The 123,262-nt window shown below is 49.6% G+C and overlaps 3 protein-coding genes, 1 long non-coding RNA gene, 1 other non-coding gene and 1 pseudogene across 6 annotated transcripts; 4 read left to right on the top strand and 2 right to left on the bottom strand.

Moving 5' to 3' along the window:
- Nucleotides 1–7,598: 7,598 nt before the first annotated feature.
- On the bottom strand, nucleotides 7,599–7,956 carry LOC133060346 (E3 ubiquitin-protein ligase RBX1-like; annotated as a pseudogene).
- A 14,072-nt stretch (nucleotides 7,957–22,028) lies between these two features.
- On the top strand, nucleotides 22,029–69,515 carry ASAP3 (ArfGAP with SH3 domain, ankyrin repeat and PH domain 3). The gene is given in 26 exon segments (XM_061148171.1): nucleotides 22,029–22,244; nucleotides 43,810–43,882; nucleotides 43,965–44,110; nucleotides 47,081–47,155; nucleotides 48,478–48,527; nucleotides 56,121–56,232; nucleotides 56,476–56,561; nucleotides 56,986–57,061; nucleotides 57,243–57,329; nucleotides 57,512–57,621; nucleotides 58,754–58,823; nucleotides 59,141–59,228; nucleotides 61,081–61,129; nucleotides 61,251–61,441; nucleotides 61,523–61,656; nucleotides 61,873–61,967; nucleotides 62,154–62,331; nucleotides 63,532–63,617; nucleotides 63,777–63,892; nucleotides 64,513–64,580; nucleotides 64,673–64,780; nucleotides 64,909–65,104; nucleotides 65,963–66,188; nucleotides 66,733–66,761; nucleotides 66,764–66,822; nucleotides 68,172–69,515. Coding segments are annotated over 26 exon segments (2,712 nt in total). The 5' UTR covers nucleotides 22,029–22,115; the 3' UTR covers nucleotides 68,247–69,515.
- LOC133061111 (U6 spliceosomal RNA) lies at nucleotides 40,438–40,544 on the bottom strand. The gene has a single exon (XR_009693941.1). It is a non-coding gene; the product is annotated as a U6 spliceosomal RNA (small nuclear RNA).
- Nucleotides 41,072–41,504, top strand: LOC133060345 (large ribosomal subunit protein eL31-like). The gene has a single exon (XM_061147832.1). The coding sequence runs from the start codon at nucleotides 41,087–41,089 to the stop codon at nucleotides 41,462–41,464; it is 378 nt and encodes a 125-aa protein (XP_061003815.1). The 5' UTR covers nucleotides 41,072–41,086; the 3' UTR covers nucleotides 41,465–41,504.
- Nucleotides 69,516–73,733: 4,218 nt separating the features above from the next.
- TCEA3 (transcription elongation factor A3) lies at nucleotides 73,734–116,778 on the top strand. Of its 2 annotated transcripts, XM_061148169.1 has the most exons (11): nucleotides 73,737–73,940; nucleotides 79,114–79,176; nucleotides 79,915–80,020; nucleotides 80,448–80,592; nucleotides 88,820–88,882; nucleotides 100,981–101,144; nucleotides 101,317–101,378; nucleotides 105,389–105,538; nucleotides 112,434–112,580; nucleotides 114,066–114,137; nucleotides 116,665–116,778. In XM_061148169.1, the coding sequence occupies exons 1-11, from the start codon at nucleotides 73,872–73,874 to the stop codon at nucleotides 116,671–116,673; spliced, it is 1,050 nt and encodes a 349-aa protein (XP_061004152.1). In that variant the 5' UTR covers nucleotides 73,737–73,871; the 3' UTR covers nucleotides 116,674–116,778. The 2 variants fall into 2 exon arrangements, with proteins under 2 accessions (XP_061004153.1, XP_061004152.1); XM_061148170.1 differs by lacking the exon at nucleotides 112,434–112,580 and having other exon boundaries at nucleotides 73,734–73,940.
- Nucleotides 80,600–85,143, top strand: LOC133060604 (uncharacterized). Its single transcript, XR_009693787.1, has 2 exons — nucleotides 80,600–83,409; nucleotides 83,771–85,143. It is a non-coding gene; the product is annotated as an uncharacterized LOC133060604 (long non-coding RNA).
- Nucleotides 116,779–123,262: the final 6,484 nt, after the last annotated feature.

Here is a 123,262-nt window from a genome sequence, read left to right as displayed (position 1 = left end):
TCCTCCCCACAACCTGTAGCCACACTGGACTTCTTTGTCAACTCCTGTAAACAGCAAGTTTTCCCCCTTCTCTGCATTTCACTTGGGCAGGCTCTTGCTTATTCAAGGCCCAGTTTAGTTTTTTGTAGAGGTTTTCCTTGACACTGGTACATAGTCATTAATACTTTGTACAGTTGATATGGTCTTTTATGGGTTATTGAAGACCTACTAAGTACTGGGGAGCTAGAAATGAATAAGTAGTCCCCATCCTCAGGATGATCACAAGACACAGACATATAATCAGGGACTTGTATCTAGAATATGGGGCTTCCCTTGTAGCTCAGTTGGTAAAGAATCTGCCTGCAATGCAGGAGACCTGGGTTCAGTTCCTAGGTTGGGAAGACCCACTGGAGAAGGAAATGGCAAACCACTCCAGTATTCTTGCCTGGAAAATCCCCATGGACAGAGGAGCCTGGCAGGCTACAGTCCGTGAAGGTCACAAGAGTTGGACACGACTTAGCGACTAAACCACACCACACCACATCTAGAATATAGAGAGAACTCTTGTGTGCATGCTAAGTCGCTTTAGTTGTGTCTGACTCTTTGGGACCCTGTGGACTGTAGCCTGCCAGGCTTCTCTGTCCATGGGATTCTGCAGGCAAGAATACTGGAGTGGGTTGCCATTTCCTCCTCCAGGGGATCTTCCTGACACAGGGATTGAACTCAGGTCTCTTATGTCTCCTGCATTGGCAGGTGGGTTCTTTACCACTAGTGCCACTTAGGAAGCCCAGAATGAACTCAAAACTTAATAAATATATATAACCCAACTAAAAAGATGTACAAAGGATATGAATGGGCTTTTCTCCAAAGAAGATACACAAACGGCCATTAAATACGTGAAAATATTCACAACCTCATTAGCCCCACCAGGGAAGTGTAAATCGAAACTACGAGATACCACCTCATATCTACTAGGATGGCAATAATCAAAAAGATAATATTTAATAACAAAGCTGAGGAGGTAGAGAAATTGTAACCCTTGTACACTGCTACTCAGAATGTGAAATAATACAACCACTGTGGGGAAAAGTCTGGCAGGTCCTCAAAACTTTAAACATAAACCCACCATGCAACCCAAGTAATTCTACCCCTAGGTATATACCCAAGAGAATTGAAAACATACAAGAAAACATATATACCCAAGAGAATTGAAAACATTCACAAAAAAACTTGTACACAAACGTTCATGGAAGAATTATTCATAATAATCCAAGAATGGAACAACTCAAATGTCTATCAGTTGATGAAAGGATAAATAAAATGTATTCATATAGTAACGGAATACCTGTGTCTTAAGTTGCTTCTGTCATGTCTGACTCTTTGTGACCCCTTGGACTATAGCCCGCCAGGCTCCTCTGTCCATGGGATTTCCCAGGAAAGAATTCTGGAGTGGGTTGCCATTTCCTTCTCCAGGGGATCTTTCTGACCCAGGGATCAAACCCAGGTCTCCTGCATTGCAGGTGGATTCTTTACCATCTGAACCACCAGGGAAGCCCACAGCAATGGAGTATTATTTAGCAAATAAAAAGACATAAATCACTGGTTTATACCACAACATAGGTGAACCTTGAAAACCTGCTAAATGAAAGAAGCCAGACATAAATGGTAACAGAATATTATTTCATTTATATGAAGTGTCTGGAATAGGCCTATCTAGGGGCTGGAAGCTGATTAGTAGCTGCTTAAGGCTTTGAAGGAAGGGAGAAGAGGAGTGACTGCTAATGGGAACAGGGCTTTATCGAGAGGGGGCCATGGAAATATTCTAAAATTGGTGTGGTAATGGTTGTACAGCTCCATGAATATCCTAAAGCCCATTGAATTGTATACTTCAAGTAGTTGAATTGTGTGGTATATGAATTATATCTCAACAAAGCTATTGCTTTACAAATGGAAATAGGGTGAAGGCAAATTTATGGTAATAGTTATAGTTACTTGATTCAATTTCTAGAAATCAATGCATGTACACCTGAAATAGGTGAAATTTAGATTATGTAAAAGATGCTTCAATAAAGTTGTTTATTTAAAAATAAAAAAGTTCCCAGGTAATGCAACCAATGAGAGGCAAAGCTGAAAATGTATATGAAAGGAACAATTTTCTAGAAAATAATATATTTACCCAAATTGGCTTAAGAGGAAATACAAATCGTTAACTAGCTTGAATTGGCATTCAGGAGTTTCTGACTCCAAATGATGCCAGAGCCAGAAGGAGTTTACAAGTTTTATTAGATCTTCATCTTGAACTTACACATTTTTCAGAGAATCAGAAACAACGTCATCCGATGTGTTTTATGAGGCTAGGGTAACCTTGATCCTCAAACCAACAATCCCCAACAAAGACATGCAAGAAAAGAAAATTCCAGAAGAATTCTCTCAAATGTAGAGACACAAATCCTAAATATATGCTGCTGCTGCTAAGTCGCTTCAGTCGTGTCCGACTCTGTGCGACTCCATGGACAGCAGCCCGCCAGGCTCCTCCGTCCGCAGGACTCTCCAGGCAAGAATACTGGAATGGGTGGCCATTTCCTTCTCCACCTAAATATATAGTAGCCAATTTAATATGCCCTTGCAAAATAAAAATAAATCACAGCCAGCTTGGGTTGATCCAGACACACAAACACGTTATCAGGACATTTGCTGCAAAACTCCAAGCTCTTCTTTTGTGCAGAATGTGAGCTAGAAATGCAACTTTTGAGGAAGTTTTCCTAGGAAACTGTTCCTCATTTATTTATTCAGCAGACATATTTAGGTGCCTGTGAATTGTTGGGTGCCATTCTGACACCGCACGTGACACAGACTCCTGCCATCAAAATCGGAAAGAAAGCAATTTATGCAATCCCCACATTAACAAATTAAAGGAAAACCCACGTGATCATCTCCATAGATACAGGAAAAATGCAGGAAAAAATCAACACTCATTTATGATTTTTTAGAAACCTGATAGGTAAATCAAAATATACAGGAATGACTATCCTACAAGCAAATATGTGTGCATACTTGCTAAGTCGCTTCAGTCGTGTCCAACTCTTTGCAACCCTACGGACTGTACCCCGCTAGGCTCCTCTGTCCATGCGATTCTCCAGGCAAGAATACTGGAGTGGGTTGCCATGCCCTCCTCCAGGGGATCTTCCCAATCCAGGGATTGAACCATGTCTCTTATGTCTCCTGCATTAGCAGGCAGGTTCTTTACCACTAGTGCCACCTGAAGCCCGCAGCAAATATCATACTTAACAATAAAACCTCAGAAACAAGACAAGGACACCTACTATTACTCCTACAACTCAACATCTCTTGGCAATCCTGGACAAAGCAATAGGACAAGAAGGAGGAAAAAAGAAAAACAATTTGATGGCTCAGAATCCATGCAATTAACTCTGCTCTCCAGAGGGTTGTTTACTTTTCAGACATTTATTGAGCATCCGTCCTGTGCCAGGATGGGGTCATAACTACTGTTCCTTCCTTGTTAAGAGTATTGACCTGTTTTAAGAGCAGGCTTCCTCATTCCATGGATGGACAAGGCCTAGCAGGTGTGTGTCTGCGGCAGAACCCCTAAGCTGCCTGAAATTCTAGCTTAGAGCAGGGGTAGAAGTCCAGACCTCTCTGGGGAATTTCTGATGACAGTACTATTTGATTATGTATATTCATATATTTCATTTGCCTCTTGATCCTTTCCATCCTGGGAGAGAGGACAAATAATAAAACTAAAATTTGGAAGGTTTAAAATAATTAAAAAACAGAAGAATTGGAAAGGATTTTCGTTCATTTATTTTAGAAACATTTTTGAGCACCTACTATGTGTCTGCATCTGCTAGGTGCTGGGGAAATCATGACCCCTGCTGCCTTCACGGAGCTTACAGCCTATTCTAATTCAAATCACCAATTTTACAGGTTGGTACATCCACTTAATGGGTTTCCCAGGTGGTGCTAGTGGTAAAGAACCCGCCTGCCAATGCAATAGATGTAAGTGACATGGGTTCGAATCCTTGGTCGTGCAGATCCTCTGGAGGAGGGCATGGCAACCCACTCCAGTATTCTTGCCTGGAGTATCCCACATCAGAGGAGACTGGCTGGCTACAGCCCCTGGAGTCGCAAGAGTTGAACACAACTCAGAGAGTAAACCACCACCATATCCACTTCTCTAGGCCAGTAGATCACAAACTTTCACATGCAATAGAATCACCTAGAGGACTAACTAAAGCACTAATTACTGGGCCCCATCTCCAGAGTTTTTGATTCAGTAGGTCAGAGGCAAGGCCTAAAAGTGTGCATTTCTGACAAGCTCTAAGGTTACGCCAAGACTGCTGGTTGCGGGGAACCTACTTTGAAAACCACTGTACTAGCAACATGCCCACATTGGGATTCAGGCATTCAGTTCAGTTCAGTTCAGTTCAGTTCAGTTCAGTTGCTCAGTCATGTCTGACTCTGCGACCCCATGAATCTCAGCACGCCAGGCCTCCCTGTCCATCACAAACTCCCAGAGTTTACTCAAACACATGTCCATCGAGTCGGTGATGCCCTCCAGCCATCTCATCCTCTGTCGTCCCCTTCTCCTCCTGCCCCCAATCCCTCCCAGCATTAGGGTTTTTCCAATGAGTCAACTCTTCGCATGAGGTGGCCAAAGTATTGGAGTTTCTGCTTCAGCATCAGTCCTTCCAATGAACGCCCAGGACTGATCTGCTTTAGAAGAAGAAAGAAAATTGTTCCTACCCCTGAGGGAGCCTGTAGCTCCGTGGGTTGGTTTGTATAATCCTAATTCATGCCTCCCCACCTCCCTTTCCCCTTTGGTAACCCTAAGTTTGCTTTCCATATCTGAGTTTATTTTTGTTTTGTGCATAGATTAATTCGTACTATTTTTTAGATTTCATATAATATTTGTCTTTCGCCATCTGACTTCACTGAGTGTAATATTCTCTAGGTTCATCCATGTTGCTGCAAATGGCACTGTTTCATTCTTTTTTATGGCTGAGTAATATTCCACTGTGTGTATATGTCACATCTTAAATCAATCATCTGTTGTTGGGCACTTGGGTTGTTTCCATGTCTTAACTATTGTATAGGGTGCTGCTAATAAACATTGAGGTGAATGTATCTCTTTGAATCAGGGTTTTCATCTTTTCCAGATATATACCCAGGAGTAGGGTTACTGGATCATACGGTAGCTCTAATTTTAGTTTTTTAAAGAACCTCCCCACTGTTCTCCATATCGGCTGCACCGTTACATTCTCACCAGCAGTGTAGGAGAGTTCTTTTTCCTCCACACTTTCTCCAGCATTTACTATTGGTAGACTTTTTGATGATGGCCATTCTGGCCAGTATGAGGTGATACTTCATTGTGGTTTTGATTTGCACTTCTCTGATAATTAGTGATATTGAGCATCTTTTCATGTGCCTATCAGTCATCTCTATATCTTCTTTGGAGAAATGTCTCTTTCGGTCTTCTGTTCATTTTTTAAAATTGGGTTGTTTGCTTTCTTGATATTGAGTTGTGTGAACTGTGGATGTACTTTTTGATATTAACCCCTTGTTGATCATACCTTTTGCAAATATCTTTAAAATATTTATTCATTTACTTGGGGCCATGTTGGATCTTTGTTGCTGTGCCTGGGCTTTCTCTAGAAAGAGGATTCTGTTTCAGTGGCTTCTCTTGTTGCGGAGCCCAGGCTGCTACTAAAGCGCACGGGCTTCAGTAGTTGTAGTATGTGGTCTTGGTAGTTGTAGCTCACAGGCTCCAGAGCACAGGCTTAGTTGTGGTGCATGGGCTTAGTTGCCCCATCTTCCGCAACTAGGGACCGAACCGGTGTCCCCTGCATTGCAAGATGGATGTCTAACCCCTGGACCACCAGAGAAGCCCTCCTTTGCAAATATTTTCTCCCACTTCATAGGTTGTCTTTTTGATAGTTTCCTTTCCTGTTCAAAAGTTTTTAAGTTTAATTAGGTCCCATTTGGGGTTTCCTAAGTAGCTCAACTTGTAAGAATCCCCCTGCAATGCAGGAGATGCAGGTTTGATTGCTAGGTCAGGAAGATCCTCTGGAGGAGGAAACGTCAACCCACCCACTCCAGTATTCTTACCTGGAAAATTCCATGGAAGCGGAGTCTGGTGGGGTATGGTACATCCTTAGAGTTGGCCATAATAGCACGCTGTTTTGATTACATGCTGTTTTGATGTAGCTTTGTGGTATAGTCTGATGTCTGGAAGGCTTATGCCTCCAGCTTTGTTCTCTTTCCTCAGGATTGTTTTGACAATTCTGGGTCTTTTGTTGTTCCATATAAACTTTAGGGAAATTTTTCTGTGAAAAATGTCATGAATATATTGATAGAGATTGCGTTAAATTTGTAGATTTCTCTGGGTAATATGACCATCTTATCAATATTAATTCTTCCAACTCAAGAGCATGGGATATCTTTCCATTTCTTTGAACCATCTTCCTTTATCATTGTTTTATAGTTTTAACAACTCCATGGGTTTTAATAGGCACTCATTCACTAGCTCATTCATTTTTTCTTCAGACCAGGGCCAGGGCTTTGCATTCTTTTTTTTTTTAACATAAATATTTTTATTCAAAGTAACTAGTTTTCAAAACAGAAGTTAGAAGAGTGGCACCGTTTTACATTTTTGCAAATCTCTTTTATATCTGACTTAGCAGAAGACAGCTGGATTCTCTGCTCTGCTTCTTCATTCAACATGTTGCTTTGGTTGAAGGACAAAAAGAAAAATTGGCCTTGTACAGACATGCAGCCGGAAAAGGAACTTCGTGAACCTCCTGAAAGTGTTTCCATTACTCCCGCAAGTCCTCAGCACACACTTTTGAGAATCACTGCAGTAAATTAACCCGGCTCTCAGTTAAAGACTATTTAAGAGACTGAAGTAGTGTTAGAACTGGCAGTTCCATCCACGGCTGAGGCATTTTAAACGAATTACAAAGGGTGGCGGTGGGGAAGGGCAACCTGGATTCTCCCGTTAGCGCTAAACAACGCTGATTTCTGATCTGAGTTCACAGATTACTCCACTGCCAGCCAAGATGACACATTAAATTGTTTTCAAGTTCACTTTTCTAAACTAAAAAGAGAAAGCGACATGTCATACACAAAGTTAACACCTGTACAGCGTTCTCAGTTTATAAGGCCTCTTTCTGTGCCCACGTGATCCTCTTTAGTCCTTAGCAGCCACTTCACGGAGGAGGAAGAGCTCGGAGCAGAGAGGTCACTCGCCCAAGATCACCATCAGCAGCCAGGCTGTGGACCAAGCTTCCTCAAGACCAAGCGACGTGCTCGCAGGACGATCCTGCTCTGGCTCTGATGAACAAACCTCTCACTTTCAGAAACTGGCCTTCCACCCTAGAAAGGCGGCGGAGGAGGGGGCCCTTTACTTGTGTTCACTTTTTGCACATACACAAGAGACAGCGTCTGTTCTAGAATCCAACTGGATTTTATTTGACACGGAATACAGTATGGCTGCCGGAGTAGCAAACTGAAAAGACAAAGCAGAAGAGACGCGGTTCTATCTAATTTATAATTAAGTAACAGGAAGTCAAGTCACTCAATGGATAACAAAAACAGTTGAGCTTGATGGAAGAGTTCTCTTTTTCTAGTGCCCATACTTTTGGAATTCCCACTCTCTGTTGTCCAACGCACACACCTGCCTGTTTTGAGCCAGCGAGAGATGCAGTGGAAGTGAAAAGCATGGTTACAGACGCCCCACGCCACGGTGCACTCTTCAGAAGTAGCAGACGCCTGGTTGGCTTGACCTTCTATGCAGAGATCCATAATGTGGTTCCTGCAGATGGCACAGTTATCAACCACAATATCCCAGGCCCAGAGGGCTATTGCATTCCACTTCTTCACCTCAAAGCGCTTCTTGCCCGCGCCGCTGTTGGTGCCGCTCGGGGTGTCCACACCCATCGCTGCCGCCATTTTGGAAACACACCCTTTGCATTCTTAATGTTGTGTAATTTTCAGGGAAACCCTATGTGCTGAGTACTGTTATTAGCCCCGCTTTTACATATGAGGTAACTGCAGCTCAGAAAGGTTAGATGATGTGCACACAGTCCCACAGTAAGTGACGGAGCCCAGGCTGCAGACCCACAAGCATCCTTACTCTTAACCTCTAGTTAAACTGCACCTAAGTAATTTAATGATGTGTTTAAATGCTACCATTAAGGAGACTACAGTGTTTCGGGAGCCTAGATGAACCCCATCTATGGAGGAAAGAACTCAGAGAGGTGGGGATGGACCTGAAGAGGACGTTTACCAAAACATAGCAAGCAGAAGGAAGCACTTCAGAAAAGGCCGGCGGTTCCATGGTCAGGGTAGAAAGAAGAGAAGGTCCCAGTAAATGCCTATTCACTGGTCTCAGGCTCATGCCGGTGCTCGAGTGACCACAGAGGAGAGTGACCAGCAGGGTGCCCATTTGTCGGCCAGTGGCTGTGTTGACCCAATCAAGGCCACTTGTCCTGGTGCACGTGTGTGCAGATGTGTGTGTGTTTCTTCAAAGGAATCACAGGGTCACCAGGCAGGCTATTTTCCCACTATGGGGACCACCGCCCTCTGGTGGCCACTCTGCCAAAAGCCAAAATTGGGAAAAGAACTCTCCCTATTGAGACCGTTCAGGACCGGTTTAATCTCCCCAAAACATTATAGAATAGGTATTATTATGCCCAGTGAGGCTCAGAGAGGTGAAGTGACTTGTCTGAGGTCACACAGCTAGACACGGTGGAAAGGGTGGTGTGAGTGAGGTAAGAGAGACAAAGGATGGGACTGGAATCCAGTCAACCAAACTCCAAGGCTTATGGTCTTAGCTACCACACGCCCAGTCTCCTGACGGGCATGCGGGGCTTCCATTCTCACCATGGACATTTCCTTTGTGTGTACAATGTGCGTACCCTTTTCCCATGAAGAGCAGGGCTCATATCTGACAAATGTAAATTGGGAGAAGATGGTTTGCTCCAGGAGCAGCGTGAGGGGCATGGTGTGTGTGTGTGTGTGTGTGAGTCTTCTTCACGGAGTACATGCCTTGAGCCAAGTCAGAGGGCACCCAGCAGGCCCCTTGGCGGTGCTCAGGAAGCATTTGTTGGTTAAACAACCATGAACTTAGAACACAGTTGATCTGCAGTCCACTGTGACACTACACACGATTGTTATTGTACTGTGTGGTCATCGGGCATGGAAAGAAAACCCTCACCAGTGTGAAAACGCTCACCAGCATGAAGGTACTTAGCATTCCTTTGACCCAGACATATGCAACTTGGCTATTTTAGCTCTTCTCATTTTGCCAGCACTTTTCATTAGGGTCCAAGTCAGTAGTTTTCCCTAAAACCAATTCACAAATTTTTATTGAACTCCCACTAAGAAGTAAACACACAGAAAAACGAAATTACAGAGGTAGAGTTCTAAGCCATCTATTCAGTACCATTAAGGTACATCACATTGTCCTAAGCCTGTGACTCCTTATATCAGCCCAGTATAGGGGGAATCCTTTTAGAGGGGAGGGGAGAATCCTTTTAGAGATGAGAAAGGAGCTCAGAGAGGGCAAAGGATGTATCCAAAGTCATGTGGTGAGGGGAGGAACTGAGACCAGAGCCCAAGACTAAGCTCATGCTATCCCCTCAACTTCTGAACCTAGGATCCTTGAAGTGTATTCCCCATACCAGCAGCGTCAGGGTCACCTGGACACTTGTTAGAAATGCAGACTACCAGGTCCCACTGCAGATCTACTGAATCCAAAATCCTGGATATTGGGCCCCGCAGCCTGTATTGGTATTTTAACAAGCCCCCTCCACCCAGGTGATTCTGATGCACACTCAAATGTGAAAACCCCAGACACTTGCTACAGCAGTCTGTGTGCTTCAGCTGCCCACAGTCAGATGGGGGCCAACCCAAGCCTGGACATATACAAATAACTCCAGCCCAGACATTCTGTAATAGTGCTAGAGGAAGAAGAGTCATTCTTGGGGGTTCTGAAGAGGTTTCATGGAAAAGATGACATTTGAACTTGGCGATGATAAATGGAAGGACTTTAAAGCTCATAAATGGAAGAAAAGGCCTTTCAGGTGGAGCACAGGCAAGGAGACCAGAGACTGCCTGTTCATAAATGGGATGGAGGCCAGTTGATGAAAGGCCCTGCCAGGCTGAGAGGGCTGGCCCCTTTCCTGGAGGCAGAGGGAGCCATGTAGGTTGAGAACAGGTGTACTCATGACTCAAAGTCCCAGGATGTCACTGCCCAACAACATTTTCTTTCTTAACTCTCGTAGGCACAGTAATGGCCTTCCAAAGATGTCCATGTCTTACTCCTCAGAGCCTATGAATATGTTATGTTACATAGCAAGTGGAAATTAGAATTGCAGATGGAATTAAGGTTGCTAATCAGCTGACCTTGGGATGGAGAGAGCATCCTGGATTATCTAGGTGGCCCCAATGGAATCACAAGAGTCCTTACAAGTGAAAGAGGAAGAAGAGTCAGTGTTGGAATCAATGAGAGATTTCAAGGTGCTAAGGCACTGGCTCTGAAGACAGAGGAAGGGGCCAAGACCAGGAATGCAGGCCACCTCTAGAGGCTGGGAAGGAAGTGGGATTCTTTCCTAGAGCCTCCAGAAGGAACACAGTCCAGCCAACATCTTGATTTTAGCCCAGTGAAACACATTTCAGACTTCTGACATCTAGAGCTATGAGACAGACCTCCAAAAAACTGCAAGGAGTTTTCTGTTCTTCAACCAAAGATGAATAACAAGATCGATCACCATTTCCCGAGTGTTTACAGTGTTCCGTACTTTTTGAGGGCTTCTCAAGTGGCACTACTGGTAAAGAACCCACCTGCCAATGCAGGAGATGTAAGAGACATGGGTTTGATCCCTGGGTGGGGAAGATCCCCTGGAGAAGGGAATGGCTACCCACTCCAGTATTCTTGCCTGGAGAATCCCATGGAGAATCCATAGAGGAGCCTGGCGGGCTACAGTCCATGGGGTCACAAAGAATCGGACACGACTGAGCGACTTAGCACTCAGCACACATGTACTTTATGAGTGTGCTCTCCATTAATCCTCACAACAACCCCACGGACAGGCGCTATTCTCTCCATTTTCTATTTGGAAGACAGAGGCTTCCCCATCCTAATAAGGAGCACAGCCAGGATGGAAACCCAGGCCTGTCTCCAAAGGCTGTCTTCACCAGGCTTGGGAAAAGACTTTGTATGACAGTCTCTACTCCAAGCTGCTTGGATGGGCTTCAGCCAAAGGTGCTAGGGGCCCTTCCTGGCTGGAGCAGGGGCAGAGGGTTGGAGGACCCTGACTATCCTCCTCCTCTAATGAGGAAGTTGGTGAAGACAACTTGGACTTAGTCATCCACCCCGCTTGAGTCTGCTTTCATCTAGACAGGGAGATAGAAACCCAGACACTGGTTCACAGCCACAGTCCCTGCGTTTGTCCCCGGGTCCTGTCACTTCTGGACTTGTAACCTTGGGTAAGTTTCTTACTGCTTCCTGTCTTACTTTCCCATTCTGTAAAATGGGGGTAAAACAGTACCTGCCTCTGACAGTGGGCTTCCCAGGTGACGCAGTGGTCAAGAATCTGCCCATCAATGCAGAAGACACAAGAGATGCAGGTTGATCCCTGGGTCGGGAAGATCCCCTGGCATAGGAAATGGCAACCTGCTTCAGTATTCTTGCCTGGAAAATTCCATAGACAGAGGAGCCTGGCAGGCTACAGTCCATGGTGTTGCACAGAGTTGGACACAGCTGAGCGCACACACACACACCTTTGAGAGCATTCTATGAGCTGTTGTATGTAATGGGCTTAGAAAAGTACCTACACTGAGTAAGTTGGATAACTGATACTATTTTCATTTTATTTCATATCCTTAAATATTGGAGAAGGAAATGGCAACCCACTCCAGTATTCTTGCCTGGAGAACCCCATGCACGGAGGAGCCTGGTGGGCTGCAGTCCATGGGTTCACAAAGAGTCGGACACCACTAAGCAACTAACACCCACACGCACATCCTTAAATATATCCTGGGAAACCCACCCCACCTCAAGCCGCTTCTCTGAAACAAAGGTGGTGGCGGGCTGTGCCGATGGATTCGCGGGGATACGCTTTCAGTATGAGTATTGTTTATGTGTTCACCAAATATCTTTTAGGAGTTTTAAACCTCTTACAGGCTTGTGGACCCTTTGGGAATCTGATGACAACGACAGATCTCTGTATATCTGATCAGGCCACACCTTTCTCTGAAAAGTGCCCATGTAGGTGCCCTGTAGGCTCTGTTTGCATTCTGGGTGTGGGCAGTGCCCCTAGCTCACAGGCAGCCTGGCCCACCCTAGTGGACGCTCCGGGTTACTGCGCCCAGCCTTCCTGCTGTGCCCGGCTCCCCTCTAGGGGTCGCCAGTACGTAAAATGTAATTCACAGTCAAGGGCTGTGTGACCAGTAGGCAGGGGCCATCCAGCTCTCAAAGGAATTTTTTTTTTTTTTGCTGTGCTGGGTCTTCCTGGTGCACTTGGGCTTTCTCTAGTTGTGGCGAACAAGGGTATTCTTCTTTGCGGTGGGTGGGCTTCTCTTGTTGCAGAGCACCATCTCTAGGCGCAAGGGCTTCAGTAGTTGTGGATTAGTTGCTCTGCAACATGTGGACTCTTCCCAGACCAGGGATCAAACCTCTGTACCCAGCACTGGCAGGCAAATTCCTATCCACTGCACCACCAGGGAAGTCCTCAAAGGTATTTAAGAGTTGAAATTCTGAGATTAATCTCAGCTGGTGGCTTGAACGAAGGAAATGCAAAGACCATTTGGCCCCAAAGGTAGCTGCTTTTGGCTCTTGGGTACTCTCCAGTTCCTGAAGGACTTTTGGGTATGGAATATCTTGCACAGCTTGAGGCCACAGGATCATACAGCTCTCGGTCTAACAAAGGGTGGGGGTGGGTCTTCACACACAGGGAGTGAGGGGGTTGCCAGGAAACAAAGTGAGACATGATGGAGAAGCTCAAGGACACCAAAGGGAAGGACCCCAAGCCATCTCAAAACTTCAGGGTAGGCTTCCGAGGCAGTGGCTTCTGTGGCATCTGAGTTATGAGAACGAAGAGGAAGTCGCCAGGCAGACAAGCTGGAAGGGAAATGCAGGCAGAAGGAGCGGGCTATGCGTGAGCAGAGAGGTAGCCTCAGGAACTGGGCTGAGGTTGGCTTTCTTCTCCTGAGAGAGGACTGCAGAGGCAGATGGGGATAGATGGGGAAGGGGCAAAGGAGCGTGGGCTTGATCCTTAGTGGGAGGAGGAGCCCCTCTTTGCATCCTCTTCCCCTGGCATTCCTCGTTTTCACTTCTTCTGGTCTCTGATCATCTCGCCCCATAACATGAAACATGAATTCTCCATACCCTGAAGCTGAGCCTAGAACCTACTGCCAGAAGGTAGATTACAGATCATGGACGAAGCAGGGATTTTAACTTCAAATAAGCCCGGATTCTCAACCTGCCCCTGCCACTCACTAGTCATGTCACTTTTGGGCATCAGTAAAATGGGGGTAATAACACCTACTTGATTGAGTAGATGTTTATTGCATGCCTACATTCCCTGCAGACATTACTGCATGCCAGACATTCCCTGGTAGAGAATGTAGAGAATCTGCCTGCAATGCAGGAGACCCAGGTTCAATCCCTGGGTCAGGAAGATTCCCTGGAGAAGGAAATGACAACCCTCTTCAGTATTCTTGCCTGGAGAATCCCATGGACAGCGGATCCTGTGGGCTACAGTTCATGGGGTCGCAAAGAGTCAGACATGACTAAGCAACTAACACTTTCTAACATTTCTTTCCCAGACATGGGAATGGCCAATAACTAACACATATAGAGCTAAGACGTATACTATATGCCAGGAACTATTGCTAAATCCTGTGCATACATTATCTCACTTAATCATTTGTATAACTCCATGAAGGGGACACCATTATCCCCTCATTTTGCAAATAAGGAAACTGGGATTCATAAAGATTAAGCTATTTATCCAAGGTTGATGGCAAGGTCAAGATTCAAATCCAGGCAGTCTGTCTTCAAAGCCTGGGCACATATCCTGGTTCCCCAGAAAGCCATAATCAGGACAAAGAAGCTCCTACTCTCACAGAACTTACATTCTAATGGAGGGAGCAAACAATAGACAAATTAGAAAAGATGCAATATTAAAAGGTGCTCAGTAGGAAAAAACAGAGCAGGATGTGATTGAGAGGTGGGAGAAAAGGAGGTGATTGCAGTTGTAAATGAGATGGTCAGAATAAGCATCATTAAGGTGGTGAGAGTTGAATTCAGACTTGAAAAAAAAATGAGGGAGTTGGCCATGTGGATATCCAAAGGAAGAGCATTCAAGGCAGGAAGAGCAGCCAGTGCAAAGGTCCGGAGGTAGGACTGTGCCTAGTGCATTCAAGGATCAAGGCAGTCCCTGGAGAAAACCATAATTCAAAAAGAGACATGTGGCCCAGTGTTCACTGCAGCACTATTTACAGCAACCAGGACATGGAAGCAACTTAAATGGCCATCAACAGAGGAATGGATAAAGAAGACGTAGTCCATATAGACAGTGGAATGTCACTCAGCCAGAAAAAGGAATGAAATTGTGTCATCTGCAGAGACACGGATGGACCTAGAGACTGTCATACAGAGTGAAGTAAGTCAGAAAAAGAAAAATAAATATCATATATTAACGCAAACGTGTGGAATCTAGAAAAATGGTACAGATTAACCTATTTGCAAAGCAGAAATAGACACAAATGTAGAGACACATATGGACACCAGGGGGAGGAAAAGGGCGTGAGATGAATTGGGAGACTGGGATTGTCATAGACACACTACTAGGTATAAAATAGGTAACTAATGAGAACCTACTGTATAGCACAGGAAACTCCACTCATTGCTCTGTGGTGACTAAATGGGAAGGAAATCCGAAAAAAGAAGGGATGTATGTATACATATCACTGATTCACTTTGCAGTATGGTAGAAACTTACACAACATTGTAAAGGAACTATACTCCAATAAAAGTTTAACATAAGGAACAAGGCAGTCAATGTGTCTGGAGCAGAGGTGGGGAACATGGGGAAGAGTGGATGAGCTCAGAGAGAGAGATTATACAGGAATCGCAGGCCATGCAAGGACTTGACTTTTAGTCTGGGTGAAATGAGAAGCCATCAGAGGGTTTTGAGGTGTGAAACTACATAATCTGACATGATATTTTTTTTTTTTTTTGACATGATATTTTAAAGGCTCACTTGCTGCTCTGTTGATAACAACCCGTAGAGGAGCTAGGGTGGAAGCAGAGAGACCAATTCGAAAGCTCCCAAAGGAATGTGGGCAAGAGATGATGGTGGCCAGGATCAGGCTGATAGCAGTGAAGTGGTGAGGGGTGGTGGACTCTAGATCCATTTTGAGGAAGCACCAGGGGGTCTACTGATGTGGAGGGAAAGGTTTGGGAAGGGAAATCAGGAGTTCACCTTCGGACACATTAAGTTCAAGATGCCCTAATAGATTTTCAGGTGGGAATGTCAAGGAGGTGGTTGGAGATGGCTTCTGGAGCTCAGGGTTCAGCCTGGAGCTCGGGTCCAGGCTGGAGTTGTAAGCTTGGGGATCATCGGAGAACAGTTTCAGTGGTCTGTGAGAACAAAAGTCTAATCAGAGGGAGCAGAATAGTAGCGTGCAGGAATGGCCTCCTTCCTGAACTCCTCTTCTGCCAGTGAGCTTGTTTCTCACCCTCCCCACTGCTCAGTCCCAGTAACATGCTGGATTCTCCTCTTGACAGATGGCAATTTGCCCATAACCCAAAATCAAACACAGTAATCCAATGCGGCTAGTGCTCAATTACTCCTAATTCTATACTACTGGTGGTATAGATAAAGAGATAAACAGAAGCTATCTTAGGAAGTTTTGTTTAAAAAGTTATGAAGCTAAAGAGATTTTTGCAGTAGGTACATCAAATGCTGGAATTCTTACATTTTTCTCCTCCATATACATCCAATATAAATATAATCTTGGGCATGATATGATTGTTGTTGTTCAGTTGTTCTGTTGTTTCTGACTCTTGGTGACCTCGTGGATTGCAGCACACCAGGCTTCCCTGTCCTTCACTATCTCCCAGAATTTGCACAAATTCATGTCCATTGAGTCGACGATGCCATCCAACCGTTTCATCCTCTGCTGCCCGCCTCTCTTCTTGCCCTCAGTCTTTCCCAATATCAGAGTCTTTTCCAGTAAGTTGTCTCTTTGAAACAGGTGGCGAAAGTATTGGAGCTTCAGCTTAAGCATCAATCCTTCCAATGAATATTCAGGGTTGATTTCCTTTAGGATTGATTAGTTTGATCTCCTTGCTGTCCAAGGGACTCTCAAGAGTCTCCTCCAACATCGCAGTTCGAAAGCATGATATGATAGCAAACATCTAACGATAACCCCAAACCTAGAAACTTAGGGAAAATTTCAATATAATTGAATTGTTCACATAATATTTAAATAAAAACAAAGCATTATTTTATTGAAAAGAAAAATATCAGAAGAAAGGAATTGGATACTTACTGTGAATATAGTGGTGACTTTTCAATGACTTCGGTTGCAAAGAGGAACAGAGAAATGGGGCAGTATCTACAGGGAGAAGTTAGAATCCAAGAGGAACTGTTTTCTTACGGGAGGTATTGCAGCATGTGTCCACGCTGATGGGAACGGACTTTTCTGTACTTTCTTCCCTGTCTTTGCTCATTCTGTTCCAACTCCTTCAAATCCTTCAGGGCTCAGGTCAGGTGCCCTTCTTCTCTGAAACCTCCCCAGCTTCCCTGAACCAGACACCAAAGGACTCTTCCCTTCCCCATTCCTAATTCCCATAACATCTCATTAAGGGCATTTTTAAGTACAAGTTCCCTGAGAATAGCTCCATATCTTGCCCATCTTTGTATCCAGACCCTTCCCACTCCTCATTTTCCACTCAGGAGTACACCTAGAACTGCTTGGTAAATGTTTATTGAGTGAATTCAAGGGAGTTGAATTTACACAGGCTGGTCTGGGGACCTAGAAACAGCAATTTTATAAGTAGTGTGTCTCAAACTCTTCTCTTGAAATGGACTTAGTAAAGTGAATGTTTATGTAGGGTGGTCTGGGGAAATAACTAGAAGCAACTGGAAATTTCCTTGAAGGCACATGTTTCCTTTGAAAATTCCTGAAACGTTCCCTGGCAGTCCAGTGGTGGGGAGTGTTTTCACTGCTGGGGCCCACATTCAATCCCTGGTCAGGGAACTAAGATCCCACATGCAGTGCAGTGTGGCCAAAACAAAACAAAATTTTTAACCTACCCTGATATTGCTCTGGGTTTATTTTATTTCCAAATAATACTGCAAGTTATTTATTATTTATTATTCATTTTCTCCCAGAAGTCTTGAAATAGAACTTGTACTTCAGAAAGTGACCCACCCTCAAAGGACATGTCTCTTGGTTTGAGTATCTGTTACAGGATTTGACACTGAAGAGGTTGCTTTACAAAATAGTGAGGAATTTGTTAGCCCACAAGGTATTTTGACCATATTCTGCCTCTGGTGGATGTCATGTTTTAATTATAGGAGAGATATATGGAACTTGTATACCTACTTAATTTATAAAAGGCAATATTTTCTAGTTAGGTAGCACAGTTTGGTGATAATAATAAAACTAAAGCAAAAGCTCTGGAGTCATGCAGACCTGGGTTGCAGTCTTGGTTACATTATTCATTCATTCTGAGAGTGAAGTTGCTCAGTCGTGTTCGCCTTTTTGCAATCCCATGGACTGTAGCCTACCAGGCTCCTCCGTCTATGGAATTTTCCAGGCAAGAGTACTGGAGTGGGGTTGCCAATTCCTTCTCCAGGGGATCTTCCCAATCCAGGGATCGAACCCAGTTCTCCCTCATTGCAGGCAGACACTTTACCCTCTGAGCCACCAGGGAAGCCAAAATAAGTGGGTCATTCATTCTGACTTTTCACAAATTAACAACCCCTCTAAGCCTTGGTTTTTTCCATCTCTAACACAGAGACAGGAAGAATAATGTTCCCCACCTCCTTGGGTTGTTGTAGGTATTGAGTGAGGTATTGCTTGTATAGCCCTTGGCTCTGTCACTAGTACATAGTAGAAAGTAGAAAGTGAATTCACTCAGCTGTATCCGACTCTTTGCGACCCCATGGACTGTAGCTTGCCAGGCTCCTCCATCCATGGGATTTTCCAGTGGGTTGCCATTTCCTTCTCCAGGGGATCTTCCTGACCCAGGGATCGAACCCAGGTCTCCTGCACTGCAGGCAGACTCTTTGCCATCTGAGCCACCAGGGAAACCAGAGCACATAGTAAGTGCTCAAAAGATAAGTGGGCCAGAGACCCAGACCAGCAAATAGATGATTACAGTGGGTTGCCATTTCCTTCTGCAGGGGATCTTCCTGACCCAGGAATCAAACCTGGGTCTCCTACATTGCAGGCAGATTCTTTACTGACTTGAGCTATGAGGGAAGCCCCAGTACATAGTAAGTGTTCAATAAATAAGTGGGCCAGAGACCCAGACCAGCAAATAGGTGACTACAGCCTTCAGTGAGAAGTGCTGGGGCAGAGGGTACTGAGTCCAGTGGGAGTCCCAGGAAAAACATTAGGGAAGGCTTCCTGGAGGAATTGACATCTTATCTGAGCAGCTGAAAAGAGGTTGGGGTATGTTATGGGAAGAATAATGAGAGAGCTGGGTTTCCCTGGTGGCTCAGATGGTCAAGTGTCTGCCTGCAGTGCAGGAGACCCTGGTTCAACTCCTGGGTCAGGAAGATCCCCTGCAGAAGGAAATGGCAACCCAGTATTCTTGCCTGGAAAATCCCATGGATGTAGGAGCCTGGCAGGCTACAGTCCATGGGGTCGCAAAGAGTCGGACACGACTGAGCGGCGTCACTTTCTACTGTCTTTTCTTTTCAGTTAATGGCAGGCAAGGAGAGATGAGAGGTAAGGATGTAAATGGCAGGAGCAAGAGATCATATAGGACTAGATAGCCATGAAGAAGTTTGTCTTTCACGCAGAGAGCAATGGGGGTCACTGGAGAATTCTAAGGAGGGGAGCAGCTGACCAGATATGCAAGACTGGGGCCAGAGAAACTGGTGAGGAGATGAGAGGTGGTGTGATCTCAACTAGGGTTGGCCAGGAGATGGAGAAGGTGACCAGGTTTGTGAGACATTTAGGAAGTAGTGATAATGATTGAGTGGACGCTGCTGGAAGGAGACGGGCAGTATGATTTCCAGGGGGCACAGTGGTACCTTCCACCAAGATAGGGAGAGAAGGAGTGAGGTACAAGAAGGCCAGCCAGTTCAGTTTTGGACATGTAGACTGTCTGTGAGATAGTCACATGAAACCATCCCATAAATGGTTATATACATGGATCTTAAGCCAGAGAAAGTTCCAGGCTGGAGAAAGAGTCTTGCAAGATGTGATAGGCTCAGTAATGGCCCCCAAAGATACCCAGGTCCTAATCCTTGGAACCTGTTATTGTCTATGGCAAAAGGAATTTTGCAGCTGTGATTAATTTAAGGATCTTGAGAAGGGGAGGTTATCCTAGATCATCTGGGTGGACCAAAAATGTAATCATAAACATGCTTATAAGATGGAGATCAAGGGAAATTTGACCACAGAAAAGAAGGTAATATGACACAGAAGCAAGATGGCCTTTAAGATGTGAACTTTGCCACAGGCCAAAGAATGCAAGGAATTTAGTTCTAGAAGCAGGAGAAGGTGAGGAAACAGATTCTCCTCTAGAGCCTTTGGAGGGAGTGTGGCCCCGCTGATACCTTGATTTCAGTCCAATAAACTTCAGACTTCTGACCTTCAGGACTGCTGCTGCTGCTACTAAGTCACTTCAGTCGTGTCCAACTCTGTGTGATCCCATAGATGGCAGCCCACCAGGCTCCCCCGTCCCTGGGATTCTCCAGGCAAGAACACTGGAGTGGGTTGCCATTTCCTTCTCCAGTGCGTGAAAGTGAAAAGTGAAAGTGAAGTCACTCAGTCGTGTCTGACTCTTAGCGACCCCATGGACCACAGCCTACCAGGCTCCTTCATCCATGGGATATTCCAGGCAAGAGTACTGGAGTGTGGTGCCTTTGCCTTCTCCGGACCTTCAGGACTATAAGAGAATAAATAGGTGTTGTTTTAAGCCACCAAATTTGTAGTAATTTGTTACAGAGGAAATGAATATAGAAGACATCAACATTAATGGTGTTAGGAGAGCTGTTGGGGTCGCATAAAGGTGTCCAGGAAGCCTGGGTAGAGTGAGAAGAGCAAGGGGTCCAGCCTTTAAGATACACCCAGAGGGACTTCCCTGGTGGCCCAGTGGATGGGGACCTGCCTGCCGATGCAGGGGACATAGGTTTGGTCCCTGGTCCAGAAGGACTCCATGCACCATGGAGCAACGAAGCTCATGTACCACAGCTACTGGGCCCATGTGCTGCAACTACTGGCTGGCTATATAATCCCCTCAAAAAGGCAGTGGGGTGAAATACCACTGGGTCATTTCAAAGGGGGGAAAATTCAAGCTTAGAGAAGCAAGCAGTTTACTCAGCTGTATACAACTTGGTCCACAGCAGCGCCAGAATGGGAACTGAGATCTATCTGACTCCAAAGCCAATGTTCTTCAGCGCAGTGCTTTCTGATATCTTCTAGAGGACCTCATGCTCCAGAACTAAACCTAAGTGGATTTTTATCCTGAACACCATCCCTCATCCACCCAAATATATACGTCCTTTCCCAAGAAGCAGAGGTTAGTGGGTATGAAGGAGTGGCAGTCTTTAGCCTGGTCGGGATGGTGAATCAGTGAAAGGCAGGAGCCTGAGCCCAGGAAGAATGAAGTTGTGGGTGAGAGGGCGGGGTAAGGGGTGATGGGGAACCAGCTCCTGAGCGCCTACTGGATACACGCAACGTGTGAGGTTCCCTCCTCCCCAAATCACAACCAAGTGGAATTAGACTTCCCACTCTGCAGAGAACGAAACTGAGGTTCCAAGAAGGGACGTACTTTTCCTTAAATCACAGCTAGCTAGGTCACCAAGACACACAGACCCCGGAGGCACGGTCAACGGTTAGGGACGGAGCCAAGGGGCGGGTGTGGGCCGTCCTGGCCGAGCAGAGGCACGGAGCCTGGTGTGCCGGGCAAGGGAGGGGTGGGGCGATCCGGGACGCAGGCAGGGCACCGAGAGTCCTCCGATCCCGGGCTCGAGAGGGAGATGACGGACAGGGTGGGGATAAGGCTGAAGGGGTGAGATCGTGAGGGCTGGGAACCAGTGGACAGGAGAGGAAGACACAGGGCGCATGGAGGGGTGCGGAGATGGGGCCCCGGGGCTTTGGGAGGGAGGGTAAGTTCAGAGGCCCGGGAGCCCGACAAAGGGGCGGAGCCCTAGACGGCCCGAGAGCGAGGCCGGACGGAGGAGCTTGAAGGGAGGCCGAATGACCCGCAGAGAGGCAGGGAGAGGGGACGCGGAGCCCTCTGAAGGGCCAAGGACGGGGACGTGAGCCAGCGGCAGGGTTCTTAGAAGCAGGGAGGCCAGGGGGCGGGGCCGATGGGCCGGGGGCGGGGCAGCGAGCCAGGGGCGGGGTTCTCAGGAGCCGGAAGGCCAGGGGGCGTGATCGATGGACCCGGGGCGGGGCAGTGAGCCAGGAGCTAAACTCTCGGGAGCCGGGAGGCCAGAGGGCGGGGCCGATGGGCTTGGGGCGGGGCAGCGAGTCAGGGGCGGGGTTCTTAGGAGCAGGGAGACCAGGGGGCGGGGCTGATGGGCCGGGGGCGGGGCAGTGAACCAGGGGCGGGGTTCTCAGGAGCCGGGAGTCCAGGGGCGGGGCCGAGGAGCCTGGCGAGGGTAGCGGCCGGGCAGTCCCGGCTAAGGTGCGGAGAGAGGCTGGAAGGCCGTGGGCGGGGCTGAGAAGCGGGCGGGGTGGGAAAGGTCGGGGCTCCCGGGACGCGAAGGGGAACGCTGCTGTGCCGGGCGAAGGGGGCGGGGCGCGCCGAGTCCCGGACGGCACTCGCGGCTGGAGGAGAGGCCGGCCCCGCGCAGTGCAGCAAGCGTCCCCGGGCCCCATTCCGGCAGCCCCGGCTCCCACACCTCGCGCCCGCCATGCCCGAGCAGCTCAGCGTCGCCGAGTTCCTGGCCGTCACGGCAGAGGACCTCAGCTCCCCGGCGGGTGCTGCCGCCTTCGCTGCCAAGATGCCCCGGTGCCGGGGTGCAGCCCTGGCGCGGGAGGAGGTGAGAGGGGGGCCGAGATGGGAGGGGTCTGGGGTCGCGACAGCGCCTCTTTCCTTGACCTTCACAGACGTGACCCGAGCAGTGATGGTCCTTACCGCGCCCCAGAAACCTGCCCCTTCCCTAAATCTTTGAGAACCGAGTGCATCATTACCATCTGCGTCCTCCCCGTCGAGTGCCTGGGGCGGGGGGCGGGGGGCGGTGGGCGAGGAACCATTTGGGGGGCCTCGCAGTCACCTCGACGACAGACTTCCCAGGTCAAGGGAGGTACCCCCAATGTTATGGATAACCTGCCGCCCGGTCGTTTGCGGATTTGCTGAGCGCCTCACTGCATCTGTTTGGGTTTTCATCTTTGGAGCCCCACGAGTCCGTCTCCTAAGTCACTCCCTTTCTGGGAAGCCGACCTTCCCGCCACAGTCCTGAACGAAACTTTTCGCTGGGAACAGGGAGGCCCCCCCTCCCCCAGACTGCTGGTTCTGAGATTTGGCTGGTGTTGTGGAATGAATGCGGAGGAGAAGGCGCCAGGAGCCGGGGTTCACCTTGGCCAGGCTGTTCAGGAGTTTACAGTCTCCTCTCCCCTCCCCTCTCCTCTTTGTCTTTTCCAGCACTGCCGTCCCAGGCCTTTTCTTTGGCCTTTGCAGGCTGCCCCACCCCATTCCCCTGCTCAGAGGAGTTCGTTCCTTTTCTCCAGACCCACCGCACTTTCCTGGGCCTCCTCTGCTGGAATATTCTAGGGCAGACACCCTGAGGCTTTGGGCCAAAGGAGAATAATGTGTTTTTGCAGCTCCCTTTCAGAAGATGCCCTGAATTTAGGTGGCGATTTGGACCTCAAAAGTGGCTCTCACCTTCCATCCTTCACCCTGAGAATATTGAGCACCTACTGTGTAGCAGATACAAAGATTAGTAGTTCCTTATACTCTGGGCCAATGTCTTGGGGAATCTCTCCTCCTCCACCTCTCCCCTGCAGTCTGAACCCCAATCCTAGAGTAGTGATGACAGAGGACTCTGGAAAGATCATCCTCTTTGGGGGAGGTGGTGGACCTGTGTTCAAATTCTGGCTCTGCAGTTTGCCAGCTGTGTGCGCTTGGGCACGTGACCTGATCTGTTTGTGTCCCCACTTTTGGCATCTGTAAAATGGGGATAATAATGTTTGCCTCACAGGACTATGGTATTATATGAGGCCACGTAGGTAACGCATGCATTTTGATTAATGGAATGATTATAGGGTTAATTGACAGACCTCTTTAGACGGGGCTGGGTCTCTTTGTCCTCATGTCTCTCACAGTTCAGTTCAGTTCAGTCGTTCAGTCGTGTCTGACTCTTTGCGACCCCATGGACTGCAGCTGGCCAGGCTTCCCTGTCCATCACCAACTCTCAGAGCTTACTCAAACTCATGTCCATTGAGTTGGTGATGCCATCCGACCATCTCATCCTCTGTCGTCCCCAGCCTAGCCTGATGCTTTGCATATAGTGGGGGAGGGGCAGTACCTATTTGAAGCAGCGATGACCTTTTGCTTCTTTCCTTGAGCCGAACCAGTAGCTTGGAACCTACCACCAGTGAATGTAGGATGTATTTTCCTGGAGGCTCACAGGGAAACTGCCCAGAACCTCCTCCTGAGGAGAGAGAGCCTCCAGAGGATTGTCTTCATTTTGTGACCTGGAAGAGGTCAGTGTGATCAGCATCCTTAGGGCGTTCACAGTTCATACTCCTCTTAGGGTTGTTCGTTAAAATGTTAAATCAGAGCAGGATCTGGAGAAAGGGCTGTACTATGAACCTTTCTCCAGGGACAGAAATGCCCATTTATGCCCGTGCATCTGGCCTTGCCCGGCTCCGTGTGGGTAAGCCCTTGTGTGTGCCTGGGGGAGGGAGTCCTCAGAATGGATCTGGAGGCCACTGCAGGCTCCTATAAGGACCCTGTCTTGGCTCCAGTGTAGGCCTGACCAAACCCAAATCTTTGCCTTTGAGACTTTAGTTTGGTGCACGCAACGGTTCATTTTTGCGACAGAAAGGTTTCCGACACCCAAATCCAGCTTTTTTCTTCAGCGTGTCAGTGCCTCAAAAGTTAGACTCTGACCTTTGGACTTTCCTGAGGTTTCCTGTTTGGCTTTGCATTTGTGTTTATATTTACATGCAGTTTGATGCTGGCATTCCCCCAGTCTCAGTTCTGGGCATGACTGACCCCCAGGCTTGAAGCTCCATTTGGCCGAATCAAAATTTGACTGATTCTCAAAGCAAGTCCTCCAGCTGGTTTCCTGGGAGTAACTAAGGGCTCTGCCCTGGGACTTGCAGTCTTTTTTTTTGCTGTCCTGCTAAGAAGGGTCCTGGGTAGGTTACAGGAAACAAGAATATCAATGCTGAGAAGCGCTTCAAGGTCGAAATCACCTAGGAACTCCCATTTAAGATGGGGAGGGGACACATGTATACCTATGGCTGATTCTTGTCAATATTTGACAGAAAACAACAAAATTCTGTAAAGCAATTATCCTTCGATTAAAAAATAAATTAATTAAGATTAAAAAAATAATAAATCTGAAAAAAAAAGATGGGGAAACTGATATCCAGAGAGTCCTATTGACTTGTCTAAGCACCCACAGCTGGGGAGTGGAAGAATCAGCATTTCCACCCAAATGTTCTAACCCTTGGTCCTATTTGCTTTCCTTCTAAAGTCCCTATGTAATTTCTCTGAACCTCAGTTGTTTACCCTTAAGGTGGGTCTAATAATCCTTCCTTGCTTACCTCTCTGAGTTGGTAAAGGTTTTTGTTTTTAATTTAAAACTGTTCAAATATAAGGGAGAAGACAGATAATCATTCTATCAACCACCTTCTTCCTGTCCTGGGCCATTGTTACATTGATATTCACAGTAACACAGGGAAAAATGGACCCAGGGAGATGAAGGCAGCTGTCTTGTGTCACATAGTGGATCTTTCTGGCTTTAAGGCTTGTTCTGTGTCAGTTCCCCATGCTATTTCACTGCTAGGCACCGAGAACATAAAGATGCTGCTCAGGTTTGCTGACTGGTAAGTGGAGTCCCAGAAGTCTATCCAGAGTACACAGAGAAAGATCTGATTAGTGCCATAAGAGATCAGTGGAGCAGGGTGGGGAGAGAGACTGATGTAGTCAGGGAGGGCTTCCTGGAGGAGGTGACACTTCCAGATGAGTTTTGAAGGATGGAAGAACTCCACCAAGTGGACAGGACAAGTGACTGAATATGGAGACAGATGGGAAGAAAGCATATTCAGGAACCAGGTAAGCCACTATGACTTGTAGTAAGCCACGAAGCCTCACTGTGACAATGCTGAGACTTTCTGCTATGTCGTGTGTCTTAAACTACCAGTGAACTTGCAGTGGGTCTTGGATGAATCAGTCCCCCGCAAATACACTTGTGTTTTGAATATGTTTTTGGAAATTTAATGAAGTTTTCATTGAACAAAAGACATACTCATTTTTAATTAAAAAATTTAAAGACAACAGAAAAGGCTACAGTCGCCTCTGACCATGTCTCATGATTCCTGTCCTCTCCCCAGAGGTAACTGCTATGTAAATGTGCGTGCTTCCCATATCTGTCCTCAGAGAAAATGTCTTCTCAGTAAAGGGGTGGTGGTGAAGAGGGATGTTCACCTAAATCAGTATCATGTCTTATAATGCATACTTTTAAGTTTCCTTGGAGTCAAACTCATCTTTCCCTTTGTAACTTTAGCATTTTTGAATCTTATTTTAGAAAGGATTTCATTCTTAATTCTCAGTATTCTTGTGAATTCTACATTCTGCTTCATCATGTGTCGATACTCGTTTTACCCAAATAATAACATTTTTGTCTTTAAAAAATGGTAAAAATTATGTAATCTTAGAGATTTTTTGTTGTTTGCAAGAAACAGAAACCCTCTCAAGTTTATGTTGAAGGGAAATTTGTTTTAAGGAATTAGAGGTGCCTGTGGTACTGAGGAGCAGTAGACCTCACCCGGGCTTCCCCAAGGCCCCACTTGAGGCTGAAAAGTCGTCAGGAACAAAAGCAGCTGCTTCGTCATCCCCAGTGTCTCTTGCCTCTGCTTCTTTCTGCACCTCTGAGCAATGCTTTTGCTCACTCGTCATCACCCGGGCCCCCAAGGGTATCACACAGTCTTCTGGGAGGCCAGGCATCTTTAGCCCCCACCTTCACGTGACCTCACTGGTCCAGCTTCTAAAGGCACCCAAGCCAGTCTCGTGTCCCACTTCCAAGTTCCTGTAATTTGGTGGCCCAGCCCACCAACCTTCTGGACTGGTTCCGGAAGCTGGGTCTCCGCCCCTGGTTTCATCAGCAGAGGTCATGAAGGGATAGACTCGGGCAGGGAAACACAGCCCCAGAGCCCTGCACTGTGGGAGCAGACACTTCTCAGAGGAGAGGAGCAGGCCTTGGAGAGTCCCCACCCACACCCCTACTGGTCCATGGCAATCCGTCTGGCACAATCTAGGCTCACCCTGTTTTGTGCCTCTGGTTATCCAGGTGAAGAGGAACCCCAGTTTGGAAAACTCAGTGGTAGTGCAAGTAAAAAGATTGAGAGCTGAGGGGTGCAGCCTGACTTGGAGGGTCTTGAGCGTCACTTAGGCCTTTGGGCTTTTTGCTGGACAGTAGAGACAAGTGGGCCAATCATGTCTAAGGATCGGATGAGGCTGTCCCTGCCGAGGGACACAGTGGCCAACGTTGTGCAGGGAAACTGCTCCATGCCAGGCCTTACATTAGGCCCTGGGTAGACACATTGCTCATTAAAAGAGACACAGTCTCTGCTCTACTGAGCTTATAGTCTTCTGGCAAAGACAGACAGTAAATAGGTCAGTAATTGCACATGTAATAAATGTCATGGAGGCTCATCCTCCCTGTCTAGGCCTGCCCTGAGGTTTGGTTCTGGGTCCTCATCTCTGCAGGCAATCTCATCCATACCCATGGGTTCAGTCTTCTTGTGTCTTCGGATGACGCATGTGTACCTTTAGCCCAGACCCTCATGTCCAGCTGCTCGCCTGGCTGTTTCACTTTCACTTGGTCAGTGTGTCCAAAGCCACTTCACAACTTCTGCCCCAGGCTAGCCCTTGCAGTTTTCCCTTTTCGAAGAAAGGTCCTTCCCTCTCTTCTGTTACACAAGCCAGAGGCTCCATGTCCTTCATCCCTAAAGGTCATTGGTGCTAACGTCTAAGCATCTCTGTCTGCTTCTCTACATCACGACGCTGGTCCACGCCACTGTCACCTCTCCGCTGGAATGCTGCGCTGGCCTCCTAACCTGTCTTTCTACCTTTACTCTGGCTCTGTTCTCCCTAACAGCACTGTGTTGCTGTCTTTGGCAGCATACATCCTAGATACATTTTACATTTATTTGCATGATTACTTTACTAAAATCTGATTTCTCACTAGATTTCGACTTTCATGAGACAAGAACCTCTCTCACCACTGGATCCCTAGTGTTGACCATAGCACCATAGCAGGAGCTCAGAAAATATCAGTGGAATAACAAATAATGAAAAGAAGAAACCTGAAAAGGAGCATTAATAGGGAATAATGGTGTGAGGGTGCTCTAGTTGGAGGGAGCGCCTTAGGGAACATCTGAGTTAGTAAAGAACCCAAAGTGTTTGTGACACTGAAAGAAGGCCAGAGGATCAGAAGCATAGCCTGGCAAATGGAAGAGCCACCCCGGATGAACTTGAGAAGCAAGGGCCAGATGATCTTCAAGTTTGTAGGCCCTGGTGGCAAGTCTGGATTTTATTTATTTTGCAGGCAAGCAACATGACCCAATTTATATTTTTTATTTATTTATTTTTAACATGTGCTTCTTTTAATATTTATTTATTTGTTTGGCTGCCCTGGGTCTTAGTTGCAGCGTGCGAACTCTTAGTTGCTACATGTGGGATATAGTTCCCTGACCAGGGATTGAATCAGGGCCCTCCTGCATTGGCAGCAAGGAGTCTTAGCCACTGAACCACCAGGGAAGTCCCCCTCAACTTATATTTTAGAAAGCTCATTATCAGCTGCTGCATGGAGACTAGACTGGAGGAGTCGGGAGAAGACCCAGGGAGGCTGTTGGCAGTTGTTCATGGACGAGACGATGGTGGTTGTGGGGAGAAGTGGTTGGGGCTGTGGTTGGTGGAGAAGTGGGCAGATTCTAGAAGGATTTTATAAGTAGTGACAGCAGGATTTGTTGATGGAATGCATGTGGGGAGTGGTCAAGAATGGTTCCCAAATTCCTAACAGAAGAATGCTATTGCCCCTTCCTAGGAAGAGAAATCTGAGACAGGAACAAGTTTGGAGGGTAGTCAAGAATTCTATTTTTACATCTTATAGGTTTTTGAAACATTCAACTGGAGAAGTCAAGGAGATATTTAGATATATTCATTTGAAGGTTCAAAGGACTAGGCAGGAGATACACATTTGAGAGTTGTCAGCATTGAAATGGGTTTCCCTAGTAGCTCAGACAGTAAAGCATCTGCCTGCAATGCAGGAGACCTGGGTTCGATCCCTGAGTCGGGAAGATCCCCTGGAGAAAGAAATGGCAACCCACTCCAGTATCCTTGCCTGAAAAATTCCATGGACAAAGGAGCCTGGTGGGCTATCGTCCATGGGGTCGCAGAGAATTGGACATGACTGAGTGACTAACATACACACACAGCATTGAGATAATGGATTTCAAACTTGGATCTGTGTAAGCATCACCTGGCATCGTTCCCAGAGAGTCCTATTGAATAGCTGTTTCTTACTTAGCCTTCTTATTGCAAGTAACAGAAACCAACCTGAGCTGATTTAAACAGAAAAGAAGTTCACTGAAAGGGAATATTCAGTAGTTCACAGGATTTCTGGGAAGCCGGAGAACTGGGGCAAGGCAGCAGACGGGATCTCAGCCAAGCCACTCTACTGAGCCAGTCTGGCGAGGACACTGCTGACATGCATTAATGCCACAGCTTGTATCACCTCTGTCCCCTGGGGACTGGGGACCTTCACTGCTGCTACTGTTTGTTATTCAGTCACTCAGTCGTGTCAGACTCTTTGTGACCCCACAGACTGCAGTGTGCAAGGCTTCCCTGTCCTTCACTATCTCCCAGAGTTTGCTCAAACTCATGGCCGTTGAGTCAGGGATGCCATCCAACCACCTCATCTTCTGTCACCCCCTTCTCCTCCTGCCCTCAATCTTTCCCAGCATCAGGGTCTTTTCCAATGAGTTGGCTCTTCACATCAGGTGGTCAAAGTATTGGAGCTTCAGCTTCAGCATCAGTCCTTCCAATGAATATTCAGGGTTGACTTCCTTTCGGATTGACTGGTTTGATCTCCTTGCTGTCCAATTTTGCCATCAGTTCAGAATGATCTTCCACTCTCTCTGCTCCTGATCCAAAGTCTGCATTGAGTGCCTCTGACTGACCAAGCCTAACTCCTGCATTCCTGTACCCTAGCTTCAAGGGAGTCTGGAAATCATGAATTTGGTCTTGGCAGCTTTTGTAAAAGGCAAGCTCTGCCAGGTGTAGGAAAGAGGTTTAGATACTAGTCTGGCAGAAATGAGAAATGTCCTTGGCAGGTTCACAAGCCTGCAGGAGAATGTCTGGGAATCTGCATCTTAACCAGCACCCCAAGGAGATGCTCATGTAAGTGGTCTATGAACTACATACTGCATTTATTGCATTTAATGCTTCTAGTGTTTAAAGAAGTGGGAGTAGATAAGATCACCCAGGGAGAGGAATGAAGACAGTCTGGACTCAAGCTCTGGGGAGCTCCAGGTCTGACGGGTTAGGATGGGAAGAATAGTTAATAAGGGAGATAGAGGCGCTGTCAGGGAGGAAGGAAGGAAATCAAGAGAGTACAGTGGCTCAGAAGCCAGGGGAGGGATGTTTCCACGAAGGAGCAATGCTCAGCTCTGTCAGATGTCCAGAGGTCAAATAGGAAAATGAAAGAGCCATGACTCCTAATGTTGGCAACTTGAAGGTCATTGTTGACCTTAAGAACCTTAAGTGCTATTTTAAGGTCATCTTAAGTGACCTTAGTGCTATTTTCCCCTCCCCACCAGCCTGGACTAATTTGAGGGGGAGACAGATGAGAAATTTTCCTGAGAAGGGAAGTAGAGACATGGGATGCTGACCAGGGACCTGGGCCAAGATGGTTTTCCAGGCCAGACTTAGAACCCAGCTCTGTCTGAGCCCAGCCTCTTCCCACTCCAGGCTGCCTCTGCACAAGGACACAGGGTCCTCCTGGAGTATCAGCCTCAAGCCCAGTCTCGCAAAGTCTCCTTGCCTCCCCAAATTTCAGTCTTTGGGCCCAACTTCCTTGCTTGGTATTCAGCTGTTTCTGGCCACCAAGGTGACACAGGCAGGTTTGGGGACAGAAACTGGAGTTTTAGGTCAGAGTAGAAGGGAAATGCTTTCTGCAAAGTCAATTTGGTAGTATAGTCCTCAGATATCTTTGCTAGAAGATTCCTTTGATAGGCTCAGAGTATATGCAGCAGTGAAGCCCACAGGGGCACAGTGTGTTCCCCAGACTCTGGGGCAGGGCCTTGCGCCCCCTTTGTCCTGGGAATTTGGGGAGTGGGCCTCACCATGAAGGTACAGGAGGCTAAGCTGGGAACGGCTGCTAAAGGTTTTCTTTTTTAAAGTATTTTATTTTTTTGGCTGCGCTGCATGGCATGTGAGATCTTAGTTCACCAAGTGGGGATCAAACCAGCACCCGCTTCTTTGGAAGCACCATGTGTTAACCACTGACCACCAGAGAAATCCCTGCTAAAGGTTTTCTAACTGGGCTTGGTTTTGACTTTGAGCTTTCAAGAACTTCAGATGCTGTTGGCTCTACCCAGACTGACCAATCAGAATCTCACAGCGGTGAGACTTGGGCAAGGGAACAGTCAGAAGTTCCCGAGGCAACTCTGATGAGCAGTCAGAGTGAAAACTATTAGGGTGAGCTGTGCGTGCTCACTTAAGGTTTGTTACTCATTAAGTACTATTTATTGAATATCTGCTGTGTACGAAGGTGAAATGCTAGTCTCTGAAGGCATAGAGATGACGAGGTACCCACCTGGGAGGGGGAAGAACTCATGCCCATGGAAAGATGAGTGACAGCCGGCAGCATATAGGGGTGTGGCTGAGATCGAAGGAGAGAGTCCTGTAACTGAAGTCAAGCAGACTTGGGTTTGAATTCTTATGGGTTATGTGACCTCAGGCACATGACTTGAATTGTCTGAACCTCAGTTTCCCCATCTGCAAATCAGAGTGGTGATAACTGTCTTATGGGTTTTTTTTTTTTTGAGGGGATTACATATAAAGCCTCTAGCATCTACCTGGCGCATAACAGATACTTAATTTTTTTTTAATTCTCTTTTACTGAAAACACAAGTATCCCTGCTTATAGAATAGTTAAGTAGATTTGTAACCACAGAGAAAAGGGGAAGATCATTGCAATAGGGATGAGGTAATTACTGTGAGTAAGCACTAAAATTGTGTAGTTCTGGCACCAGAGCAAAATGAGAAATCCTGTGTACCTTGTGGGTGTCCGGGAATGAGTAGCTGAGCCTGATTCTGGACGAGACGGGTTGTCCCCTCAGCTCTCTGCCCTTTGCTCTCTCCCATCCATTTCTTTCCACATCAAACATTTCTTGAGAGCCCTCTCCATTCTCAGTCCTGGCTGCACATTACAATCCCCTGGGTTGCTTTTAGGTTGTTTGTTTGTTTTTTTAATAGAGATAAAATTCACATGACACAAAATGCACCATTTTAATCATTCTAAAATGTACTATTCAGCAGCCTTTACTCACAGGGTTGTGCAATAATTGCCACTGTCTAATTCTAGAACATTTCCATCAGGCCAAAAAAGAAATACTGTGCTCATTAGAAGTCAGTCCCCACTATGACTCCCTCCAGCCTCTGGCAACTTTCGGTCTCTATGGATTTGCCTATTCCAAACATTTCACGTCAGTGGAATCCTACAGTATATGGACTTTTGTATCTGGCTTCTTTCAGTTAGCTTAATGTTTCCAGATTCTTCCATACCCACCAGGCAATGTTATAAGCGTTTCCCATGTACGTATTAACTCTTGTAATCCCCATCAAAGGCACAGAGATGAAATAGCCCAGGAAGCAGAATTGCCAAAGCACATACAGGATGTGCATGCAATATCTGCAGCATACTTACACTAAGAATTATTCATTGATTATATGAAATTCTAATGTAACTGCGGGTCCTGTATTTATTTTTGATACATCAGGCAACTCTGCTAGCAGTAAGTGGCCAAGCCAGTTATTTGGACCTGAGCAGGTCAAAGCACGTGGGAGTGCCTCACCTCTCACTCCCCCAGGGACTCTGACCTAACAGGGTGTTAAGTCTGAAGTGAGGCTCTTGGCTCCCTGGTTTTTTTAAGCACCCCAGGTCTTTCCCCTGATAGCCTGGGGTTGTGTCTCAGGCCTTGGAAATGCAGAGATGTCTGCTATCTTCTTCCATGCTTCTTCTTCCTGGCTATCTCCCATGATAGCCAGGGTGGCTATCATGCAGGCCTCCCTATGTCCCTGACACTGGGCTAGGTGCTTAAATGTCTGCTGGCATTCAGCCTTATGAGATAAGTGCTATTTTTATACCCTCAAACAGATAGGGATATGAAGGCTCAGAGAAACTGAGTCACTCGCCACAGGTCACACAGCTAAGAGAATTAGAACTAGAATTTGGACCTCAGAACAGTGTGATGTCCTGAGTTCTTAACCTGTTGCCTTTTCTGTGTTCCCATAGGGCCCTGCTAGTATTCATTTACTCATTCATTCATTCCACAAAGGTTTACTGCTGCTCATGTGCCAGGCCCTGTGCTGGGTGCTGTGGATATGAAAGCAAACGAGCCCATCCCTGCCCACCCACCTTGTAATTAATTAATTTTTTAAAATTCTGGCGGCTCTGGGTCTTCATTGCAGCGCGCAGGCTTTCTTATCGCAGAGCACAGTCTCTAGAGCGCCCGTTCAGTAGTTGCAGCAAGTAGACACTCTAGTTGTGGCATTCTTAGTAGCTCCAGGCATGTGGGATCTTATTTCCCCGACCAGGATCGAACCCTGGTGCGCCCCCACCCCAACCCGCCCGCTGGCAAATTCTTATCCTTGCCCTTTTAGTGTTTTCAGCGCCGGTAGAGTCAGAAATGGTAAGTAAGGGCCACGATTGCTCTGATAGAAGCCTGTGGTGGGCCCGGGGTGGCTTAAAGTCAGTTCTGCTGTGGTGGGGGGCAATGACTTGTAAGCTGAGCGGGGAAAAATGGAGTGTTTACTAAGCAGCATGGCCAAAGGTCTAACAGCTGGAAACAGCCAGGCGCACTGAGGAAGCTGCAGAGCTGGGGAGGACCCGGGTTCAAGGGGTTCGTGGTGACTGTCAGGTGGGGGCAAGGAAGACTTCGCCCAGGCCCACAAGAGACCCCAGAGGACCAGAGGCGTGGGGGCCCTGCTGCCCTGTCCGGGGTGGGGTGGGGGGGGACAGGCTGTGTTCTCCTCAGGGTTGGGTGGAATTCAGGGCTCGGGGCCAGAGGTCAGATGGGAATCTACAGCGATCCTCGGGCAGAGTTCTTGCTCTCTTAGCTCATCTGTGCCGAGCAGTCTCCCGAGGAAAATCCCAGCCAGGAAACTTGGGGTTTGTGGAGGCCTCGGTGCACACAGAGGGTGCGGCTCCCTTCCTGCAACCCCTCTTCCCCACCCCCCACAACCCCAACCCCGCTTCCCATCCCACCACCCTGCAAGGGGCAGCTGGTGAGGCTGAGTTGGCAGGGCTGGCCAGGTGCCCAGGCTGGGGAGACGGCTTCAGGGGCCCGACCGCGGGGGCACACGGCCAGCCACGGGCTCCAGCGGCGCAGGAAGGAAAACAGCGAGAGACTGCGGGACCCTGAAATAATAAATGTCGGAGCTGGCAGGAGCCTTCCGTGTCACCGCCCAGCCCCTCGTTCCAGACAAGGAGTCGGCCCAGGGAGGGAAGGAGCCTGACTGCTCGAGGTCACCGCGGAGGCCGGGGCAGACCTGGGACTTGCGGTGGAGGCCCTCCTCCTGACTGTCCCAGCCTGGATTCGCGGTGCTGGGGATGGGGGCTTATCTAGATGAAAGTCGTTTGGAGACATTTGCTCCTGCTGGTGGGGTTTCGAAGGTGGCGCTAGTGGTAAAAAAAAATAAAAATAAAAAACTCATCTGCCAGTGAAGGAGATGTAAGAGACACAGGTTCGATCCCTGAGTCAGGAAGATCCCCTGGAGGAGGGCATGGCAACCCACTCCTGTATTCTTGCCTGGAGAATCCCATGGACAGAGGAGCCTGGCGGGCTATAGTCCACAAGGTTGCAAAGAGTCAGACAAGACCAAAGCCAACTTAGCATGCACGCTCCTGCTGGTGGCCCAGCTTGGGGAAGCCTTACCGAAGATGCTTAACTCAGCTCTGAGTCCCAGAGCTTTGACCAGGAAGGGTCATGTCTGTCAGCTCTAGATTGTGCAGGTGGGGAAACTGAGGCACAGACAGAGGAAGGAATTTGCTCAGAGGGATGCAGAGGGGCTGATGGCAGAATCGAGCCTAAAATTCAGTGCTTCCCCTCCTTTCCCTCAAAATGTTTCTGCATTGCTTCCAAAGATGCCTGACATCTGCCGTTAGAAAAAACATGGCCTAATTTATTAATAATCTTCACAGCCATCCTTACAGAGCTGAGTGGGGCTCAGAGAGGGGTGCACGTGAGAGAAGGCTCTGGAGCAGAGGGTGCTACTTACATGACTCGGAGCCAGTTGCCTCGCTTCCCCCAGCCTCATTTTCCTCATCTGTAAAATGGGGGAGGATATTAACTACCTCACGGGAATAAACAAGGTAACAGAAATAAACCAGCATTCAGTAAGTTGGGGTGGTGGCTGGATTCATGTGAGTAGATCCTCCTGGGAGCTTGGAACCCAAGTGTTTCCTGTTGGTGATCTGCTTTAGGCTGGGCTGGGCTGTGCTCTCCCATCACCCAGTCAAGCCTGAGGTTCAAGGTTGCACCCCTTTTCTCCCGCTTGGGCCTGGGTCTGCAGATGTGTCCCTGAGTCAATCTTTCTACCACAATTTTTTTTTTTTTTTTGGCCAAGTCATGCAGCTTGCAAGATCTTAGTTCCCTGACCAGGGATTGAATCCATGCCCTCTGCAGGGGCAGCACAGACCCCTAACCACTGAACCACGAGTAAAGTCCCATCTACCACAAGAATTTATCGGGTCACTCTTCTCATGTTCAGAACTCTGCAGGACCTCCCCATCACTCGTGGGCTAAAACCTAGAGGTTTGGGTTAAACGCATGGATTCTGAAGCCCGATACCCTGGGCTTCTGTCTAGTCCCACCACTTACCAGCTATGTGAGCTGGACAAATGCCACAACTTCTCTGGGCCTCCGGTTCCTCATCTGTAAAAGTTTCTGGGGTTGTTGACAGCATTTCGTGAAATAACGCAGAGTCTGTCACGTTCTTAGAAGAAGCCTGGCACGTGGCGGTGATGTAAAACCATCCCCTGGCTTCTCACTAGAACATGGGCTCCCAGCGGGTCATGCGGGGTCCCACTTAGCCTGAGGCCTCACTACTCACCATTTCCCCAGCCAGCCTGGTAGGTGCCTGCCACCTAAGCTCCAGGCTGTTCCCCAAACGTGCTGACGCTTCTACCCAGGGACTTTGCCAAGGCGCCTCTCCTCTCTCTCTCTCTTTTTAAATGAATTAATTGGGCTGTGCTGGTTAATTGAGGCACAGGGGGCCTCCGATCTTCACTGCAGCATGTGAGAGCTTTAGTTGTAGCCTGTGGGATCTAGTTCCCTGACCAGGGATCAAACCCAGGCCTCCTGCACGCGAAGCCCAAAGTCTTAACCACTGGACCACCAGGGAAGTCCCCTCTCCCCTCTTAGAGTTGTCTTCCCCGTCTTGCTTTTCTCCACCAGTGTCTCTTCATCTTTTCAAGGCTCCGGTGAAGCGCTGCTTCATCCCAGGGTAGAAGTGGGCGCTCCTGTGCCCGCTCCCCCTAACAGGCATCTCTTCTGCTCCAGCCTCACCCAGGCCACCTCAGCCCTTGGCTGAGCACATCCTTGTCTCCGTTTGGCCTGACCGTCTCCTCTCAGAGCACAGCTGGACACCCAGTATGTGTGGACGAGCCCCTTCTGTGTACCGGTGAGTCTCCTGGAGACCTTACCCCAGCCCTGCCTCGGCCCCACTGGGCAGAGAGGGGCAGCCTTCAGATTTGAGGTCCCAGAGCAGATGCTGTTTAGGGAGTAGAACTGAGCTGGGATTGCCTGGAGGTGGGATGCTGACGAATACTTCCCAGTCCCACCCTCTCCCCTCCTTGCTGGCCACCCATGAAGGGCCCTGTGGGGCTCCCTGCCTTCCTCTGGATCTGCTGGTTGGGCAGGAGGGTGAGCAAAAGCAAACTTAGGGCATGATACGAACAGGACAGCTCACATTTGCAAGGGCTACAAACTCAGCCAGTCTTTATGATCCGAATCCCAGTGGAAGGCAGCTGAAGCAGGAGTGACTATCATTCCCTTTAAAATATATATATATTTATTTATTTAATTGACTGACTCAGGTCATGCGGGATCTTCCACTGCTTGGACTCCCTAGCTATGGCACACAGGCTCCAGTTTGGGTCCCTGGTTGGTCTCTGCCACTTTCTGGCTGCGTGAGCTCAGGCAACTTTCTTCACCTCTCTGAGCCTCACTGACATCAGCCAGATGGGAATAAAAGCAATACCTGCCTTATCGGGATGTTGTGAGTCTTAAAGGGTGGATGTCAAATTGCTTTGCAAACTGTAAAGCCATGTGCAAGTTTTGGATTTATTCTTTCCTTAGTTTGTTTGCATTTCCAGTGAGAGCTGGGGCCAGAAACTGACCTGAGCTTTTGTTTTGCAGTCTGTAAAACGAGGAGATAATGTTAGATTATCTCCCATATTCTGTGATTTAGTCTCTCAAGGGATGACATCATGGTCCAAAGCAAAGTTAGAAAATGGTTTTCATCTCCTGTGCCAATTATAGTTTGATAGGTAGAGGCTGCCTGAAGAACTGCCTTAATAGAATGATGAAACAAAGCCAGTCAGTGGGGAAAAATACTGTGGTGGGTTAATCATGGCTCCAGTGGTCATGAAATCCCACAAAAGAGGTGCCTATGCCCTGTATTATAATAGTCCAAAGGAATGAATGTCCAATGGTGAAATTTAATCTGCAGCTCCCAAGGCCTTAGCTTTAGCAGCTCTGCCCCCTGGATTGGGTCGCCATGGTTACCGCAACTGGTTCTGAGAACCCACAGGACTGAAGAATGGCTCCTATTGATGAATCCTGACCCAGGAAGGGGACATGCAGAGGGCCCTTCCAAGCAGGGAAGCTGGGCATGGCCCTAGTGCTGCCATCTGTGGTCTTTTGCTGCAGTGAGGGAGAGCACAGTGTGTGAGTGTGTGTGTGTGTGTGTGTGTGTGTGTGTGTGTGTGTGTGTTTCTGTCTGGGATGGGGTGTGGGGCTACATGGAGCTGTTTCACCAACTGGAATTCAGACTTTGTCCAAGCCCAGCCGGGCAAAGCTGCCTGAAGGACTCCGGTTGATTTTCTAAGTTCAGACATGTCCCCAGTTCTCTGAGTTTCGCCTCCCTCTGCCCAGTGCCTGCCCAGACTCTTGCGTGAACTCTTAGCTTTGAGAGAAATCTAAATGGCCATCCCTGCTGATCCAAAATCTGAACCACACTCTACCACCCGAAGTCCCTGAATACTTCCAGCTCACTGTTTCCAGGGTCACTTATTCTTCCTTAGGAACTTCTTCCTCTGTTTGAGCTGATGTGTGTTTCTGTCTCTCTAACTTCTACCTGTCAGTCCAGGGAATCCTCTTCAGGATCAACTTCAACCAATCTGTTTTCTCTCTAGTAGGACAGCTGTTGGCGTGTTTGAAGAGGGGGGCCCAGCCGCTACTGTCCACTTCCTTTTCTCTGGCCAGGTCTCTCTCTGTCGCTCCTCCTCCCTTCCTGTGTCAGGGGATGTTGAGGGGATGTGGTAAAGATGCTTGAGCTGAGATTCAGGCTCAAAGGCAGATCCAGCTCCAGGATCAAAGGAGCCGTGTCTCTGTGGGGCCGCTTGCTCATAATGAAAGAACATTGGCCCTGGACTTGGCCAGACCTGGGTTTAAATTATGACTCTGCCGCTCTGCAGTGTTATGTGACCCAGACAAACCTGGACATGCTCCTTCCCCTGGCATTTTCATCTACAAAATGCAGATGGTGATGCCTACCTCAAAGTGTGGCTGGAAGAGTGACAAGCAAGAGCCTGGCCCAGAACGCTTCCTTAGGCACTCAGGACCTCTAACACCTTGCACTCTGCGGCTGCCCAGTGGCAGAGGTTGCACCGTGCTCCCTCAGCATTGTGGTTCCCACATCTTGCTGAGCAGGCTCATGGGTTTGGGGGAGGTATCTTCCATTAGCTCAAGGAAAGTTGAGAAATCCTCAATCAAATTCAGTTTCATTTTGAAATGGATAGTATTATTAGCAGTCAAATAATAGTATCCTAAGCATTTCACCTATATATGTTCATTTCATTTCCCCAATAACCCTATGCAGTAAAAATGATTATCATCCTCATTTCTCAAATAGGGAAATTGAGGCACAGAGAGGTCACATAGCAAATATTTAAATGGAGCTAGAATTCAAGACCGAGTAGTTTGGGGCCAGCCTCATAATTTTAGCCATGATGATTTACTGCATCTCTGAAGGGTAGAATTAAACCAGTGATCCCCAAACTTTAGCTTGTGTCTGAATCACCTGGAGGGCTTGTTGAAACACAAATTGCTGGACTCCACCTCCAGATTTTCTGATTCAGCTGAAGAATTTGCATTTCTAACAAGTTCTCAGGTGATGCGATGCTGCTGACCCCACTTTGAGAATCACTGACTTGGGGATTAAATAGAACCCCTTGAGTCCAGAGGCTAATTTTTGTTTTTTCCTAACCTATCCAGTCACAGGAATGAGGAATGAGGGTTGATCTCATACAGAGGCCGAAAACAAACCACAGTAAAAATCATACTCATATTTTCCAAATGCCTCAAGCCTTGGCACATGCTGTTTTGTCTGCGATCTCATCTAAGCCTCACAGTAACTCTGTGAGTTAAGTGGAGAATGGATTTTTTTCCCCGTATGATGTTATCTTTCTCCTATTTTAAAGAAGGGGGATGTGGCTGGGCTACTGTCACCCAGGGAGAGAGTTTTCAGGAGACTGGGGCTGGAATCTCAGCTTGTGACTCATCATACTATGGTAGACTCGTTACAGGAGTTCCAAAATCCTCTGTGCCTTTCTCCAAGTCCCATCCCATTCCCAGGCTATGATCAGAATTTCCTCCTTAAAAATGGGCTTCCCAGGTGGTAAAGAATCCACCTGCCAATGCAGCAGATGCAAGAGACATGGGTTCGATCCCTGGGTTGGAAAGATCCCCTAGAATAGGAAATGGCAACCCGCGCCGGTATTCTTGCCTGGGAAATCCCATGGACAGAGGAGCCTGGCGGGCTACACTCCAAGGGGTCACAAAGAGACGTAATTGATCATACACACACGTGACAGAGGTCATCCCTTCCTTTCTTTTTTTTTTCTTCTATTAATTTTTTTTTTCTTTATTTCTTAGAGCAGTTTTAAGCTCACAGCAGAACTGAGTGGAAAATGTAGAGAGTTCCCATATACCTCCTGGCCCTATACATACACAACCTCCCCCGCTATCATCACCATCCCATGCTGGCATGGAATATTTGTTATAATCAGTGGACCTGCACTAACACATCGTTATCACCCAAAGTCCACAGTTTGCATTAAGGTTCAATCTTGGTGCTGAACATTCTATGGGTTTTGACAACTGTATAGTGAGATGTGTCTACTATCATAGCATCATACAGAATAGTTTCACTGGGTAAAACTCCTTTGTGTTCTACCTATTTATTTCTCTCTCCCTCCAACCCCTGGCAACCACTGATTTTTTACAGTTTCCATAGTTTTGCCTTTTCTAGAAAGTCATGTACTTGAAATCATATAGTATGTAGCCTTTTTAGATGGGCTTCTTTCAAGTTTCCTTCATGTATTTTGTGACTTGATAGCTCATTTTTTTTTTGTTGTTTTCTTTTTTATTGTCCTATTTTCAATTTCCTTGACTCATGTGCGTTAGTATTTCTATTTTTTTTAATTTATTTATTTTAATTGGAGGATAATTACTTTACAATATTGTGATGGTTTTTGCCATGCACCAACATCAAAAAATATGGAACACCTCACAAATTTTCATGTCATCCTTGCACAGGGGCTATGCTAATCTTCTCTGTATCGTTCCAATTTTAGTGCATATGCTGCTGAAGCGAGCATGATAGCTCATTTCTTTTCAGCACTAAATAATAGTCCATTGTCTTCCAAGTTTTGACAGTGATGAATAAAGTTGCTATAAACATCCATGTGCAAGTCTTTAAGTAGAAATAAGTTTCAACTCATTTGAGTAAATACCGAGGAGAGCAGTTGCTGGATCATATGGTAAATGTCTCTGGTTTTGTAGGAAACTGTAAAACTGTCTTCCAAAGTGGCTGTGCCATTTTGCATTCCTACCAGCAATGTGTGATAGTTCCTGTGGCTCCACTTCCTCACCAGCATTTGGTGGTGTCAGCGTGTTGGGTTCTGGTCATTCTAATAGGTGTGTAGTCCCTCCCTTGCTCTTAAAATATACTTGCTGGAAGCTAACAAATGAAATGTCCGTTACATACCATTGGTCAGAACTCTGTCATGTGACCACATTTAGCAGCAATGTAGGCTGGGAAGTGTAGTCTTTATTGTGACTGGCCAAGTGGCCGTTTGAAAAGTCAGGGTTCTAATTGCTAAAGGAAGAAAAGAGAGCTTTCCAACTATGGCCCTGCAGGATGGCTCCCGCAAAGAAGGGTGGCGAGAAGAAGGAGGGCCGGTCCGCCATCAACGAGATGGTGACAAGAGAATACACCATCAACATTCACAAACGCATCCATGGAGTGGGTTTCAAGAAGCGTGCCCCTAGGGCACTCAAAGAAATCGGGAAGTTTGCCATGAAGGAGATGGGAACTACGGACGTGCGCATCGACACCAGGCTCAACAAAGCCGTCTGGGCCAAAGGAATCAGGAATGTCCCATACCGGATCCGTGTGCGGTTGTCCAGAAAACGTAATGAAGACGAAGACTCGCCAAATAAGCTCTACACTCTGGTTACCTACGTGCCCGTCACCACCTTCAAAAATCTACAGACAGTCAATGTGGACGAGAACTAATTGCTGATGGCCCAATAAAGTTACTGAACTGCCAAAAAAAAGAAAAGAGAATGTGTGGAGAGCCAACCAGCAGCGTCTGCTCTACTGCAGGGAAGAGAGACCCTCTTAAACTAGTTTGAGCTGTAAGGGGAATTTGTTGGTAGATTCAGGGGTATTTCATGGAGGCCCAAGGACAGGAAGTATGGAAGAGCCTCTGAGAGTGAAGGATCTGGGAAGTTGTCGGAAACCAGGGCAGCTCTTTTCTTGTGCCTCTCTGTGGCAGGGTGGGTCTCGTTTGCTTCTTTCTACACATCTGCTTTGTTCTTTTCTCTTTGCCCATGGTAGGGAAGGTGTCCCAGCTTAAACACTTCCAGTCAGTTAGCTAGCTTTCCAGAAAGTGAAACAGTGAAAGTGAAGTCACTCAGTCATGTCCGATTCTTTGTGACCCCATGGACTGTAGCCTACCAGGCTCCTCCATCCGTGGGATTTTCCAGGCAAGAATTCTGGAGTGGGTTGCCATTTCCTTCTCCAGGGGATCTTCCCAACTCAGGGATCGAACCCAGGTCTCCCGCATTGCAGGCGGATTCTTTACCAACTGAGTCACAAGGGAAGTCCAAGAATACTGGAGTGGGTAGCCTATTCCTTCTCCAGCGGAACTTCCCCATCCAGGAATCGAACCAGGGTCTCCTGCATTGCAGGCAGATTCTTTTCCAACTGAACTATCAGGGAAACCCAAACTAAACCCTTTATGTGCATCATCTCATACGTACAATCCTCATAATTGTCCTGAGAGGTGGGCATTATTATTTGCTGCATTTTACAGACAGCTGATCAGGGAGCTCAGAAAGAATAGGAGCTTGCCCAAAGTCACACAGCCTCTGGGCAGTGGATCTGCCCTTCAAGACCAGACCCCTCTCCCTCCAGAGGCTTCCCACATCCCCAAGGCTTCCAGAACACTCCGTTGCCTCCAAGATCTGTGTCCTATGAATTTCGTTTAAAATCTTTGCAGATTCCATTCCAAATATGTTCGCTAACCCTTGGCACATTGAAGTAACTCTTTGGAGATCACATTTTGATCCCATTATAGTCACTGGAAAAAATGTAGCGGGGCTGGGATCAAGATGGGGCCATCATGTGTGGATGGAGCACTGTCCCAGGGCACCCTCTGGAAGCCCAGCTCAGCTCTTGCCCCACTGTTTGACTCTGGGCAAGACTCCCCCCATCTTGGCCTTGGTTTCCTCACCTGTGGATCTGTGGACCCTTTGCAGCCCTAATTCTGTCATTTCCCACTTGACTGCATTTCATGAGGGTTTCATGAGACTGGCAATTTCTCTACCCCACTAAAACAGGAGTGGGTCTGGGAGGTTTCCATCTGGGTTGAGCCCTCAGGAAAATGTGACTCCTGCTTCTCTCCATTACATCTTCTGGCTACCCTACAGTCTGACTGTTTGTTCTGCAACCCCTGGACTTTGGGGTTAGGTTGCCAGATATCGTCCCACCAGTTCTGTCCAGAGGGGGCTCAGTGTTCCCTCTACCCTCCTCATCTCCCCCCCTCCACTGGTATCCCGGCCTCTTCCTCCTCATCCTTACATGACTGCTTATTGAGCCTGGGGTGTGGGGAACAAGTGTTCCCCAGCTGAATCTTTCAAGAATATAGAGATGTTGGGACTTCCCCTGGGAATGCAGTGGTTCAGAATCTGCCTTCCAATGCGGGGGATGTGGGTTCAATCCCTGATCAGGGAACTAAGATCCCACATGCCGTGGGACAACTAAACCCACGCTCCAGCAACTCAAGAAGCCAGCTCACCACAACTAGAGAGAAGCCGGCACACTGCAGTGAAAGATCCCACGTGATGCAACAAAATTACCCACATGCCACCACTAAGACTTAACCCAGCCAAATAAAATAATAAATAAGTATATAGAGATGGCCACATTCTTTCCTCTGGTATTTTGCTAAGTCTCGTGTATATATTCAGCAAACCATTCATTCTCTCAGCAACTCCCTAGTGTCATCCCCGTTTTGCAGAGGAGGCATCCGAGGCTCAGAGAAGTGAATAGATATGTCTAGGTTGACACACCAGTTAGTGTCAGAGCCGACATTCAAACCCAGCCGGGCATACCCCACGACGCCATGTGCCTTGGGATCACTGCCTTTACTTGTCCCGCAAGTCTTCCTGGAGCGGTGTGACTGGCCCGTGGCTTCCTGTGTGGTCTGGGTGAGGGAGGGTGGTCTGTTTATGTTTGGTGAGGGCGCAGGGGGGCCCTAGGGAGGAAACTCTGTGTGTGTTTGGAGGGCGGGATAACGGAATCGGGCAGCCCTCCCAGCTGAGCGTCCCTGAACCTCTGTTCACATTTGCTTCCAGGTGCTGGAAGGAGACCAGGCCATCTTGCAGAGAATCAAGAAGGCTATGCGTGCGATCCACAGCTCTGGCCTTGGTGAGTGAGCCTGCCGGTGGCAGCCTGGCCAAGGGAGCCCCGTCCCCGGCCTCAGCCCGGACCTAACTCTGCACCTCCACAGGCCACGTGGAGAACGAGGAGCAGTACCGAGAGGCCGTGGAGTCCTTGGGCAACAGCCACCTGTCCCAGAACAGTCATGAGCTGTCCACCGGCTTTCTGAACTTGGCCGTGTTCACCCGCGAGGTGGCCGCACTCTTCAAGAATCTGGTGAGGCCCTGCGCCTCCCCATCGGCCTCAGCCCAGGCTCAGGGCAAATCTAACTCTGGTGGCTTAAAACTCTGACCGGGAAAGGGCTGGTTTCCATCCTTCTTTCAGCTTGCCCTTGACCTCTAGCCCCCCTTGACCTCTGACCCATGACCTGAGGTCCCTTTCCACTTCTGACCTCCCGTTTGCTTTCTTCGTCCTCTCTGACTTCCTGTCGGTGTCTCCCCTCCCCTTTCTCCCTCCCTGCCTTCCTCCTCCTCCTCTGTGGTGAGCACCCAGGAGCAGAGAGGTCTCACAGTCGGGAAGAGCCCAGTGAGGGAGGGCTCCCTGGAGGAGGCTTGAGAGAGGGGAAGGCCAGCTCTGGTTCCTGTCTTTGCACCACTGCCTCTCCTTCACCGGCTTTGTACTCTGCTTTCCCGAGCACACCTACTTTGCCCTCAAAGCCTAGAACGCGCCTCCTCTCAGTAAACCTCTCACTCCTGCACGTGGCCCGGTGGCCTCCGGTTCCTTCCTGAGATGGCTTTGTTCCCAAGTCCGCACCTCGAGGCCACCCCAAGACCCCAGCTCTTCCCGGACACAAGCACGGCTCTCAGCACTTCACGGGTGTTCACATCCATCCTGGCGCACAGCCCTGTGGGGTTGGTTTTACCATTGTCCCCTCTGCACCTGCTAGGAGACTCCGACGTGAGGTTAAGTGCCTCACCTGAGGTCACAGAGGTGGAGTTGAACCCAGCATCCGAGCATAATTAGCCTGCTGGTATTGCCTCCCAGGAAAACCCCTCTCCCCACTCCAGGCTCCATAGCTTTAGGGCTGGCTTTCATGGCTGAAGACCCACCAGGGCCCTCCCTGGCAGGCGAGGACCACGTCATCTCTGTAAGGCAAGTTGCTTAGTGATCAAGCACCCAGACATCAGGCTTAGACTCAGGCCTTGAATCCCTGCTTTGCTGCTCACGAGGTGTATGACTCTGAGCAAGTCACTCAGTCTGCTTGAGCCTCATCTGTAACAGGGGGATGAAAGAGACCTCTGTGGTGGTCCAGTGGATAAGACTCCGTGCTCCTACTGCAGAGGGCCAAGTTTTTATCCCTGGTCAGGAAGCTAGATCCCACATGCTACAACCAAGACCTGGCAAGCCAAATAATAAATAAGTATTTTTAAGAATTAAAATGGGGATAACAATGGTTCCCACCTCACAGAGCAGGGATGAGGACTTCTCAAGTTAAGTGCCTGCTCCAGGGAAAGTGCTCAGTAAACGTTAGCTAATGCCATCTGTCATCATTGTAGCTCTGTGTAGCACTGTCTTGCACGCTGTCCTGCAAGTAGGGGCCTTTAACTGTGTTTGGGTTCAACTGAATCAGTGGACAGTGAACAGGGGCCAGTGAACAGGGGCTCCTTTGTCTTTACTCCCCCTCCCCTTGTTTTGGTCAGACTAATGTTTGTTGAGGGTCTACTCGGTGGTGGGCGCTGTACCAGGGCCTGTGACACAGGGAGGAGTCAGCCTCTGTCTTGGAGAGCCATAGAGTCCAAGCGATGGAAACTGAGGTGTGAGATGACTCCAAGCAAGATCAGCAGTGTGGCACAAACTCAAGGACCCAGCAGCTTGGGTCAGAGGCCTAGAACTGCCATGGCTCAGAAAAGAGGAGATCAGCATAGGCCATGGGAAGAAGTCGTCAGGAAGGCTTCCTGGAGGAGGAGAAACTTGAGCTATATCTTGACAGGGGGGCTGAAATATCACATAGGCTGTTTTAAGTTGCCAAATCACAGAAATTCAACTCAACCTAAGTTTTTTCTTTTCTCCTTTTTTTAAATAAGTCTTTCTCTCTCTTCCAATCTTTTTTACTTCTTTTGGTCATGCCACACGACTTGTGGGATCTTAGTTCCCCGACCAGGGATTGAACCTGGGCCCGCCTTGGCTCTGGCTGTGAAAGCACTGAGTCCTAACCATTGGACCACCAGGGAACTCCTCAGGCTAATTTTTTGTTTTATTTTATTATAGTTTTATTTTTGGTGGTGCTGGGTCTTTGTTACTGCACTGGCTTTTCTCTAGTTGCAGAGAGCGGAGGCGACTCTAGTTGCTGCGCCTGGGTGTCTTGCTGCAGGGGCTACTCTTGTTGCAGAGCACTTGAGCCTCAGTACTTGCAGCACCTGGGCTCGGGAGTTGCGGCTCCCAGGCTCTAGAGCACAAGTTCAATCGTTGTGATGGACAGGTTAGTTGCTCCAGGGAATGTGGGATCTTCCTGGATCAGGGATCTAACTCGTGTTTCCTGCATCGGCAGGTGGATTCTTTACCACTGAGCCACAACAGAAGCCCCTCGAGGTTGATTTTCAAAAAGAGAATTCACTGACCCCTGTAATGGGAAGACCAGACGTGCAGCTGGTTTCAGGCTCCTTCTCTTTCTCTTAGGGTTTCTCTCTGTCTCTGCCCAGGGGGCAGGATGGCCCAGCAGGCCCAGCTTCACACCTTGCAGAAGCAAGACATAGTCTTTCTCTTGTGACTTTGACAGAAAAGTCCCAGAAAGTATCCTGATTGGCTGGCTTGGGTCACGTGCCTGTTCCTGAGCCCATCACAGTGGCCCCCCGGTGGAGCACTCTGGTCAACTGGGACTCCATGGTCAACCCACGTGACCATAGGGAAAGGGTTCTCACATTACAGGGGAGTGGAGAAACTCGCCAGACAGAAACAACAGGTGGTCCACGCAGGTGGACCTCAGAGTCTGGCCAAGGAGCAGAGAAGGGCTGACCGTGATACAGTGGAGTGGGCAGTGGAGGGACGAGGCCCATCAGTCGGGGGAGGGCAAGAGCTTTCCCAGGAGTATGACCCGCCACCCCCGTGTACCCTTCCACTTTCTTGTCTTTCTCTCCCCTGCCTCCTTCACCCCAGTGCTGTCCTGGTGATGCTTCACTGTACCCTGAGCCCTGTGGGGCTGGACAGACGTTCACTCAGGTGGGGTATGGGGGTCTCTGCTTCTTCCAGGTTCAGAACCTGAACAACATTGTCTCTTTCCCCCTGGACACTCTGTTGAAGGGGCAGCTGAGAGACGGACGACAGGTGAGTTTCCATGTGGGGAGGGGTGCCCTGAGGCGATGAGATGGAGCCAGAAGGGGGGCAGGCAGGAGACCATAGCAGGGCACAGGGCTGGGCTGAGGACGGAGGCCAAGTGAAGCTGTCACAGTGGGTGTGCTGCTGCTGCTGCTGCTAAGGCGCGTCAGTCGTGTCCGACTCTGTGCGACCCCACAGACGGCAGCCCACCAGGCTCCTCTGTCCCTGGGATTCTCCAGGCAGGAATACTGGAGTGGGTTGCCATTTCCTTCTCCATCACAGTGGGTGTGCTGTCCCCATATTATTGGCCCCCAGGAAGACAGGAGGGCCCAGGTCTAGGGTGAGCCTAGGTGAGCCAGGGCCCTTTTGAAAATAGCTCAGGGAATCACAACAACCCCGTGAGGTGTGTTCTGTAGGTGCTCTCATCCCCATTTTGCGGTTGAGAAAATTGAGCCTGGGGGGCTTGATAACCTGCTTACAGTCTACCCAGCTGGTCAGTGGAGGAGCCAGTATGCTTACTGTGCTCTCTGCACCAGGCAGCCCCTGGCTGGAGGCAAACCGGAGCTCAAAGAAAGTGACAGGATAATCTCCCTGGGAAGTCTGCTCCAGAAGGCCCAGGGGAGGAGTCATCCCCCCTTCCCCACCCCAACCTCCGCAGGCTTCCCTCCTTGCCCCTGGCTAAGCAACAGCCTGGAAACCAACCAAACCAGACCGGCAGCTTTTTCACCTGGTGGACTGAGACACCTTAAATGTCGGGGCTGAATGTTCTGAAGGGTGTGAGCAGCCCGCTGGATGGGGCCCAGGCAAACTAGGCCAGGGATCAGCCAGGTTTCTCTGGCTTGCTGTGTGTCCTTGGGTAGACTTCTTAGCCTCTCTGTGCATATGTCCCTCAACCTGTACCTTCCTGTTGAAAGGATGAGCTAGAACCAGGCAGGAGAAAACAGTGGGACAAAGTTAGGGGAAGGATTCTGATCTTTATCCTCCCTCTTCTTCCTCATGGTGATCTCCATCTTCTAAGGGAGGGGACTCAGGGCAGACCCCCCCCCCCCCCAAATAGCCCCAATAACCTAGGCCTGAACCTACCAGTTCAGACTGATTACTGGCAACTGTGGGAAGAGGTCAATTGGCAGAAGGGGTTCCACTCTGAGAAGTGGGTCAGTGGGGTTTAATTTGGGGGTGAGGTTTGCAGTCAGGGCTAATGTGAACATGGGTTGGTTGGAGGGTAGCTCTCAGCCTGCAGACACAGGGTCCCCCTAATTGTAGCAAAGTGTCCTGTCAGTTCCAGACCCCAAGACCCTCTTTGGGCAAATTGTTTTTTTTCTGAACTACAGGATTCCAAAAAGCAGCTGGAGAAGGCATGGAAGGACTATGAAGCCAAAATGTAAGTGACTGTGGCCAGGGTGGTTTGGCTGGGAGAGTGATGCTTCTGTTGCAGCAGGAGGCTGGATGTGGGGAGGAACCCAAGTGCTACCAGGGCGTGTCATCCGGAAGTGCATGGCATCTCAGTCTCCAGAAATGTTTACAGGAGGGGGCTGGTTTGTGCCCAGACCTTGAAAGGAGTCTGGGGGCTTGACCACGAGACAACCAAGGAGGAGCTATTGTGAAAGGACCCCAAGATGCTCCTCTCAGAGACCCTCCTGCTTGGTGGTGCCAACGTGGGTAGAGAGGCAGAAAGGAGCATCCATTCACTGAACACCTCCAAGTGCCAGACATCCCTGCTCACACTCACCCAGCCCTCTGAGGGAGATATCAGTATCCCAGTTATCACAGGAGGACTTAGAGGTTCAGAGAGGTTAAGTTACTTGCCCAAGACCATACAGTTAGGCAGAGGCAGAGCTGGGACTCATGTTCAGTGATCCTCTTTCTGCAACACCAGGCAGTATCTGTAAACATTTAGTTGGACACAGAGGAGGAAAGGCCATACCCAGGCCTCTTGGGTGCACCAACCGGGTTTCTCACTAGCTGCTGGGACATTATGGCAACAGAAGGAGCCCCAGGTGCCCAGTGACCAACTGTCCCTGAGTGGGGACTCCTTGGGTTCTGCCTTCTAAACTCTGTCCAAGTCCCTGCCCCAGCCCTCTGCCTGGGCCCAGCCGGGCCCACTGAACCTCGAGGCACTGTTTACTCTTCTTTGTAAAACGTTGGCTTCTCTTGCATTTTTCAAAAGCAGTATGTGTTCATTGTGAGTAACTTTGGAAGCTATGAGGAAGTAGAAGAGGAAAAAATTTAAGTTATCCTCAGGAGAAGATTAGGGCCCTGCAGGGAGATATCTAGACTCCTCCATTGTTAGAATTTTTTAGAATTTTTTTCATAGTGTGGGTAGCACTGTAATTTCATCATTTTTAAAAAGTGGTGGAAGGGGAGTTCCTGGGTTAGGCCGGTGGTTAGGACTTGGTGCTTTTGCTGCCGTGACCCAGTTCAGTCCCTGGTTGGGGAACTAAGATCCCACAAGCTGTGCGGCTTGACCAGAACAAACAAACAACAAAAACGTGGGGGTAGGGGAAAGGACCAAAAAGCCGGAAGAAGAGCCTTCAGTTCTTTTCTTTCTTTATTTGGACATTCATTTTTATTTATTTGTTTATTTAACTGTGCCGGGTCTTCATTGCAGCATACAAACTCTTAGTTGTGGTATATGGGATCTAGTTCCCTGCTGCTGCTGCTGCTGCTAAGACACTTCAGTCGTGTCCGACTCTGTGCGACCCCATAGACGGCAGCCCACCAGGCTCCCCCGTCACTGGGATTCTCCAGGCAAGAACACTGGAGTGGGTTGCCATTTCCTTCTCCAATGCGTGAAAGTGAAAAGTGAAAGTGAAGTTGCTCAGTCGTGTCCGACTCTTCGCAACCCCATGGACTGCAGCCCACCAGGCTTCTTTGTCCATGGGATATTCCAGGCAAGGGTACTGGAGTGGGTTGCCATTGCCTTCTCCACTAGTTCCTTGACCAAGAATCAAACACAGGCCCTTGAATTGGGAGTGTGGAGTCTTAGCTACAGGACCACCAGGGAAGTTTTGACCCTTCATTTCTAAGCCTAAAGTATTAACATCTATCTAATCATTTTTCTATGTATAAAGAACTATTTTTTCAGAATCAATATCATAATAATTATACTGGGGGGGTTTGCTTAAAAAGACATCATGACCATCTTTCTACATCATTACATATTTTTATATAATGTTACATTATTACTATTATTTATTTTTTTGGCTGCACTGCATCTTCGTCGCTGCGCTCAGGCTTTCTTTAGTCATGGCAGGCGGGAGCTCCTCTCTCGTTGCGGTGTGTGGACTTCTCATTGCGGTGTGTGGACTTCTCATTGCGGTGTGTGGACTTCTCATTGCGGTAGCTTCTCGTTGCGGAGCGCAGGCTTTAGGGTGTGCTGGCTTCAGTAGCTGTAGCACACAGACTTAGTTGCCTGTGGCACGTGGAATCTTCCTGGACCAGGGATCGACCCTGTGTCCTCTGCATTGGCAGGCGAATTCTTCATCACTAGGCCACCAGGGAAGTCTAATAACGTCGCTTAAATGGGTGCACTGTGTCTCAACATATGCACCACCCACCATGTGTTTAATCTGCCCCTGTTGTTCGAGAGGCATCCTTGGAACTACATCCTTGCTCCCACCCATGATTATTTCTGTAGAATCTTTCCAAGAAGTAGTTCCTGGAGCTTTATTGTTCTTCACGCTCCCAGCACCACGGGGACCTCCCTGAGTCCGACGGAAGGCTGAAACGCCTCCTCCACCGGGGTCTCCACGTGCGCCCCAGCTGTGGGTGTAGAGCTGGTGGTGAAGGATGTGAGGCTGTGATGGGCGTGGCTACCCGTTCTCATTAGAGGCCCGGGGAGGGGTGTGGACACGCAGGCGGAAGACCTTTCTCTTTATGATTTGGTGTGGGATCACATAGCCTTTGTCTTCCTGGGTTACCTTGATTGAGCCCCTAGCCTTTCAAGACATCATCCACTCCAACAATCCCCACACCCCTGGGCCATGGACCAGTACCAGTCCTGATAGGAACTGGGCTGCGCAGCAGGAGATGAGTGGCAGGCAAGAGAGTGAAACTTCATCTGTATTTACACCTGTTCCCCATCGTTCATATTACCACCTGAGCTCTGCCTCCTATCAGATCAGCGGCGGCATTAGGTTCTCATGGGAGGGCAAACCCTATCCCTAAAGTCAAGGCAGAATATCCTGAGATTGCCACAGAACAGAAATAAAGTTGCACAATAAAGGTAATGCACTTGAACCATCCCCAAACCATCCTCACCCCGGTCCGTGGAAAAATTGTCTTCCACAAAACCTGTCCCTGGTGCCAAAAACACTGGGGATCGCCGATCTACTAAATAGAAAGAATAAGCACTACGTTGCTGACCTCCCCAAGCAGCTGGGCTTTTACCAGATTGATATATTGATCTTGCATGAGGTTTCATTTAAAGAAAAGACTGTGGAACGACGGCGAGAGAGGTTTGGCTGAGGTTATGCAGTGAGTTATCAACAGGGCCTAGGCTAGAACCCGGGATTTCTGAGTCTGGTGCGCTTCCTGCCACCCCACGTAGCCTCCTGTCTCCTTCTCATGTTACATAGGTTGAGCCATATGTCCTGGCACAGGTGACTGTGTACATTCCTTTTATGAGGGCTTCAGGTGTAGCTGGATATTAGCAAGCCAGAAGTTGCTGTGTAACTCCACTTCATTCTTACCAAACCAGTCTGGGTAGCAGCTGCAAGGACCCAGGGGCCTGAAAACATCTGCTGATTAGCCACCAGATTCTCACCCACGGGTTCTTCCTATAGGAGGGTCCCCTCCCCACCTGGGGCAGCTAAGAAAGGTATCCCAGGCCCTGGGCAAGGGACACAGTTATCTAGGCTATTCCATTTTCAGGGGTGTTTCCTCATCTGAAAAATGGAGCCAACGTTACTTTCCAGGGCTGATGTGGAGATGAAATGAGATGCAGGACACAGACAGTGCCTGGCACTGCAGTTCAACCCTCTCACTGAGCCAGAACTGGGGCCAGAATAACAGCACAGGCTAGACAGGCAGAAGCCCAGACCTCTGCTCCTAGCATTTCCCCCACCAGCCTGGGACCTGGGGCCATTACCTCCCTTCTCTGGGTCTCAGCTTCACCTTCTGTAAAATAGTTTCTGACCGTGCTCTATCAGAAGAGACACTGTGACCGTCACCACCTGGGGGAAGCCAGGCAGGGAAGGAGGGATGGAATGAATCTGAGCCACAGCGTTGGCTGCCAGCACCCTCCCTAAGGCTCTAGCGTCAGGCCGACTTGGGTTCAAGTCTTGGCTCTAGTTCTTAGCGGCTGTGTGGCTTGGACAAGTCACTTATCATTTCAGCCTCAGGCTCCTTGTCTATAAAATAAAGTCATGATTCCTGCCTCACGGGGTTGTTGCTTTAGTGTGTGAAGGATCTAGCAGAGCACACAGCACAAAATTATCGCTTAAAAATAATTATTAAGGGACTTCCCTGATGGCCCAGTGGCTAAGACTCCATGCTTCCAATGCAGAGGACTTGTGTTCCATCCCTGGTCAAGGAACTAGATCCCACATTCCACAACTAAAGATTCCACATGCCTCAACTGAGACCCAGTACAGCCAAATAAATAGATCTTTTTCAAAATAAATATTAATAATAGCAACTAATACTTATACTTCCTTAAGAGCTTCCTTTGTGCCAACTGCTGTGATAAGCTCCTTATATCAGTTATCATTCTTGGAAGGGAAAGGGGCTGTCATCCCCAATTTCTAGGTTGAGTAGTGAGGGGAAAAAAATACCACCACAATCCCTGCCTTAGTGGATCCCACTGGCTTGTTAACAAGAAGAAAGTCCCAAAATAATGAAAATACAAAGTAAAAGTGCCCTAGTGATGGTATCAGCAGGGGCGGCAGAAGAGGCAGGTGGTTTTGTTTGGGTGGAGAGAAGGGTGATTGGAAAAGGCATCACAGGAGAGGTATTCAAGGGGTCAGCTTGGCAGGTGCACGGTTCCTTGTGATTCCTTTCCTCTCCCATCTCCCCCGCCCCTGCCCCCGACGTCCTCACTCTGCTGGTACCTGTTTCTCATCCCGTGGATCACATTAGACAATGGCTGTGGTCCCCTTCTCCAGTTGTCTCTGTCTTCTTAGTAACTGGCATTTCAGCACTTTCCACTATTTTATTTCACTCCTGCTGCAACTCCATTCAAAGGAAATTTAAAAAATATTCTTAAGGTTTGAAATGTTTAAGAAACACTGGTGATCCTTTGAGGACAGGGAGGGAATGGAACTTGTTATTTTCTTGGTGGGGGGGTGTGTGTTGCAATAAAAGCACTCCCAGCTATTAGTGTGAGGTGATTAGTGTGATTAGTGTGAGGTGAGGTCATCTTGGGTGACTATATCAGACTTTGTAGGGAAATCTCTATAATCACCATAGCTAAGGCTGAAGGACAGAGCTATGATAATTCACAAGGCCCTGTATCATACTTTACGGCTTATCTTCATCCTGAACTAAATAGCCTCTATCCTTTAATCTCCATTAGACCCTGCATAAAAAAAAAATTATTGGAAATGAAAGTCGTGTCCGATTCTTTGCAACCCCATGGACTATATGGTCCACGGAATTCTCCAGGCCAGAATACTGGAGTGGGTAGCCTTTCCCTTCTCCAAGGGATCTTTCCAACCCAGGAATAGAACCCAGGTCTCCCGTATTGCAGGCAGGTTCTTTACCAGCTGAGCCACAAGGGAAGCTCAAGAATACTGGAGTGGGTAGCCTATCCCTTCTCCAGGGGATCTTTCCAACCCAGGAATAGAACCCAGGTCTCCCGTATTGCAGGCAGATTCTTTACCAGCTGAGCCATCAGGGCAGCCCTAAATAGGAAGTACCCTACACTGAAAAAGAGTATCTGAAGGAATCACCAGGTTATTACTCTAATCATCAGTGTCATTAGCAGCATCATAGTCCTGCCATTTATTAAGGGCCTTACCACACACCAGGGACTGTACTAAATGTTTCCAATGTGTTAGATCATTTGAGACCTAGGCAGTATTAGCCTTATTTTTGGAAATGGGGAAAGTGAGGTTTAGAAAGATGCATAAAGGTTAAATAAGCAAGGGAGCTGCCGTAAATCCAAAATCCACATTTCTAGCCACTGTACTGGGCTTCCCCATACTTTTTTAACAGCTGCATAGTATCCCTATATGTGGCCATAGCATAATTTATTTAACCACTTCCCGTTGATAGATATTTAGCTTATTTTTCCATTTTCCCTGTTTACAGACATGGTAACAGTGGAGGCAGGAGCTCCCTTTGCCCTCCCCCTGTTTCTCTGCCCCCTCAGTCCCCTGTCCTGCTTAATGAGCTGCCAGGCTCATTGCTGCTCAGGCCTAGCCATCGCCTGTCTCTCTGCTGCTCATCTTCAGATCCAAAAAAAAAGCATCTGCCCTGACCCCCAAGCCTGTTCACAGGGTCAGTCCCCACCTAACTCCACTCCACCTAACTCTTCTGCCACAGACTCCCTCTCGGAGTATTATAAAGCCTTAGGGAAATGAAGAATCACCACTTCAAAGAAAATTAAAGACAAAACCACTAAAAACCCTGCAAAAGCCTGCTCTTAGAGCAGTGGCTTTCACCCAGGGGTGATTTTGCACCCCCACCCGATCCCCCAGGAGACGTTTCTGGTTGTCACAACAAGGGAGATGCTCGTGGCATCTAGTGGGCAGGGGTCAAGGAGACCGCTAAACAGCCTGTATTCACAGAATGGCCCCCACATCAAAGAAGTATCTGGTTAAAATGTCTGTAGTTCCAAGGTTGATAAACTGCTCTTCAGGTCTCCAGAGACAGATTGTGCAAATAAGCACCATCCCAGAGGTCTGAAGTCAGTAAAGCCTAGAACTTAAGACTGAGAACTCAGTCTAGGCCATTGCTTCCTCCCTTTATAGATGGAAGACCTGCAGCCTAAAGAGGCCTCTAACACAGCTGCGGTGTCTTCTGTGTGTTAAGTCTTTTGCATCCTTTATCTCATCTGGGTACAGATAAAAAGCCCCATTTTCCAGATGTGGATACTGAGGCTTAGAGAGGGGAAGTAATGCAGGTGTAAGGTTATCCCACGTCTGTCTTCTCTGACACTCACTTGGAAGCAAAACTTATGCAAGTTGTCTCCTTCACACAGGCTGATGCGTCCAGCCCCAGGTGTGGAAATACTCTCCTGGTTGGGAGTGGGTGGTCTAATGGGTGTGGGATTTCCAGGAAACTATTTGCCCACAGTTCCACCCAACCCCAAACAGGGGAAACCACCAATCCTGAGATCAGTAGGGGAAGGCCCCGCTTACTCTCAGCTACAGGGTGGGAAGTGCTTTCTTCACCTACAAAAGAAAAGAATCAAGGTTTTCTAAGCTCTAAATGGAAGCTCTGTGGTTCAGAAGAATGAAGGCACCTTGTGGGGCCTTCTAACCCCCATGGTCCTAAATCTTTTCCAGCAAACTCTAATCCCAATCCCACCTGGCCCTATGGAGCCCATCCGCTCCCTGCATAGAAACCCTTAACTCCTTCCTATTGTTCTTGGGACAAAGACCAAGAACCTCAGCAAGGTCCGAATCAGGCCCTGTGCGGTCTGGCACCTGGAAGCACCTCCCTCCATCCCTGCTGAGCCCCATCTCTCCTGCCTCCAGGCTGTCATGTGGTCTGATCCTCCCACCCAGCCCTAGCTTCCTTAGACTTCAGATCTCAGCTCCAGCATCACTTCCTGAGAGGCCAGATGAAGTTGGATGCCCATTTTACTCTCCCCTCACTCTCTGCAAGGCTGTGATTTGATTCATGTCTTTCCCCACTGCCCGCCTGGAGGTTCTCTGCATCCACCTTGCTAACCATTGTCCCCCAAGAGCTGGCACAAAGGCGAGTCCTCCTCATCTGGTGTGCCCGCACAGAGAGCAGCATGTAGGGATAGTGGGACACACAGGGGCTTAGGGAGAGTTGTTCAGGCCTCTCTTTCCTTGGGGTCTAGGGCCCGGCTGGAGAAGGAGAGGGACCGGGCCAGGGTGATAGGAGGGAGCACCGGGGAGGTGGCCCAGGACACGCAGAGAGAGCGCCGCGTCTTCCAGTTGCACATGTGTGAGGTAAGGGGGGTGCCCAGGGTGAGGGCGGGGTGGGGTGTGCCTTCCAGTCTACATCCCTGAACCCTCGGGGGCCCAGTCACCGTCTTAGCCCAGGTCCTTGCCAGATGGCCCTTGAGATGTCACCCAGGTTCAGTCCTGGCCAGAAGGATTAGCCTGGGATGGAGACAGCTAATCCCAGCCAATCCTCTTGTCCCAGGATTCTGTCTTGCTCATGTCACACACTTTGCCCTGCCCTCTCCCCAGTATCTGCTGAAAGCCGGGGAGAGCCAGATGAAGCAAGGCCCTGATTTCCTGCAGAGCCTCATCAAGTTCTTCCACGCTCAGCACAAGTAGGTTCCCCCCATGTCCCACCCCTATCCCCACAGTCTCTTGCCCCTTAACCCTTCAGGCGACCCAGAACAGGGTCATCCCCAGTGTCTGGCAGACCCTCGAAGTTTCTACATGTGAATGTACCTCATTGGTAATGCTTTTTGCAGCTGCTGTTTATTGAATGTTCACCAGGTATTGGGCACTAAGTACTGTACACACCCCCCCTGTGAGCAGCTACTGATATTATTCCCATTTTACAGATGCAAAAACTGAGGCTCAGATTTACTAAGATCACATAGCTAGAAAGTGGGATCTGGACCATCACACTGTACCACCCCCAGGTGCCCTGGGATCTTTAGAGCTCCTCCTCTCATACTTCATCTCACATTTTCCTCTCTCTCTCTCTCTCTCTCTCTGGTCCCGTGCTTGGCCTCACACGCTTAGCTTTTTCCAAGATGGCTTGAAGGCAGCTCAGAGCCTGTCCCCCTTCATCGAGAAGCTAGCAGCCTCGGTACACACAGTAAGTCGGGTTTCACCCCCGAGCGTGTAGTCAAGCCCTCTGTCCTCCTGGGAAAATCTGTAGCTGTGGAAGAGCTGGCTTCTGCCGAGAGAGCGAGGCTGCTGCCCTGCTGCTCTGGGCATGAGCTCCGTGCCTGGCACAGCTGCCAGCTGATAACCGGGTCCTGCCCTTCATCCCATAGCTGCGTCAAGCCCAGGAGGAGGAGCTACAGAAGCTGACCCAGCTCCGGGACTCCCTCCGAGGGATGCTGCAGCTCGAGAGCAGAGAGGTCAGCCCCCAAATCATCCCCGAACAAGTGCCCACCCCCCACCCAGGCCCACCCTGGAGGGAGGGAGAGAAAGGAAGACCCCACAGGGTCCCCTTGAAAAGGTCTCCCTGAACGAGACTCCTGTAGAACAGGGCTCTTTGCCCCACATGCCCTGAGGTCTCCTTCATGTGTCCAAGCAACAGGAGAGTCTGAGCCGGAAGAACTCAGGAGGTGGTTACAGCATCCACCAGCACCAAGGCAACAAGCAGTTTGGGACAGAGAAGGTCGGCTTTTTGTACAAGAAAAGTGATGGGTAAGTGACTCAGAGAGCTCAAGTCACTTGCCCGAAGCCACACAGAGAGTAAATGATAGGGTTGAGGTAGGTGCCTGAAGGGCTTGTTCCTATTATTTGTTGAGGGTTCCAGGGCCCTCCATGCTGCAGTGCAAAATCATCAGAATCCTGGGCTCATGAACTTCTGCTGAACGTTGCAGTTCTTAATGTAAAGAAGGAGAATAGCAGCGCCAAACACTTTTTGGGCAGTCTCCATGGCCTCACTCTTAACCGTTGTAATATACTGAATATGCCTTGACATGAAAATGTTGGCTGTGCCTTGCTCCCTCGTGTGAAAAACAAAAATCAGGCTGTAAATGCAAAAGCCTTTATGGGATTCATTCATTAAATTTTTTTACTAACTAGTCAGTTTTCATCAGAGAAAAATAACTTGGTTAAACCAGTTAATATTTACCTCTTATAGGAAAAGTGTTAAGTAGCTTTGACTATGGATTTGCTCATTTTATTTTGCATGCTAAGTTGCTTCAGCCGTGTCCAACTCTTTGCAATCCTGTGGACTGTAGCCTGCCTGGCTCCTCTGTCCCTGGACTTCTCCAGGCCAGAATACTGGAGTGGGTGGCCATGCTCTCCTGCAGGGGATCTTCCCGACCCAGGGATTGAACCCACATCTCTTATATCTCCTGCATTGGCAGGCGGGTTCTTTAACACTAGTGCCATCTGGAAAGTCCATCTTATTTTGGGAGTCTCAGTGTTTATCTTACTTTGTCTTTAACCATAATTCATCTCTCGTGGTCAAGAGCCTATTCCTTCTCTCAGACTAGGAGGTCCCTAAGATTGCGAGCTGTGTCTCTTCCATCAGACTGGAAGCTCTCAGAGGGCCAAGGTCACATGGTCCCCTTTAGAATAAAGACTCCCAGGGAGTGGGGCTGTTTCCCCTATCTGACTGGGAGCTTTCTAAGGGCAGGGCTGTGTCTCCTTCATCAGAAGGGAGCCAGGGAGTGCAGAGTGTAGGGGTCGGAGTCAGGGGACTGAGAAGGTAAAGAAGTGGGACTGGAGGTCATACAGGTGGGGTTGGAGACCTGGTCCAGGACCTTGTTCACTGATATTAGGTTTGAGCCTTGGGTGATGGTCTTTCTATACCTTTGGGCCCTAGAATTCGAAGAGTCTGGCAGAAAAGGAAGTGTGGAGTCAAGTATGGCTGCCTGACCATCTCACACAGCACGGTGAGGCCTGGAGGATGGGGGTCTCAGGGCATGATGGTCCTCTCCTCCTGGTGTTCAGAACAGACAGGTGGCAAGCCCTCCCTCTAAGACGTGAACCTGGATCCAGGGAGCTGGAGACCCCCTGAGGGAGGAAGGATGGGCTCCAAAGCCCCCAGGCTGGTCTTGGTCCACCCTCCACATCCTTGAGATGCTGGGAGAGGGGAGACATTAACTGAAACACGATTATTATGCCCATTTAACAGATTGGAAAACAAAGGCCTCAGAGTTTGGGAGGCCCAAAGGGTAACTGTACATCCTCCATCTGCAACTTCCCACAGATAAACCGGCCCCCAGTGAAGCTGACCCTGCTGACATGCCAAGTAAGGCCAAATCCCGAGGAGAAAAAGTGCTTCGACCTGGTGACCCGTGAGTAGTCCCTGCCCCCTACACCTCAACTGGCCAAGGCTTCTCTAAGAGACCAGTCAGTCTTGGGAGGCCCCAATTAGGGCTCTGTGTCCAATTCCACAAGTGAAAGTGAAAGTCACTCAGTTGTGTCCGACTCTTTGCAACCCTAGAATTCTCCAGACCAGAATACTGGAGTGGATAGCCTTTCCCTTCTCCAGGGGATCTTCCCAACCCAGGGTTCGAACCCAGGTCTCCCGCATTGCAGGCGGATTCTTTACCAGCTGAGCCACCAGGGAAGTCCAAGAATACTGGAGTGGGGGTAGCCTATCCCTTTTCCAGGGGATCTTCTGGACCCAGGAATCAAACCAGGGTCTCCTGCACTGCAGGCAGATTCTTTACCACTGAGCTACTGGGGAAGCCCCAAGTGTTTATCAAATAGCCTACTACAGGCATACAACTTTTTAAGCCCTGGACAGGCTATTTAAAGGCTTCACCCTATATCACATTAAAGATTAAAATGCACCACATGCATGCATGCATGCTTAGTCACTAAATAGTTTTCTGACCACATGGACTGTAGCCCACCAGGCTCCTCTGTCCGTGGGATTTCCCAGACAAGAATACTGGAGTGGGTTGTCATTTCCTTCTCCAGGGGATCTTCCCGACCCAGGGATTGAACCCTCATCTCCTGCATTGGCAGGCAGTTCTTTACCACTGAGCCACCAGGGAAGCCCAAAATATATCTACACACCACTCTGAATATGATTATTTCTGTAAAACATTTAAATGGATTTGGGTAATTTGGCTTTCAAAATTATTATTACTTAAAAATGTTCCATTTTCATCGTTTGGAGTCTTTGGTGACAGGCATCTCACGGGGGCCAGCACAGGCTGAGAAAGACCTAGATCTGATCCTTGGCGAGCTCTGCCTGGCAGGGGTGTGATGTGGAGACCCAGGACTGCAACGGGATGGGCAGTGTCCAGAAGAGAGGTGCAGATAGAGCCCCCTCAGAGATTAGAGGACAGAAGTCCTGCCCTTCCTGGGGGAATCAGGAAAGGCTGCTGGGAGAAAGAGCTCTAGAGTCTGACCTTGAAGAACCCAGAACGACATTTCGGGAGACAGGACCCGGTGTGGTGAAAGGCATGGAAGCAGGAGGGTGGACCCACCAGTTTAGCCAGGATGCAGGGTTCACATAGGAGCAGTGGGAGACGAAGCCTGGGACTTTCTCTTTTTTAATTTATTTATTGTATTTATTTGGCCGTGCCAGGTCTTAGATGCAGCAGGTGGGATCTAGTTCCCTGACCAGGGATCGAACCTGGGCTCCCTGCATTGGGAGCGTGGATTCTTAGCCACTGGATCACCAGGGAAGTCCCTGAGAATACCTCTTAAAGATTTGGACCTTCTTTCCTGGAAGGAGGGAGCCGTAGGAGACCTTGGAGCAGTGAAATGGCATGATTAGGGCAGAACCTCGGGCAACCATCTGGCAGCTGGTGCAGGCTGGGGGGTGGAGGGTGACAGGCCAGGAAGGCCAGAAGGGAGGCTGTGGACCTGGGGCTGAGTGGGAAGGTGGCGGTAGGTTCAGAGGATACTCTGCTTGTGGGCTGAGGGGGGTCTTGTGCCCTGGGAAACGGCGCCTGACCCTGGAAGCTGGTTCACACAGAGGGGTGGAATTGGACTTTGAAGGAGACTGCCGAGAAACTGCCCCCTCTGCTGGCCACTGTCATCACCCTCCCCTGGTAGCCTAGCCGAGCCTGGCCCCTCAGAGACAAAAGCTCCCTCTGGACCCAGCACTTGGGATGAGACCTTCCCGGGCCCAGGGAGGTAAGGCCAGCAGGATCCCTGTGGCCCAGACAACCTCTCCTCTCCCCACAGACAACAGGACGTACCACTTCCAGGCGGAGGACGAACATGAGTGTGAGGCGTGAGTGCCCCCGCACGGCCAGCCTGGGGGTGGGGGCGGGGGGCCAGCCTCCGAGCCTGATGCGGAAGCCCCCCAGCACCAGCGGCGTCATCCCCACGCTGTGGCCCGCCCGGCTCCTCAGGTGGGTGTCAGTGCTGCAGAACTGCAAGGACGAAGCCTTGAGCAGTGCCTTCCTCGGGGAGCCCGGCAGCGGCCCGGGGCCCTGGGGTGCCGCCGGGCCGGACGCGGAGCCCCAGGACCTGACCAAACTGCTCATCGCCGAGGTCGAGAGCAGGCCGGGGAATGGCCAGTGCTGCGACTGCGGGGCTGCAGGTGCGGCGGGGCGAGGAGAAGCGGGTGGAAGCGGAGGGGCGGGGCCCACGCCTCTAAGGCCCGAGTGGCTCTATTTTGCAGACCCCACCTGGCTCAGCACCAACCTGGGCGTGCTCACCTGCATCCAGTGCTCGGGCGTCCACCGCGAGCTGGGCGTGCGCTTCTCACGCATGCAGTCCCTTACCTTGGACCTGCTGGGGCCCTCGGAGTTGTTGGTGAGGGCGGGGTGGGGCGGGGCCAGACAGGGATTCAGGGCGGGGCCTGGTTAGGGGGCGGGGCTTGGGCCGCTTGATCCCCAAAGAGGCTGGTCAGGGGCGGGGCCTGGACGAGGAGGGAGGCTGAGGGGCGGGACCTCTGGAGGCTCAGTCTTTCTTGGGTGGGTGCTGTCCTAAGCTCCGGGTCTCAACCCCATCACTTTCCCGCGAACCCAGCTGGCCCTGAACATCGGAAACACTCGCTTCAATGAGGTCATGGAGGCCCAGCTGCCCTCGCACGGCGGCCCTAAACCCTCAGCTGAGAGTGACATGTAAGGAGATTCTCAGGTGGGGGCGGATGCCGGCCAGGGAAATTCTGCTTCCCCAGAACCCAGGGAGAAGTCTGGGGAAAGAGAGGAGCCTCCGGGCTGGAAGAGTCCAGGACATGTGGGATGGTCTCAAGGGTCAGCTGGGTGGAAACAGTCCTTGCTCTGACATCCCGCGGTTATTTTTGGCAGGAGCGCCCGCAGGGAGTATATTGTGGCCAAGTATGTGGAACACAGGTTTGCCCGGAGGTCCACGCCCGAGCCTCAGAAACTCTGGACAGCCATTTGCAACCGGGATCTCCTGTCTGTGCTGGAGGCCTTCGCTAATGGGCAAGACTTTGGACAGCCACTGACAGGGCCCGAGGGGCAGGTGAGAACCTTCTCCAAGGACCACTTACAACCCAGACACAATTAGCACATCCTGTCCTCCTCCAGGACTGGCTATTACTCCCCCTGCCCCCACCTCTGTGTGTATGTGTGTGTGTGTGTGTGTGTGTGTGTGTGTGTTAGTCACTCAGTCGTGTCCAACTCTCTGCAACCCCATGGACTCAAGCCCACCAGGCTTCTCTGTCCATGGAATTCTCTAGGCCAGAATACTGGAGTGGGCTGCCATTCCCTTCTCCAGGGGATCTTCCCGACCCAGGGATCGAACCCAACTCTCCTGCCTTGGCAGGTGGATTCTTTACCATCTGAGCCACCAGGGAAGCCCGGGCCCCCCTCTGACATCTGCTCAAACCCCGCCCATCAGAGGGGTAAATGGGAGAGAGCACAGCTTCAGTCAGGCAATCTTGAGGCCAGATCCTGGCTCTGTCTTTTCCTAGCTGTGTGCTCCTGAGCAGGTTACTTAACTTCTCTGAGTCTTTTTTCCCTCATCTGTAAAACAGGTTAATGGTAGCACCCACAGGGTTGAGGTGAGAATTAAGTCATGTATGAAAGGGCCTAGTGCATAATATATGTGCAATAAATGGTAGAATCTTTTCTTTTTTTCTTGAAAAGCCTTAGAGATGGGTAGGGGTGGTGAGATCAGAGCAGGGGAAGACCATTGCATTGGTGACTCCAGTAACAAACATCACATGAGCCGGGAAGGAAAGGATAACACAAGACTTTTGGAAGATTAAATGGACACTAATCGGACATCAAAAATTGGGCACCTTGTCTTTGAGCCTCCTGCCTGATATCTTGGTGGGGCTGTCCAGGGGTCAGGGTGGGTGCAGCACTTAGACGGGTAAGAATTTGGAGCAACTGACATGCAAATGAGAGCTGAGAGCTCAAGGTTATTTGAGGTCTTGAGGGTCATGAGAGGGAGGAGCAGAGAGGAGTGCATGGCCAGGAACCAAGTTTGGGAAACACCTTCTCCTGGGGGAGGAGGAGGTAGAACTGCTGAAGGAAGGAGTGAAGGAATGGCCTTGCACCCCACTCTGAAACCTGAGGTTTCCCCATTCAGTCTCCTCTCACTGGGGTTCTGGCCCTTTCATATCTGGAGGTGTCAGGGGGCAGCAAGCATTCAAGAGGGTAATGTTGCGGGGGCAGGTGAACTGGGGGAAACTCAGAGGTGTGGACATGTATTCAGGCACCTGGAGAGCTCGCCCTGCACCTGGCTATCAGAGTCGCCAACCAGGCCTCCCTGCCCCTGGTGGATTTCATCATCCAAAATGGGTGAGAAGCTTCCTGCCCATCTGCCCACCTCCTCATGCTCCCCTTTCCTTCCTCTTTTCCCCATCTCCTCCTTCCTTTCCTTTCCCTCTTTTCCCCCTGACTCTGACCCCCTCACCTGTCTGTTCCCTTCCTACCTCCCTGACCCCCCAACACCCGCAGTGGTCACCTGGATGCCAAGGCTGCTGATGGCAACAGCGCCCTCCACTGTGCTGCCCTCTACAACCAGCTCGACTGCCTCAAGCTGCTGCTGAAAGGGAGAGCCTCGGTGGCCACAGGTGGGGCTCCGACAACTCCTCCATCAACCCCCCATTTCTGACTACCCCAATGGAGGACTTCCTGCCTTATTCCCAGACATAGAGCACTTGCAGAGTCCAAGCACTGCAAATGGACTTTGTAGACAGACTTGGGCTCTAATCCTGGCTTGCTTCTGACCACCTTTGTGATGTTGGGGTTTGTCTGTTCATCTCTTGAACCTCAGCTTCTTCATCTGTAAAATGGGAATGAGATCACTGACCTAGTACACCTGCTAAAAGGATAAAATAAAATGTTTCTGAAAGTACCTAGTCAAATAAACATTAACTAACTCTGAATAATAGTGCTTATAACAGCTACAATTTACTATTTAATGTGTACCTGATAATGTGCCAGGTTTTCTATGTACACTAACTAATTTAATCTTTACAACAACCTCATCAGTAGTTAGTATCATACTCATTTTATAGATGAGACAATTAAGGCCCAGAGAGGTTAAGTCACTTGTCCAAGGTCACACAGCCATGAAGTAGCAGAGCCAGGATTAAAACCCAGACAATCTTGATTCCAAAGACTCATCTTAACCTCTAAACTGTAATGCCTCTTTGACCCTAACCATGACCCCTGCCTTTATCCCTCCCAGTGAACGAGGCAGGAGAGACGGCTCTGGACATAGCCAGGAAGAAGCAGCACAAGGAGTGTGAGAACCTGGTGAGATCTAGGGAAGGAGAGGGAGTCCCTGACCCCTTCTCTCTCCACTGAGCCCCTGGCCTTCTGAGCCACAAAGGCTTTGTGTTTGGCAGCTGGAGCAGGCTCAGGCCGGGACCCTCACCTTCCCCTTGCACTTGGACTACCCCTGGGGAATTTCCACAGAACCTGGCTCTGACAGTGAGGAGGATGAGGAAGAGAAGGTGCGTCCTAGCCTCTCGGGTCTCCAGACAGCCCAAGGGAAGAGTCAGATGGGCCCTGATGTGAGGAGGGGCAGGGCTGAGCGTGGGGAACCAAGGCTATCTTCCCTACCACAATTTTGGCCCAGCAGCGCTGCACACTGAAGCCCCCAGCCCAGGCCCGCTGGACCAGTGGGAGGCTGGACATCAGCAACAAGACCTATGAGACCATCACCAGCCTGGGACCAGCTGCCCCTAAGAGCCAGAGTGAGGATTGCCCCCCACCTTTGCCGGTCAAAAACCCTTCTCGGACCATGGCCCAAGGGCGTGTGGGACTCGCCAGCGGAGGTATGGTTGTTTGCCCAGAAAAATGCTCTGATGCCGTTCATTGAGGGCCTGCTGTGTGCTGGGGGACTGAGCTAAGAGTGCTGTGTTAGTCCATGTTATCCTCACTATCACCTGGCAGGTAGGGGTTATCATCTCCCCCTTACAGGTAAAGGCAGAGAGATGTTAAGTAACATGCCCAAGATCCCACAGCTAAACCATGATGTGGGCTTCAAACCCAGGCATGTCTTATTCCAGACTCCTCAGTGCTTCACTTTAATAAAAGAGAGGGAAGAATGTTTTGAGCATCCACTGTATCTCAAGTCCCTTGGGGTCTACTGAGACACAGACTAGAGAGGGAAATAAGAACTGGAAGATAGGTCATTATAATATAAATGCATAGTGTGACATAGAACATAAATCCCAAAAGGAAAGAAGCAAGCTTTGCTGACTATTTCTCCAGCACCTAGCACAGTGCCTGGCTGCTGTCAAGAACTGTTGGTTGAATGAATGAACAAGCTTATTCTGGAAGCTCAGGAGAGGAAGGGAGCCAATCCTGTTGGGACTGGTGCGGGGGTTAGGAAGGCTTCCTGGAGGGGGCAGCATCAGAGCTGAGCCTGACGGATGAGCAGGAGAATCCAGATTGAGGAGAGGGTGTGACCAGAATCAAAACAGTGAGTCAGCATGGCTCTGGCCATCAGGAATGAACAGCGTGAGCCATGATACTGAAGTGTGATGGGGAAGAGTTAAGTGCTGGAGAGGTGGGAGGAGGGGGGTCCTAGGTGGGGGGCGCGGATTTGGGAGAGAACCATAATAGATCCCCAAGGTCAGAAGTTCCTTTGAGTAAGTGATGAAGACAGGCGTTATCACTTCTGATTTCAGATCGTTCTGAAATCCCCAGCCTGAGCTCAGAGTCCCCTGGGGCCTCTGAGAACCTGAGCAGCCCAGCCTCCTCCTCCTCCAGCCTCACAAGCTCCGTGGAACCTGGGGGTCCCAACGAAATCCTACCCAGCTCTGAAGAGGGCCCCTGCGAGCTCCCAGGGCCCTCCCGCCCCAGCCTGACATCTGGAACCTCCCCTGCAGAGATGTATCCCCCCGTCAGGTTCAGGTTGGTGAAAGCCCACTGTGCAACGTAGCCAAGTCTTCAGACTTCTCTGAGCCTTCATTTACTTCCCCACCTCTAAAGGGTGTCTGCCTGACGCCTGAGCTGCCTCCCAGCTCTGAGGCCCATGAACGATGTGGAAATGCTAGACCTTAAGTGGAGGGTGATTGGACCTCTTCCCCGCTTCACACATCTGCTTCCAAGTCTAGGGCTCAGGCTGGAAGAGTGAAGGCCTCATCCCACCTGTGTACTTGTTCTGGGGGCTCACAGTGGGATCTTCACTCTATTCCCACCTCCAACCCAGGATCCAGTCCTCCCTTCCTTGCAGACCCTTTCAGTTTGGAGTTTGGGGAGTAGACACGGGGAAATTTCCAGTGTGGAGGTCAGTTCCAGGCCTCTGAGGCCTGTGATGGACTCGGCCTGGGGGCCTCGTGGACTGACTACCCAGCCATCCCAAGCCCCAAGCCCCGCTCTCTGCCTGAGCCTCTTCCCCCAGCTCCAAGGGGCTCTCTGGGCACAGGGGTCACGTTGGCCTGTCCTTGTCTTTCAGCTCCGAGAGCACGCGCTCCTATCGGCGGGGGGGCGGAGCCTGGAAGAGTGTCCCTCAGCCCAGCAGCCTGTACCCGGAAGGAACATGATGGTAGGATATGTGGTTTGCAGGGTAGTGACAGGATGCCTGGGCTTCCCAAGTGACGAAGTGCCAAAGATTTCACCTGCTAATGCAGGAGACGTGGGTTCGATCCCTGGGTGGGGAAGATTCCCTGGAGGAGGAAATGGCAACCACTCCAGTATTCTTGCCTGGAAAATTCCACAGACAGAGGAGCCTGGTGGGCTTACAGTCCTTGGGGTTGCAGAGAGTCGGACACGACTGAGCGACTGACCAGGCATGCATGCACAACAGGGTGCCTGGGAGGCAGAGTTGGTCAAGAGTGAGTGTATTAGGGCGGGAGATCTCTCTCCAGCACTGGGGGCAGTTGTTTGACCAGTCCCTTTCCTCCTGTTCCTCCTCCCCCGCTGTAGCCCTTGATGGGGGCAGCTGGGGAGAGCTGAGGCCTTGAGAGGTGGCAGAGCTGACAAGGCCCAAGTTCTGGCTGCTCCCCAGGGAAGGATAAGCAAAGCAGTGTCAGCCAGCCTGATCGCTGAGAAGAGGTACTGCTTCCCTGCAGACGAGGTAGGATTAGGATGGCAAATTAGGTGGCTAATTAGGATTAGGCTTAGGGTAGGATTAGGGTACCAGCCCTTGGTTTGTCGGACTCTCTCCTTGTACAGGAGTCTCCTGGAATCCGCTGAAACTTCTAGGCATTCAGGGAAGTGCTATCATCCTCTTGCCATGTTAGCACAGCAAGAGTTAATCCAGCTCTTCCTGCTGAATCAGAGTCTCAAACAATCGCACATCTTTAGATGAGAAGCCTGGGGGTGGGCAGAGGACAGAGGCAAGCTTGCCAAGAAGGAAGCCACCTCTGTTCCTGGTTCCCCTGGGGATTCACCAGGGATGGCGTCAGTTGTCTACGTTGAAAGTAAGGGATGGGAGGAACTGGCTCTCTCTGGGGAAGCGTCATCCTCAGTCCACCAAAGGCAGGCAGGCACCAGTCACGAATGTGTGTCTATGGCCATCATCGTCCATTAACCGATTGATGCCCGTTGTTGAGAGGTGAGAATAAGGACCTGGGCTTTGGTGTGTGGAGGTCTTGGAGAAGTGGTGTTTCACTTCTTCAAACCTCAGTTTCATTCTCTAAAATTGGGTATTTCATTCACGATGATTTCATTTACCTACAACAGAACTGTTTGAAACTGAGTGAGATAAACAGCTGGGATATAATAAGTGCTTGTGTGCGTACCAAGTCACTTCAGTCATGTCTGACTCTTTGTGACCCTATGGACTGTAGCCTGCCAGGCTCCTCTGTTTGTGGGATTCTCCAGGCAAGGATACTATAGTGGGTTGCCTTGCCCAGTGCTTAGAAGATGTCGATTTTCATCCTTTCTCCCCAGGTCGGCGTCCCTGAAGGAGACGGCTCGAGGACTGGACTTCTCCCGCCCAGTTCTGTGCAGTTTTCGCAGGACTAGCTCCTTGCTGGCTCGAACCCCAGCATTCAGAGCTAGGACTTCAGCCCATAAGACTGAGGAGCTGAGGTGTTCACGCCCTGGGGTCTTGTTCTCTCTGTCCCTGTGCCTCTGTGGCTGGCCTTCCTCCCTGCCATGAGCCCATGCCCCTGCCAGGAACACTGGGCCCTCCGTGTTAGGGCTGACGGTGGTTTGTTTTCCTCTCATACCTGCCAGGGACAAGGGAACCCTACGTCTAGACCCTAGTGCTCCTGACTTAGCTCCAGCTGCAGAACCCTAAATCTTTCATCAGAGCAGGACTGTATTTCTTCCATCAATCTGGGGGACTCTAACCCACCTTCATCATTCTGTAGGCCAGGGATTCTGCCAGACTAGGGACTGTCTTCTCAGTCATTCATTAGCCTAGGATTCTTTGACTGAGTTCTGGCTCTTTGTTTATTCCTGGGCCAGGCACTGCAGAGGCCACAAGAATAAGATACAGGTCCTGCAGCTGAGGTCCCTTTCCCAGCAGCTGGTCCCAAGAGTTAGGCCTGGGAATGGGCAGGGCCATTCCAGAGGATGGTTCTGGGCTCAGGGGCAGACTGACAATCAGCTGGCTTACACCCGAATGGTATTGCAGTTGTCTGCAGCCTGTATCCATCCTGGGTGGTCAATGCCCATGCTGTACTGACTGTTAAATAAATATTCTGAATATCACTCCTTCTGAGGGACAGCACAGCCTTGCTGTGAACCTCTGCTAGATCCCCAGCCAGGAGGGAGGGTAGGGCTCACCCCCAATTTGCCTACTCTCCTTGATTTAGCCAGAAGGAAAGGCATGGTCTAGGATGATTATCGTCACTTCTCTCCTATTTCTCGTGGTCAGCTCAGGAGCCTTCCAGTCTCAGGGGAAGCAAAGGGCCAAGAAAGGAGAAAGGAGAGTGATAGAAATGGAGGGTGGAGACTTAAAGGTTCTGCTTCCTAGCACCAGAAATCCCACCATCGCTTTCAGGCCCATCTTGGAAAACAGATACACCTAAGCCATCATCAGCCTCTAACACATCAGTTCTGTGGGCACTGGGTCCTGGCAGGGATGGACGGGGACAAGCGAGGGAGGCTGGAAGATGCCAATGGCCAACGTGGCAGCCTGGCCAGGGAAGCTGGGCTGTTTACCCTGGATACCCGGCTGGTCTGTGATCCCACAGGAGCAGGGTTGTCTTCAGAGACCCCAGTGACTGGTTTTATTCATCTCAGATCTGTTATTATTTCACTCATCTCTAATAAAGGATTTTTTGGAGTAAATTTCAGTTTCATTTATGTGCTCTAAAGAGCCATAGGGAAGGGGAGAGATTCTTAGGGCTTGGAATTCTTGCTCTAGACTTGGAAAAGAGACAGCCTGGTGCAGAGCAGTAGACGGCAACCAGAGTGATTCTCCCCCCAAGGCCATATGGCAAGGCAGAGAAATGTTTTACTGTTGCCGACTGGAAGGCAATGCTGGCATCTAGTGGCTAGTGTTCAGGGCTGAGGCTCAACATCCTTCAGTTCACAGGCCAGCCCATCAAAACAATGAATTTCCAAAATGTTAATAGTGCCGAGGCTGGGAAACCACGGTGTGAGGGAAAGCACTGGACTGGGAGTCTGGAGACCTACAATGTAGCTCTGCTACAGTCCCTGGTTTGACTTCATCTCCCCTGAGACAAGGATTGGAGAGGGTAGTTTATTTGTGAGGTGGTCCCAGGAAGCACAATGAAGAAGCAGGGATGTGAAACAGAAAGTCAAAAAACAGTGAAGGAGGGACTTCCCCGGTGGTCCGGTGGTTAAGAATCTGCTATGCAAGGCAGCGGATGCAGATTCCATCCCTGGTCGGTGAACTAAGATCCCACGTGCTGCAGGGCAACTAAGCCTGCGCGCTACAACTACTGAGCCCTTGCGCTCCAGAGCCCACACGCAACTAGAGAGAAGTGACTACAGAGAAGCCCGCATGCCCCAACGAAGACCCCACCTGCCGCAACTAAGACCCAAGGCAGCCAAATAAATAGATAAATGTATTTTTAAAATATTTATTTAGCTGTACTGTGTCTTAGTTGTGGCATGTGGGATCTAGTTCTCTGACCAGGGATCCAACCCTGGCCCCCTGCACTGGGAACACAGTTTTAGCCACTGGACCACCAGGGGAGTCCCCCAGATAAATAAATAAATATTTTTAAAAAGAAGAAAAAAAAGCAGTAAAGAGTGTGTTATTGAGCAGTTACCACCATGAGAAATGAAGGGAACAGCTGACAGACTGTATTGATTAGAACATGTCTTCAAGTTGTCCCATGGAGACTGAAGAACTGGTGTATTTACCACCAACTCTAGTCTCTCACCGGCTCAGGGGTTCTTTCTAGGAGTGCCAGTTCCTAATTCTCAACTTCCAGGCTGCTCTGAAGCCTTCAGTCAGATGCAGAAAGCTGTCAGAGATGTGTTCAGGAACCTGATGCGAAGAACTGACTCATCTGAAAAGACCCTGGTGCTGGGAAAGATTGAAGGCAGGAGGAGAAGGGAACGACAGAGGATGAGATGGTTGGATGGCATCACCGACTCCATGGACATGGATTTGAGTAAACTCCAGGAGTTGGCGATGGACAGGGAGGCCTGGTGTGCTGCAGTCCATGGGGTCGCAGAGAGTCGGACACGACCGACCTGAACTGAACTGACCTCCAAGGTGGATGGGTGGGCAGAGGGGAGGTAGTGGGTACCGACTGATAATGGTTGAGCAGTGCAGTCCTGGCCCTCACTGGGCCTCAATCTTCCCATCTGTACAAAGAAAGGGTAGGACTTGATGTTTTCATCAGCGTCCCTGATGAAAGTCCTGGCTTCTTTTGATGTCACTCAATTCACAGTGGGATTTGGGTAGAAATTTAAGGAAACTCAACTCTTTTTTAAGATTTTTTTTATGGGCTTTTTTACTGGGCTTTTTAAAAAATGACCAGTCCTATGTAATTGCAGACAGCTGTCTCTTCAACCGAGAGGGGCTTGCTTGGGGGTTAGTCAAGACTGTTCAGTCTAACCTCTTAAAAGTGGCTCATAGTGCTTTTGATGATCAGGCCGCTCCCTCTCTGCACACTCCTCTCACCTCTGTGCTACGACCACACCAGTTTCTCGGTTTCTTTAACCCTGACAGGCCAAACACTCTCCCTTCCGTAAGTTTTGCACATTTGGAATTCCAACAGAATTGATTTGTACCTCTCAGGATGTTCAAGGCTAAAAGTGCATGACACCTAGTAGGCGCTCAATAAATACATGTATGAGTGAAGGTTTCTTGTTTTCTCTCTCTTTTCTTTAATATTTATCAATTTGGATGTGCTGGGTCCAGTATTCTTGCCTGGAGAATTCCATGGACAGAGGAGCCTGGTGGGCTATAGTCCATGAAGTCACAAAGAGTCGGGTCTTAGTGGTGGCACTCAGGATCTTTGGTCTTCATTTCACCATGGGGGATCTTTTACCTGTGGCATGTGGGATCTAGCTCCCTGACCAGAGATTGAACCTGGACCTCCTGCATTGGGAGCACAGAGTCTTAGCCACTGGACCACCATGGAAGTCCCTCTTATCTTACTTCAACACTCTCCTCCAACCCCCTAACTCCCACTGAGCACGTCTGCCCAAAGTTTAAATTTCATTTCTTTAGAGAACATGACATGCCGAATGGTATAAAACCCCTTAGATATGTCTGTAATGTATCCTCTATTTCTTTCTGACCCTTACCCAAGTTGTGATAACACAGAAGTGATGGTGTCCATATTTGTTTAAGGTTTTTCTTATCCAGAGACTGCCTCAAGCTTGCTGGGACTGGATCTGTCTTGCTCGTTGCTTGGACATTCAGTATGTATCTGTTGAATGAGTGAAAAACCCACCCCTTCCTACCTTGGTCCCAGGTCACACAGCAGCAGTTAGAAGTTTTAGCCCAATTTTAGAAATGGAGATCTGATTGGGAAGAAAAGTTTGTTTGTTTGGGTTTTATTAGCTCTGTAGTCCTGGAGAAGTGCATGAATTGTGTTCTGCAAGACTTCAAAATGGGGCAGGCGTATAAAGGAGAAAATGGCAAAGTTACAGCCAGTTACATGAGCTGTTTATCAGGAATTACAATTGGAGCTGGACAGAAGTAAAGGTGCTTATGAAGTAAAGATTGGTTGCGGTCCAAAATGGTTGCATAATTACAAGGGGAGACCTTGAGACAAAAAGGCTTGCAGCTGGCAGGTATTGTTCTGAGCACTCTGGTGATGTTCTTGGAGCTCGTACAGCTCAAAGAGAGCTTAAGGGTTTTGTTTAATCTTTTTTTTTTTTCTTTTTCTATTTGGCTGCACAGTACATGGCGTATGGGATTTTAGTTCCCTTACCAAGGATTGAACCCATGCCCCCTACAGTGGAAGCAGAGTCTGAGCTACTGGACTGCCAGGGAAGTCCTGAAAGTTCAAGCGTTGAATGGTGCAGAAATGTGTCTGATACCAGATCCTCAGTGGCCACCCAACTCCATATTTGTATGCCTAAACTGTGATCACGCTATTTTAATTTCAATTTGTCATCAGAAGCCAGATGAGTTCACTCTGTCATCCATTCTCTAAGGTTCTCTCAGGAAAGTCTCGAGATTTCCTTTGAACACCCCCAGCTACAACTCCTCACACCCCACACACTGTGAACCATTTTTCCTGACTCCCCTCCAGGCCCATAAACACCCTCACACGCACACTGCGCACACGCATAGATCATTTTCTATCAATTAAACTCACTCGTTTAGGGAGGGATGTGGGTCTGCTGGGGGCACTGGAGGGGTCCTTCCACAGGAACACGGACGTGTGCACAGCTGTGGGGGCACAATTTTGTTTCCAGACCCAATCTCCTTGGGGAGGCAGCGTGCAGACCCTGAATAAATAAACAGCACTCATGCAACTGGACCCAAAGTTCTCAAAGTCGGGCGCACTTAGGGGTCTCCCAAGCCCTCACCCTCACTAGAAGTGCAGTTGTGGGACCAGAAATGCAAAACCTCGCTTCAACATACAAAACTGAAGGCCACGGTGGGCCTGGATACACACACATGTGCACAGGCCGTGTGCACCAATGAGTGAGAACGGGGATGGGACAGAACTGGATTTCACGATCATGCAAAAATAAGGGGATTCGAGTATACCAAATTGCCTCCACCTGGATATCGGCGCGAACTAGGTGCGCCGGGTTTGAGCTGCAAAGGTTGCAGAGAGGAGCCCTCCTCGCCTCGAAGGCCTCTCTCAGGGGCCAGGGGCCGACGGCTGCCCCCACTCGCCGGGCGCCCTTCTTCCCAAATCTTCCTTCCGCTCCAGGCCCCCCACCCCGCCCCTCCAGGACCAGCCAGGCTCTCGCAGCCTTGTCCCTCTCCCGGGGAGGCCGGGCTGGCGGGCGCGGGCAATCTTTGCCCGGGCGAGTCCTTGAAGTCTATATTTAGTGCACGCCGCCCCTCCCCCACGTCGGGAGGCCCGCGGTGGGGGGTGTGGGGGGAGCCCCGCCCCCGCCGGGCGTGTGTGTCTGGTGTGTTTGGGGCCCGCGCGGCTGGCGCGCCCTCTCCCCTTTTACGCCTCCGGCCCCCCCGCAGCCCGGCTGCGGCCCCTGCGCCCCTAGCCCCGCCGGGCGTCGCGGGCCAACATGGGCCAGGAAGAGGAGCTGCTAAGGATCGCCAAGAAGCTGGAGAAGATGGTGGCCAGGAAGAAGACGGTGAGGCTGCAGAGTTCGGGCTTCAACCCCCGCTCCCCACCCCGGGGGAGGCGCGGCGCGTGCGAGCCCCGAGGAGTCCCGGGGGCGCGTGCTGGCCGGGCGCCCAGGAGGCGCGCGCGCGGGACTCCGGGACCCGAGGGAGGCGCGGCTGGGGCCGGGCTCCGCGCCCCGAGGGGGAAGACTGGCATCTCAGGGTGGGCGTGTGCGTGGCCCCGGGGCGCCGGGGGTGAGGTGGAGGGGAGGGGCGTCGGGTGGGGGTTGGGGGAGCACCGAGCCAGCCCCGGAAGACCCGAAGGCTTCTTGTGCACGTCCGTCTGGACCTGCAGGGTTGGGGGCCCCCGGGTAGGTCGTACGGGGCCCGGGAAAGAATGGGAGACAGGAGCTGGAAAAGGACTTTCGGAGCCCCTGGATTCGGCGTGTGCAAAAGCCCGGGGGGAGCGGTGGTGACCGCGGGACAGGGGGACCCGGAGATAGTGGTGGAAAGAACTCCTGGGTGACTCGAGAAGCGGGAAGAAACGAACTGATGAGGGGTGCTGAGCCGTGTCTACCCCGCACCCCGGGAGTGGAGCTGACGCAGAAAGAGCCAAGGGCCTGGGTTCCAGCAACCGCACGGCTAGAGGCTTCAGGAGCTGTTGGCTACTCTCGCTTTCCTTGGCCGCGGGGTGGGGCCCGGGCCCCGGGCGGGGGCCTAACAGGTGTCGGGCAGCCGCTGCGCCCACGGGGCCCAACGGGCGGGGGAAGCGGGGACCGGCTGGCGGCCAGGGCGCGGGGGCGGCGGCGGCGGGGACAGCGGAGCTCAGAGGTTGAGGGGAATCAGGGCTGGCGGCCCTCCCTGCGGACCCCTGAGCGCTCAGTGCCCGGAGCCCTTAGCGCGGGCCGGCTTGAAGTTAATATTTGATCCTTCCCGTGATCTTTGCCTCAAGTTGGCTGCCGCCCGATTCCTAGCTGAGCAAACTTGGCCTTGGGACAGGGAGGGCTGGGAGTCACCCAGAGTGGGGTGAGGCGGGGGTAGCCTGGCAGGCTGTACCCCCCTCCCTTTCGACCCTGTCCCAGGACCCTCCTCCTTCTGCCATCCAGGGGCAGGACTTGCATTTCCAACACATTCTGTAATCCTAGAAGCTCAGGAAAATGCCAGACCCTAAGGGTGTCTTTAGAGCAGGGACAAGGGAGGGGTTGCTGGACCCATGGGGTGACAGGGAGCCCTCAAGTAAGACATGGGCAGTATTGAGTTGGTGTCCATATGAAGACCAGAGCCTCAGTTTCTCCATCTGTGAGATGAGATGACCTGTCTCCTGGGAAGGATTGTCACTGGATTTTTTTTGTCTCTGCTGGTGATGGTGAGGGTGGAAGAGATGTGAAACCCTTAGGATGATCTGGACTGGTGCTTGGGAAGGCTCAGAGAGTGACACCTGCTTTTGCTCAGCCAGAGGAAATGCAGAAACCTGCAGATTTTAAGGAGTCTCCATTCCAGGATGCTGCAAAGTCAGTTGAAACTGAGCCTCAAGTCATCAGACTCAGCTGGAGGTGGCAGAGCCCAGCCCGGGTCTCCTGAACCAGATTCCACCTCAATCAGACAAGTTGTCCCAGCCCTGCCCCTTGCTGGCCCCCGACTTGGGCCAGGAGATTCTAGGCCTCTTGGTGAGAGGGCAGGAGTGGGAAGCCTAGGAGACCTGAGAAAGGCAGAGTGGCTGAGGAGGAAGGGACCGGCCCTGGCCTCCCCTCACTCCTTTTATGGCTGTAGACCCACCACTCTGCTTTCTCTCTCTAGCCCTGGATTTCTTCTTCTGTGAAATGGGAAGAAGAAATAGTGTCCTTTGGCGAGGAGTCCTGTGGAAGTACCCAGAGCTCTCTCCAGGAAAAGATGCAAGTCTGGCCACAGGGTCCCTGGAGCACAGAGCCGGTCTGCAGCCACGTCTGCGCCTAGGTTCTTGGCAGCATCTGGGTGGGCACAGAGCTCTGGGCATGTAACCTAGAAGGGTGGGGCCTGTTCTGGGAGCCAAAGTGGGCCCGCCCAGTGGTGGTTAGGGAGAGGACACACTTCCTGTGAGAAGACGGATCTTCCACGTTGCAGCTCAGACCCGGGGTTTACTGCCAATTACTGAAGTCCCAGAAACTTAGGGCTTTTGTCAGATGCTGTGAGCACACACCTACTGTACCAGCCTCAAACATACAGCAAAACACCACACGATTACACACACAGACATAACTACATGCAGCCACACACTGTGTAAACAAGCAACTGTGAACATAAATAACTGCATGACAGATGTGGTTCCTGATCCTGACATGACTGACACACAGACCATTGTATTTTCAGAAAAAGCCACAAAGACAACTGTATGCATGTTTAAACGTGTGCATGTGCACCATAAGCTATACCCCGATGTGCAAAGCTATAAACATAGCAAACAGCTGCACTTACGTGTCCAGACGGGTTGTGACATAGACGTCATCCCACAAAGACAAATAGACACATTATATTGGGTTGGCCAAAAAGTTCGTTTGGGTTTCCATGACAGCTTTTTTTGGGAAAAACCTGAACAGACTTTTCCGTCAGCCCAGTCCTTGAGCAGCATACACACAGCAGCTCCCCACCTGAACTGGAGATACTGCTGGCTGCATGTCCCATACATGCATGCCGAAAGACGTGCCTGGCAACATTTGCCCATGGCGTTGTGAGTCCAGCTACAACTGGCGCTCACGGCTGTTCTCCAACATGACCCAGTTATATATACAGTGTGACATACACAGGCACACACCCAGTGGTGAGCTGGAACTGGCTTAATGCTGATTGTTGAACTTTCAGGGATTTTGCAAGCCAGTTGTTAAATACAGCAATTGTTTTTAACATTAAACTGTATGCTTACAATTAAATTTTGTTAAAAACAAATGTCATAAATACTCCAGAGTCATCACTTCCTTATTATTTTATTACTATTTTTGGTCATCTATGGTCTGGAGGCCATTTATTATACTGTATTGTATCAATATGGGGCTTCCCTGATAGCTCAGCTGGTAAAGAATCCGCCTGCAATGCAGGAGACCCCGGTTCAATTCCTGGGTCGGGAAGATCTCCCCTGGAGAAGGGATAGGCTACTCACTCCAGTATTCTTGGGCTTCCAAGTCCATGGGGTCACAAAGAGTTGGACAGGACTGAGCGACTAAGTACAGCACAGCATAAATATGGTCTGTGTCACTCATTTCTTCCCAGTGTCTCCTTCAGTTCAGTGACAGCATGCTCTAGCTTGACATTGCTGTAGGGAGAATATTGATGCCACAGAAATTGACAAACACTGCAAATCAATTTTTTCCTTTGAGAACCTGCTGTTAAACATTGACCAGCATACCACTGCACTTACCCATGTTGATATTTCATGACTGCACACATCTCACCAGACCTATGTCCATACCTACTTGCACGGTTGTATAGTGGGTCAAACCCAAAAGGCCCGAGTTTGACTCCCAGCTCAGTTCCTTATAACGTTGAGCAAATTCACTTCTGTTTCTTGGATTTCTCTTCTGTGAAAATGGGATCTTGATTCTTTAAAAATGAGAATAGTAATAGGACCTATCTCAGAGAATCATTTCAAGAGTCAGAAGAGATCGTGCATGTAAAATATTTAGAACTGTGCCCAGCAGATAATAAGCCTTTAATTAGTGGTACATGCAGAGTTACATGCCTGCAAGTTCACATGCACACACATCCACACGTCAGTCCTCTGAAGCATACTATGAACCCAAATTCTAAGGGAGACTGAGGACTGGCAGAGGGCAGAAGGGGGATGTGACCCAGGAAGCCTGGTAGGGTAGGGGTTGGCGGCTGGTACTGCACAGTGGGGTCAGGGCATACAGGACACGGTCAGCTGGTGCTTCCCAGGGACCTGACCTCAGGACAGGAAGCTGGGGCTGGCTTCTAGGAAGTGTGTGGAAAGAAAGAGAAGACCAGAAGGGGGCAGGGGTGGTTCAGGGCCTGGCAACCAACAGGTTTTCACATCTGTATGTCTTGTCTTCTCCTCCCTCTTCCCCTTCCCGCCTCTGCTTTCTGCTTTATTCATTCACTCAGGGAGCACTGGGCTGTGTGCTGAACCCAGAGGTCTCAGAGATTATACAGTCCTCTCTACCCAAGAGAAAAGAAAGTGCATATCTTCACAAAAACTCTTTGTTTGTAGCAGCCCCAAATTGGAAACTCCCTAACAGTCCCATTCACAGGTGAATGGATCAACAAACTGTGGTCTCTGCCTACAATGGCAAACAACCCAGGAACGAAAAGAACTGTGGCTCCGTGCAGCAATGTGCATGGAACCTCAAAATGATAACACCAAGTGAAGAAGCCAGACAAAAACGTCCATCACAGTCACATTCTGTAAAATCCTTCAAAATGCAAGAAAGCAGAATAGTGGTGCCTGGGGTTGGGGGTACAGAGAGGGACAGATTCCCAAGGGGCACAAGGAAATGTCGGGACTGCTGTGTTTGTTTTGGGCTGCGCTGTACAGCTTGCAGGATCTTATTTCCCCAGCCAGGAATTGAACCCATGTCCCCTGCAGTAGAAGTGCAGAGTCCTAAGCCCTGGACCACCAGGGAACTCCCTGACTATGTTCTTATCTTGATTGTGGCGATAGTTTCATGGATGTACACGTTATGTCAAAACTCACCAAATTGTAGTTTACAATATGTGCGGTTTATAGTATGTCAATTATACCCCAATAAAGCTATTTAGAAAAAAAAAAAGCTGCAGTCCTCAACCTACAGAAGGTCACGGTTGGGAAGTGAAGAGAGGCAGATACAGACATAAAAGAAGCAGTAAACCATGAGGTAATTAACTTTAGGGGAAGAGATGGGGAAGGGGAGAGCATTCCCAGTGGCAGGAACAGCAGAACCAGGGGGTCAGGGGGTCAGGAAGAGTGGGTAGGGCTGGACCCTGCTCAGACGGGCTGGAACCCAGATGGGTGGCGGGAGGTGAAGTCAGAGAGCTGGTCTGGGGCAGAAGCTGCTCCTTCTCTCCTCCTCCTCTTCCTCACCTCTCCACTGACTGCTTGTCTGCCTGGATCTGCCGCTGGAGCAGCCTCCTTCCTTACCTCCTGCCGCTATCCTTCCCACCAAGACCGCACGATGGTCAGAGAGGGGCCTGGGCCGACCCCACAGGCCTCGGCCCTCACCTTGTGGCCTCCCACAGGAAGGGGCCCTGGACCTCCTGAAGAAGCTCAACAGCTGGCAGATGTCCATCCAGCTGCTCCAGGTGGGTGGCGATGGGCAGCCCCCGGGGCAGGAGGGCAGCCTTGTGCAGGAAGGAAAGGTCCTTGTGGGGGAGCCCTCCCAGGAGGGGGTCTGGGAGGGATTCTAAAGGGAAGGCAGCAGGGGGGATCTTGAGGTACTCCAGGCGTGGGAACAGAAGCCTGCAGATGGCAATGGAAGCTTTCTAAGCTCTCGGGCCCCTCTGGGTCTGGGGACAAGACTGACCTGCTTTCCTTGAACCCCCAAGTTCCCAAGACCCGGGGTCTATGGGATCCAGAAGGCCAGCATCTCGGGGAGAGGTGAAAGCACCCCCCCCATTTTTGCATCTTCCGTGTGTTACCCATGTGGCCTCCAAAACTCTACTTGAAGCTCGGCCCTGAAAAGTTAGCACGTACCCAGGCTGTAGCAGCCAGAGTTGTGTCTTAGGCTGAAATTTGAACTCCAGGACACCGGAGGGCAGAGAATGGGGAGGAGTCCTGGCACCAGCCAGGCCCAGCTTTACTTCAAAGCTGGAGTTACCCCTGCAGCTGGGGGGCCAGGCCTTGGGCACTGACCTCACTCAAGGCAGTAGGTCCATTATAAAGTCAGGATGACAACCTCAGGCACAGTTCTGGGCCAAAGCCCTGGGGAGCCTGGACCAGGGGAAGGGGGTGGGTGCCCTGGGGCAGGTGTTGCCAACTAGGACAGCCAGTCCAGCGTGTCCCGATTCGCAGGCTGGCTCCTGACCTTCTCCCTTTTGCAGACCACCAGGATTGGAGTCGCCGTGAATGGGGTCCGCAAGCACTGCTCCAACAAGGAGGTGGTGGCCTTGGCCAAAGTCCTCATCAGGAACTGGAAGCAGCTGCTGGGTGAGGGGGCAGGGTCCCCGGGGCCAAGTATTTCTCCCCGCACCTGGGTACTGGTTTATAGCAGGTACCCAGTGTATGGCTGTTGAGTGACGACCCCCAGTGGGAGTGCCAGGGCTTGTCTACACCACAAATGTGGGATTTGTAGATGGGTGAGTTTTCGTGTCCATGTCCCTATGTGTGAATTTCTGTGTGCTTCATGTGTGTGTACACATCTGTATATACACTTTGGTGTGCAGAGATGTCTTTCTGTCCCCATGCGTGAGCTTGAGCTTGCACCCACATGTGCACAATTTGTGTATAAACGTGCATTTGTTGGGAGAGGGGTGAGGTTGCCCCAGTCCCTGCCCTTCAGTCCTTTCTCCCCCAAAGTCTTGGGTTTGGCTGAGACAGAGCGAGTTGAGGAACAATGTCATGATTCTGTTTTTAGACTCCCCAGCAACCCCCAAAAGAGAAAAAGGAGAGGAAAGAGTAAAAGCCAAGAAGAAGGAAAAAGGGCTTGACTGTTCAAATTGGAAGCCAGAGACAAGTCTTTCTCCACCAAGGAAAAAACGGGTGGAAGAGCCCAAAGACAGGTACTTGTTCTGGGATGGCGAGAAGGGGGCTGACACTCATCATTTCCTCTGACAGCACTTCTGTTTATATACCACTTTTCGTCTTCACACACCAGGAGGTGGGTATTGTTATTTCCCTCTACAGTGTCCCTTCTGGGGGCCTTCTTTTTTTTTTTTTTTTCCTGGGAGCCTTCTTGGCCCCACCAGACTGACTCACGAAACTCAAATAGGCCGTCCCTGGTGGGGCTTCACCTCGAAGGATGCAGGGACGGGAGATGCAGTGTGCCAGCAGGGCAGCTTCTTATCACCAAGGTGATGAGAACACATCACCAAGGTGTTTCTCATCACCAAGACTTCTCATAGCCCAGTGGTCCCCAACCTTTATTGGCACCAGGGGCCAGTTTCATGGAAGACAATTTTTCCATGGGTGGTGGGGTGGCAGGAGGGGAAAGGAGGATGGTTTCAGGATGATGCAAGCACATTACATTTATTGTGCACTTTTATTTCCATTATTATTACATCAGCTCTTCTTCAGGTTATCAGGCCTTAGATCCTGGAGGTTGGGGACCCGTGTCCTAGGGACCAGGCTGTGTCCAGAGCTATTCTCCTGCCCACCCAGACGACATTCCCAGGTGCAAAGAATGAGACCACCAAGGGCGGGAACTTGCGCCACATCCTCCAATTGAAAAGTCCCATAAACCAGGTCTCCAGGATTCCAGCAGGATTCCATGGTGGTCCATGGTTGAGAGTCTGCCTTGCAATGCAGATGACCAGTTACAAGATTCACAATACTCGGGGTGGCCCCAAACTGCGGTTTTTCCATAAATCATTGATAGTTCTTTCATAGTCCTCTCCCATCTAGACACAGTTTACCAATCAGGGCTCATTTGCTCTAGATGCAGTGTTACCTAGGAATACAGCTGAGGGTCCACCTTCGTCAGGGTTCCAGGTAAACGGGGCTGGGAACTTACTTGTCCACAGAGAAGGAGTGTTTGTTGGCTTTTTAGTCAAAATCACCTTCAGCGATAAGGAAGCTGAAGACTGGGGAGCAGGGCCTTTCCCAGGGTCACACAGCCATTATGTGACAGAGTGGGAGCCCCATCTTTGTCAGACCCCCAGACCTCTGCTGAGGCCTCAGCTCTGTGTCTGTTCCCCCTTGCCCACCCCAGCCAGGGTCTCAAAAAATGCATGACTTATTAGAAATATTTATTTGTTTAGTTGCACCAGGTCTTCATTGCAGTGTATGGGATTTAATTCCCTGGCCAGGATTTGAACCCAGGGCCCCTGCATTGGGAGCACAGAGTCTTAGCCACTGGATCACCAGAGAAGTCCCAATGCATGACTTGCTATAGACCCAAATGGCCTTATCCATGCTGCTGCTAAGTCGCATCAGTCGTGTCTGACTCTGTGCGACCCCATAGATGGCAGCCCACCAGGCTCCCCCATCCCTGGGATTCTCCAGGCAAGAACACTGGAGTGGGTTGCCATTTCCTTCTCCAATGCATGAAAGTGAAAAGTGAAAGTGAAGTCACTCAGTCGTGTCCGACTCTTAGCGACCCCATGGACTGCAGCCTACCAGGCTCCTCCAAACATGGGATTTTCCAGGCAAGAGTACTGGAGTGGGGTGCCATTGCCTTCCATAAAAGTAGATAAAAGCCTTCATGGATGTATTAGTTGGTCCTACCTATTCCCTACATGACTAGTCAGATCACTTAATTCCTTCGGGAGGAGGTCATCTAATAGATAAGGGAGTGAGACTAGAGGACACTGAATAGTAACTGATGGCCCTAGGTAGTTAGAGTATGACTTGTGATATACCAACATTTTAAACTTTTAAAAATTGTATTTGTTTAATTAATTTATTTCCGGCTACACTGGGTCTATTGCAGTTCATGGGCTTTCTCTACTGGCAGCGTCTGGGGGCAACTCTCTAGTTATGGTGCTTGGGCTTCTCATTGCGGTGACTTCTCTTGTCGCGGAGCCCAGGCTGTAGGCACATGGGCTTCAGTAGTTGCAGCTCTCAGACTCTGGAGTGTAGGCTCAGTAGCTGTGGCACTCAGGCTTAGTTGCTCTGTCCCAATCTTCCGGGGCCAGGGATCAAACCCATGTCCCCTGCATTGGCAGGTGGATTCTTAACCAGTGGACTACCAGGGAAACCCTGTAACATATTTTTATCACCCTTGTTTATTTTTTGAAAGTACTGTTATTCTGGGACTTCCCTGGTGGTCCATGGTTGAGAGTCTGCCTTGCAATGCAGAGAACTTGGGTTCGATCCCTGGTCCGAGTACTAAGATTCTACATGCCTTGGGGGCAACTAAGCCTGTGAGCCACAAGTACTGAGTCTGAGTTCTCGAACCCACAACCCTCAACTGCTGACCACATGCTGTGTTACACCTACTGAGCACATGTGTTGCAACTACTGAAGCCCTTGTGCCGTAGAGCTTATGCTCCGCAACAAGAGAAGCCACCGCAATGAGACGCCTGCACACGACAACTAGAGAGTAGCCCCTGCCTGCCTCAACTAGAGAGAGCCCACGCCCAGCAACAAAGACCCCGCATAGCCAAAACTAAATAATCTGTTGTAGAAATAATGGAAAATATTTTAAAAGTATGAAAAAAATCACATTCCCACCACCCAAAAATAATCACTACTAATGTTTTGGTATATATTTTTCTCAGTTTTCTATAGTTATCATCAATTCTATAATCTGCTTTTTAAGATGCAATACTTGTCACCTGGTTCTGGAATCTTCTGAATGTTCCATTCCTTTCATTCTGCTAATTTTGCAGTTGTATCCCACTTGGAGAAATCCTCATTGGCATTTAATGTTTCACATGGTATGTTTGGTTTTCCCAAAGGGATTAAAAGGTTGGCCTCCAGGGATCCTGTGTTCCCCCGTGCCTAGCATGGAGTGAGCGTTTGCTGAGCATTGCCACGCCCAGCTGTACCAGTGCAATCCCCTGTGGAAATTTCATGCTCTGGCTGGTCTGGCCATGTCTGGAGCACCTGTTTGGTTCTGAAAGTGAAAGTGTTAGTTGCTCAGTTGTGTCCGACTCTTTGTGACCCTATGGACCATAGCCCGCTAGGTTCCTCTGTCCATGGAATTCTCCAGGCAAGAATACTGGAGTGGGTTAGCATTTCCTTCTCCAGGGGAATCTTCCTGACCCAGGAACTGAACTTGGGTCTCCTTCATTGCAGGCAGATTCTTCACCATCTGAGCTACCAGGGAAGTTTGTTTCTGAATACCTTGGCAAATAAACGAAGAAACAGGATCTTTTGACATACATTTGAAAGACTAGAGGCTGAACTCTTGGGTGAGGAGACCAAATGGAACATGGAACTAGCCTGTGGAATAGGGAGTGTAGACATCTGCGTACAGATGGCAGCTTAAGCATGGGTGTTTCCTTTTGCTCCATCCCCAGATCCCCCCCAAATGATCAGCAAAGGGGTTTCCTTAAAGGCCTACCGAGATGACAGGTATGGCCAAGGGGACAGTTGGAAAGCAGAAAGCAAATTTCTAGGCCAAACTTAATCACTTACATCCTTAGACTGTGAGATTCACTATTGTGACCTGAAAAATGAACATCATTATCTCATTATATAAAGTTTATTTGCAGAGCTCAGTCCCTCAGTCATGTCAGACTCTTCATGACCCCCATGGACTGTAGCCCACCAGGCTTCTCAGTCCATGGAATTCTCCAGGCAGGAATCCTGGATGGGTCGTCATTTCCTTCAGGGGATCTTGCCAACCCAGGGGTCAGACCCACGTCTTCTGCGTTGGCAGGCAGATTCTTTTATCACTGAGCCACCTGGGAAGCCCTAAAATTTATATAACTATAAGTAAGTGATAAGTGAAGTCGCTCAGTCGTGTCCAACTTTTTGCGACCCCGTGGACTGTAGCCTCCCAGTCTCCTCCGTTCATGGGATTTTCCAAGCAAAGGTACTGGAGTGAGTTGCCATTCCCAATATGTGTATATATGGATATATCCTTCTACGATTTTTCCTGTGCATCTACCCATGAAATACTTATTGTATTAATAAAATGGAATTAAATCCCATATACTATTTCGTAGCCTTTTCACATCATATATTTATTCCAACAGTGAGTCACATTTAGAGTAAAAATTTAGAAAGTCAAACACAAGAAGAAAATAACAGAAATAATCACTGTTAACATCTTGATGTATGTCTTTCTCATCTGTTTAAGAACATATGTATATAAATAGAGTTATATTTTCTTAGAAACTTGAATCACACTATAATACTGTTTTATAACCAGCATTTTACATTTAACAGTGTCCTGGGGTGTTAAGTTGTTGATGTCAGCTCACTTTTCACAGCTGGAGCTATGAGATGAAGTTGTCTCCATGGCTGAGCAGAGTGTGGGGTGGTTGTTCCCCTGCCTTACTGGGAGAATCCAGTGGACAGGGGTCCTTTTTCAGTTCTATTGGCAAACTTCCTTTCTTTTTAATTTTCTAAATTGACAATTTATTATCATATATAAACACAATAACCACATTATTATATAAATACTGTAACCACATTACTAAAATTTAAAATAAGAATTAAAACTATTTCTCTACAGTGTGCTGCTTCTGAAAAAGGAAACAGCTTGTATTTTTTTCCTCTTCCCTTCCAGTCCTGATCTACTTATATAATTTTACCGTTCCTGTAGACACAGGGGACAATTACATCCCTGTTTATTTATCTTTCTAATGTATTCTAGGCATTTTTTGTGTGTGTTCCTGAATAGTTTTCGTAATGATCCTTTGCAAAAATGGCAGAATTTTTCTGGTTTGTTCTAAAAAGAAAAACAATGAGGAAAGGCCAGAAAATGGGGAGTCCCAGGGGGAGGAGAGATCATGTCTCCCCTCCTTTCTCCCACTGCAAGAATTTCAGCTCCCAGCTCTGGACCTGTCCATCCCCGTGGGGCAGTCAGGGGGGAACCCCATAGAGGAGCTCCCAGGGTCCAGTGTGGGACTGGAGGGGGCATGCAAAGGAAGGTCTCTGCCCCTCTCCCTCTCTGCTGCCTCCCCCTGTGTTTAAGCTGGGGGCAAAAGTCCACGGGATCGTTAAGAGCTGGCACCTGAAACTTTCTTACCCAATGTCCCCCAGGCCACGTCGGGGATGAGATGGGAGCTGGAAAACCATGCAAGAGCCTTATTATTATCTGGAAAAGAAGAAATCAGATACCTAGGATTAGGGAGCATTGAGGAGCTCTTCCTGGTGGGAACTGCAGTGGGGATGTTAATGATGTAGAGTCTTCTTTCTAGCCAGCCCACAAACACAGGTCCTTTTCCCAGGACTTGACAGATGAGGGAGCTGATGCTCCAAGAAGATGACCTGCCCGGGGCGGGGCTGGGATTACACCTCCTGTCACTGTCCTGTGCTCTCTGCTGAGCTCAACCGCTCAGCCGTGTCTGACTCTTTGCAGTCCCATGGCCTGCAGCCCGCCAGACTCTTCTGTCCATGGGATTTCCCAGGCAAGAATACCGGAGTGGGTTGTCATCCCTTTCCAGGGGATCTTCCTGACCCAGGGATCAAACCCACGTCTCCTGCATTGGCAGGCAGATTCTTTACCACTGCGCCACCTGGGAAGCATGTCACTGCCTCCCTTTTTAGAGTGGTAAATGTCATGTATGTTTGTATGCATGGAGAAAAAGATCTTAGATGTAAACAGTTCTTACCTCTGGGGAGGTTTCTTTTTCCACTTTTTTTTAAATCATTTCTTTACTGTTTGACTTCACAGCCTTCAGCAACAAATATTTATAGAGCACCTACTCTGTGGCAGGCACTGTTCTGTTCACTTAGGAGAAGTCAGTTGAGTTGAGTATATTAGATTGGGCTTCCCAGAAGCAAACCCTGAGACATGGATTTAAGTGCGAGAGGTTTATTTGGGAAGTGATTTCAGGAAATGCAAACAGAGGAGAGAGGAAGTGAGACAGGGAAGGGAGGGGAACGGGCACAGGGTGTGTTCCTGAGCAGGTTACTGCCCTGAGTGGTGGTGGTGTAGTCACTAAGTCGTGTCCGACTCTTGCGACCCCATGGACTGTAGTCTGCCAGGCTCCTCTGTCCATGGGATTCTCCAGGCAAGCATACTGGAGTGGGTGGCCATGTCCTTCTCCAGGGGATTTCCCCAATCCAAGAATCGAACCCAGGTCTCCTGCATTGTAGGCAGATTCTTTACCAACTGAGCTACGAGGGAAGCCAGGGCTTAAATCCAGCTGGAGACGGTGGAGGATACACCTCAGTCGATCCACTAGAGGGCCGAGGAAGCTGGAGTATCTGCTCATCTGTTCGCACCTGTTTGGTTGAGGGCTGCTCCTGGGGTTGTTAACTCCCCTGCGATTTCTGCCCACCAGCCTGCTGGCGCTGGCTGACACAGGCAGAGCCCCAGGCGATCTTGGAGAAGGAAGTCCTTGGGTCCCAGTGCATTTGGGAGGAGTGCCCAAGGGATGATGGGGACTCAGCATAGACAGCGTCCACCCCCGGGAACAAAGCCCACCAAATTCCGCGCTTGTGAAATTTACGTGGCAGGTTGCTTGGACAATGCGTAAAGTAAGTAAGCAAATTATGTGGTCTGTTAGATGGTGACCCCTACGCTGAAATTAAAAAGCAGAGCTGGGGACTTCCCTGGCGGCCCACTGGTTGAGAGTCTGCCTGCCGGTGCAGGGGGCATGGGTGCGATCCCTGGCCCAGGAAGATCCCACATGCCCATGCGCCACAACTACTGAGCCCGGAGCCCTAGAGCCGGTGCTCAGTGATGAGAAGCCACTGCAGTGAGAAGCCCGCGCAAAGCCCGCGCACCACAACTAGAGAGTCGCCCCTGCTCGCTGCAACTAGAGAAAGCCCGAGTGCAGCAGCGAAGACCCAGTGCAGCCGAAGAGAAATAAATAAATGATTTAAAGGGAAAAGAAGAGAGAGAGAGCTGGGTAAGTGACATGGGGAATAGGGGTTAGAATTTACAAGCAGATTCATGTGACAAAACCAATGAAAGGGGGAAATACCTTCTATACAATAAAAAGGATGTGTGTATGTGTGCTCAGTCGTGTCCACCTCTTTGCGAGCCCATGAACTGTAGCCCACCAGGCTCCTCTGCCCATGGAATTTTCCAGGCAAGAATACGGAAGTGGGTTGCTATTTCCTACTCCAGGGGATCTTCCCAACCCAGGGTTTTTACCCGAGTCTCTTGCATCTCCTGCATTGGCGGGTGTATTCTTTACCACTGTGCCACCATGGGAAGCCCTAAAAAAGAATGTAGCTACATGTATTTCATAGAGTGGGGGTGGGGAGGAATTTTTCACTTCTAATCCCATCACCCTGATATCACTATGGCTAGCATTTGGTTATGGGCTTCCCTCATAGCTCAGTTGGTAAAGAGTCCACCTGCAATGCAGGAGACCCCGGTTCGATCCGTGGGTTGGGAAGATCCCCTGGAGAAGGGAAAGGCTACCCACTCCAGTATTCTGGCCTGGAGAATTCCATGGGGTTGCAAAGAGTCAGACGCGACTGAGCGACTTTCAAAAATGGAGAAGGGAATGGCAACCCACTCCAGTATTCTTGCCTGGAGAATCCCATGGACAGAGCAGCCTGGTAGGCTGCAGTCCACGGGGTTACAGAGAGTCAGACACAACTGAGTGACTTCACTCCCTCAGCATTTGGATGTATTTTCTTTTCACCTTTTCCTCTCTTAGGCGTTAGTTCTCTTGCCTGGCTTCAGACACAGCATGTGTCTAAGTTTGTACCCTCCTTTCTCACTTGCCATTTTAAACCCAGTTCTTGGCAGCTCTGAGGCCCACCTGCTTCTCCTTTCCTCTTAAGGTGCCCACAGGGGAGGCTGAGGCTGATCTACTCCAGCTTCTCATGAGAACTGATCATCCAAGGAGTTCCAATCCATCGGTTCCAGCTAGCCAAGGCCTGCCTGACAGCAAGGAGGAAGGGCCTGCTGAGAATTAGTTATTAGTAACACATGACATAACACATGGACCACATCTGACACGTATTTGGTGCTTGGCAGATCTTGGTCTCCTTCCCTCCTGTTACCTCATTGGATGGTGGGTAGGTGAGGGGACCAGCCAGCACCTCCTGGGGCTCCCCTCCCAGGCAGCTGGGGTCCAGGTGGACTTAGTCATTCCCAGCCCAGCAGGCCTGGCTCCGGGATACTTCCTCCCCAGACTCTGATCTCTCTGGGCCAGCACTGATGCTCGTCGACCAAAGCATCTCATCTCCAGTTTCTCTTCCTTTCAGGAGAGACTCTGTGGACTCCAAGTCTTCAGCCACATCTTCTCCAAAAAGACCATCGATGGACAGGTAAAGGAAGCCATGGGCCTCTCCACCCCAGAAGTCCTGTTCAGCATGTGCATGTGTCTCTCTGTTTTACTGGCAGAATCCCGAGGCAGGGGAAAGGAGGAAGCTTCATATGTTGCATTGACTCCTATTTCTAGGACTCACGCAGTAAGGCTGGCAGGGGTGGTGAATCAGAGGCCTCTGAATCAGGCCTCTGAATCAGAGGTATGGTTCCTTTGCTGGGGTGCCTGACCAATTGCTGTTATCTGATTGCTGTCTGGGGAACATTTTCAAAGTCAAGTTGAATCCAGTGAAACAGGTCTTGAGAGCCTGTGCCTGGACTGGAATCTCTGGGTTTGGGGCAGAACTGGTATTGGCCCTAAATTATCAAGTCACTCATTCATCAAATATTTATTGAGGGCCTACTGTGTGCCAAGAAGTATTCTAGGTGTCAAGGATATAGCAGTGAACAAGAGACAAAATCCTCACAGGCATGAGGCCTTTATTCTAATGGGTGAAAGTGAAAGTCACTCAGCCGTGTCCGCTCTTTGTGACCCCATGGACTATACAGTCCGTGGAATTCTCCAGGCCAGAATACTGGAGTGGGTAGCCTTTCCCTTCTCCATCAGATTGTCCTGACCCAGTAATCGAACCAGGGTCTCCTGCATTGCAGGTGGATTCTTTACCGACTGAGCAATCAGGGAAGCCACGTATTCTAATGGGGGAAACTGGTAATACATATGATAAGTAAATATTGTAGTTGTTTAATCACTTAGGCGTGTCCGATTCTTTGCGACCCCATGGACTGTAGCCCACCAGGCTCCTCTGTCCATGGACTTCTCCAGGCAAGAATACTGGAGTAGGTTGCCATGCCCTTCTCCAGGGCATCTTCCCAACCCGGGGATCAAACCCACATCTCTTACATCTGCCTGCACTGGCAGGCAGGTTCTTTACCACTGAGCCACCAGGAAAGCCCAAGTAAGTTATATGATGGTTCAAAAGGTGATAAATACTGTGGGAAGCAATAGGGCAGAATCGGGGGGGATGGCAGTTGGAATGGGTGGTCACTGCAGTGGTCACGAGAGCTCTCATTGGAGAGCTGACCTGTGAGCAAAAACATGAAAGAAATGAGGAGTAAGCTGGGCAGACATTGGGGTCATTCCAAACAGAAGGCCTGCAAGTGGGAGTGTGTTTGGCAGGGTCGGGGAGCAGTGAGGTGGCCAGTAGGTGTGGAGTGAAGAAGTGAAGGTGGGAGTTGGGAGACGGGGTGAAACAGGAACCCCTGGAGGGTACTGAGCGTGGGCTTTCTAGGAGTGAATTTATCAGAATCCCTCTTGCCACTGTGCTAGGTTGTCAGGGCCACAGACAGAAGCAGAGAGACCAGCCAGGAGGCTGTTTGCATAATTCAGGGAAGCTGTGATTGTGGCTTGGATCTGAGTGACAGCACAGAGATGGGAGACCCCGGGTATATATTTTAGGGGGACCACACCCTTCATCATGTGGGATCTTAGTTCCCCAACCAGGGATCAAACCCACGCCCCCTGCAGTGGAAGCTGGAGTCTTAACCACTGGACCACCAGGGAAGTCCTGACCCTGCATATATTTTCAAAGGAGAGCTGTCAGGATTTCCTAACAGGTTGGATGTGGAGTACAAGAGAAGAATAAGTGTCAGGATGCCTCCAAGACTTTTCACGTGAGTGTCTGTGAGGATGGAGATGCTATGAACTGGTATGGGGAAGACTCTGTGTCAGTCAGGCTAGAGGTGGGAGATCAAGGGTTCAGGTTTGGATATGTTGGATTTAGGGGTGTACAAACCATCAGGTGAAGAAATTGAATATGCAGTAGGTTATACCAGGCTGGAATTCAGGAAGAAAGCCTGGGCTGGAAATACAAATTTCAATCGTCAATGTGTAGCTCACACTTGAAGCCACTAACCTGGATGAAATCACCAAGGAGAGAGTGTGGATAGAGGAGTGTGAGCTGTGGCCCGGGAGGGAGGTCAGAGGTCAGAGCAGAAGAATCAGAGCAAAGGGGGAGCAGGCCAGGCCAGGAAGTAGGTTAGAGGTGGATCAAGGCAGGTGATTAGGATCCTTGAGCTGTACTGGGTGCTCGGGTGACTGGAAGGAGTGGTAAGAGTGTTGACTTCTAGGGGAGTATGTTTGGAAGCTGCCCAGTTATTTTGGGCATTTTTGTTGTTGTTCAATTGCTCAGTTGTGTCCAGCTCTTTGCGACCCCATGGACGGCAGCACGCCAGGCCTCCCTGTCCATCACCATCTCCCAGAGTTTGCTCAAACTCATGTCCATTGAGTCAGTGAAACCATCCAACCATCTCATCTTCTGTCATCCCCTTTTCCTCCTGCCCTCAATCTTTTAGGCCTAATGTACCAGTAAGACTAGGTCAGATTTGGAGAAGGAAATGGCAACCCACTCCAGTGTTCTTGCCTGGAGAATCCCATGAACAGAGGAGCCTGGCAGGCCATGGTCCATGGGGTCGCAGAGAGTCGGACACAACTGAAGCAACTAAGCATGCATGCACCAGTAAAACTGACATTGGAAAGAAAAAAAGGAGCACAAAAGTTAGGTCATTTAAGGTTTTATGAAGATTAAACAGGCCTGGGATGTTGATGGGGCAGCTGTGTTGAACATCCCCACCGTGGCAGCTGAGTGCCAGCTCCAGCCAATGAGTGGAGGCTCTCTGCTTGGAGCATGAATCTGAGGCTGCATCCTGCCAGGGGAGAAGAGAGTTCGGTGGTCGATTGGCATTGTCTGCCACAGGCGACGCCTCGGAATTGAGGATCGAGCATAGTTCTTGGTTCTAAGCTAATCAGTCCTGAATATTCATTGGAAGGACTGATGTTGAAGCTGAAGCTCCAATACTTTGGCCATCTGATGCGAAGAACTGACTCATTGGAAAAGACCCTGATGCTGGGAAAGATTGAAAGCGGGAGGAGAAGGGGACAACAGAGGGTGAGATGATTGGATGGCACCACCAACGTGATGGACATGAATTTGAGCAAACTCTGGGAGTTGATGATGGACAGGGAGGCCTAGAGTGCTACAGTCCATGGGGTCACAGAGAGTTGGACCTTACTGAGCACCTGAACTGAACTGAACTTCCTGGTTTGCAGACAGCCGCCTTCTCACTGTGTCTACACATGACCGAGAGAGACAGAGAGAGAGGGAGATTTCACGCTCTGGTCTCTCTTCCTTTTTTTTTTTTTTTGGCTGTGCCATGCGGCATGTGGGCTTTTAGTTCTACCTACCAGGGATAAACCTGTGCCTCCTACAGTAGAAGCCTAGAGTCCTAATCACCGGGGAATTCCCTGTGGTCTCTCTTATTCTTCTAAGGACGTTAATCCCATCATGGAACTTCACCCTCTTGACCTCATCTAAACCTAATAATCTCTCAAAGGCCCCACCTTCAAATACTAGCACACTGGGAGTTAGGGCTTTAGCATGTGGATTTTTGCCCCGAGGGACACCGTCTGTACTGCAATGTAATAATGGGAGGGCGGGGAGAGGCACTGCTGGCAATTATTTAGTAGGCAGCAGCCAGAGATGCTAGATGTCCCAGAATGTGAAGGACAGCCCTGCGTCAAGAAGGATTGTCTTATCCAAAAATGAAACGCTGGCCTGTAACCCATTTCTGGGTTTGATGCTATAATAAGCACATTCGACATTTGTTTCAGGGTTTATACCTTCAGGCTCCTCTGCTTACTGTGCCCTGTGGCCTGGAAGTCTGTTTGGCTCCCTTCCGTAATGCCTTCTTTCTCTGAGGGTTGGTCAGGCAGAGTATGTTTGTCCTTCCAACAGCTGTGCCATTTCCTGCTGGTTCAGTATTGGGGGTGAGCACCCCCAGAGGGAGAGAAGCAGGTCTTGTAAACTCACTTTATCCACCACTCAGACTGTTTCCTGCACTCTTTACCTCTATTTCATCTTTGTCTTCCATTCATTCACTCATTCATTCATTCATGCATTCATTCATTAAGCAAGCACATGTGATTTTTTTTGTTAAATATTTTATTTTTAGCTGCACTGGGTCTTAGTTGTGGCTTTCAGGGTCTTTGATCTTTGTTGCAGCATGCAGAATCTTTAGTTTCAGCATGTGGGATCTAGCTCCCTGACCTGGGATCGAACCTGGGACCCCGTGCATGGGAAGTGAGGCGTCTCAGCCACTGGAACACCAGGGAAGTTTCCCAGCTAGCACATTTGTTGAGCGCCTCCTTACAAACTCAACATCTTCCAGGGTCGAGAGCATGTGGACACACTGGGTGACTAGTGGAGAATACCTGCCCATCTGAAGGGGGCACCCACTACCCAGCCCCAGCTGGTGGTTGCTTTATGGATATGAGACCCAGCATACCATCCCTTCCAATTTTTTAAGGAAAGCTGGCCAACTAGATTTTCCTAAGAAATGCCCAGTTTTATGTACTAGCAACATATTCCTATTTTCCTAAGACACAGCAGCTCAAACAAAACTCATGTGTAGCCCATCAGTTTGTGACTGCCAAAGCTAGGCAAAGAGATACCAAAATGCTTGTTTCTTTGAAGTTCTTACTGAATAATGGGAACACAGTGTCTCAACATGACTGGAGAAGTTCAAGGAGACTTTAGGGAAGAGAGAGTATTTGTGCTGAGAACTGAAAGATGGATTGCCTGGTCGACCAGCCAGTGGAGGGCACCCCAGGCAGCGGGAATGGCACGTGCAGAGGTGTGGCGGTGTGAGTGAGCATGGTGCTCGAGGAACTGTAGCAGGAGTATCAGGAGACAGACCGCGAAGGGCACCCCTGCGACAGGCAGAAGGGTGCGCTTTGCCAGCTGCCCTTCTGCTTTCAACCGAGCAGTTTCAGCTGGCTTGGTGGTGCAAGTAACCGAAATGCCCTCGAGGTGGCGCAGAGGAGCAGCCAGACCGGCCTCCAGGTGACTCTGCTCAGACCTGGTTAGTGAGGATTTTTTCAGAGCTGTCAGCTGTGATGTCAGACCACAGGCTGGTGCTGGCCCTGGTACATCCGGGGAGCAGAAGGAAGCTGTTGACAAATCCAACACCCCCACCCCCGCCCATGATGCCCTCTCTGCAGCTTGGCACAGTTCCCACTCACGTGCACTGAAAACAAAATGAGCCTGGCTGCCTGATTTGCCACCCAGACACGAATCCCAGCCAGCCAGCCAGCTCCTCTCCAAGAGGAGGAACCAAGGCTGGGAGTGCCCTGCCAGGGAGGTGAGGGGGGAAATGCAACAGGCAGCCTAGCCTGGCCCAGGAAAGGGGATTCTGGAAAGCTCCCCGCCTTTTAGAGGAACAGTGAGATGTGTTGAAAAGAATTTGGAAGGCAGACAGACCTAGATGTGTGGTCTTTCTCTGCCATTTGCAAGTTGGATTACCTTGAGTATGTAAATTCAATTCTCTGAGTCTCAGTCTCTTGAACTGTAAGTTGGGGATAACTATGACCCCCACAAGGTCACTGTGAGACTCAATGAGGTAATGAAATGCTCAGCACCATTCCTAAACCAAATGGGTGCTCAGTGGATGCACAATGCTTAGTAAGAGTACTCACACTTAATGTGGCCATCTGTGTAAATTATTATCTAGTAGTCTGGTGCTGGAATTCTCTTAGATGCTTTAATCTTCTAAGCAACTCTATACGGTGAGCACTGTCGTTCTATTTACATATGAGTAAACTGAGGCACCCAGAAGTTAAGGAACTCATCCTAGGTCAAATAGCTACAAAGTGGTGGTGTCAGAGGTTGAATCTGCAAGTCTGGCCCTGGAACCTGTTGTTGTTCAGTCTCTAAGTCGTGTCTGACTCTTTGCAAGAACATGGACGGCAGCATGCCAGGCTCCCCTGTCCTTCACTATCTCCTGGAGTCATGTCCGTTGAGTCTATCTAACCATATCATCCAGTAGAGGTGATGCTATCTGACTGTTTCATCCTCTGTTGCCCTCTTCTCCTCTGGAGCCTGGGCTCTTCATAAATATACTACCTCCAAAATGACAACTTTTATTAATGTTATTATTATGCCTCCTTCCAAGCAGTGTGCTGCTAACTCCTCCCTCCCTGATTCTCCACTGATGAGTCCTAGACGCTGAGGATGTGGTGATGGGCACACAGGCCAGTGAGGGGCAACACCAGGAAGAATCTGGGCTCCATCCCAGCTGTAGGAGATGGGTTGGTCCAGGCTGTGGGAATTGACAGATGCTGGCTCAGAGGGCCCTCTCTTAATCCCAGAGAAGTGGGGCAGCTGGTTTTCTAAAGAGGTTCTGTCTCCTGCCCAAGTCAGCGCTGTCTAGACCCCTGGATGTGCTTTTCATTTCTGTGGCCCACTCCCTCAATTCATCATCTGTTCATTCATTTGACAAAGATTCATCAGGTGTCTACCTAGGGCCGTGTCACAGGTGCTGGAAGACAGGGGTGAACCCGCAGATGGGGTCCTGGTACTCTGGAACCTGTAATCTGGAGATGGAGGCAGACAGTGTTTATAAACACGCACACAAGCTAATTACAGATTGGATAAGTGCTATGAATGAAAGAAGTTGGGTCATGTGCTGGAGAGTTCCAGGGCAGGAGAGTTGGCTTGGCTGGGATGGTCCAGGGGGGCCTCCCCGAGGATGTGACATTGGAGCTGAGACCTGTCGGGCAGGAAAGGACCCATCATGAGAAAATCTGCAGGAGGAAGGGCCTTCCAGGAGGAGGGGGACCAGCCCTGTGGTGGGAGAGATGGGTGTGCTGAAGAAACAGAACGCAGCAGTGCAGGGTGGGGAGCTTCAGTGACCTGTGAGGGGAGTGAGGGGTGAGATTAAGTCAGTAGGGGAGGCCCCAGCCAGATGTTGGGGGGAGGATAGGAGGCCATGGGTGGGAGTTTGACTTTATGCTGGAAATGATTGGAAGCTGTTAGAGAATCAGAAGCAGGGGAGTGATGGCATCAGCTGTGGGTTTTTGTAGATTGTCGGGGGCGGTGTGCAGGGAGACCAGCTTGGGGGCTACTGTGGTTGTTCAGGTGAGAACCGTGGCCAGGGCTGGGTGCGGGAAGATTGGTTTTGGTTTCCAGGCAGCCCCTTAGATGTGCGAGTTTACCCCCTTCCCAGCCTTCCCTCACCCACACCTTTACTCCTCCTGGAATCTGACTCCAGGACAGATCCAGTTGGATCTCAGCTCCTCTGTCCCTGTGCCCTTGCTGCCAGGCCACCAGTTGTGAGGCAGAGCTGGGCAAAATCCAGGGTGAATTAATCTAGAATGGTGAAGTTCAAACTGAATTTTTAAAAAATAGTAAAACTAGGGAATCCGTTTGGACAAAATTTGGGGGAATTCAAAATGTATACCTTGGGAGTTACCTGGCCATCCGGTGGTTAGTTCTCAGGACTTCCAATGCCATGAGTCTGAGTTCAATCCCCGGTTGGGGAACTAAGATCCTGCAATCTCTACAGCGAGGCAAAAAATAAATAAATACTAAAATAAACCTTAAGAGGGCAGAGCCTTCCCTCCTCAGACCACCCCACTCTGTGGCAGCACTGAGCCACCTTTAGGAACCTCACGGCTCCAGAGAACACAAAACTCCCAGTGGCCCAAGGGTATCTATGGCGACAAGAGTCCCCTGTGTCAAGGTCAGTCCAAAACAGCAGGAGTTGGGGGACAAGGAGGTGGGTGGCAGAATTCACACTGAACAATGGGATTATCTTGTAACCCCAGGTTTTACATTTTTATTTGTTTATTTTTGGGTGTGCTGGGTCTTCATTGATGCGTGCGAGTTTTCTCTAGTTACGGAGAGCTAGTTATGGTGCATGGGCTTCTTATTTAGTGGCTTCCCTTGTTGCCCAGCACAGGCTCTGGGGCTTCAGTAGTTGTAGCGCATGGGCTTAGTTGTCCCTCGGCATGTGGAATCTTCCTGGAGCAGGGATCCAATCTGTGTCTCCTGTCTTAGCAGGCTGATTCTTAACCACTGGACCACCAGGGAAGTCCCACCCCAGGTTTTTTAACACTGGGAAGCTTGGACTACTCAGCCAGCCTCACTCCCAGACACAGTTTTCTTGGGCTTGACCTTTGAGAAGTCCAGCACCATTTGCCTGAAGGAAAGAAGTGCATCCGTATCTCCAGAGCTGCCTAGGACAGCTGCCCAGGTTGTGCACTGTACAACTCAAGAGGTACCCAGGTGACAATGAGGATCGTGCCCCTTGGAGTCTTGGGAAACACAGCAGTCCTTTGGGCCCTTCCACAAGGGGTCAGTGTGGTGGAGTGGAAGAAGTGACTCTCACTTCTTCAACTCTGATGAGTCAGTTTTTCCTTGGAAGCACGAGGGTTGACTGGCAAATCCTGATGGGTTACTGAAAGAGGAGAATGGGAAGAGCCAAGAGAAGGAGGCAGAGAGGTCTTGACTGGCCCTGACCCCAAGAGTAGTGTGGAAACAGCTCTGAAAGGGAGAGCTGTACAGTTACCTCTCCATCCTCTGATATAAAATGGGGCCAGTTACTTATGACTCTCAGGGTTATGGAGTGGAATAAACAGCAAACAGGCAGTAAATGATGGCTTTTGTTATAAGATCTTTAACACGCCCCAGAGTCTGGCCAGAAATCCTTTCTCCCCAGCTCCCTCGCCCTCACCTTTCAAGTGCCCCAAGCCCTTCAGAGCTGCCCATACAAACCATGGGCTTCCACGCATCCACAAATTTCTGCCGAGGATTCGTTTTCCCATCCATTCCTCTGGTGGCCAACTCCCAACCCCCATCCCTTGCTGAATTTCTTGGGCCAAATTACACTGTAGAATGACCTGTTTGACCTTTCTTATGCCACTCAGGAAGGCCTGACATGCTAATGCCAGTTGGCTTGGGGCCACCGCCAGGAAGCTAGGTGATGCTCTCATTGCATCGCCCAGCACCTGGTCACAGGAACCGAAAGGGACCGTAAGCAGTTGGAGTCTGAGCCTCGGCCTGGTCTTTTTGGTTACATGTATCAGCACTTCACTCTTTTTTATATAGTGGTAAAGTAGTATATATGGAAAAGGGAAAGGCTACCCACTCCAGTATCCTGGCCTGGAGAATTCCATTTATTGTATAGTCCGTGGGCTCGCAAAGAGTCAGACACAACTGAGCGACTTTCACTTCAAAGTAGTATATATAACAAAATTTACCATTTCAAACCCACTGCCCTTTTTTTGGCCCATCGCAAAGCCTGATGGGATTTCAGTTCCCAGACCAGGGATTGAATCTGCACCCTCAGCAGTGAAAGTGCAAAGTCCTTAAAGTCTGGACCACCAGAGAATTCCCCACTTTAACCTTTTTTTTTTCCCTGCAGCTTGAGGAAAAAAAAAAAAAAAGATATTTCATCATTTCAAATGAACTAAGATTTGACAAATGGGACTTCTCTGGCGGTCCAGTAGTTAAGACTTTGCCTTCCAAATGCAGGGCATGCAGGTTCTATCCCTGGTTGGGGAACTAGGATCCCACATGCCTTGTGGCCCAAAAGCCAAAACATAAAACAGAAGCAGTGTTGTAACAAATTCAATAAAGACTTTTTAAAAAATGGTCCACATCAAAAAAAGATTTGCCAAATATGAGGCAAAAGTTCGTTCGGATTTCTCAGTTATGTCTTGTAGAAAAGCCTAATGAACTTATTGGCCAACCCAGTATTTAAAACAGGTTAGTTACCATCGCTTATTTCAGGGTTTCTGGCTACTCTTATTCATTGAACTTACTATACAGATTTTTTTTATTGTGGTAAAATATACATAACATAAAATTTACTCATTGTAATCATTTTTAAGCATACAGCTCACTAGTATTAAGTATGCTGACATTGTTCTATATCCATCACCACCATCCATCTCCAGAACTTTTTCGTCATTCGAAACTAAAACTCTATACTCATTAAATAATAACTCTCTATTCTCCCTTCCCCCCAACACCATTCTGCATTCTGTCTCTATGACTTTGACTACCCTAGGGAACTTCGTATGACTTCATATGAGTGGAAGCTTACAGTATTTGTCCTTTCGTATTTGGCTTATTTCACTTATCATAATGTCTTCAAAGTTGTAGCATGTTTCAGAATTCCATTCCTTTAATAGCTGAATAATATTCCGTTGCATTATATAACACAGTTTGTTTATAGATTCATCTATTGATGGACAGACACTCAGGTTGTATGTGTGTGCTCAGTCACTTAGTCTTGTCCAACTCTTTGTGACCCCGTGGACTGTAGCCTGCCAGGCTCCTCTGTCCATGGGATTCTCCAGGCAAGAATATTGGAGTGGGTTGCCATTTCCTTCTACAAGGGATCTTCCTGACTCAGGGATTGAACCTGCGTCTTCTGTGTCTCCTGCATTGGCAGGTGGATTTCCCACCATGCCACCTGGGAAGCCCTGGACACTCAGGCTGCCTCCACTTTTGCTGGAGAACAGGAAGACAAGAAGCTTCCTGTCTGAGCCTGTCTGAGCACAGAGTGACCACTCATGATTATCAAATATTACAAACCAAACAAAAAGTGTCTCTCATGACAAAAGTAGATATGTTCTTTATAGCAGACTTAGAAAATATGTATGTGAAAGAGGAAAATGAAAATCTCCTATAATCCCATCTAAGAGAGATAATTGCTATTAACATGGTGTTAGGACTTCCCTGGCAGTCTAGTGGTTAAGACTCTGAGCTTCCACTGCAGGGGCTGCGGATTCAATCGGTGGTTGGGGAACTGAGATCCTGCATGCCATGCAGTGCAGCCAAAAAAAAAAAAAAAAAAAAAGTTTTTGAAATGGTGTTATTGTCTGAATGTCTGTGATTCCCCAGAATTCATATGTTAAAATCCCAACCCCCCACCGTGACTGTATTTAGACACAGGGCCTTTAGGGAGGTAATTAAGGTTAAATAAGGTCATAAGGATGGAGCCCTGATCCAGTAGGATTAGTGTCCTTATAAAAGACACATCAGAACTCACTTGCTCTTTCTCCACCATGTGAGGGCTTAGCAAGAAGGTGGCTACATAAAGCCTGGAAGAGAGCTCTGGCCAGAAACCAGATTAAGGGACACCTTGATCTTGGATTTCCCAGTCTCCAGAATTGTGAGAAATGAATTGCTGCTAAGTCTTGTAGACTATAGTATTTTGTTACGGCAGCCTGAACTGACTAGGAAACACGGTTATCCCTCCAGTGCATATATATTTGTGACCTTTAAGCCAAAACCAAAACAGGATGATTCTTATGCGGTATATCATAGGAGTTAAGAGCACAGGCATTGGAATCAGATTGATCTGGGTTCAGATCTTAGTGATGTAACTTTAGGCAGATCTCAGTGGTGTAACTCTCTTGCTTCTTCATCTGCAAATGGTGGTGATTAGAGTATCTACCTCCAAGGACTGCTTTGAGGACCAAATTAGAAAATGCTCCTAAAAAAAAAAAAAAGAAAGAAAATGCTCGTAAAGGGCCCTGCACAGTTCCTGGCACGTGGTGAAAGCCAATTAAGTGGTGGTAAATTCATTTTTCACTGGACTATAGCTCCTTTTGGAGAAAGAAATGGCAACCCACTCCAGTGTTCTTGCCTGGAGAATCCCAGGGACGGGGGAGCCTGATGAGCTGCCATCTATGGGGTCGCACAGAGTCGGACACGACTGAAGCAGCAGATAGCTCCTTGAGCGAGGACACTTTTCTGACTTGTCTGCTTTATCCCTTGTTCTCAGCACAGTACCTGGAGAATAGATGCCTATTATTTATTGAATGAGTGAACAGATGGTTCTATGAGAGCAGATAAGAGAGAACAGCTAGCATGGTGGATGATAGAGTTATTGACATCAAACAATGTTCTGCAACCTCTCAGCAAAGCAGAGTGGTTGGCTAAGTGCCTGGGTACCAGAGTTCACCCACATGGGTTTCAATTCTGGTTCTACTGGTTTCCAGATGTGTATCTCTCTCTCTCTAAAACACACTTTAAAATACAACTCTAAAGTGGGGATAAGTATAGTACCGACCTCATGGGATTGTTAGGAGGATTAAATGAGATGATCCATGTCAAGTGCCTAAAATAGCACCTTCCTCATAGAGTTTTTATGAGGATTAAAGGAGATCATCCATGAAAACACCAGACTGGTGCTCAACAAAATGCTTTTTTCTCTTGTTGTCAAAATGTCTGTTACTGGTTGTCATCCTCAGATCAAACAGCAGCAAATCAAAAGCGGAGACTCCCAGAACACCCAGCAGCCCCTCGAGCCCCACGTTCGCCCCCTCCGTCTGCCTCCTGGCGCCCTGCTATCTCACAGGGGACTCCGTCCGGGACAAGTGCGTGGAGATGCTCTCTGCGGCCCTGAAGGCTGATGGTGAGAGGGCCTGAGCCAGCGACTGGGGAGGGAAGGGCTTCCCAGGATCTGGGAGAGGTGGTTTTTCTCCACACCGCAAAAGCGGTACAAGATGCTAGACTCCTCGGTACAAACAGGCTTCACTGCCAAGGTCATCTTCAACTGATGCCTATGTTTCCCAAATCTCTTTTAGATGATTACAAGGACTATGGAGTCAACTGTGACAAGATGGCATCAGAAATTGAAGATCATATCCTTGAGCTGTGCCAGGGCTGTGGGTGCCTAAAATGTCCAGCAGCAGGTGTCCCAAGTGCAACGGATCCGGGACACTGAGTGGGCGAGGCTGTCTACAAGCAGTACCTCATTTCATGTTGAGAGCAATCGCACAGGGGAGGTTCCCTCATTTTACAGGTGAGGTTAACTGAGGCTCAGAGCGGCTAAGTCCTTGCCAAGGCTCATCAGCTAATGGTACTGGCAGAATTGAGATTTGAACCCAGGAAGTGTGGCTCTAGAACCTGAGGGCTGGGACTTCCCTGAACATCCCAGTGGTTAGGACTCCACGCTTTCACTGCTAAGGGCCTGTCTTCAATCCCTTATCTGGGAACTAAGATCCTGCAAGCTGTAACAGCCAAAAAAGAAAGAACCCGAGGGCTCAGACAGGCTGTGTCTGGACAGGTCTGGGTTGTGACATCATCGCGGAAGTGAGACAGAAATAGAGGACAGCATTCCTCATGTTCAGCCTTCCCTCTCTTCTTCCTCTGACAATAACAGCTCCCATCTTTGATGCCCCAAGTATGTACCAGGCCCTGTGTCTTGGTCAGTTGACACTTCCTATCTCTGTAGATTGCCAAGAGAAATATCAATAACCTCAGATATGCAGACGGACACCACCCTAATGGCAGAACTAAAGAGTCTCTTGATGAAGGTGAAAGAGGAGAATGAAAAAGTTGGCTTAAAACTCAACATTCAAAAAATGAAGATCATGGCCTCAGTACCATTACTTCATAACAAATAGAGGGGAAAAAGTGGACAGAGTGACAGACTTTATTTTCTTGGGCTCCAAAATCCCTGAGGATGGTGACTGCAGCCATAAGATTAAAAGACGCTTGCTCCTTGGAAGAAAAGCTATGACAAACCTAGGCAGCATATTAAAAAGCAGAGACGTCACTGCCAACAAAGGCCCATAGAATCAAAGCTGTGGTTTTTCCAGTGGTCACATAAGGATGTGAGAGTTAGATCATAAGGCTGAGCATCAAATAATTGATGTTTTTGAATTGTGGTACTCAAGAAGACTCTTGAGAGTCCCTTGGACTGCAAGAAGATCAAACAGGTCAGTCCTAAAGGAAATCAACCCTGAATATTCATTGGAAGGACTGATGCTGAAGCTGAAGCTCCAGTACTTTGGCCACCTGGTGCAAAGAGCTGACTCCCTGGAAAAGACCCTGATGCTGGGAAGATTGAAGGCAGGAGGAGAGGGGATGACGGAGGATGAGATGATTGGTTGGCATCATAGACTCAGTGGACATGAGTTTGAGGAAACTCCGGGGGATAGTGAAGGATAGCGAAGCCTGGCGAGCTGCAGTCCACGGGGTCCCCAAGAGTCAGACAAGACTTAGGGGCCGAACAGCAGCAACCTCTGTTAACACTTAACAACAATCTCTGTGAGGCAGAGGCTATTGTTCCCATTTTACAGAACAGGAAACAGGCTCAGAAACTACTGGATGTCAAAGCTGAACTGAAAACCTTAGGCTTTGGATTCCATGTCCTGAGTTCTTCCCCTCTGCCCCATGCTCCCACCATCTGAAAGCAGCCTTGTATAGACAGAGGAGATGACTGCTGTGTGGTACGGCCAGTGCAACTGAAAGATTTTTTTGTTGTCTTGCCTGGAAAGTCCCATGGGCAGAGGAGCCCAGCAGGCTACAGTCCATGGGGTCGCAGAGTCAGACACGACTGAGTGACCAACAGTTACTTACTAACACTTACTTGTTGTTTTGTTTTAGCAATGCCTTGAGCTTGCTGGATCTTAGTTCCCCAATCAGGGATAGAACCCAGGCCCCCTGCAGTGGAAGCATGGTGTTCTAACCACTGAACCACCAGGGAAGTCCCAAGATTTCTGCCTTGAGAGAAAAAAGGCCTCCACCCTGTGCCCCTCTGAGGGAATGCATAGAATTCCTTTTACTGGAGACAAAGCTTTGCATATCAAAGAAGTGTGGAGGGTGGGGACGAACTCCCCAGGGAACAGGGGTGTGAATGTTCCATTAAGGCCCTTTCCTGGCCTCCTGGGCTCTATCTAGGGGCTCAGCCGGCTAGGGAAGGTACAGGCGCCAATCTCAGAAAACAGATTTGCCTCCCTCGATCTCTTGCCTAAGAACCACCTTAATATCCTCCAACACATCTCCTGGGAGTTTCCCTCCACCATCACTTAGTTATTAACCAGCACTTCTTGAACTAATCAAATACCTCTCCAAGTACATGTTCAAAATTTCTAATTAACTCAGGATCACAGAACACAAGGCATCAGAACTATCAGAGCTTCATCTTTGTTTTCTCCCTAACAGTTGTCCCTCCGAGAAGGTCCCTCCACCTTCAAGCCCAGTTTGGGACACAAGGTGGATGGTCCAGTGCACAATCTCCACTGCTGGCCTTCTATCCTCTGAGTGACCCTCTTCTGAAGGAAAGGCCATCAGAGCTGCACCAACAACCTTTCAGCTCTTTGTTCATAGGTGGTGGGAGGTCAGAGGGAGGATGAGTCTGGGGGCTTGAATGCTCCGTGTCCTGAAAAAGGTAGGACCTCTTTGGAGCGACCCTGGACCAACATTGGCAGCCGTGGGGCTCTCACACGCTCATGTCGGGGTGGGGAGGAGGTCAGTGGAGGTGGGAGGTCAGTGATGCCCAGGTCTGCTCTGCCTCATCCTCCTCTGCAACCTTGATGAAAGGAGGCAGACTCAGGAAGAGGCGGACGAAAGGATCCTCAGCCCTGCTGTCCCCACTTCTCAAGCACATCTCCACCTCCAAGGATCCCAAACACAGATTTTTAAACAAATACTGGGGCTTTCAAGTGCATGAGAGCATATTCTTCCTTCTCACATTTTATTGTACTATACAAACAAGATGAACCGAAAAAATAAATACCACCACCTTCCCTCCCACCACTTGGAGCTAGCCAGCTGTGTCCGTTTCTCCACATTCCCCACAGCTTCTTTCTCGTATAGGGTTTTTCCCAGAAAAGTCTTCATCTTTTTGATTCTTCTTGGCTTCGAGGAGGCCAAGAAAATGCGGCTGTGTTCCCTGAGCTCTTCCAGAGAAGGGAGGAGGGGGTGGAGAGGGAGGAGGGAGGAGGCCCATCTGGGATGCAGCTTCTGGACAGAGAACTCCCTGTGGTCGGTGGCCAGGGGTGACTTCCTGCCGGGTGAGTGGAGAAGAGAGTGTTACCGTCAGGAGGGAGTCTGGCTTCCAGCCCTGCCTCTGCCGGGAATGTGCCCTGTGACCTTGAGCAAGGGCCTGTACCCTTTCTGAGCCTCAGCTTCCTCATCTATTAATGAGCAAACTAACTGACCAGCAAGTCTCAAAGTGGGTTCTGCGATAGGTATTCCTAGAGAAAAAGAGGGGAAAGGGAGGTTGGTCTGTGTTCTAATATGCTGAAAACACCAGATGAAACAAAAGCCAATGCGTTCTTTATTGTAATACTTCCTAGAACCTTAGACACGTGGCCCCCAATCTGATGTTTTTCTCTGACAGCTAGACTTAAAGTGTCCAGGAGCCCTTCCAAACTAGGGGCTCATCGTCATCGTCATCACTATCATCTTAGCCCCTAAAGGCTGAGCATTTGACACGCCCCGACCACCACGCTAGTAGAGTGTGCAGCTTAGATCAGGGAATCCTCATGACAACCTGTATTTTATGAAGAGGGAGGCCGAGGCACAAAGAGGTCCTGGGCTCACCTGAGGTCACACAGGAGGCTCAGACAAACCCAGACTGCCCATTCCTGGGGTCCCTGGTCCCACAGTGCTTGTGATGACCCGATCTCACCTTGAAGGCTGTTTCCTATCCCCGATATGTGGCTGATCCCACATGCCCGCGTGAGGACCCTGACTTGGGGAGTCAGAGGCCATGAATGGGCCTGACCCCTGTACAAGCTGAGGGTACTCACTCGAGCACGTGGGGTGAGCCAAGTCCAAGGAGAGGGAGAGGTGGCCTTGGGGCTCCCCGTTCTCCGGGCCCTCTGCGAGTGGCTGGCTGGCTGGCCCTTGACGGTGTCACATATCTACCAGGAGCTCAAGAGCACGGACATGAAGTACCGGAACCGCGTGCGCAGTCGCATCAGCAACCTCAAGGACCCCAGGAACCCCGGCCTGAGGCGGAACGTGCTCAGCGGGGCCATCTCCGCGGGGCTCATTGCCAAGATGACAGCGGAGGTGAGGGCGGGGCCGGGGCCCCTCCAGTCTCGCCCGAGTCTGAGAGGCAGAGGCTTGTGACGCAGCGATGAGCCAAGGCTTCCTTAGCGGGGGACCATCTCGGATGCCCCATCCCTCAGGGCCTCTGCACCGTCAGAACAGTGAACACAGCGCCCAGGTATTCGGCACCGTGGTCATCGCTTCAGGCGCATGGGCCGGTTCTAGCTTCACACCAACCGAGGGAGAAATGTTTATCATGTCCAGTCTTATAGGTGAGGACACTGAGGTTCAGAGGATTTAACTCTGCGACCTCGTGGACTTCAGTACACCAGGCTTCTCTGTCCTTCGCTGTCTCCCGGAGCTTGGTCAAACCAATGTCCACTGAGTTGGTGACACAATCCAACCATCTCATCCTCTCTTTCCCCCTTCTCCTCCTGCCTTCAATATTTCCCAGCATCGGGGTCTTTTCCAGTGAGTGGGCTCTTCGCATCAGGTGGCCAAAGTATTGGAGCTTCAGCTTCAATATCAGTCCTTCCAGTGAATATTCAGGGCCGATTTCCTTTAGGATGGACTGGTTTAATCTCCTTGCAAGGGACTCTCAAGAGTCTTCTCCAACACCACAGTTCAAAAGCATCAATTCTTCAGTGCTCAGCTTTCTTTATAGTCCAACTCTCACATCCGTACATAACTACTGGAAAAACCATAGCCTTGACTAGACGGACCTTTGTCAGCAAAGTAATGTCTCTGTTTTTTAATAAGCTGTCTAGGTTGGTCATAGCTTTTCTTCCAAGGAGCAAGTGTCCCCCACATAAGAAGGCAGATTCTTAACGACTGGACCACCAGGGAAGTCCCTCCTCCCTGCTTTGTGCTCTGCCTCCCTCTTCTGCCTCGTTCAGTCCTACATCCCATTCCCCAGCTCCGGGCCCAAGCCTGAACTGGAGTCCCTGACTCTATGGAGAATAACAGACACGTATACAAATACGTTTCATACAGAGGTGGCGGCTGCCGTGACAGAGTCCCCGCGGGAACTTAACAGGAAGGAAGGATTGACCCAGTGTGAAGGGGTCGGTGAGGGAAGGAAAAGGGAACCAGCCTGTTTGAGGGAGTATATGCAGTGGTTAGAAGCTCGGCGGTTACACCAAACTGCCCTGGTTTGACTTCTGCCTCTGCCGTGAGCTGTGTGATCTTAGATCAGCCACTTAAGCTCTCTATGCTTCAGTTTTCTCATCTGTAAATTGGGAATAACAGCTATCTCATGAAGGGCAGAATGAGTTAATAACACATGTAAAGTGTTTAAAAGGTTAAGACAAAGAAAGCCCTCCCCAGAGTTAGTATGGACATGAGTTTGAGCAAGCTCCGGGAGTTGGTGATGGACAGGGAAGCCTGAATTGTTGCAGTCCATGGGGTCGCAAAGAGTTGGACACGACTGAGCGGCTGAACTGGACTGAACTTAGGCCTGTTCACCTGCCAGCTCATGTAACCCTCATCACGGTGAAATGTTGTCCCCACTTTATGGCTGAGAAAACTGAGGGCACACTCAACTCATAAGTGATGATGAGGATTTGATCCCAGATCTGTTTATTTCAGAGTCTGTCTTGGAAAGACTTTTGCACACCCTCAGGTATGAGTAGCTCTCTGCTGCCAGCACTCAGGGGGTTCCCTGAAAGCACACAGCGCTGGCACAGCTAAAGTGCCACTAAATCCAAGAGGCCCAGAGAAGGGGCAGAGTCATGTCTTGGAGTCTGGATGTGCCTCTGTGTGTTTGCGGTGTGTGAGATGTAATGCACGTGTGTGGGGTGGGTGTGTGGGGTGTGTAGTTAATGTATAGTGTACGTAGGTGTGTGGTGTGTGTGTTATATAATGTGTACTGTGCTTGCTCGGTCACTTCAGTTGTGTCTGACTCTTTGCAACCCCATGGAAAGTAGCCCGCCAGGCTCCTCTGTCCGTGGAATTCTCCAGACACGAATATTGTAGTGCGTTGCCATGCCTTCCTGCAGGGGATCTTCCTGAGTCTCCTGCATTGCAGGCAGATTCTTTACCAGCTGAGCCACAAGGGAAGCCCCCCACCCACCTAGCACCACCTGGGAAGCCCCATGTAATATGTATGCAAACATTTTTCTGAGAATTGGGTTCACTGCTTTCCTCAAATACCCAAAACAACAAAAAGTCCTGAAAGTGAAAGTCGCTCAGCTGGGTCCAACTCTTTGCAACCCCATGGACTATACAAGTCCATGGAATTCTCCAGGCCAGAATACTGGAATGGGTAGCCTTTCCCTTCTCCAGGGTATCTTCCCAAACCAGGGATTGAACCCAGGTCTCCTGCATTGCAGGCGGATTCTTTACCAGCTGAGCCACAAGGGAGCCCCCCCCCCCGCCCCCAGCCACCCTGGCTTTAGGATAAAAATGGGGAATCTGGCACAGGTGAACAGAATTGACTTTTTGCTTAATTTAAAATGTCTGATCTTTTTAGGCTACTAACAACATATACCCAGGGTTACACATGCAACTTGGCTTAACAGAGTATCCTCTTTCCTTGTGAGGTGGTGCTGCAGCTTAGATGGGAACCCAGCCTGCGTTTCCGTCTGTCACTCTGTGGCCCTGGGGTCCTTGGCCTCTGTGTGCGTGTGTGTCGTAAGAATGCGCTCATCAGAGTGTCTTACGGGCGGCTGCAGAGACATTGGGAAACCAGGCCCTGGAGAAGCAGCAGCAAGGTGTAGCCACGAGTGCGAGCCAAGCCTGGCAAGTTCCCAGAAGCCGGAGGCTGGAACAGAGCTGGGTGCTGGAATTAGGACAGAGGCCCCAGACGTCTCAGCAGAGCAACCGGCCAACTCTGGCCCCATCCAAGGACTCTTCACTAGAACAGGGCAAGAGAATCAGGTGATCAACAGGCCCAAGAAGAGGCTGACCAGGCCAAGGACAGCAAGCCAGGACCACACCAGGCCTCCCCAGGGACTGCTGGTGCCAGCCGCCAAAGGGCCCCCGCCAGCAACCCAGGCAGCAGAGGCCCAGGGGGCCTTCTTCTTGGGGTCAACTTCTGCTCCAGGCAGGAAATTTCTATAGGAAATATGGGATCGGGGCTTCTCTGGTGACTTAGTGGTAAAGAGTCCACCTGCAATGCAGAAGTCATGGGTTCGATCCCTAATCTGGGAAGCTCCCCCATGCTGAGGAGCAGCTAAGCCCGTGGGCCACAACTATTGAGCCTGTGCCCTTGGGCCCAGGAACCGCAACTATTGAAGCCTGTGTGCGCCCTAGAGCCCATGATCTGGAACAAGAGAAGCCACTGCAAAGAGAAGCCCAGGCACCACAATGGGAAAGTAGTCCTCACTCACCACAACTGGAGAAAAGCCTTCGTGACAACAAAGACCTAGCACAGCCAAAATAATAATGATTAAAAGAAATACAGGACCATTTTTGCTCCAATAAGAAAAATAACAACTTGGACTACAAAGAAAGCTGGGCCCTGAAGAATTGATGCTTTTGAAATGTGGTATTGGAGAAGACTCTTGAAAGTCCCTTGGACTGCAAGGAGATCCAACCAGTCCATCCTAAAGGAAATCAGTCCTGAATATTCATTGGAAGGACTGATACTGAAGCTAAAACTCCAATACTTTGGCCATCTGACGCGAAGAACTGACTCATCTGAAAGGATCCGGATGCTGAGAAAGATTGAAGGCAGCAGAAGGGGACAACAGAGGAGGAGACAGTTGGATGGCATCATTGACTCAATGGATGAGTCTGAGCCAATTCCGGAAAATAGTGAAGGACAGGGAAGCCTGGTGTGCTGTAGTCCATGGGGTTGCAAAGAGTCGGACATGACTGAGCGACTGAACTGAACTGAACAGGACCATTTTTGCTCCAGTAAGAAAAATAACTTGGGGTTGGGATGCCTGCTATGCTGTGGCTCAGAAGACAGGGGCTCCCATCAGACAGAGCCTGGCGAAGCAGATGCCCACGTGTGACTGGCCGTCCCTCTCTGCCTCCTGGGTCTCCCTAACTCCCTTTCTGTGTCTGTTTCCTGGTCCACGTGATGCCCTCACGCTTCCTTCTTCTGGCTTTTCCTCTCTTACCCAGGTGATTCATAGAATGGGGTGGATTCTGAGATACCCATTAGAACTGTTGAGTGGAGACATTGGCAGCCTCCAAGGAGAGGGGTTTTGTCTGTTCCCAGCATCAAGGCCAGTGCCTGCTGTGTCTTAAGTGCTCAACAAATATGTTTCAAATTCACCTTCTATGTGACATGAAGACCCAGTGTCATTGCTTACTTTCCTCATTTTCAACCTTTTTATATTACTGTATTGGCTCCATGTGTCTTTGATGTGCTTCCTAAATAAGGCAGGCAAAGATAGGTAAATGGATTGGTGAGTAGACAGATTTTTTTTTCCTCCTGTTCTCTCTTTCGCTCTCTTTTTTAATTGGAGTATAGTTGATTTCCTGGTCTCTATTTCTTAGCTGGAACAGTCTGACGCTAGCCTGGTCTCCCACATTCCTCACCTTGAACCCACCCCAGGTACCCTTCCCCAAACATGTTAGTCTTGTCCTCTGATCTCTCACATGACATTCCTCTGGACTGTGCCATGCCCCTTGAGAAGTCCTGCTTATCTTTCAAGTCTGGTGAAGGTGTCAATTTCTTTAATGAGCCTCCCTGCCCCCAGGCAGTTAGCCACTAGTCAGGCTTTTCCCTGCACTTTGCAGACTTTTGCTTTAGTTCCAAAGACCCTGATGCTGGGAAAGATTGAGGGCAGGAGGAGAAGGGGGTTACAGAGGATGACATTGTTGGATGGCATTACTGACTCAATGGATGAGTCTGAAACAGCTCCAGAAATAGTGAAAGACAGGGAAGCCTGGTGTGCTGCAGTCCATGGGGTCGCAAAGAGTCAGACACCACTGAGCGATGGAACAACACCACTATCTTGCAATCTTAGGTGAATGCTTGGCTCTTCGACTAGATATCATTACCTGGAGACAGGAACCAAATCGTATCTTAGTCCACAGGGCTTAGAGGCAGTGGTGGGCTGTCCCTGCCTACCAGCTTCAGAGAGCTGATTGTATGTAGCTGTTCCCAACTCTGCGTTCAGTTCCATCACATTAGTAGCTTGAAAGGCTGTGGTGGGAGTGTTGACACCATGGAAACTGGTAGATGCTACAAATCAACCACCCTCTGCGGCCAAAGCCAGTTTACCAGCACATGAATGCTATGAAAAGCCTTCAAGAGATTGATATCCAATACACTTTGAAAGAACAAATATATTATGCTCTGGAAAGTCCCCCAACATTAAAGTTAGCTGCTCTTTGCTTATATAGCCCGGGGTTGACTTGTGGGCTTTCCTGGTGGCTCAGCAGTAGGGAATCCACCTGCGGTGCAGGAGCTGCAGTAACTGTGGGTTCGATCCCTGGGTCAGAAAGAGCCTCTGGAGAAGGAAATGGCAACCCATTCCAGCTTTCTTACCTGGGAAATCCTATGGACAGAGGAGCCTGGCAGGCTACGGTCTGCAGGGTTGCAGAGAGTCAGATACAACTGAGCATGATGACTTGTTTTGTGTATACCCCTGCCATTGGTTAGGACCTAGTCCTTGCATTTGACACAGTGGGAGTTAAGCATTCATGTACACAGGATAACTTGGGGGCATTAGTAAAAATGCATCTTCCTGGGCCTACCCTTAGAGTTTTGGATTCATGGGAATCTGCATTTTATCAGGAAATACAATTGGTTGTAACGCAGAAATCGGCACACAAAAGTTGTTTGACCTTCGGGCCAACTCTGTTCTCCACAGTTTAAGGGGTCAGGCTAAATGGTAGTAATTAAAATGTTTAGCCAGTGCCAAATCCTCTTTTTTTTTTAAATTTGGTAAATGCCACAGGATGTGCAGGATCTCAGCTCCCCGACCAAGGACTGAACCTTGTCCGCTGCAGTGAAGGCACCAAGTCCTAACCGCTGGACACCAGGGAGCCCCCAGATTCTCCTTTAACTTTAGGTTCGGGGGATTCCCTGGCAGCCCAGTGGGTAGGACTCCACACTTCCACTTCAGGGAGCATGGGTTCAATCCCTGGGCAGGGAACTAAGATTCTACATGCCATGTGCCGAAGCCCCCCCCAAAAAAATTAGCTTCAGCCATCTTCCTCCCCCTAAACCAAGGCTAACTAGAGCTCTCTCCAGCTTGAGTGTCCTTCTCTCTTCTGGAAGAAGGTCAAGGCGCATCAGATGGCTAGGGAGATAGACAAAAAAGGGGGGGGGGGGTAGGGCCTAGATAATGCAGAGACTGAGTGTCCACAGGGAGCTGACAGGAGATGGGAGGCTCCATTCTGCAGGAAGATTATAGAAAAAGATGCTCCATGATGCAACCACCGGTGAGCAGTCAGTGGTGTGAACCCGGGAGCCTCAGGTCCTGCTTGGGTGGGGTAGCCGCTGTAAGTCGTGGAGATGTGAGGCCAAGGTTCCCACCAGGCAGAATGGCCTGGCTGAACGATGATTACAGCTCAGACAGGCTTTGAGTCAAGTCCAGCCCGGAAGGACAAGGGGAACATCACAGATCACGGGGTCAGTGGTCAAATAAGCTTAAGCAGGAAAGTTCAGGCAGGTTCCCGAGGTCCTTGGTGGGCGTCGTGAGCGCCAGAGCTGAGGAAATGTACACGAGGTTGTTGACTCTGGGCAGAAGCTCTTTGTCTTGTGTTCTCCCACACAGGCCCTACTGTACTTGGCCTGGTCAGAGCCCCAGGGTTTGACCTGCTACCCAGAGACAGAACGGGGACTCCTCCGGTGAAGACTTGCCCCAGCTGGGACAGGGCCAGGCTTCCCTCCAGTTCCTCATACTCAGTCCAGAATGTTCCCCTTCCTCTGTTCAAGCTCCCTGAAACCCAGGTGTGGGGTAGGGCTCCTGGGGGCTCCCTAGCCCTGAAGGGCACACTCCTTTTTCTCCAGGAAATGGCCAGTGATGAGCTGCGGGAACTGAGGAATGCCATGACCCAGGAGGCCATCCGTGAGCACCAGATGGCCAAGACAGGCGGCACCACGACCGACCTCTTCCAGTGCAGCAAATGCAGGAAGAAGAACTGCACCTATAACCAGGCATGGCGTGGGGCGGGGACCAGAAGGAGCTGAGGGACCAGCCAGCAGGGAGACGGGGCTAGAACTCTAGGCTGCGGAGAGGGGCACATCCTGGTTCACCAGCATGATACATCTGTGGCTTCTAGAAAAGATGCAGAGAGAAGCACCCAGAGCTATGTGTGTGAGGTGCCACCAGGATCTGACCTGCAGGCAGAATAAGAAGGACCAGACCTAAAAGGGGCACAGAACTTCTTCAGAGTCACAGATGGTTGGAAGAGAACTTGGCAGTAAAACCTCTGCTTCCTCACTTCACACACAGGGAGACTGAGGTTCCAGAGGGGACAGGCTTTGTCTAAAGCGGCAAAGACGGTTTGTGGCACAGAGAATAATAAACCCAGATCCAGACCTTTCTGCCTATAGTCTAGCCAACTTGGTGGTAAAGCCTAAGGGACTGAGCCCTGAGTCCTGAGGGTGAAGACCACTGCCCTGGCCTGGCCTCCTGTTCTGGGTTACACATGTTATGCCCTTGAGGCACCAGTATTCTTGGATTTGGATTAGTGCTCTGTTATTCTGGAGCTCTATTCATTCCCCCATCTACTTGTCAAGCAAGCACCTTGCCCCTGGGGACGTGTGGCTGCAGCAGAAATGCACTAGTCGGCCCTGCCTTCCAGGAGTCCCTCGGAGAATTCCCACTCAGGAATCCGAAGATGCGTGTGCAGGTTCCTACTCTCTGCAGAATTCTCTCTCCTGGGGTGTCATTGCTTTGCAGGGACAAGGCCGTGCTGTGCTGTGTCCTCCTGGCCTGTAGCTGGGCACACTCATTAGCCAGGGGACTCCCTCCCACCCCATAGACACCAGCTGACACGGTTCACAGCTGAGAGTCTGCAAAGCCACAACTTGTTACATGTCATGGGCATCCAGGGTGGGCTGCAGAAAATCAGAACAGGAGTTGTTAAATCCAGAAATGCCTGGGATTTGCGGGGGCAGACCTGGTTTTGGCACCTGAACGGTCTAGTTAAAGGGATGAGAAACCAGAAAACAACACTAAATATCCCCCATGACCTTCAAATCCTCTTTCCTCTCCGGGCCTCCATTCTTCCACCTGTATAATGAAGAAGAAACAGAATGATCCCTAAGAGTGCTTCCAGCTCACTCAGTTCTGATCAGAGAGGTACATCCAATAGGCTGCGCTCATTTTTCCTGTAGGAGATGAATCTTGAAGCAAGAGAATAAAGATCAGTTCAGAAGGATCAACAGGAAGTGTGAGAGTGCAGAGGTCAGGCTGAGCCAGTGAGATCCTGGAAGGGAGCCGATGGGCCTGTGAGGAGAGAGGGAAACATAGGCACACACAACGGAGCGCTCAGTGATGAGGGCACTGCCAAGGTGGCGTGGGAATAATGGTGCCAGCCTCTGCGATTTGACCTACTTCTGCAGTGGGAGCCATGGCAGGTCCAAGAGCAGGGCGGGTGACTTCACGAGTGGTCCCACTCTCTTTTTTTCTCTCAGGTGCAGACACGCAGCGCTGATGAGCCCATGACGACCTTTGTCTTATGCAACGAGTGTGGCAATCGCTGGAAGGTCTGTATGTCTGTATCTTTCTTCCTCCCCTGTCATCCTCAGGTACTGCCCCACTTAAGAAGTAGTAGGCCCACAGCCCCAAACCAGGGGAGGCTGGGGGTGGGGGGGCTTGCCAGCCTGCACACAGCAGGTCTGCAGAGCTGGAGATAGTGGTGCATTGTTGGGAAGGCAAGGCCAGAGGACACATATGTGTGCATGTTTTTGTTTTGGAAAGCACCCAGAGGGGGTGTGGACAGCAGCCAGCATTTTATCACAGGATGGGCAAGTCTGTCATTTGAACACAGATGGAATCAGCCTCCTGAGATCCCCGGGGTTGGTGGCAGGGGTGGAGGGGGAAGGAAAAACAATAGCCCTCTGCACTTGGACCGCACCTCTCTGCAAAGTGCTTCCACAGATGCTATTTCCTTTGAGCCCGGCCACAGCCAGGGAGGTGGGGACGACTGAGCCCTGTCAAACGGGCACTGCTCTCAAATGCACCCAGGTCATCCTCCCCTCCTAAGGCAGCTCTGGGAAAGCCTTACGTTACCCAAGGCTGTAACCCAGGCAGCCCCAGCTCCCACAAAGGCAGTGGTTTTGTTTTCAGGCGTGGGAGCCAAGCAAAGGCTCCTCCTGGAGTGCTCCTGCCCGCCTCATCTTCTGAACCACCCGAGTGTGGTCACATGATTAATGTCCCCTTCCAGTGCCATCTGATTTGCATGTGTGCTGTGTGATGTCTGGGTCACCGGGCAGCCAGCAGGGTGCTTCAAAAGTTGTAAAGTACTTAGCGAGGACTGAGCATGAGACTGGGAGTCAGGAGCCTTGATTTCCCGTCTCCACTCTGCCCTACTCACTGTGACCCTGAGCATGTCACCCACCTCCCTGAGCTAAAGGGTGATGCGAATGCCTTTCTCCCAGGCTGATTATGAGGACTATTACCTATGCACACATGCTTTGCAACAACTACGAGAAATGTTCCTTCATAATATTACTCTCACTTTCAGATGAGGAAATTGAGCTACTGAAATGGTTAACGAGCATAAAGCCTCGAAGTTTGGAGCATGGAAAGACAGTGCTCCAAATTCCTGATCGATTGACCTGTGACTTTATGAAGGGCCTTGACAGCCCCGGGGTCTCATAAGAACTGCCATGTTTTTTTAGGGTAAAAAGTCAGATGATTGTGTATTTTTTTCTCTCATTCACCTGTTGAGCACTTAGAGGTGAAGCCAGGATAATGGCCTACTGGCTTCAAGCATGGGTTTGGGTGTCAGGCTCAAATCCTAGCTTTATCACTCACAAAGTGACTTTGCCAAGTGCCCTGAACTCTCTAGGCCTGGATTTCCTCATCTATAAAATAAGGGTAGGAATATAGCCCACAGAGCTATTTTGAGGATTAGAGAAGGTAATACATGTAAAAAATTAACAGGGCCTCTGACAGCTCAAATGGTATCTTTGTCAAATTAGGGAAAGGTGTTCTTCCTCCAGGTAGACGTAGCCTTGCACTTGGGTCCAGAACTTGGGAAACAGCAGGGATGGAGTTTCAGGCCCAACCTGCCCCTGTGGGGAGGCTGTCTTGTGAACAACCTGTACAACCACACAAAAAAGTCCTGAGCACATATGTGCCTGGTACATAGAAACCGCCATTCTTGTTATTCCCAGTTGTTACCTATTAGTATTATGGGAGCTTGCAAGTCATTTAACCTGTCTGAACTGCTTCTTTACCTGTGAAAATGCAAGTATTATAATAGTGCTTATCTCACAGGGTAGCTATGAGGATGAAATGAGTTGATATGTGTTAATACTGCTTAGCCCAGAGTAAGTGCTCAATAAACGGTAACTTTTGTGAGTGTTACTGTTGGGCAAAAGACATTCTACATGCTCCAAACCCAGCTCCTCTCCCTGATTCCTGGAGAGAAACTGGAATATGAAAGTTGGAGAGGCAGGTCCCACTAGAGGTGGCAGCTACGTGGCTTTGGACAAAATTTCCAGGTAGTGTCCGCTGCCATGTGGGAGGCCTGCTGTCTAACCAAGCTATGAGTAATAGTCATGGTGATGTTTCTGACCATAAATTGAGTGCCCACCACATGTCCGGCATCAAATTTCCATTCATTGCTTGATTATCTTTTTCTTCATGGATCGGCATTATGATCCCATTTTACAGATGAGTAATTTGTTCAGGGTTGCACCGCTAATAGTGACGGAGCAGGGATCTGGACTGGTCTGTTTGGCTCCAGGCTTCCAAGGTGGCTCAGTGGTAAAGAATCTGCTTGCCAACGCGGGAGATGCAGGCTCAATCCCTGGGCTGGGAAGATCCCCTGGAGGAGAAAACAGCAACCCACTCCAGTATTCTTGCCTGAAAAATCCCATGGACAGAGGAGCCTGGCGGGCTACAGTCCATGGGGTCGCAAAGAGTCAGACACGACTGAGTGAATGAACACAATCCTGCGTGGCTCCAGACCCCACCTTCCCTTTCATGTCCCCTCCACGTGCCTTTATCCTCTGAGTGGCACAAAGAAAGTTCTAAAATGCTGTTGCCTTCTTGGTCTTGTAGTTCTGCTGACAGAACCACCAACCAGGATTTCAGTGAACAAGGTGAGGAAGAATAAAGAGAAGACACCAAGCCCTTCGTAAACTGGAGAAAAATAAAAATGAAAATGAAGAGAAATGCTGAACTCTGAATGGGGCATTAGGGATCAGAGGGAGAGGTCTTTTGCAAATTAATAATCATTTATCAATAGGGATGGGCTTCCCAGGTGGCTCAGTAGGTAAAGAATCCCCCTTTTGATGCAGGAGTTGCAGGAGACTCGGGTTCAATCCCTGGGTCAGGAAGATCCGCTGGAGGAGGAAATGGCAACCCACTCCAGTATTCTTGCCTGGAAAACTCCACGGATAGAGGAGCCTGGTGGGATTCAGTCCATGGGGTCACAAAGGGTCGGACACGACTGAGCCCAGCAAAGCAGCAGCACACGGATAGGCATTGACTAATGGGGAGGCTAATTGGGGTGTGATTCTAAGACCATGTGGACAGGCCTCTTGCAGAAACTCAAGATTTCAGAGCCCCAGAGCTAAGGTGCAGTATATTTGATAGTAGCTGGCAGACCTTCGCTTTGAGTCCCTTCCCTCACATCTGAACCTCTCAGCCTTTTCTGAGTTGAAAAATACCAGACTGACTCAGATCTTACCCACTCCACTGTGAGTCACACGTGCAGAACAGTTGGCACACGGCGTCACATTTGGCTAAGGCAGACGTGACTTCCACGCCATGTAGGAAGATCTCTTCCCCGCCCATCATCTCTTCTCAAACTCTCTGCTCTTCCCTGTTCTAGCTGATCTGGGGGCAGGGCTCTCAGGACTCCAGACAGGCCACACATCATCTTGAGCCCAGGGTTTCTGAGTGAAGAAGTGGTGCCTGAGTTTGGCGGTCCCCGGGAGATCCTGAGCCTTGGGACCCGTCCGGGCCCAGGCAACGCGTTCCTCACAGCTCTGTTGTGGCCTGACTACAGAGGAAGTCTGCAGGGCACAAGGCCCCTGTTGTGCTTCTCCCACGATGAAGTTGGCTTGCTTTTTAAGCCAATAGGAAACTTTAGGCAAAGCTAGAACCTTCTGAAAAAGCCCTGGGAGCAGGTCTGGTGCATCTGTCCTGAGTCTCACTCTCTGACTGTCCCTGGCCTTCCAGCAGCCCTAGGCTGAGCCTCCTGGACACTTGTTTCCTGAAATAACTAACTCGTAAGAGCTTGTGAAACAAAAAGAGGCTATCCTGGTGGCTCGGTGGTAAAGAATCCACCTGCCAATGCAGGAGACGCGGGTTCGATCCCTGGGTCAGGAAGACCCCCTGGAGAAGGAAATGGCAGTCCACTCCAGCATTCTTGCCTGGAGAATCCGCCAGACTGTAGCCTGGCGGGCTACAGTCCCTGGGGTCGAAAAAAGTAGGACACGACTTAACGACTGAACACGCAGGAGCTTGTGAACTCCTGGGAGCTTCGGCGAGTCCCTTAGCCTGAGTCATTTACTTATTCGTTAAAAATGGGAGTGGTCCTATGCCTGCTTCAGAGCATTTCCATCTGCCTTGGGGTTCTCTCTTAGGGCAGCTTTTGGGGTAACTTCAGCCCACGTTTCTTATGTGCCCTGGCATCATCCACTCTGGAATTTATCACTTTCCTCTTTCTATCCAACTGCCTCTTCCGATAGATGAAGCCTGTAAATAAACCGTGTGCAGAAACCTGCCACCATCTCCAGCTTTTCAGCAGTCAGATTTGGGATGGGTCCTTTGGGAAGACGGAAAATTCACTCATGGAAGCTATAAAACCCAAAGCTCATAAATATCAGATCCAAGACTGAAACTCTGGTCTTGTGCTTCCTGTCATTGTGCTCAAGGCTATGAGAGATGCAGGGCCAGACACAGTGCTCTGCCCCCACCTTCCAGGAACCCTCAGCCTGGCAGGGAAAGAAACCCACAGGCACAGACTTCCACACCAGATGGGATGGGGGGATGTCATACATGCCTGAGGTATGAGTGTCACCCGCAAAAAGGCAGAGGGACGTTGCTTTAGATACCCAGGTACTTCTTAAACTGTAATATGGGTAGGAATCCCCTGAGGATCATGTTAAAATGCAGATTCTGATTCAGTGGGTCTGGGGTGGGGCCTGAGATTTTTTTCATTTCCAATAAGCTCCCAGGTGATTCCAATGCTGCTGATCCACAGACCACACTTTGGGTAGTCATGGTTGAGATATCTAGACTTTTCTCTGCAATATCTCAGCCTCCTTCCAAATGTCTAGAAATCAAAAGCAGAGGGTTTCCTAGGTGGCTCAGGTGGCCCAAAATGGATTAAACAACAACAAAAAAATGCAGAACAAAATATCAACCACTATTAATACAATAATGTCAATAAATGTTACTTTGGGGCTATTTAAAGATGGCAGCCTGGGTGAGCTTCAGTACTCCCTTTCCATCTGAATATCCATTGTGCTTCTGGTGTCAGGGATTTACAGCAAAGGAAAAAACACAAAACTGAATCTCCACCCTCAATAACCTTACTGTTTACAAAGGAGATGAGTCAGAGTAAACAGCAGAAGAACAAGTCGTCTCCAGTTCCCATATCTATACAGTTCACATCTACGTTCACAAGAGGACACAGAAAAGCATGAATAGGCCTCAGACTGTCAGTCAGCAGGCATCAGGACCTTCCCAAGCTTCCTGTATCCACTCGGGACCCCCTCCAAGGCATGCCGTCCACTGCAGTGACCAGAATAGGCTTTTTGAAACTGCAGATCTGATCCTGTTGCAGCCCCCCACTCCCTCATCCCCGTCTAGAGCCCTCCATGTGTTCCCACTGCTTGTGGCAGAGCCCACAACGTCCTGCAGTGCTGGCCTCGGCCTCTCCTTTGTGCTCCAGCCACACTGGTCAAGCTGTGCTCCTTACCACGTGGGCTCTGCATTCACTGTTGTCAGGAACACGTGGTTTAACCCCTTGCCCTCTTCATCTTATCAGTTATCAGTTCTAGAGTCTCCCTTACCCATTCCTTCTCTCCACTGCCACCATCAACATTTTCTCTCAGGTGTTTTTTTTTGGGGGGGGGGGGGGGGCGGCGGGGATTGATGCAAAGGCCTCATACTCAACTCAAAACACTCCCAACTCAAAATACTCTCCACCTGGACTTCCCTGGCAGTCCAGAGGTTAAGATTCCGAGCTTTCAATACAGGGGGCACAGGTTCAATCCCTGGAGAGGGAACTAAGATCCCACAGGCTGTGAGGTATGGCCAAAAAAAAAAAAACAAACCCAAAACCACCCCCTACCTTACCTGCATGAGCCATGCATGGCTCTAAGCATCAGTCCCTCATTTTCAGTGGATTTTCACCAGCTGTCCTTGGTCTGACTTTAAAAGCTCCTCTCCTCCTGCCTATCTTTAGTGGTTTATCTTCCACCCTTGCTGCCTCTTATGCTACAGCCAGCCTAAGGGAGGTATTTGTCCTGTTCTTGCAAACCTGATGGACCTTCCCAACTATGGCTGCCTATTTTGACCCCACCCCCATCCCAGTCCAAATCTTACATTTTCTTCAAGGCTCATGTCTTCTATGGAGTCTTCTCTGATCCCCTGGCTGAAAGATATGGTTCCTCAGAACTTCTACAGTACTATGAAATGCTAATAATTTTTACACCGCATTCTACCATGACAAAGATCATTTCTCTGTATGACAGTGTCAGTATTATCTATTAATTATTGAGCATTTACTAGCTGAGTATCTTGGACACATTATGTAAACAACATGCCTTCATCCTTTATTTGTAAAATGATGGAAATAATAACACTGAACTCATAGGGTTGTTGTGAGGATTCATCAGAATCACACCTGACACAAAGCACCCAGTTAGTATTAGCTATTGGTGTGAGTATGAGGCGGGGGTGGGGGTGGGGGCGGTACTTTATATTGTCTCAACTAACCCTCAGACCCGCTGAACTAGGTTACTATTATTATATTTTTTTTTTAACATGTGGGTTGAGAACTGGTGGGTCTTAAATGAAGTTGTGCGTAAAAACAAAACAAATTGTGGGGAAATATACATAATAAATTAGCCATCTTAACCATTTTTAAATGTACATACAGTCCAGTAATAAAGAACATTCACACTATTGTGCAGCCAATCTCCAAAACTTTTCGTTTTACAAAACTAAACTTCTATACCTATTAAACAATTCCCCATTTCCTCCTTCCCTAGTCCCTGGCAAGCCCTATTCTACTTTATGTTTCTATGTATTGTATTATTATACTGGTTTTACAGACCGAGAAATCCAAGGTTCAGAGAGTAATCTGCTTCAGGGAGACAGAATCTGGACTTGAACTCGGGGCCCCATGCACACTCGGAGTCACTCTGAAGTACGGTGTCACCTCCGACAGCATCTATGATGCGTTTACCTGCCCCATGACCATCGTGGTCAGTATGTGCCAGGGCCCTCCTCTGGGCCCCTGCGTTTTGCAGCCATTCTCAGATGTAATCCTCACGGCAGCCTTGCAATCACTGAGGGGCAGTGTTCTATCTCCCAGCGCAGAGCTGATATAGGACAGATCAGGCCTGATGCCTGTCAATAGATTAAACAATACGAGATAAACCTGTGGCACATTTTTAATGCAATTGTTTACATTTTTTCAGTGTTGACACTCAGGAGAAAACCAGCTGAAACGCATGAGGTCAGAAAGAGCTTCCCAGTCCCCCCCCCCCACCCCTCCTCCTGCAGAGTCAATCTGCTCTTCTCACCCCAGGCCACCCCCAACCCCATCTGCACCTTGTCACCAGCATCGCTGAGCCACACAGCCAGGGCCAGAGGCAGGCGGGCGGGCGGGCGAAGGGACATCAGGGACTGTGCTTGCTCTGCTTCCTCCCCTGCCACTCCACCCCCACGTCCTTCCCTCCAACCAGACCCAATCCTGACCATTCTGAAACACTCTCTGTCCTTTCACGCCTCCGTGGCTGCGCACATGCTGTTCTGGAAGCCTGGAATGCTTTCCCTCCCCTCGTTCTCCACCTCCAAGACTCCTACCGTCTTTGCGAGCCAGCTCCGCCGTCGCCTCCTCTGTGAAGACTCCTCCCCTACCCACCTCCCCAAGCTGTGAGTCCGCCCCTCTTTGGAGCAGACTAGTTCGCGTCGGAGTGCTCTCGCGTCTGGGCTGCAGTGACTGTCTGTAACTCAATGTGTCCCCCACGCTCCCAGCTCCTTGTGCTAAGATGAGGCTTCATCTCTGCTCCCAGCAGGGGTAAAGAGGATTTTGGATCACTGATTTTTATTTTTTTCATGTTCCTGGTATATTTCAAAATGAAGAGATAACAAGATCACAAATATTGAGGCATCTTTTTCAATGTCTTGCAAATGAATGCTTCCAGATACAAAAAATTATAATTGTGCTGCTCACAGGATAATTATAGGATTAAGATATATTAATAAATATATATAATTTATTAAAGTGTAAAAATATACTTTTATATTATTTACATTTGTATAAATACATATTGTATTTATACATTATACTATATATACTAAAGACTTATTAAGATATAATAATTTATAGTGCTCAGTAGGCATAGCAGTCTGTTAATAAGAAACAAGCTTCAGGATATGCAAGGAGGCTCTTTGATCAAATTGGTCAGTGGATGTGACATAATGTAAAACCCCATTTGGAGACACTGTCAAAAGCCTAAATTGGAGACTGTAATGAAACTGTTCTCCTGGCCCCCTTCTCCAGTGGCAGGCTGTGCTGCTGCCTCTGCACACAGTAGGCGCTGATTGTATGCTGAAAAAATGGGAACAAACACAGCTTTCCAAGTTGTTACTGAAAACCCACCCACAGTACGTATTCATGAAAAACAATGAAGTCCTGAACAATGGGGCAGGAAGCCACCTCCTTCTCCAGTGACCCCAACCCTCAGAGTCCAGCTGAAGGCTGCAACAGGAAACCCCTCACCCAGAGTCTTTCCTCCCCCTCCTCCCCACTGCCCACCCCTCCAGGGGCACCAAATGCACTCTTGCTTTCCATCCACTCTCAGCCCCCCTTCTTCTCAACCCTCAGAGGGTCCCAGGTGAAAAGAGAAAAGCACTTACTCATAGGAGGAGGCAAGCAGCCAAGCTGGGCTTGGAGAGTCGTCCTGCCCCGAGGCAGGCCTGAGGAATAAAAGGAACGGCGGGCAAGAGGACAAAGAAGGACTTAAAGCTCTGGAACAAGGGGAAAGAAAAGGCCTAAGAAAGTTTACAAAGCAATCTGTCAGAGAAGGGATGAAAAGGGAGCCCCACTGAGCCGAGGGGCTCAGGCACTCACCTCACCTTCGGCCCAGTTAGAAACCTGCAAACTCTGAGCTGATCTCTCTCTTCCTTGTCCCAGAGCTTTCTCTGGGAGCGTGAGGCCTCACCTTGCTGAGTTTTTGGTAGCCCCAAATACTTCTGCTCTACTTGGCTCAATACGCCAGTTCTCTTGAACTCAACAAACTGACTCAACTGCCAGCTCCCTCTGGATTTTCAGCAGAAACACTCTGGATAATAAGGTCACCAGCAGATCTCCACAGCTATCCAGCCACTCCGACTTCTCAGATGTTCTGAGCCAGTGAAAATATCCACAGGCTTTCTGAAAGTCTCTCCTGCCACCAAAGGCAGGATTAAT

Source organism: Dama dama, chromosome 8, assembly GCF_033118175.1.
Source record: "Dama dama isolate Ldn47 chromosome 8, ASM3311817v1, whole genome shotgun sequence".
Taxonomy (NCBI): Eukaryota; Metazoa; Chordata; class Mammalia; order Artiodactyla; family Cervidae; genus Dama; species Dama dama.
This window is presented reverse-complemented; position numbering and strand designations above follow the sequence as displayed.

What these genes read in the sequence shown, in the direction of transcription:
- LOC133060345 (XM_061147832.1), top strand. Translation starts at nt 41,087, where the DNA reads ATGGCTCCCGCAAAGAAGGGTGGCGAGAAGAAGGAGGGCCGGTCCGCC.
- TCEA3 (XM_061148169.1), top strand. Translation starts at nt 73,872, where the DNA reads ATGGGCCAGGAAGAGGAGCTGCTAAGGATCGCCAAGAAGCTGGAGAAG. An exon ending in GTGGAAGAGCCCAAAGACAG is followed by an intron (nt 80,593 to 88,819) that starts GTACTTGTTCTG and finishes TCTTCCTTTCAG; the next exon opens with GAGAGACTCTGTGGACTCCA. An exon ending in TGCGGCCCTGAAGGCTGATG is followed by an intron (nt 101,145 to 101,316) that starts GTGAGAGGGCCT and finishes AATCTCTTTTAG; the next exon opens with ATGATTACAAGGACTATGGA.